The sequence below is a fragment of the Pinus tabuliformis genome, chromosome 4_2 (genome assembly GCF_031772625.1).
Source record: "Pinus tabuliformis cultivar Carrire ecotype Pingquan chromosome 4_2, CPIR1, whole genome shotgun sequence".
Lineage (NCBI taxonomy): Eukaryota > Viridiplantae > Streptophyta > Pinopsida > Pinales > Pinaceae > Pinus > Pinus tabuliformis.
The window spans coordinates 1124308073-1124452251 of record NC_142304.1 but is presented as its reverse complement, the minus strand read 5'-3'; the positions used below and the strand labels follow the sequence as shown (position 1 = coordinate 1124452251).

Genomic DNA, 144179 nt, shown 5'->3' with positions numbered 1-144179 from the left:
TTTTAGTGTTACAAATCGGCTCCCGATAGGTTCAAGGTTGTGATGCGATGAGGTAATCGCAAATCACAATCGGTGAACGGGAAAACATAACCACTTATCAGCCCTAGCCGCGGCCCCAGCAAGGTTTGGATTCATGATGTGATGCAATCGCATATAGCAATGGTAGGAAATTAACGACAATAGGAATCAGCCCCGACACGGTTGAGTTCTGAATGCAATAGACCCGGACGTGATAATTTTTATGCTACAGTTTAATATACCGGTGGTCTAGCGAAATTGTAATCGCGATGTTCTGGTGGGTAAACAAGACCTTGCGCCTGCCCAAACTCACCGATTTCGGTGAGCAGGTGGTTCTGGATGCGAGAATTTGATATGTTGCAGTTCATTATCTCCTCAGGTCCGCAATGCTGCATCGCAATGTTTGTTGTGTTAAGACCCCAGAACACTGCCAATTGTGATTGCAATAAGGCCGACAGAATATAGCCCACCAAATGAAGAATTTCATGCTTAGTAGATTTTCGAGTGGAAAAGGGGTTTTGGTCGGTTTTGGAGCATTTTTTGAAATGAATTGTGGGAGAACTGGGAGACGTCACAACTACTTCAATTCTTATCCAAATTGGATGCAAAAATAGTCAATTCTAGTAGTTCTTAGCATGATAAACTCATTGAGGTAGGTTTCAGAGGCATCTGATAATTGTAAACACAGTTTTGATGTAATTTAAGAATAATAGAGAAACCCAAGCCATTGGAAGCTGGACTAAGGAGTAGCCCAAGAGGGGTGAACTCATTTATAATGTGCTTGTTGTGTGTTATATATTGATGTTCATTGTTGTTATATTATTGTTATTTAGCATGTTTTTATGTTAAATTGTTTATGACATCTACATAAGAAACTCTCATGGGAATCTGTTAATTGCAAAAGTTTTTCAATCATTAAGCACTTGAAAAAGAAAATGATCAGCATCTTGGGTTTATTTCTGAATGGGGAATCAGCACATCATTACTAATCTACTTCAATTTAGATCAGGCTTGGCTCTGGCTGACTCACAATATTTAACATATTAGCGACCTCTTGTTATGAGTTTACAACAATTTTTGGGTCTATACAACTGTTACTACGCCAATGGATTTCTTGATTTCTTTCGAGCACATGGATGTAGAAACTATATCATTATCTTTCTCCCAATGCTACGTCTCATTGATCTCACTCAATGGCTTGGAGAATGCACTTCTCGAACTTCAATCCATGGTGATCACCACCTATAGAAACAATTGCAGTGTTGAAGTAAGCACAAGACAGATGATCTCTACACTGTATGTGGCTGCAAGAGATCATATTTTTTATTTGTAACTTGTTCTCGATCCAATCACGATGACTAATTTTCAAATGGAGTGGATCTACTACCCAGCAAATCCTCTTTCCTCCAAGATGTTATGATCTTGTGGCCTCTCTTACCCATATGCACACACTCTTGACATGATTCTCAGCACAACATATTATGGATCTAGAAATCGCCTTTCGTACCACCCCAAGATATCCAATGCCCTTAAACCCTCTATAGAGATAGATCGAGTCTTCAACCCGTGGCAGGAACACCTCAAAAATTAGAATAAGAGTCACTCTAGGATGATATCGAGTACCACCGAAGATGGAGGATGCTAGCTAGGGTCAAAAGAAATCCCATCAAAGTTATGACAAAATTTCCAATCTCACAAATTAAAACCCCTCAGCCTAGCGAGAAGCACAACTCTGATACCACTATAAGATTCCAAACGAAAATTTTTTAATAGATCTAGGACATTTTAGTGTTCTAAATAAAAATAAACTTGCAACAGGAACAAGAACACAAAGGGATATAAAAATGTAGCCTCTTATTTATATTAATAGCTGAAAACAAGATATATGCCCATACAAATAATATTGGAGCTCCTGCAAATGGCATGCATGGTTGCACATTAAAGACTAGTCTAAGGCACTGACGCTCAACCGTGGACCATGGATGGAACAACCAATCAAATTTACCATGGGGTTTTCATGTCGGGATCAAGCTAGAATTGGCCACGCCAAGTTCTCAACAAAAACATAATAAGATAGACAAACTCAAGATGCCCCAAATGCCTAGCTCCTATCCCCTTTTAAAGGCTACATGGACTCTCTAGAAGTCTTATTTTATTGGTTTCCCTAGAAAAATGAAGGTAAATACCATGGGCCGATACCATCGGAAAACACCACTGTAAATACCATGGGAAGATTCCATCCACTTTGACCATATCAAGAAAAAGAAATATTGCATACTAAATATGAATTCATGACAAAATCTAACTTAAGTTGCATTTTCTCCAACTAACTCACGCTTAGAAAAATCACACTACACGTAAACTCCACTTGAATTTCCTAACTCAACTCAACTCATGCATTGCGTGGATATGAGAGTGATTACTATTTCAAACGAATTTTCAATGTCCATCTTGCATAAAAATTATGCTCAAATAACATATTTTCGCTAATAAAATCTTTGTTCATATAATTCTGCACGATATTTGTTCATATCATCCTATATGTGGTTCACATCCCACATATCTTCCAACAAAGAAAACCACTGATAATTTTGAAATTAATCCAGGAAATCTGAATTTTCACCCTGGGTCAGATTGGGGGCCTCGAACAAACCCTCAAAGGTGAATTTTTATTTAGGAGGTTAAAAAAATTCATCCCCAGAATAGGGCTTAGCGTGCCATTTGAAGCTTCTAGGTGGTAACACGAATCAATATCTAAGTCTGAAACAAGAGCTTTCCCCTGGTGGACACTACAAATATCATATACTCACGAATTATTTGTTGGAAGTAATGCTTCCATGTTATATGTAGGTGTCATTATGAGTCTTTAAGTACCATATGTAGGTGTCATTATGAGTCTTTAAGTACCAGTTTAGAAGATGTTGATTCTTATATAATAGGTTGGAGTCATGATCTATTGATATCAAAGTCAATGTGTTAAATAATATATCTTGTAACTTTTGTGATCAATAATAAAACAATGTGGATGATTAATTTGTGTTGTGTGCAACCATTGTGGCTCTCACTGCTCTTTATTTTTTCTATCATAGTATCAGAGCTGAAGTTCGAGACTGTAATTTTTTATTTAGTTTGTATGCTCAGTGTGAGAAGGCATGAGAGACAAGATCTATGAATCTTCAACATTAGTTAGAGGAGGTCATAAGGCGTTGATGACCATATGAAAAAAAGTTGAATCCCTGCGTACGCCCAAGAAGGAGTTGGTCATGCTCTGTTTCCTTTAGTGAGTCTTTTTTCATCTTGATTTAAGTACACGTGCCTATTTGGGATTTTCTTATGTGTGATTGTGGCAAGGAGCTTCCCGTCATTAAAAAAAATAACGTTTGCGTATGAAAGATATTATCGCACCTAACCTTGCAGATCGTTGCTCCATATTTGGCCACTGGGAACATGGACCACTGCTATCGTTATTGAAAATATCATATCTATCCAGTGCTTGTATTTCCACGAAATGATGCATTTGTTGCCGCTTTGTTGAAATTCAAATGGGATTCAAGAGTCGGTGATTCCACAATCATAAAAATCATGGATGACTGTGGAGAATGGACATTATCCATCTCTGCAATTGGAAGCCGACTGTGTAAAATATACAGTGTCTACCCCTGGGATGAACCTCTCGTCATTTGCGGCTTACGCCTCTCTAGTTTGCATCTGTGGCAGTTGTAAAATGCAGGAGCTCTAGAGCAGTGGCAATGGGATTGGATCCTGAGGTTGAAAAAAAATACTTCATCTTCCACTATTGCAGAGGCAATATTTCTTATCTGTCTAGATATATAAAGTGACGGAGCATCTGTTGTCTATGAACATTTAGCGAGATTTTTTTTGGATGGGAGTCAAAGTGTGATAATCGAGTATGAGACCATTCATTTGGATTTAAGATCGGGTTGATCTTCTTAGCCGAGCAATGTTAGAAGTGTCGATATCTGTGGAGACGTCAACAACGATGATTTCACCTGAAAACGATGTGATTGGGTCAACAACGTCGGTCAACTTCTCCTAGATCCGTTTGTGAAATCTATTGACAGATAGTCTGGAATATAATTAAAATTAACAACTAAAGGAGCTCCCATCCAAGGTAATATTTAAAAAAAAATCAGATTCTTGTGAAAGATGGAATTTTTTCCATTGGAAAATTTTAATGGGCATAACTTCCATACGTGGAAGGTTAAAATTCAGTTGCAAATGATGAATAAAAAATTATGGGGGCTCGTTAATGGCACTAAAAAAGCACCCATAAATCCGGCTCAATTACTCCTTTTATTAATTCAGTTGCAAATGATGAATAAAAAATTATGGGGGCTCGTTAATGGCACTAAAAAAACACCCATAATCCGGCTCAATTACTCCTTTGGCATAAAAGGGATGAAAAAGAAAAATCTATTAGTGGTCTCTCTTTTAGATTCTCATCTTCACTTAATAGATTAAGAGAAGTCTTCTGGCGAAAAAAATAGGAAGAATTAAGTCAAATATTTGGAGAGAAAGTTGTGAATGCAAAGTTCACTTTAAAATTACAACTATTCAAACTGAAAATGCATGATGACACATCTTTGGCTACTCATATAAATGAGCTGAAATCTCTCATAAGGCAGTTGGAAGAAACAAACTCTAAAATAGACAATGAAGATGTAAGGGCTATATTGTTGAATAACTTATCTTCAAATTATGAGTATTATTTCTACTTTAAGTCAATTATCTTTTAAATTTCTGGATGAGATGATAGCAATGCTCTTAGTAATAGAAAAGAGAATGATGAGCTAAAATCTCTCATAACGCAGTTGGAAGAAACAAGCTCTAAAATAGATGATGAAGATGCAAGGGCTATATTGTTGAATAGCTTATCTTCAAAATATGAAAGTATTATCTTTACTTTGAGCCAATTAGCTTTTAAATATCTGGATGAGATGATATCAACACTCCTAGCAATAGAAAAGAGAATGAAAGCGGGAGATATTGAAGACAATTTACAAACTGGATTGCACTCTTTTCAAAATGGAAGAAGAAAAATAGGAGCTTAGTTGAATGTTTCTACTGCTAGAGACAAGGACATACAATGCTGAATTGCAGGATCCATGCCAAAGGTATTCTGAAAGGAAAAACGAAAGAGTCAGCAAATTTGGCTAACACAAAAGATATATCAAATTCTATGTCTGAAAATTCCACAGAACTTGAGAGTGAGGAAGAATACAGTCCTAAGCCTCTCAAACTCTTCTAATATTTATGCATCTATATGGAGTCTTATTATGTGATGTGCGTTGTAGTTTTATTATATTATAGTGTGTTTTTAACTTGTTATTGTTCAAGTGTAATCAAATGAAGAACCAATTATAGAACAAATTAATATATTTTCAAATTGGTCGTTCTTGATGCATACAGTGACACAAGAACATATCACTAATTTGACGATGTATAATTTGTTATAAGCTGGTGGCATTGTGTGGAGCCAGGAACATCAACTTACAGGTTAATTTGATTATATGTTTAAGAGGTCATCTTGTATAATTGACTTCTGAATACATTCAGTACTTAGACTACCTTCCTAGATAACTGGGGAATACAACAAGAGACCATGTGTTCAATATATAGAGGTTTGTCCATAGGATGGTTCAGTGTCAAGACTGACCCGTTGTGCTCTAGGAGGTCGAGAAGCATCAATTCTCCAAAGTACGTTAAATATGGTCTGAAGCGATTATGTTTTAAATGGAGGTTAAGTGACTACTCGAAGATGTGGTGTTGAAAGAGCGATGCTTATGAGATTCCAGAGTGGATGCGAGCACTGATGAAGACCAGTATGATAGAGATCATATTGTTGTTGTAATATGTTTTTCTAATTTTTTCCATGTAAGCATTAAGGGAGGGTGTTGGAAGTAATGCTTCCATGTCATGTCTAGGTGTCATTGTCAGTCCGTAGGCATCACTCTAGAAGGTGTTGATTAATGAGTTGGAGTCGTTATCTATAGTTATCGAAGTTAGGGTGTTAAGTGTTATATATTGTAACTTTTGCGATCAATAATAAAACAATGTGGGTGGTTGATTTGTGTTGTGTGCAACCATTATCGCTCTCAATGCTCTCTATTTTTTCTGTCATTATCTCCCGAGATGGGAGCATAAAAAGTGGAACACGTCGTAGTGATATCTTCCTCCATGCTTCTCATCACACCAATTACGAAATCCTCACTAGAAGCACATTCTTCATTGACTTCATCATTTCTTGCTGGGTTTTTGTTTAATACTGGCAAATGGAGAAACAAATGTGTTTCTTCACCAATGCCATTGAAGTGTCTAGAGTCTAGATCATTAGAGGAGTCTGGCAGAGCCTCCAGCTCTCCATAATTGTTTCCAAGGATGGCAGACCTAGTTGAAATATGGCTAAGGCATTTGAATACCAAACACAAAGAGGATGATATTTTCGCTACAGCGAACAGATGTTGTAACTTCCCATATGCAGAGAAGATATGATACAAATATTAGTAGGATTGGCTATATGAAATTTAGTGGAAGTTACATACTTATATAGTTGTGTGATCTGGCTTTAGTTGGCAGAATAGCGAGCAGGGCTCCTATCTGCTATTTCTCCCACTTAAATATTGAATAAATCTTTGATTCATTAGTTGATGTCAAGTTTTTAATCACTAGATGATATTGCAAAACAATTTCCACCTTCCATGGCATGGATAGGATTGTAATGTGACTTGTTAATAGAAAATAATTTTAGGTTTAGGATTCACGACATTTTTTTTAAGCAAAGAGCATTATCATGCTAAATTTTCCTCTCCATTATAATATCATTTGACTATAGTCAGTGCATAATGAGTGCTAGTGCCCACTCCTAACAAAGGCAACAAAAAACGTGAATCAAAAGGCATATACCTTTCCCATGTAAATAAAAAGTCAATCATAAACTGCAAGTGATTTTCAAGCAATAAATTGGTATTTGTTACCACAATAAATGAATATTTCATGATTTACAAGGATTTTAAATGAGTGATACATTTTTTTTACGACTTTAAATTTAAAGTAATATTAGGGTTTGATATTAGGTTTAAATTTTACGATACACTTAATAATTATTAATATATTGTATATATGTATATTATTCTATATCAATCACATTTATTAATATAATTGTGCTAGTTCATTATCAACAAAGATTTTAAACTAGTGACATATTTAATTTTGGAACTTATACAAAAAATTTAAACTAGTGATACATTTAATCTAGGAAGTTATAAAAGATATCAACATATTATGAGACATGGCTTCAGTGTTTTAATACAACCTGAGTGGGCCTAATGGTTAAGAGCATATGTTTCCTCCTATGAGGTCATAGGTTCAAAACCAGAGGGGAGTAGAGTATGTATGCATTTGTAGATTTAACAGTCAAGTCGTTGCACAGAGGTGGGTCCCTTGTCCCACAAACAAGGGGGTCCCATACACTAATTTAATGTCTCGCTTAGCCGTGACACTAAAATTGGATAATAATAATAATAATAATGTAGAAATTCTGCAAATTCTCTACAAATCTCGTTTTGAGACCTATGTAGAAAATATGACTATAGATTAACCCGATAATGAAATCTAACCAAAGAAAAATACTATAATCTACTTCTACTATCAATTTGCGGAAGCTTAAAGATTGAGAAAGATCGATTTGAACACATATAACCAGAAGAAGAAGAATCAATCATTCAATACACATGAAAATACTTTGGGGAAAGCCTCAGCTAAAAACCCCTCTATTTGTATTATCATATAAGGTGGAAATACATCAAAATTATACAAAGCCTTAGCTCTCACAGCTAGCCAGCTCTCACTACAATCCTCACAGATGCTCACAGGAAATCCTGGCTTCTCACAAGCCTTCTCCTCCACCCTCCAAGTTCCTATTTCCTTGCGTTGTTTCTCCTGGGTGATCCTCCTATTACGAAGTGGAAAACTCTCAACCAAGTGGAACACTGATCTCTCACATTGATCTCACACCCTGTATGAAGTGCACAATCCTCAAGGAACCTTTCCTTTGACTGAAAAGCCACGAGCAACAAATCTTGCCTTATGCTTCTCCACACTACCATTAGTAGCTTGCTTTACCTTGTAAAGCCAACAGGAACTCACAACTGACTTGTTCTCCGATCTCGAAACCACGTCCCAAACACTATTACGAACTATGGAGTCATACTCCTCCACCATGGCTGCTACACTACTTCCTCAAAGGAATATGGCTCGGTCTCAACACATTCCCCAGCAAGGCCCATGTAACTAGTGTACCTCTCAGGTGACCTGTTCTATCTGCATTGAGAAAATGGTGCTCTCACATTCTCTCTCTCATCCTGCAACAATCTGTTAGCTTCTCTTGTGTGCTTCCATCCATCTCTGGAAGACTCTACTTGAGTGGATGTGTCCACTCCTGGAACCTCTGCATGTGGCTGCTCCGCATCAGTCTGAGGCTCCTCCTCCTTAGGAACCAACTGTTCCTCCACAGCGTGTAGTTGGAGCTCCCTCTCAAGGGAAACTTGCATGGGCTTCTGCTCATCAAACTTGAGATCTCAGTCAACCACTGTCCTCCGACTGGTAGGCAAGTACACCCGATAGTTGTGAGGTGTATTAGTGTACCCCACAAGTATCCCCAACTCTGTTGTTAGCTCAAGCTTCTTCCATGCATCCTTTGTCACATGGCAATATACCAATGAGCCAAAGATCCTAAAGTGACCCACATCTGGTCTTTTACTGGAGAAAGCTTCCTTTGGTGTCTTCATCCAAAGTATATGATGTGGGCTTCTATTCTACAAATAGGCCGCTGTGTTGCATGCCTCAGCCCACAAGTGAAGTGGTAGGCCTTGGTCATGCAACATCGCTCGTGCTGCCCCTACAATAGTTCTATTCTTCCTCTCCGCCATCCCATCCCGTTGTGGGTTATGAGGTTTCGTCAACTCTCATTTAATTCCTTCCGCTGCACAAAAGTACTTAAACTCTTGAGAGACATATTCTCCACCGTTTTCGCTTCTCAAGGCCTTGATATTCTTCCTTGACTCTTTCTCGACCAAAGCTTTGAACTCACAAAACTTTCTGAAGGTTTGGTCCTTCTGCATGAAATAAATCCACCATTTACGAGAATAATCATCAATGAAAATCAAATAATACCTTTGCTTCACAGTGGATGCCTTCGAGAATGGTCCACACACATCAGTATGAACTCTATCTAAGATAGTCTTTGCTCGACTGTCTTGATCATGAAAGGAAGACTTTGTGTACTTTCCCAAGGTACAACTTTGCATGTGTCAACTTTCTCAAGTTTACCTTTGGGAAGTCCTGTAGATATCTGTTGCATTATCTTCAAAGCCCATCATGAAAATGGCCCAACCACCTTTGCCACAACTCGCCAATGTCTTGGCTTTGCACCAATTCTGCTTTTGTACTCAATGCTGCACAATCATCTACCTCTAGTTTATAGAGATTCTTCACCCGAATCCCTATCCTCTTGGTCTAACTTGTGTCTATGTGTCTTAGGAACACCTTTCCCTTACAAAAGACAACATTGTAGCCTTTGTCCTCCAACATTGTGACCGATACCAAGTTCTTCTTCAGTCCAGACACATACTTCACATCTGTTAGGGTGATAGCAGCTCCATGCTCCCTCTGAAAAGCAACCGTGCCCACTCCTGAAACACTATAGTTCCCGTCGTCACCCACTCTATGCACATCTTGAGGTCTTTCTCCTTGAAGGTACTGAATAAACTTTTATCACCGGTCATGTGGAATGAGGTTCCACTGTCAATATACCAGACACAACCCATCATCGATGACGCCATGCATGCGATGACGCTAAAGTCCATTTCGAATTGAGAGGCTAATGCCTCACCTTATGATCCTTCCGAGGATCCCTTCTTGGACTTCTTCGATGGGAAATTAGTCGCATAATGTCCCATCTCAATTGAAGTATGATATGCATTCGATTTGCACCTGCAACCCTGAACTTCAAACTTCAAATTCTCTTCTTCGTATACTACTCACAGCCTCGATAAACTTTACTCCGATACCATGTAGAAATTCTACAAATTCTCTACAAATCTCTCTCTGAAACCTATGTAGAAAATCTAACTGTAGATTAACCCAATAATGAAATATAACCAAAGCAAAATACTATAATCTACTTCTACTATCAATCTGCAAAAGCTTAAAGATTGAGCAAGATCGAGCTGAACACATATAACCAGAAGAAGAAGAATCAATCATTCAAGACACATGAAAAGACTTTGGGGAAAGCCTTAGCTAAAACCCCTCTATTTGTGTTATCATACAAGGTGGAAATACATCAAAATTATACAAAGCCTTAGCTCTCATAGCTAGCCAGCTCTTAGTACAATCCTCACAGATGCTCACAGGAAATATTGGCTTCTCACAAGCCTTCTCCTCTGCCCTCCAAGCTCCTATTTCCTTGCATTCTTTCTCTTGGGTGATCCTCCTATTACCAAGTGGAAAACTCTCAACCAAGTGGAACACTGATCTCTCACACTGATCTCACACCCTGTATGAATTGCACAATCCTGAAGGAACCTTTCCTTTGACTGCATGCATGAGTTTCCTTTATAGGAAAACACATGCAACTGATAGTACATTGTCCTTGACATTTAGCTCAATTGGGTCTTTCTTATAATAGACATGCATGAGTTTCTGATGAGGGAATCTTCAGTTATCTGGAGTACACTTGTTGAGTGCATGCATACATCAACTGACTGATAACTCACAATTAGTTCCTCAAACAGTTTGGAACTAATTTAACTAGACTTAATTAAGTAAACTGAGCTAACTAATTACAACGCAAATATAACTCAATCTTATATCCTTAATTAATGGATAATCTCCTTAATTTAAGGGATAACTCTTGCACGACTTCAGAAATACTTCTAACTTGAATTTATCCAACTAATTAATCCATAATAAATTAATTAATTATTTCCAAGTAGCTGGTGAGACTAAATTCGATTTTAATTCACAATTTTAATTCAAGCACAAATTAAAATTGGAATATTCTTGTTGCCACATTTCAAAAAATAATAATAATAATAATAATAATAATTTCCATGGACTCTTGACTTTTGGAGAAAGTCAAGGATGAAATATAATCTTATTATAGTTGGATTCTGACATCACCCAAATTGCAATATTATTTTCCCATTTGTCCACATGAAATTTATTTGAAAATGCCAATGTTTAGCGTGGTTTCAACTAATAAAAAAATAAATCATGATTTATTTAAAAGTGAAATTGAATTATATCTAATGCCAATGTTTAGCATGGTTTCAACTAATAGAAAAATAAATCATGATTTATTTAAAAGTTAAATTAAGTTATAGATAAGTAGATTTTTTTGGTGTGGAAACCTCATTTAAATGCTTGTTAAACATGTCATTAGTTAAATTATCATTAGTCTAAGTTGTTTTGTCAATTCCCTTTCATGTATAGAGAACATGAGGCTCACTTGATGATGTAATGATATAATGTATGAAACTACCAAAGTCATTATCCATGCGATTCTTAAGATAACTACTTCAAAAGTTATGTATCCCTAAGATAATAGAAGCAAACTTGCTTTGTTGAACTTATGAAAGTGCCACTCATCTTCTTGGTAGTTGGCTTGGAAGTGATAGAGGATGAAATAACGATTAACTTATGAATAAGATTGTGAAATAACTAGAAGATAGGTTTGGGTTGTGATTTTATTACTAGTCTCTAATCAATGATTTGTAACTGAGATTGGTAGGGCTAGTTATTCCTTTTTATCAAGTCTTGCGTCCCATGTTCAAGTCGTAATGGGAGGAGAGTGAAGACAAAAACTTCCAATCACTCTCCCTCTCAACTATACATATGGTTCTCATTTAGCGTGAAAGGGGTACCCTTTTGTAAGTAGTAAGTTCAAGCTAGCTCTAGTAGTAAGGTAAGTAAGAATTGTCTATGAAGAGTGTTTTCCTGGCCTTCACTCATTCTTTCTAGAATTCTCTTCGCTCGGTTGCATGATATTTTTTACACTTTAGTAACATGACTCAATAGGGTACAAAAATTTAAAAGTTTTAGTGTGTTGCATAAATAATGTTGAGAAAAGGGGTATGTGCATGAGAGTTTTTATTCCCAATTTAACACTTTTGCAATACTCCACACACCTTTTCTGCACACTTTTATGATTTTATTTATAACACTATAAGGAGGAAATATTTATATTGATTTCTGATTCCCCAAATATTTGGGAATCGGACGACAGACATGGGCGCGGTCAATTATTTGACTGCGCCCATGTCCATCCGATTCTTGAATATTTGGCGAATCAACAATCAGCATAAGCAAGGCTATAAGGAGGGCAATTTATATTTTCTAATTATAACCATTATTCTATCCCATAATATTCTAATACCAAATAAGCACTATGTTTTCTAGAAACCTTGCTTCCCTTCAAAAGAAAAAACATGTGCTTGTACAAACCATATTCATGTTCCAAATACCATAGGATCCTAGCTGAAGCCATTGCCAACGTAACATCCTTTACCATATTCCATTCTTCAATGGTCCAAAATTTTCAAAGATTACCTATATTTTCGAATTACAAGACTCCAAATCGTTAAAGACGAATAAAGTGTAGGGAACAGAGAAAACAAGGCACCATACTTACGCCTTTTAGAGTAGACTTAACAATCTTGAAATCTCCTAGACTTAGGGTAGCATGTTCAATATGCTTAGGGCTCCTTTTGACTTTGGGATAGCCTTTCATTGGAAAATAAAATGTTTTATATGTTAGATAGCTAATCCTCAGGATTAACCTTGGGTCATTTTGGGTAGTTATTGGAGTCCAATAACTCGTGAGAACTAATTCAATTGTTTCCTACATGTATTTATATGTACGACATGTACATAATTCTTTGAGATTGATTAATATACATTTGATTTGGTTTCCAGTCTCGTATGTTCTATAGTGGTATCAGAGCGAGTGAGATGCTTGGTTGAATGAGAGCATGGTTAATTTGTCGTATCAAATAGAATGAATCTGAGATTTCAGAGGCCAATTTGAATGTTATCAAAGCCCTGGTTGATTTTTTTCTAAACTCCATGTATTTGAAGTCTATGGTGTAAAGGAGACACGGAGCATGAAGTCTGTGAGGATAGTTGAATGCAACATAACGTTAGCGCAGTGGGACACCCAAACTATTGACTCTTTGTAAGTTTTATATCTTTCAGTCATAATGAAAGACGATTGGAGAAACTCAGTGGCATAATTTTTTTTTTAACATATCCGTGGAAGTTAGAATACATGTTGGAGTTTTGAGTGCTTGTTGTTCTCAATAAAAAATTCCAATATTGAGTCGAATACCAACAATTTTGGGATTGTTTGCAAAAAGTATAAGTTCCATGCACCCAAGGGACACTTGTTATTTTAATTTTGGGAGGCTTTATTTTCATTTACTGCGTCAAACGGGAGTTTACTTACAGTGAAATTTCTAAAAGATAGTATTTGCATTCACAGTAAAATTTCTGAAGGATAGTATTTGAACTTACTAAATTTAACAAGAGTTTAATGGCATTAAGTAAAGTTTTCAAGGATAATATTGTTTAATCAGAGTAAAATGTCTGAAGGATAGTATTTGCATTTATGACAATAAATAGGAGTTTAATCGTAGTAATTAAAGTCTTCAAGGATAATATTTACATTTACTACAAACCAGAGTTTTTACTGAAAGGTTTTTGAAGGATACAAAGTTTTTACTGAAGGATTTCTGAAGGATACTTAAAATCAAAGATATTGATAGTTCAAAGCATACATAACACACAACAAATTTATACTCAGAGACTTAGACGGAAATATCAAAGAATAATTTCAGAGACAGACAAATGGAGAAACAACAAGATTACTCAATCAGAAACAGCGGAATAGATAAAAAAATCACTAGAGAACAGGAATCACTTTGCATTATGTAATAGGCCTAGATCTTGGCTTGCTTTCCTTGGCCAGAGCAATTACAAATTTATAGAGGCTGAAGAAGGATCTAGAATCCTGCATGTGATTTAGATGGAGATCTAGAAACTAATGGCAGTGTAGAAGGATCTAGAATCCTGCATGTGATTTAGATGGAGATATAGAAACTGATGGCAGTGTAGAAGGATCTAGAATCCTGCATGAATTTGGCTTCACACTTAACATTCTCCGACTTGAAGCCAAATAAGAGTCATGAATCAAGTCACACCAAGTCCTACCATGCCTCTACATAACTCATGTTTATTTTGTGGTAGAATCTTAGTGAGCATATCAGTAGGGTTCCTATCTGTATGGATCTTTTCCAAGGATAACTTTTCTTCCTCCAACACATGCCAGATCTAATGGTACCTTAAGTCAATGTGCTTGGTTTTTGAATGAAATGTTGGGTTTTTCGCCAAGTGAATGGCACTTTGACTATCACAATAACATACTTATCCTGCTTTATTCCTATCTCTCCTAGGAATCGTTGCATCCAAAACATCTCTTTACAAGCTTATGTTATAGCTATGTACTCTGCTTTTGTTGTTGAGAGGGCTACTATTCTTTGTAGCCTTGACACCCAAGGTACTACTGCACCTGCAAATGTATACAAATAACCTATAGTGGACTTTCTGGCGTCCATATCTACAGCCATATCTGCATCTATAAATCCTTCAAGCACAGTCTCATCATGACCAAAACATAAACAATAATGACTAGTACCCTTGAGATACCTCAAAATCCATTTTACTGCTTGTCAATGTTGTTTTCCTGCATTGGCAAGGAACCTGCTCACTACTTCCATTGAATATGCAATTTCTGGTCATGTGCATACCATGGCATACATCAAGCTACCAACTATTGAAGCATAAGGAATCTTTCTCATCTCTTATTTCTCCTTGTCATCACTAGGACATAATTCAGTACTCAACTTGAAGTGGGCTGCAAGGGGTGTACCAACTGGCTTGGCCTCCTTCATATTAAACCAGTCAAGCACCTTCTTGATATATTTTTCTTGTGACAGCCACAACCTTTTGTTTTTTCAGTCACGCATAATCCACATGCCCAATATCTATTGTGTTGGTCCCAAATCATTCATTGCAAATTTGCTACCCAAATCTTTCTTCAACCTATTGATATTATTCTTATCATGCCCAACAACCAACATGTCATCCACATATAACAATAATATGATATACTTTCCTTGATCATACCTATTGATATAGACAAAATGGTCAGCATCCAACCTCTGAAAACCTTGTTCCAACATGAAAGAATCAAATTCCTTGTACATTGTCAAGGTGTTTGTTTCAACCCATAGAGACTCTTCTTCAACCTACAAACAAGGCCTTCTTTTCCTTTTTCTATGAAGCCTTCTGGATGCTCCATATAAATTTCTTCCTGCAATTCACCATGAAGGAAAGCAGTTTTTACATCTAACTATTCACATTCTAAGTCTAAAGTAGCAACTAGACCAAGAATGACTCTAATGGATGACATTTTAACAACGGGTGAGAAAATTTCAGTGAAGTCAATACCTTCTTTTTGGGGAAAACCTTTCACCACCAGCCTTGCTTTATACCTCTCTTTATTTTCGTCACCTTCATGCTTAATCCTATAAACCCATTTGTTTTGTAGAGCCTTTCTACCTTTTGGGAGGTTTACCAACTCCCAAGTTTTATTTTCCAGCGAAAATTTCATTTCTTCTTCCATTTCTTTCTTCCATTCTTCATTGTGCTCAAATTTACAAGCTTCTTGAAAACAATTAAGTTCACCTTCATCAGTAAACAAAATATAGTTTGAAGGAGGATACCTTTGTGAAGGCTTATGAGGCCTAGAATATCTGCGAACCAACTGTGGTGGTGCATTATCAAGTTGCATCTCTTGTAAAGGTTCCTGCAAGATTCCTTCTTCTTGTTGTTCATCATTTTCCACTTGTTTTTCTTCATGCTCCTGAATTTGTTGTTCATTTTCTTGTATTGGTGGTATGTTTTCCTGCTACTCTTCAAACCTGTCAATACCCTTCTTGACCTCCAACTCACCTACAATCCTCTTCAACATTTCTGACTCATTAAATATAACATCCCTGCTTCTAATAATTTTATGTTTGACTGGATCACATAGACGATAACCAAAATCTTCATCCACATATCCCAAAAAAATGCATTTCATAGATTTATCATCTAGCTTAGTTATATTTTCTTTGGGAATATGTATGAATGATTCACATCCAAATATTTTCAAGTGAGAATAATTCAAATTCTTACCAATCCAAACTTCTTCAGGGATACCGCAATCCAAGGCTATAGTTGGAGATCTATTTATGAGGTAGCAAGAAGTCCTGACTGCATCAGCCCAAAAATTCTTCTCCAAACTGGAATTGGACAACATACTTCGCACCTTTTCCATAATGGTGCAATTCATCCTTTCTGTGACACCATTCTGTTGAGGAGTACTAGGCACAATCTTCTCATGCTTTATGCCAAACCTGTTACAATATTCCTTGCATTTGAGCAATATTCTCCACTATTATTTGTTCTTAAACACTTGAGAAATTTTTTAGTCTCTCTTTCAACAACAACATGAAATTTTTGAAATATTCCAAACACTTCACTTTTACTTTTCATAGGATATGCCCAAACCTTCCTGGATGCATCATCTATAAATGTTACAAAATATGATGTTCCTCATAATGCTTTGATGTTAACAAGCCCAAACACATCTGAGTGTACCAATTCTAACATATTTTTCTTTCTGTCATGGCCACCTCTAAGGAATGAAACCCTTCTTTTTTTACCATATATACAATGCTCACAAAGATCAAGATTGTAGGATTTCAAACTTGGCAATAAATTTTTACCAACAAGGATTTTTAAGCCCTTCTCGCTCATGTGACCCAAACGCTTATGCCACAGATCTGCTAAATTTCCTTCTTTTGTGACAGCAGCCAAATCTGATTTTTCTATCAGTGTCTTCAATGTGTATAATGTTCTTGTCTTGGGTCCTTTGGCCACGACCAATGCTCCTTTGCTAATTTTCCAGCCTCCTTTTCCAAAGCTTGTGGAATAGCCTTCATCATCCAGTCATCCCATAGAGATTAAACTCACGCGCATTTCTTGTACATACCTAACCTGTTTCAAAAATATATCTTGTCCATCTTTCATCTTGATCTGGACATCTCCCACTCCAACAATACTACAAAAATGATTATTCCCCAAATGCATTCTACCATAATCACCAAGATTATATGAAACAAAACTATCTTTGCATGGGGTTACATGTTGAGATGCCCCAGAGTCAAGGATCCAATAAAAGCTACTACTAGATGTATATACACATGCATCCTCTTCTGAAATGGTAAACAACACATCACCATCTGTGGCTACAGCAGTAGTCTCACCTTCATTTGTGTCGGATGACTTGTGATTTGTATTAGATGGTCTCTGATCCTTTTGTCATTTCTTCCAAAATCAACATTCTTTCTTCATGAGCACAAGTTTTCCACAATGCAAGCAGATGATCCTTACTCTCCTTGATTTTGATCAGCCTCTCGATCTTGATTGCCCTTGCCGGCCTCGATCCATTCTCCTACCATGATCAGCTAGAGCTAGAGCTTCTCCTCCCTGGTTTTCCGCAATTGACTTGCGTCGCAGTTCCTCATTCATTAAACTGATGTTGACAACATCAAACTTTAGGGTCCCTGCAGTTGTTGAAGTGCTCATAGCTACAATTAAATTTTCCTAGTTGTCGGGCATATAACACATTAGAAAAATAACTCTAATTTCATCATCTAAAATTATTTTAACATAGGCAAGCTAATTAGTAATAGTATTAAATTCATTCAAGTGCTCAGCAACTGAAGCACCCTCCTCCATTTTGAGATTATAAAGCTTCTTCATCAAGAACACTTTGTTTGATGTCATGTTCTTCTCATATAGGTCATGGAGCTTCTTCCATAATCCTTCAGCCGTCTTTTCTCTGGACACATTGAAGTACACATTCTTTGCTAGATAGTGGCGAATTGTTGCAATCGGCTTTCTATATAGCTTATTCCATTCTTCATTTGTCATCGATGAGGGTTTCTTTGTTGTGCCCTCAATCGGCAAATACTGATCCTTCAAAATCAGTATATCCTCCATTTGTGATTTCCATAGGGAAAAATTAGCCCCACTCGACTTCTCCATATTTGTAACTGTTGTCTCCATTTTCAATATATTGATGCCCAAAAACAAAAACTCCTCTTAAAAATAAAACTTTAATTATTACTCTTTAAAATTTAGTAATAATTACCTTCCTCATTTTAAAATACCCTTTTCAAAATTGCCGCTCCTTTTTAAAATATACTTTTCAAAATTCCAACATATAATTATATAAATATAAAATATATATATAATGTTTTAACCTTTTCACATTTCACACATACATATGTTGGTTTTCATACGTGCAAGCTTGATGAAAAAGAAATTACAAACTCCATGTAAAGCACTTACGCACTCCACGTTTTAGGCTTCATGGCACATTTCACCATATGCCCACAACCTTTTTATTTCTTTCAACAACTGTCTTAACATTCCTCAGCTAGTTCCTCAGCTATCTCCTGAACAAATCCTTTTCCTGGACTCTCTTCTTTGCAGTGATTTCTGATTTCCTGGACAGATCCTTCAACAACTACAGAGGTAACAATCAACGTTTTAATAAATGCTAGCAGAGTAAGGCAATGGCACTAAGTGGCTTGCACAATGGATATTAGACCCTAGCTCTGATACCAGTGGTTAGTTCAGAGCATACATAACACACAACAAATTTATACTTAGAGACTTAGACAACAATATCAAAGAATAATTTCAGAGACAGAAAAATGGAGAAACAACAAGATTACTCAATCAAAAACAATGAAATAGATAAAACAATCACTGGAGAACAGAAATCATTTTGCATTACGTAACAAGCCTAGACCTTGGCTTGCTTTCCTTAGCGAGAGCAATTACAAATTTATAGACGCTAAAGAAGGATCTAGAATCCTGCATGTGATTTAGATGGAGATCTAGAAACTAATGGTGGTGTAGAAGGATCTAAAATCCTGCATGTGATTTAGATGGAGATATAGAAACTAATGGCAGTGTAGAAGGATCTAGAATCTTACATGAATTTGGCTTCACACTTAACAGATATATATTTTTCATGGTTTGAATTAAAATTTTAATTGAAGAGTGGTCAATTTTCTAGTTGTCCTGGATTTAAAAAAGAGATTTTGCAATTTATATATTGGGTGGACGTAGATTGTAGCCGAGTGTGAAGGCAGCTATGAGAATTTTGCAGCAAAATCTAAAACTCTTATACAAGTGAGTAACTGACTATGCGAAGCTTGCAGCAGAGAGACGTATAACGTAGAAGAAGTTGGTAAGCATGGAAGAAATGGCATTCACATTAAATTGTGGTGAAATTTGAAAATTATTTAAATAATAATTTCTAAGTTTAACTAATTTTTTAGAACGTTGTGAAAGTTTCTTTAAATTGAGAAAGGAATAAAAAATATCCAAGAGTAAAATTCACAATTAAAAAGATTAAAGTCAACCAACAAACTTTACGTAAAAAGATCCAAGATAATAAATAAATAAATAAATAAATAAATAAAATAAAATTATTTGAAAAAAAAACACTGTACGTAAAAGGAGTCAAGACAAAAGAAGTGGTAAGGTTTGCTCCTTCCTTCTCTTATTTTCATTAAATGGAGTAAAGTTGATTGGTGTCAAGTGGAGAAAAGGAGTTTGGGAATGACATCAAGTTTTCATTTTGTTTTTGTTGAAGTTTAAATAACAGAGTTCATGGATATAAAATCAAGAAGGAAAATTGATATTGTAGTTAGTGAAGATTATATAGTTATTTGGTCTATTGAAGGTCTTAAGTTCAAATCTTCATATAAACAATTTTGAAATATATTTTTTTTAAAGCTAATTTCGGGAGATATTTTTGGAGGTAGAGTTTATGGATATAAAATCAAGAAGGGAAAATTAAATTGTGGTTGGTGAAGTTTATATATATATTTGGTCTATTGAAGGTCTCAAGTTCAAATTTTTATAGAGACAATTTTGAAAGATATTTTTTTTAAAGCTAATTTTGGGAGATATTTTTGGAGGCTATGAACATGATTTTGATATTTTGGAGGTTGTGAACATGATTTCGATTTCCATTGATTGGCAACCCTAAGCATGTCACTATTTGATAAATTTGTAACTCATGCATATTGGATACAACTCACAACAAACTTGAGTTTTCATTGATTCATTGTATGGAGCAAAGATAAAAGTTGCTAATTGTGTAGTTGCAGCTATATAATCCTTTTATTCTTAAATCTTCTTTGTAAATGAATGCATTTTCGGTTGAACCCGACACCTGCTTAATTCATCATAAATTTGTTTATATTGGGTGCATTTTCGGTGGTAGCCGACACCTTTTTTTGAAAGTTGATTGTTGGAGAAAATGGCCAAAGTCAATGATTTGTTGCAATTATTACATAGTTTAATGTCATCCACAGTTCATAACAGTGTCCAAGTCAGCAAGGACACGCTTTCTCACATCCACTCTTGTTTGCAAAATGCGAAAAGCAAAATTGAATTTTTGGAGCTAGAATCCCAGTTTCAACAAGAAGAACTGCAAAAGAAGAATTTTGAACCTGTTCTTTTTTAGAATAATAGTTTGTTTGAACCTGATCATCAGTCACAAAATAATTAGAGTAATGCAGTGGCTTAAAAAGGAAATGCAACTAAAGTTCTTATGGACAGCCTAATATTCCCAAAACTTTCATAAGGTCATGGGAAGATATTAAAGACAATGAACACAAAACTAGTTTGTGTTACAAAGAGGATATTCTGGATGTATCTTTCCACATACCATATTTTGCTAAACCGATATAATTCCGAAGCGTTAGATTTTTGGATGGCATTGTTCTAGAACAAGTTGATGGACATGTGAACGATCGGTGTTTTGATCTTCACCCGTGTGAGCATTGAGGAAAGAGAAATCATCATACAAATAGATGTTCCAAAAAGAAGACAACTACAAGAGAGAAGGTAAATCTCAGATGGATTGCTTCTTGGGATTGGACGAAAACAACCAAGAAGATTTACAGGTCATACCGAATAATAGGTTCCAGAGTGATGACCAATGTTGTAGTGATGAAGAGTAATTCTCACCCTCTATCCGACAAGGGGGAAATTATTGATGGTATGTTACAGGTTCGAATTCGAGATGTCAAGCGAGCTTGAGTCAGAGTTAAGTTGATCAAGTTTATTGAGCAATTCCATGTTTCAAATTGTTCGAGGAACTGTTGTGATAGTTCCAGAGTTTGTGGTCACCTTAAAACCAAATTTTTAATTCTTCTGAGAACTACTATGAAGGTTCCTGAGTTGGTGTTGGTTGAGACTTTGAGTTCTCCCATATTGGTTTTTGGTTATCCTTAAAAACCATTTCTTTAGAGACATTCAACTCTTGGTTAAAATGGTATATCCCTTCAAATTAAGGGGAGACTGTTAGATAGCTAATCATCGGGATTAACTTTGGGTCAGTTTGGGTAGTTATTGGAGTCCAAGAACTCCCAGGAACTAATTCAAATGTTTCCTATATGTATTTATATGTACACCATGTACATAATTCTTTGAGATTGATTAATATACATTTGATTTGGTTTTCGGTCTCGTGTGTTCTACAATATCATAAAATCTTGGCTTAAATTTTATACCATGACCAAAAAGAAACTAATTTATAATGTGTGTGATTGTTTTTTCATATCAAATTGGTAACATAGAAGGGATAGAAGGGATATAATTAATACTTTATAATACAAACATTTTGATCTTGAAAGCCAAAAGATTAACCTATAATACATGTGAATTTTTTTGGTTGAAAAGCACAACATTGATTTCTAATAGTTGTGCTAAAGCTAATGTATGGGGGCACTATACTCAGGTCATGAGGAGAGATTCCAAGAGGTTAGGTTATGCTCAAGCTCAATGTGATAATGTCTAGACTTTTGTTATCTATAACTATGAACCACTTAGGAACTATATAGGGGAGAAACCATACTGAATTTTGATATCTCGACATATCATACCATATTAGTTTTAGTTAATTTCCTTCAATGCTTCAATGCAAGCGTACATTGACAATGCTTGCTCGTAAGAAATAAATGGTGTTTTTCTCATCACAATAAATGCCATTATCATCAGCGTTTCCTGATTTCAAATTATGGAAGGGCTTTTATTTTCAAACAGCATAAATCATTTTTATTTGGGTCTTAAATTTGAGTATATATTGTTTTTATGTGTTTAGTTATCGTATATATTGTTTCTGTGTTTAGTGGGTGATGTAGAACTTGCTTATAATAGTGTATAAATAAGATTAGTTTGTTAGTTATTGAGTTTTATTAAGATATTTTCTCAACAAACAATTTTTTGGATTGGAAATTGTTAGATCTCATAAGCATCATATATAGGTGATGTAATAGTGTGATTTGTAGTGTAATAGAAAAATAATTGTGTGTAATATGTGTTCCATCAATGCTCTTTCAATTTCTAAATTGGTGTCAAAGCCTGTATGGACTTGACTTCCTTAAAGGAAGGCCCAAAAAATGGAAGACATCTCGGATTTTGTTTTTGTGGATAAATACAAAAGTGTGTGAAAGTGTTTAGTTTTGGATTTTCCTAGTTTTGCATCTCCCTAAAGTTTGTTGGAAATAACTTACTCTCGCATGGAGTGCAGTGCAAATTTAGAATATGACTTGACTTGACTTGAGTCAATGTCCATTAAGTCGAGTTCATTATTAGCAGTTTGAGTTCACTTTATATTTGGAAAGGTTAAATTTAGTAAGTGTTTGCATGTCAAGTTCTTTTAGAGTAGTCACTAGTCAGAAAAGATTTAAATACCCCTCACCATGTTCATTGTAATAAAGTGAATCAAAATTTTGTGTGATCAATAGAAAAAACAATAACTCCTATAGTTTGTATGTGTTAATTTTTATGTTTCTCGTCTCTTCCTTTTCAACAAATTAATATCAGAGCTAAAGTCACAGAACTCAGGTGAGCTCAAAGATCTAAAGAGCCATAGCCTGCACGTGCAGCTTGCAGAGCCACACTCTGTAAGTGATAAGTCACGACCAAGAATCGAAAGTGTTTTGGCAATCGTCGTTTAATAAGTTAATTAAATTTTTTCATCGAACAGAGGAGAAAGGTGCGTGATCAAGGGGCATTAATGGCACGAACAGAGCCACGTCAGCTTGGTACCGCTAGTATTGAGAAAGCGTGACTGGGAGCCACCGTAGCTGTAGCCGTAGAAATGGGGGCAGGGTTAAAGGTTAAATGGTTTGAATTCATTCCAAAGGGTTTAATCAATGCCTTTAAAAATATTCGTTAGGGGTTTTTCATCAAAGGTTGAAAGGTCAATCAGGTATTTATGAATTGAGATTTTAATGTCACGGTTTTTGTGTGGAGTGCTTTATTAATACGTGACATATTTGTTATTAAAAGATCTTTTTATTATTGCATTAAAAAAATCAATAGATATTATAAGGAGGGTGTTTGAAGATTATTTTTCTCAATTTAAAAAAAAAAAAAATGAAAGTCACCAGAGTTGTATTTAAGTCAAGATTTTTTTGTGGTTTTGGGAATTTTAATGGGAAAGTGATGGTTGGAATTTGTAAAAGTTTATTCGTCTGTAAAATTATTTGGTGTTTTATCAGATATGATGGTTTTTTTGGTGAAGATTGTGTCTTACCAAGTGTGTACTAAAAATCATAATTTTTTTAGGGCAATATAGAAGACAACCTCATGCAATCAGGAAAACAAATATAAAACATAGGAAAGAGAGCAATCATGGTTCGCAAAGCACGATTGAAGAAGATCAAAAAAAAGAATAAAAAAGAAAAGGTATAAATTGTTGCCGTGTTTAGAGAGGTTCAGGCTGCAGCCGAGGAACTAAGAATTCTAGAAGAAGAAAAAGAAAAAAGAAATCGAGTTTGATTCGTGTAGCGTGAATCGACTACCACCTCCTATGTTTACTAATGCCCAAGCTTTGAGTTTCATTCAACAAGCAATGGATGAAATGGTTATGTGCAAGGTAGCAAAAACTACAACTTCCAAGGAAACATGGAAGATCTTGGAAGAAGAATTTGGTGCAAGGGGGAGTGACATGGAGTAGTAGGTTCTGTCATAAGCTGTTATACCTAGGGGGGGTAATATGGGGTACAAAGGGAAGTACCCGAGGTAATAATGTAATAATGGGATGGGCCATAGTAATAAATAAGGTGGTTAACCCATATCATGTAAGGGACCACAAGTAGTTAATAATAATGTAATGGGCTCATGGTATTAGTTGATGGTATGAGGGAACCATGGTAATGACCCATGGTATTGTATGTATGAGGCCTATATAGAGGCTATAGACTCCAAGTGAAGGAATAGAGTGAAGGATTATTGTATGAACATGCATATGGCTTGTGTAGTGTTCTCCTTCCTTAAGGAGTGAATGTATGGTGTTGCCCTACCTTAAGGGTTTGATCAATAAAGAATCATTTCATATTAATTCTGGGTTTATTTGCATTATCTTATATTTTCATATCATATCTATAATATTTTTGGATCAGAGCTATAACAAGTAGTATCAGAGCACTTTCTTGGGCACAAGGGGAGAATTTTTTTTAATTTTTTGCAGGATTTCGGGGGCGGCGAGTTTTTAGATCAGATCTATATGTTTTGGTGAAATATCTGCAAAATCTAATTGTAGATCTATATTCTTTGTGAAAAAATAGCCGATTTCAAAAAAAAAAATTGGTTGAATCGGAGTCTGGATGAAAGAGATATCTCTGATCTAAAAATCAGTGGGGTTGCAGACAATTTTTCAGGGCAGCGAGTTGGCGGCGCAGATCTGGACGTCCTGGTGCGATATCTACAAAATCTAATTGTAGATCTGAATTGTTTGAGAAAAATTACCCAATTTCAAAAAAAAAATCAGTCGAATCGGAGTCTGGATGAGGGAGATATCGTTGATTTAAAATCAGCTCTTTTATGTAGAAATTTTGATGACGGCAGGAGAGTTGCAGCGCAGATTCGAAATTTCATTGCCTGGATCAAAATTTCTATCACATGGGCACATGCAGAGTGGTTGTTCCATTTCCAAAAATAGGTCATAATAGGGATTCTGAGCAATATTGACTAAACTGTGACAATTTCAAATTTTCGCCAAGTAAGTGATTTTTTCTCAAACCCTCTTCATGGTGATTCTATATTTTATAGGAAAAGATGATGATCCTACTATTGAAGAATTCATACAAAGATACAAGTCCACACATGGGACACATTGGAAGATTCCAGTGGTGCTTAATATGAGAGATGAGGCTCAAAAATGGAATTTATCACTTGACTACAAGCAGTTGACCAAACTTCGAGATGCAGAATTTGAAAAAGTATTTTTGGACAAATGGTCTCGGCTAGAAAAAAGGAGAATGAAACACATAAGGGGTTAATTGCTACGGTGTCTCCTTACTGTAGGTTCATGGATTGATTCAGAAAGAGAAAATCATTATGACTATAAATCGGAGTTGCAAGCAAAATCTCATAAATGTCAACTTGGCAAAAAAATTGCAAGTCCCAACAAAACAAATTGAAATACACAGGTTGATGATAAGGATGTTCAAATTTATAAGGATTTGAAGCTTTCTATGGATAAGTATGTGTTTCATGGTGATTTTTATGTTTCAAATATGGATAACATGGATGTTGTTTTGGGATACCCTTGGATGGAATCAGTGGGTACTATAAATATTAATGTGCAGAAGAAATTCCTGAATATCTGGTATAAAAAGAAGAAAATTACATTACAGGATATTTCCATTAATAAACAGGTAGAGTCAAAGGAGGCTGAAGCAGAAGATGTTCCCGAGTCTGACATATTAGATGATGAGCTAGTAATGATAAATAATCAAACACAAACAGAGGCTGAAAAGGTTACAAGTGCTGATACATCAGAGGAGGGCTCAGTGGTTGAAGCCATATTGGAAAAGAAGACACGACAACAGGCACCACAGCAGGGTGAATTAAAGAAAAAGACACCGTGAGTTAAAACTTCAACATATCATCACCCACATCACCCCGCAAGAAAACAACCAACAAGATGGCAACCAACTAGCCACAAGGACAACAACCCCCGTATGATGGATAACAATGAGCCTAGATCCACTTACTGCACATCAACACAGAAGAGCTGCCACGGTCAACTTCCATCTCAAGCGAGCGAGGCACCAGCAAAATCGAGGGTTCACCTTTCTCTTGGATGGCTAAATGCACGTGCATGGTACCAGTGGACTACTCTTTTGAGTAGATCTTATTATTTGTGTTCTTCCCATGTTTCGAGGACGAAACATGCTTAGGGGGGTGGAATGTTATATAGCTAGGGGGGATAATATGGGGTGCCAAGGGAGGTACCCAAGGTAATAATGTAATAATGGGATGGACCATAGTAATAAATAAGGTGGTTAACCCATATCATTAAGGGACCACAAGTAGTTAATAATAATGTAATGGGCCCATGGTATTAGTTTGATGGTATGAGGCCTATATACAGGCTAGAGACTCCACATGGAGAATATAGTCAAGGAATATAGTGAAGGATTATTGTATGAACAAGCATATGGCTTGTGGAGTGTTCTCCTTTCTTAAGGAATGAATGTATGGTGTTGCCCTACCTTAAGGGTTTGATCAATAAAGAATCATTTCATATTATATCTGGGTTTATTTGCATTGTCTTATATTTTCATATCAGATCTATAATATTTTTAGATCAGAGCTATAACAAGTGGTATCAGAGCACTTATATTTGGATCTTATTATTCTTGGGTTATTTCTATTCTCATTTATCTTTTGGATCAGATCTATAACAAGTGGTATCGGAGCTATAACAAGTCGTATCAGAGCTATAACAAGTGGTATTAGATCTATAACATAAGCAAAGAAGTCAGTTGTATATCTTAGAGTAGATAAACAAGACTATGAGAAGACAATAGAGATTGGAGAATCCCACTCAAAAGTGGATGATGGTCGTGAAGAATATAAAATTGAAACCAATTATGTAGGCAGGAATATGGATGAAGAGGATGCAACAAAGATTGCAGAGAGAGAAGTTGAAGCCTTTGTGTGTGAAACAAAGCAAGAGCATATAAATGCTCAAAGAATCCACTGTAATGTGGATGGCACAAATAATGGTAAATCCCACTATGATAAAACTCATGTGGATGATGACTGCAAAGTGAGATGTAAATTAATGCATCCAGTGACAACTCATCAATTTGATGAATTTGAATTTTCCTATGAGCACATGCATGCTCAGATAACCCACCATAGGGTGGATGAACATTATCTTGATGTTATGTGTGTTTTCTTTTCTAAAACAAAGATGATTGTGGAAAAACGATAAGCGCCAATTTTTATGAAGAATTGAAGGTTGAAGTTGCCACTGTAGAAGCAAGTTATGAAGCAAAGGTTGGAACTAGTCATGAAGCATTATATGATCTAGGAGTAGTTGATGATCAAGAAGATGATAAAGTGATTGAAGATTTTTTTAGGAGAATATCCACACACCGCATAATAGTGGAAGATAGTCTTCATGCAATGGAAAACAAGACAGAGAAGGAAGAGGTACAAAAGGAAGCTCTCACTGAAGAGCATAATAAAGATATTTTAACATTGTTTTTTAACATGCGGGTGTTCAAAATAGCATGGGAGCCAAAGTTGAAAACAAGGTTATTAATAAGATTGATGCAAATTTGAAGCTCATTGAAGAATGGATTCATAAACCAATTGAACAAATTAATGTAAATCTTAAAGCAAGAACTGGAATAAAAGAATTGAATGAAATGGTGAATAATGATCTTGAGTGTGCAGATTACAAGAAGAAAGCAACAATCCCTGATGATGAAAGTGAATAAAATGGTATGGAGGTTTCTAAAAACAAGCATGAATGAATTAAAATAATTTTTTTCAGCAATGGATTCAAGAAGAGATAAGATTCTACTGTCAAGAAATATGGCAAAAAGAAAGACAAGAATATGAAGGACAAGTAGTAGAGGGAAGAAGACAAATTGAAGATACAATGTTGTGGCAACAGACTATCGTTGAACGCATATTTGAAGAGGAAGGTGTAGAAGACAATAATAAATTATGTTTCAGCGGAAATTCAAGAAAAGTCGAAGAAAAAATACAGCGACAATAAGTAAAGAAATATGGAGCCTACAATAAAAAAGTGCAACTAAGAATGAAGTAGTTTCGAGGATATAGAATCTGTAAGCACAAAATTCAAAATGTAAAATTGTCAAAGTTTTGAGTCATTGTAAGCCTAGCTGAGACATAGACTAACAAACTTGTTTGAGTGATAATTGAGTCAATTTCTATTGTAAGCCTAGCAGGGATAATTAAGTCATGTTGAAGTCAAGTTAAGTCATGTTTGAGTTATGTTGAGGCATACAATCATAATTAAGGGGGGGTATTGGAAATAATAATTAATCCTACATGGAGTGCAATCCAGATTTAGAGTCCGAGTTGGGTTGAGTTGAGTCAAAGTTAATTAAGTCAAGTCCAATATTAGCAGCTTGGGTTCACCCTATATTTGGAAAGGTTGAATTTAGTAAGTGTGTGCATGTCAAGTTATTTTAGGTGATTCACTAGTCGAAAAAGGTTTAAATACCCCTCATCGGGTTCATTGTAATCAAGTCGAATAAAGTTTTATGTGATTAATAGAGAAGAGCAACAACTCCTATGGTTTGTGTGTGTTAATTTTTATGTTTGTCCTCTTTGCCTTTCCAACAAAGTTGGAATGTTTGTGTGAATTTTTATTTCTCATGTGACTATTGTGAGGCTTCTGCTACCAATATGGATGTATGTGTGGTGCAGAGGAATGTCATCCAAGACAGTTTAGTTGTTTTTTGAAATTAGACTGAGAGCCTTACTTGATGAGCAACTGGGATTTCAAAGATAGATTGGTCTTAGGAGAGATTGTCACATTTGTAGTTTTAGCATGTGGAGATCATCGCCTTCGTTGGAGGGTGTCTGCTACATAAGGAACATCAAGCGACTGACCAGGATTTCCAATCTCCCCCGCAACTCGAACCCTAGGCCACATCTGATCTAGCCTCTGATATTTTTCTTTAATATAGAGGATCCTTCAAAAATCCCCACATGCTTATGATCCTTCATGCTTGCTTGCCTACGCTTCTAAATTATTTCCCCTCCATTATTCGCACATTTTTCCAGGTCATTTCATCAACACAATACCCTTTCTCTCTTTCGGGATTTCCACTTTGCAGCGTTAACTTGACGGAAAATATCTAAGAGTCGGGTTGAAATACTTAGGATCTTTCCCAAATCCTGATGGTCAGCAGTTCAAATCCTGCACAATGAACGACTAAGGAACATCGTGTAGAGCCTGCAAGTTTCTAACAGGGAAACACATGGATGCTATGGTGTGCATCTTGGTGGATAGTGATGGCATGATCCTTAGTAGCACACCAGAGGACGAGGATGCATTTCATATTGTGGAGTCCATTGCATGTCAGGTCTATGTGTAATCGAGCATGGAAATGTCACGATACACCCACTTATATACTATGGGTCCCTGAATGAATAGAACAACTTGAATCCCCATTATAGACATGGGTATCATCGTTGAGATTTTGTTCAGGATGGATTCCATGTTTTTCCGCTTCATTAACATATCTTCTTCTCTGGTTACATCGCAATACCGGAGTTTAGATTTACAGTGTGTTGCTTGGGCCATTCCAGCTCTCGACATAAACAAGAAAACCCAAATAATAGTATTGTCATAGATCTGTTAGGTTGAGACTAGCATAGACCTCTAATGCTATGAAAAATTGTTGCCTTGATTTAGGTGGGACTGTAGCAACTAAGCATACAAATAATTTCATCTAAAGGGATGCTTATTGGTTTTTTTGTTGTGGAATTTGTTAGTAATCTTTCATTTTCTTTTAACTCTATTTGTAAGAAGTGCAGAACCAATCCATGAATAGTGTTGCATAAATAAAATTATTGGTTCATGGCGCTCGAAAACTCTCGAACACATCACTTGTTTGGTTGTGTTTATATACTATTACGGTTTTTGTTCTTGCTGTTCAGGAAACCCTAAACAACGATTACATGTTATAATATGATATCCATGTTTTTGAAACATGTCAAGTTGTTTGATCAACTTTTGAACATATTCTATATCCAGGCAATCTTCCTAGCAACTAATAGTTATGATATCCATGTTTTTGAAACATGTCAAGTTGTTTGATCAACTTTTGAACATATTCTATATCCAGGCAATCTTCCTAGCAACTAATAGTTAGCCGAAAGTGAAATATCTGACAAATGGTGATTCGTCCATAGGATGGTTCATTACTTGACAACTCTTATCACGGAGGCCCTTACGAGCCGAGATGTCAATATTGATGATCTTGTAAAGTTCATCAACGATGGTTAGAGGTAGTTGCATTTTAAGTGGAGATCAAGTGACATCTCGAAGATGTGGTGGTGAAGAAACAACAATGTTTGAGAGATTCCAAAGTGAATGTGAGTGCTCATGAAGGCCATTGAGACATATGCGACTATATGTAATTTATGATTCTTGTATTAGTTTTCGTAATGATATAATGTAAGCATTAAAGGGGGGGCTGGGGGGCTTGGAATAATGCTTACAATATATATAGCTAAGATTAGTTTGTTGGTTGTTAAGTTTTGTTGAGATATTTTCTCAAGAAGCAATTTCTTGGTTTTGAAAGGGTTGGATCTCATAAGCACCATATACAGGGGATGTAATAGTGTGATTTGTGGTGTAATAGAAAAATAATTGTGTAATATGTGTTCCATGGCTACTCTTCCAATTTCTAAATGTGGATAAATATGGAATTAAGACTCACAAATATGACAAGAGGTTTTATTACTTTGAAGTTTAGGATGGGAATTAGAGTCTGAGTAATATTATTGTTTTTTATAATAATAAAAAAGATATTTAGCTTTATACAAATATTATTAATCAAAAGAATTTGCAATAGGACACCAAGACTTAGAAGCATCATAGCATTCTCATTATAACCTTGATTGGATGTCCATGAAGGACAGAGTCTCACACTAGGATGCTCAAAATCAAGCTAAATTCAACTATAAAAATTTAGTGAACCATTGTGAAGGAGGAACCAGAACTGCAGAAGCTCTCGGCTATGACAATCAGCGAGTGTCAAAGTCTCTACAAGAACTAATCACATAATTCATGTTTTATTATTTTAAAATTAAATGACTCTCCACTAAAGAAATTGCCTCTACAACAATCAATCATGTTTTTTAATGTCTACAAATATAGAATTAAATGGCTCTCCACTAGGTGAATTATGTCAATACTCAAGTAATAAAAAATTAAAAATAAAATTTTCTAAAATTAAAATATATCAATTAAATTACAAAAATATGGATACGCAATTAATAATAAAAAAATAAAAATAAAATTTTTAAAAGAATTAAAAATATATCTATTAATTTACGAGAAAATAGAAATAATTAGCATTTTACCAAAACTTTCATTAAAATTATAAAATCTTTACACACTAATGTAAAATCAAGAGACTTTTACCACTGGGCCAAAGCTATAGTCCTTAGATTAAGCAAGCTGTAGTCCCTGGTGTAAGCCGGACTAATAAATATGATTCTATTTTTCCGAACATGAATTTCTCCACTTTTAAGTTTTATTCCATGCAAAAGTAATTAAAAAAGATGGCGATTGAAAAATAATTTAATAACTTTTAAAATAAAAATATATTTGAATCAAGAAAATTTTGTAGCAAATTGCATCTTATTTTTAGTGGGAATTTTTGAATGCTTTTCCAATAAGTTAAAAAACCAATTTAATTAAATAAAAAGCCATATACTAAAAAAACAATTTAATTAAATATAAAATATACTTGAAATTTTATTAGCTTGCAGGGCCTGCCGATTTTACAAATGAAAATTCAATGACCCTTCTACAATTTTCGCTCACAATTCTCCATCAATGCTGGCCAGTGATATATTCACTATCTTAATTCACACGGGTTACTTTCACAACAATGGGACTTGCAACCGAATATCTGGCATTTTTCCATATAAGGGACCCAAATACGTACTGACCCCCAGAACTGTTCACGGCTTTCAGGGCCACCTTAAATGTTTTCTTTTGCCCGCTGGTAGAAAATTCAAGCTCTGCAGGCTCAACTGACACTGAAACTCCTACAGGAGAATGCACTTTTGCTTTATAAATCACCGGTCCCTCTGCAACATTTGTCACAGTTCGTCTCACAGTCGCTGATCCTTTCAGTGCCGAGACTGCGATGGAAGGATAATTGAGGTTATAAATCTTAGAGCGTCGTGCTGGACAAGTGAATGCCCTTCCTGTCATGGCCTTGAGCATGGTTGAATTATAATGCAACCTGCAAAAAAATGTGTCGTAGTCTCTGATTGATAGATCATAGACTAGGCCAGGATCTCCAGCCTTATTCGGATTGACCTGACCTGCACCATAGTTGAAAGGACCTGCTGTTTGCAGAAACCCATCCTTAATTGGCTCATTGGTGTTGTCCAATGTTTGAGCCGTGATTTAAAAATATTAAAATGGAAAGAACGTTAGTAAATAGTAAATTTAATTTTTTTCAATTTTTTTCCTTTTAGGGTTAAATATGGGAAAATTATATATTTAAATAGCATTTATATTTGCAGAATATATTTGATTTTTATTATGTCAATAGATATGTTTATTTAAAATAGAGTTTTTACAATCTTAATTTAATTATCCAAAAAAATAACATTGAACATCTACAAAATATACTATAATATTTTTAATAATATATACAAATTACGAGTCGAAATTTATTTTTAAAATAATTATTTAATTACCTTTTTCAATTAAATTCATATTATATATATATATATATATATATATATATATATATTCTTAAAAATGGTTGTAATGATTTTACTTGGGATACAAATAGTGAAACATACCACTATAGCGATTTAAAATTTATGATGAAATAAGTATTTTGATGCTTGTTATAAATTAATACCTATAAACATTTACCTACCATTTAATTTTTATGGGTGGATAAGTTTTTTTATTTATCTATATAAAATAAATAAGAGAAAACATCTTTTATTTAATTGGAAAATTTTCTCATGTTAAAAATAATATTTAGATTAAGTATTATTGATATTTTTGCATCCAATTTTTCATAGTTTGAAAATTATATTGCGTATAAGGTTTCTGCAACATCTAATCTTTAGAATAAACATTTCACTCATTTTAAAAACAAGTAAAACTTCAGTTTCACTTGTTTCTGATAGATGAATAAAATATCCATTTAAAATGAAAGCAATTTAAGCTATAATTTTAATTGCTTTTTTTATAGAGATCTACTTGAAATGTTAGAGGTTTCAAAAACAGAATGCTTCCAAAAAATCAGCTTAATTTTAAAAAAAAACAACAACAGCAACAACAACATTGTATTGTATATCCAATTTTTAAAGATAAAATTTTATTTTGAAGTTTAAAAACTTTTTATATTTTTACTCATCCCTAACATGCAAACTATAAAATGTTTAGCAAATTTTTTATAAAAATATTTGAATTTTTAATGACTTTATATAGTATTTGAAAATTTTGAAAATATAGTAATTTATATTATAAGATAAATTGAGCTAAACATTTTTAGAAAAAATGAAAATTGGTGATGGAAATTTAATAGTGAGCTACATGTTATCACTCAGGTTGTTCCCCAAAAGATCTGAGAAAAGGGAATACGGCCAAGGTAACCACTAACCAGTCTTTTAGTTGCAGATTCTAGCCAATCTGCAATCAGAGAGGGCTCTTTCTTTGTGATTTAGATTTGTTTTGTCATGTGTTAGGCTAGTTATGAAGCACAAGTATTTGTTTGGTGTTTGGATAGTGACATTCAGTAGAACAGGGCTGTAAGATAAGAAAAGTTCAGACCATTGGGTTAATGGAGTCAATTGAAAATGAATCTCTGTTATGGTTTCTTTGGCAAAAGTAGGACTACAGAGCAAGATAGTTAAACATAGAACAATTTTCAAGTTGGAATAATATGAAATGAAGTCAGGGAATGAAAAGAAATCAAGAATCTTTCATTATGCTAACAGAGGGAAAAATTAGTAAATATTATCAAGGAGTAGTTAAGAATTCCTTAATCATATTTAGAATGTAAAAACCAGGGAGACAAGAGCAGTAAAGAATTCTTGCCTATGCTAGTCCTGTAGAAAACATGAAAATTGACAGGAATTGAACATAGAGTACAACAGAGTAAATTCTGGGTTATTCTTTTTCCCTGCAACTAGAACATGATATATGGATGATAAACAAAACACAGATACAGTAAAACAAGAGTAAGAAGACTTATTGATCCATGAGGTAACACGAGAATTCAGTAGCATATTCTTCTGTCATTAATTCCATAACCAGCGAATTCACCAGCAAAGCATTCCAGCAATCTTTATTCAGAAAGTTTCTCAAAATTACAGCGCAAGTCCAGAATGATATTCACCAGCCAACAACAATACATCTCTTGAGGAGTTATTTATAAAAAGGAGTTACAAAATATCTCTTAGACAAAATATCAAGCATTAACTTCATCCATCTACTTCTTTAAAGGCAGTAAATGGCATTGGAAACAGAGCGCAATGAATGCAGGAGTAACTTGTGTTGTGTTGGCTGCCTTAGGTGGTCTGATATCTTTGACTTTTTGACTCAGCCAGTCGGCTGGTAGCTATCTCTTTATCCTGCATTTCTGCGTTGCTGTCCTGGCCCTTCCGTTTGTGCCCGATTTCTCTTTAATGCGTTTTGGCGTGAACGCCTTCCTTGCTGTCTTCATATTTATGATAGGTGGCATGCGCATTAAATTTGATTAAATGCAGACAAACAAAAAAGAATTAGTGCCAACACTACCTTGGTAAAATCTCCAACATGCCCTGCCACCATTGATCTGTTGGAAACTAGTTTCTTTGTAGTTTTATTAATGTTTCACCAGCTTCGGTATACCTGTAGTAATTGGGTTGGACTTCAAAAAGATGTGTCATCTCATGTTCAATGTAGAACAAAATTTCCAATTTGTCATATAAAACCTATCCAGAGGGAGGTACTGTGTCTTCTGAGCTGCTTGATGATGGTGTAATTTGATTGGTAACATAGGTATTTACCCTGTGAGCATACTGTTCATGTGTCAATAGTCTCTGATTGCTAGTCAATAAGCTGGGTAATACTTTGCTCTGCAACACTGCAAACTTTTCTCTGAAGGCATTTATTTCTGTTTGCATTTCTTGGCACTTTCTTTCTAAAGTTTGTACGAAATTCTTCATGGTCAGCACCTTTTTCACTGTCAAAATTGTACCTGTTCCGTCCTAAATATCTAGAGCTGCTAGCTGCTCTCTGGTATGAGTATTCAAAAAATGAATTAGTTTATTGGCCTGTTCGGGCTTGTTTGCCAATAATGCTCTGGCTTTTTGAGTCTCAAACTGAGCTATGTCTATCAATTCAATCTGGTCATGAATATTCTATATTGATGTCCATTGATCAGTGATGGACTGGCCAATTTTAGTCCACAAAATTGTTTTGATTTCTGCTAGAGTTTTGTGAAGAGTAAGGTCCTTCTCTAAGGATTTTACCTTATTTTCCAGGGCCTTTACATCTCTTGTTTTCTCAGCGATAGTTGTTTTTTATTTATCATAATTCACTTCTATTTTGGCCAGTTTTTCTTTGGCTTCCTTTAACTCTACCATTTGGAGTTCTAAAGCCTTTATTTCCTTCATCATATCTTCCATGCTTAGGCTGGTATCCGGTACTACTATAGTTGTTGTTGTAACTATTGCCGTAGTTGAGGTACCTGTTGTTGATGCCTGATCAGTAGGAGGGACTGCCGTGGTGACTGTAGGAGGAGCAATTGTAAGAATTAGAGCTGTTCATGGTGGCTGGGAGGCCAATTCTCCTTGTTTTTGTTGTAATGCTATCTCCAATGCCTTCTCTGTTTCTGCCAGCCTTTCATTCATCCTCATTAGCAAACTCACCATGTCCTCCTCTTCTTTCTTCTGTGCAACTTCTGTGGTCTGAGTATGCATTGTAATTCGCAGCTTAAGCTGCTTTCCAAGGGCCACAATATCTTCTTCTTTCTTTTTTATTAAGGCCTGAATACCCTTGGGATCTTTGGGATCATGTCCCAGCTCAATGATAATTTCCTCCAAGGATTTAATTCTGTTATCCTTGGCTAATGAGGAGGCCTTCTCCAATTCCAATTAGGCAGTATTGTGCAATGAATTCTGCAATCCGTGAGCCAATAAATTTTTGTCTGCCAAGGTAGAGTATACCATTTCTCCGGTTTGTTTATGTAACTCAATCTGGTCCATTGGGTGGATATCTTTCGAGAGAACTTCCAGATTGGTCGTGATATAATCAGCAGCTGACTGTGGCTGCTGCATTATAGGCCTGAAGTGACTAAGGGTCATTTTCCCTTCTTGGATATCATAGGCTGCCATTAGCCTTTGTTGATTGGTGGGAGCCATTCTCAACAATTGATTATAAAGCTAGAACCTTACTGGCTCATTTCTGGCCTTTATTTCAATGAATGATTTCTTGATATCCGAGCCTTGCTTGCTTTGTTGCTTGGTGGATGTAACCTCCACACCATACTACCTCTCTTGCTCTTGTTGAAATGAGCTAGTTGATGTTTCCAAAATTGGAGGAGCCTGTTGCTCAATTGTTTCCTCACCCCTTAGGTTGCCTGTTGTTTCTTCTGTCAATTCTTCCTCAGAGTAAGGATTCAATCTTTGCCTCTTTTCTCCTTGTTGTTATACCGATCCACCTGTAGGTGTCTCCTCCTTCCTGTCCCTTTTCTTGGATTTTTCCTCATTGAGATGAGTTTGTAACACAGAGATTTCAGGTACCTTTGCTTGTGTTGAAGGGCCTTGCCCTTGACTTTGCTCCTTTGTTGTATCTGGCCGGTCTGCCATTGTATTTTGCTGCTTTGAATGTTGTACTTCCTTGCCTTTCCCTACAGGTGGAGCACTCCCTTGGGAAGGTTCTTGTGAAGTTGTGGCAGATGATGTGCCCGCTCTAATGTGTTGAGGCAATGTGAAAGCGACCTGTCCAAAAGAGTCCACGTCAAGTTTTTTTCAAGCTCTTTCATTGCTTTTTCTAATTTCTTTTCTTCAGTAAGCTCTTCAAATAGTGTGCCTTCTAACCATTCCTGTTGATTAGCATATTGTTCAATTTCAAGGATTTTGTGGTGCACATATCCTGTAAGCTTGTTTTTGACTCTTCTAAAACTTATGAAATGTTCAGGGTCATATGGTGACCAATGAAAACTTTGTTTCAGCATAAGTTGATCTTTTAATATCTTAACTGCTTCCTCCTAGGCTTCTTCCCTCTTATTGAAGATAAAAGGGCCCAATTGATGTCTTATCTTGAGCTTTGCTTTCTTCCTAGCACCATAGAAATGAGTCAAATCTGAATTGCTAAATTGCCGGTAGTATTCTAGGGCAAAGAGTCACATAGGGACATACTTCAGCAGCTTGTAGGGAGTTAATTGACAGCCATAACTCCTGATCACTTTGTGGTTTTGGTAAAAATACCAGTCACCAATACTGTATTCCTTTGAGAGATGTAAAATTTTCTGTATTTCAGCAGAGAGCCTGGCAGGAGGAGTTGTTATCAACAAACAAGTGGCTGGATATATGAACAGGTCAATGAACTCACAATATGTATAAGGGGAATGGTGGACCTCATGGAATACTGAGGTCCAGAAAATCACAGACCTCCTTTCAGCTTTGAGGTCCAATTTTTTAAGAGGAACTTGGAAACTATCAGGTTGATAGTACCGTAGCAAATGATATATGTAGGATGTGTATTTGAACACTCTTTCTCTCTCCAAATTCATGAATTTCTCATGGATTTTATTTGCTATGAAGGTGGCATAATCATAATTGACAGCAGGAGGTTGTCCTAGAGTGAATATGGACATCAATACTAAAATAGTTTCATCAACATACTCACTGGTTTTGAATCCTAAAATGTAGAATATCATGTCTATAATCAGTCTCCCTGCCTCATTGAACCCGACTTGGAGATAAGGAGGAGGCTGATCAGGCTGGCAATTTGGTTTCATAAACAACTGAGCAATTCTGGTTATCTCTGAGCTACGCAGTTTGGCACCTTGGTCAAACAAGAATTTCATGGTGAGAGGAGCCAGAGGCTGAGTTGGCTTGACATTCAACATCTCATTTATGGATTGAGGAGTAATATAGAAGAGCACAGTCCCAGATGGAGCCATAAATGCTCTTTTTGTGGGTTCATAATTTGCACAGCCTAAATGGATGAAATCAGGGAGCACATTCACTGAAGGGAGGTAATAGATAGGCATGTTGGACTCCCAAATTCGTAAGAAACCAGTGCTGCTCCTGTGGCTATTTCTAATTTCACAAAAGGCTTGTAGGTGAGATTTGTAACCCATCATATCCTTAATTTGGAAGTCCCTGTCAACAAGGGGTATCCATTCCAATTCCTTATGTGGGGAATTCAAGGGGGAAACATTCAAGGCCACTGGAGTTTCCATTTTCAATTTGTTAAATGACCTTTCAAATTGGAGTTAGAGCTTTTGTAGCAACAGAAAAGAGAAAACTGGCTCTGGTTTGTCTCAGGATATTGTAGACTAGTTTTCTTTAGGAAATTGCCTTGCTGGGTGAATTTCATAGTAAAAAACAGAGTTTGCAGAGTTTAATCGGGAAGTTGAATAAAAACAGTGGAAATGGTGCTCTTTTACAAGTGAGTTTGACAAATTTAACTCAATATTTGGGCATTTTGGAGATTATGCTGGCAGAAATGGGCTTGAATTGCAGTTTTACTGGGCAATTTGCAGAGGAAAACAGAATTTGCAGGTTTTCTTTTAGAAAAATGGGTCAAACAGTGACCTAAAATGCAGAGATTTGTAGGCAACAACTCATTTTAACTCGAATTTTAGTTTTTTGGGTGATTTAACAGAGAAACTTCGGGAAAAACAGGGTTTACGAGCGAATATCGGGTAAATACCTACTTTACAAGCGTCTGGCATGAACTGTGGGTACAAGACTGAGCTGAGGGGACCGAGTTTGCAGAGTGAATTCCCCTCGGTGGCGGACTGGAGCTTTGGTGGCAAATTCGTCGTAATTTGCATGCACAGTCTTTGCAAACCAACGAATAGAAATAAACAAAAAAGCCATTACTTTCACGACTTTTTAATGAAATTTTGGTTTTTTTGGGCTTTTTGGCGTTTTTTGGGATGATGTCATCAAGACGTAAATTTTGTCATGTAGCGGGGTACGAAAGGTGACGTGGCGGTTGACATGGCAGATGACGTGGGCAAATGACATGGTAGACACGGTGGATGAAATAGTGATGTGGGCGCTGTCGTGGGCGGACTACATGGTCAGCGGGAGGTGGGAGCGGTTTGTGGTTTCTATCGCACCGCCCATTGTACGATGGTGGTTTCTGGCAGAACGGACGCGATGCAATAGGGTGGCGACACGCGTCTCGGGGTACGGCAGGAAAACCGCTTTTTATCAGGCGCTAATCTTCGTACATCGGAGCGGCTCCGATATGGACGAGAGCCATTGGATGGGGAGGGCTCGATTCGATGGTTGATAGAGCTCTGAGTTGGCAGTGGTTTATAATTTTAAACCCGTGCATTATTTTAGTGTTTTTAAATGTTGCGGGGTATAAAACTTGGTTAATAGGGTTTTATATGGTTTATGCACGCAGCTTTGGTTAATTGTTTAACCAAATGTTAAACAAATCCCGGTGGGGCGCGTGGAGGGTTCTTATTGGCCCTGGGTGGACCAATAATCCCGAAATAACATGGTTATGGCTATATTAAGCTGAGGGTTGGGATATTTAGTTTTTTAGGGATTTTATGTATTTTTATATTGTATGGGAGGGGAAAAGTTTAAATAGGAGCTATATAATAGAGTTAGGGTGTTAGTATGGTTTTGTAGATAAAAAAGGCTAAGTTTATAAAGTAATAACTCAGGTTTATAGAGAAATGAAAGGGAAATGGAGTGATTATTTTTACACAAGAAATGTGGCTTGTTTTGACTAAGTAAACACAAAGTTTCACTTAGTTTTTCTCATAAAAATGAAATGAGTTTGGACCACTGAGCAGATCTCAATGTCCATGTAGGGATGTTAGTAAGTGTTCTTGGGGAAATGAGAGGGGAAATCAATCATGCTCCACTGAACTGTAGCCACTTTGCCATGATATTTGGGATACCCATGAGATAGATCACATTAAACCTGATCACCAACCTACTTCTGCAACACCAGAATTACTTACCCATTCTGCTATACCTAACATTTTTTCTTCATCTTGTTTGGGTGCATTTGAACTAGCAAACCCTTTCTTTCTTTTTCTTTTAATTTCCTTCCTATCTAAGTCTTCCCTTATCTCTTCCAGGGGCTCAGATTCAACTGTTGGGCACCCTTGTTTCTCTACCTAGCTAGAGATCTGCCAAGCTTGAGCTGTTTGAGCAGATCTTATTCTCTAATGCTAAAACAAGAAATTTAAACATGGACTGGCCAAGATTGAGCTGTTGGGCCATCCATCAAGTGTGACAGAAGTCAGTGATTGCACATTCAGAACTTCTTTACAAAAATTAGTACAGTAGTGGCATTTTGACTAGCCACTTTCCTGGTCTTTCTTTAGGGTTCATTTTCTTTCTTTTTTGACCAATTCATTCCTCTTTCCCTTTGATATTTCTTTTAGGGCACACCCTCTTTACATTTTTTAAATTTTTCTGTGTTTTTGGAAATATGGAACCTTTGCAGCATGGAAAGGATAATCATATTTGGCATTTCCACAGTCAATCATGAAATATGACACCTATTGGTATAGGAACCTAATAGTGGCTCCACTTGGGGATGGCTTTTCCAGGTGAAAAGCCAAGAACAGCATGTCAGATGGCCTTATTTTCAACTCTTGTTGTAATTTGAAACTTCCTTCTGCTGTAGACAAACAAACTGAATCTTTGTGGCATGTATACACTTCTCATGAGCTTACCTGAACAAAATTACAGCTCTGTCTTCGCTGGTTTGTTTGAGTGTTTAGTCATCATCTTTATAGCTCCCAAGTTTTCTCCTTGATTTCTTTTGATAAACTCAAAACATACACAAATGGGTGGCACAATTCCTTGCTTTTCCCTCAAAATTTGTTGCATCTTATTCCTTCTTGTTGCTATAATAAACTGCTAAAATAGACACTATTTATGTACAAAGTACAGTCCTGTTATGTTAACAAAGGGGATCAAAATAATGCTTGAGCATTCGCCCATTGACTGGCCCTTCCTCAGTTTCTGTACCATTCAAACTTTTCAAAAAATAGGTGTTATTTCCTTGTACAACCTGAATGACAAAAGGGCCTTTCCATAGGAAATCAAATTTGCCATGTTTTCCTTTGTTTTTCCTCCTAGAATCCCACTTCAGCACTTTGTCTCCTATGAAGAAGTCCTCTACTTTTGTCCTTTTATCAAAAATCTTCTTGAGTCTGTCTTGCAGAACCTGAGTTCTCTGATACACTTCCTCTCTAGTCTGCTGCAAGTGAATAGTTTGATTGATTCTTCTTTGAATATCATTGGGTTCTGCTTGTATTTCTTGCAGCAATTTTATCACAGGGATTCCCAAGGATGAAGGGAACACAACCTCCATGCCATAAACCAATTCATATGGGCTTGTTCCAATAGATCTTTTTGTAGTTAACCTGTCTGCCCACAATGCATTAACAAGCTTTTTGTGCCAATTCTTCTTGTTTTCCTCCAATACTTTCTTTATGATGTTTACCAAGCTCTTATTGGATGATTCAAATAGACCATTACCTTGAGGGTAATAGGTTGTAGAGTGGCCTAAGGTAATATGGTACTTGTGGCTAAAATTTATCATTCTTTTGGATTTAAAGGCAGCAGCATTGTCTGTTATGATATTTTCCGGATAGCCAAATCTAGATAGGATATTGGTTTCTAAGAATTGCATGATAATTGAGTCATTGGCTTGCCTACAAGGGATGGCTTCTATCCACTTGGTGAAGTAGTCTGTGGCAGTTAAAATCCACTTGTGTTGGCCAGAGGAGGAAGGGTGAATTTCTCCAATGAAATATAAACCCCATTGTTGAAATGGTCTTTTGGTGGAAATGGGCTTTAGAGGTAAAGGTAACAACTTTCTCTTGCCTTCAAAGATTTGGCATTTATGGCAAGAAATTACAAATTTTTTCACATCAGCAAACAGGGAGGGCCAATAGAAACCAACTCTTAGAATTTTTCAGTTGTTGACCTCCAATACAAATGTCCACCATAGTCCCCTGTGATGAGCCCCAAAAATGGATAATTATTTGGGCTCATTCAACCTCCTAATTTGACTTAATCCACCATTCTCATTAGTTTATTGCATGTTTTTTATTATATTTATGCTAATAGAGTGAATTTGGTTAGTCATTATGCCAACAAGTCTAATGGGTGCTTTGTGTAGCCTTTTTGGTCAATTTGGAGACAAAATTGAAGGTCTTAATGAGCACTTGTCAGCCAAATTCGTGGGAAGACAAGGGAGAGGATTTGTAGGAAGGTGTCCCCTTCATTTATGGGCCCTTACCTCGAATTCTCCACCATCAGCTCGGAGTTCAAGGGCCACCGAATCAATCAACACAAGGGCAGCCAAGCAAGTCAAGTAGGACTGTTGTTAACTACAAGTCTTGGGCAGCCGAGTCCCTAAATTTTAGGAGGACTGTTGGGTCCTCAAATTGTATAAATAAGAAGGCTTAGGGCCTCATATTGGTTAGCCAATGGATGTTAGCTAGTTAGCCAGTAGATAGTAGCTAGTGGTTAGTCATTTTGTAGCCATTAGTTAGCTAGTTTGTAGTTCGATTTTTATGCAATAGATTAGCTTTGCTTTCAGCTCATGTTCAAGTTCTTCTTGTGGACAGTTTTGATGTAACTCTTCATTTCTTGATCAATAAAGATGAATCCAGATTTGCACCAGCTCTAAATCTCTCTCAGGAGGTTGTAGCTCTTGGGGTTGGGCCCATCTCAAGCACCCAATACCTCCTTCGTTTATCTTTATGTGTTTGCTGCGTTCTTAAAATAAACAGGGAAAAGCTCCAAAAAAGGGTCAGCAAACGCTTTTGGTTTCACCTCTTCCTTATTGGATCAGGGGCTGGAGTTGAAGTAACCATGCTGTCCCAGACAAAAACACTTTCTTTGCTTCACCATGCAATCATTAGTGTTTGAATCTCTTTCGTAGAACTTGATATCAGTTTGGATGCATGCTTAGGTTTATGATCACTTAGTTTCATAGTTGTTTCACATGGTTTCACTGCAAATAAACTTCTGTTCATTTCCTTTTGCTGTTAGGTCAGATTAGAGTGAAGTAACTAGGTCATAGGTTTTATAACTAGATCTTTGTTTTCTTGCATGCCTTTGTTTGTTCAGTTTGAAAAACCACTTGCAGAGTACCTATTACCCTTCCTTACCTGCACATACCCCATCCAACCTACCTATTTCATCCTTCACTCAGAACCCTTACCTTACATTTACCTCATTCGCTTATTTTGCCATGATTCTCATCTTCTTGTGCATCATCTCAGCCCTCCTTGAACAAACCTCACCATCTACACCTTCTCCTCAACTCCATTCCCCAAGCCCTGGACCTCTTCACACCCCTATTTCACCTCCATACTCATTCTTCCATCTTTATCCCTCCATCCATGCTCCAAAATCCCATTTCGAAACATCTTGTAGAAGAATTACAGAACATCCTGTAGAACCCCTGCAGACTTCCTGTAGAAGCTCATAAACACGGTTTCTTGGCAGCCAAAATTTGTGAGACTCTCTGGAAGGGTGTTAGGGACCCCTTAGACCCTCTATGAACCTTCCCAACCTTTCCCAAGAATTTCTCCTCCTTGATCCACCTCTGCACAGTCAAAACTAGTTAAAAGCACATGCATGATAATTCCAACAACTTAAACAAAAATACAAAAAGATGTTTTCTTCAGATAGAGGTAGTCTAGACACATGTATTTTACCTTCATAGAAGTAATGGCATCTCTTTCAGTAGTTTGCATGCTCTCCTTTGCGTCAGTAGGACTAGCTGGTAGAATTAGGGTTTGCTAGGGTTTGCGTTTCTATTTGGCTTTCAGTTTCTTTTTGTAATTAGATTAGCTTCCTTTGAGTTAGCTTTCATCCATCAATTAAAAATCTTCTTCTAAGAGCTCATAGAAGTTGGCTTAAGCTCCTAGTGGACTTGTGCCAGCTGACCAAGTGACAGCTGCGGCAAGAGCTAGTACTTGTGCATACAGCATCGTCGCTTCCAAGTTTGTTACGAACTACCGAGTTGATAAAATTAAAGAAGGGAGTTCCAGGAGTTGTCGCATTATTGCTACAATACTGGAGCTCACCACCCTGCATGAAATTCCTTGAGTACTTTGTTAGTTTCATCCTATATTAAGCAATTCAACAAAATACCTTCATGATTTTTCCAAAATAAAACATTGTCTATAATAAAAAACTTTGAAGCTTTCATTTTTAGGAATCTTTTTTTAGTTCTGGATAACCCTGGAGGAGCTTGCAGGTTTAACAATACATAAATTATATCAGCATACCAAGGTGATTGTAAGAAGGCTTGATTGATCTGTGGAGTCGCCATCTCCTGGTCGTTATCTAGTTCATTGATGTCAAAGGCTCGAAATTGGTTTAAGTCATCAATTTAGCTAAACCTTGTCCTTTTATCAGTTTTGTTGGTTTGATTTCAATGTCATATTCCAAAATGTTGGCTATCCATTTGCCTCTTTTTCGTTCAATTCCTTCTTGAGTCAGAATGTCTTTGACCATAGTATTTGGGACATAGTCTATCACATGAGAGTACAAAATATAAACTCTGAAATCCTTGAGGGCCTTTACAAGGGCATAGGCCTGTTTCTCCATGATTTGATACTTGAGTGGAGCATCTCTAAGTGCCTTGTTGAAAAAAGCAATGGGCTTCTCACATCCTTGGTCATCTTTTTGTAATAGAACAACAACGATAGTATGCTCTGATGCAAAGGAAAAGATTATGAAATATCTGTCAAACTTGGGGCTTGTGAGGACAGGTGTTTTAGTCAAAGCTATTTTGATTTCCTCAACAACTTGTTTAGCTTCTATTGTCCATTTGACTTTAGAATCTTTCTTTAGCATGTTATTCAACAGTCTTATTAGTTTAGCTAAGTTGGGAATGAATCTTCTTACAAAATTGATCTTCCCTAAAAAGCTTGTAGTTCCTTGATGTTTCTTAGGTGAGGCACTTGGAGGATAGCTTGAATTATGTCTGGGTCAATTCTAATGCCATCTTTTGAGATTATATGACCTAGGAGTTTGCCTTCTTCTAGGCCAAACAATGATTTCTTTGGGTTCAATGATATGCCATATTTTTTGCAAATTAGGAACACTTGTCTTAAATGTTCTAAATGTTCTTGATCGGATTTGGAAAAAGCAGTGAGATCATCAAGATATATGACTAGGAAGTCATGGATCTCTTTTGCAAAGGCTATGTCCATTGCTCGTTGAAATGTGGCCCTTGCATTTTTAAGTCCAAAAGGCATTTTGACATATTTAAAGGTTCCCCAAGGTGTTGTAAAGGTAATTTTATCTTGATCATCCGGGTGAACTAGGATCTGATTGAATCCTGAGAATCCATCTAAAAGTGAGATCCTAGAGGCCCCTACTACCCTTTGTAAAATGTGATCCATCTTGGGCAAGGGGTAATGGTCTTTGAGAGAAACTATATTCAGATTTCTTAAGTCAACACACAACCTTATTTCTCCTGTTTTCTTCCTAGTGGGAACTAGATTTGAAATCCACTCTGTAAATCTAATAGGTGTAATTATTCCAGCTTGGTACATTCTTTTGACTTCCTTTTCAATGAGAGGAAGGAGGACTGGATGAACTCTTCTCAACTTTTGTTCAAAAGGCTTTTGATTTTCTTTCAAAGGTATCGTGTGTTGGATAACCAAAGTATCATAGGACTTGAGGTCCTCATAGCTCCATCCAAAGACATCTTGAAATTCTTTAAAGAGCTCAATGTATTTCAGTTTTTGATTTGGGGGCAAGGCTTTGGACAATTTTATCATTTCAGGATTTTGTGCAGTCCCTATGTTACAGTCCTCAATTTCTGCATTTAGAGGCTGGAGTTTTGGCTTTCTTGGGATATCATTTGAATCAAATATATCCTCCAAAGGAGTCAGGACTATGGACAAAAAGTTATCTTTTAAATCAATTACTTCAGCTTCTCCTTCAGCAATTTCATCAAGGTCCATTTGCTTCAGCTCTTGTAAGTTTCTGTTGGAAAAAATTGTTGGATCCAGACTCTGATTCGCTGTTTCAGCGGATATATTTTGCTCAATTTTGTCTATTTGCTGTTGGTCATCAATGGTGCTTGTGTCTATGTTTGTACTTGAGAATTCCTCTTTCAAAGTCAAGAAATTATTGATTTGTGTATCATTTTCGAACACTTGCAATTTTTTACATTATCCAGGACAACAATTTTGTGCTTAATATCAGCAGTAAAGTGATGATTGGGCTCGAATGGCAGCTTGCAAGTGCTGGAAAAAGTTGCCAAACTATGCGCATGTAAATTATGGTTTCTTGGAATTTTGGTGAGCTGAGATTCTAAGAAGGTGTTGAGTATTTCAATGGCTGCCCCTCTATAAGCTCTTAGCCTAAGATCATTTGTAACAAAGTTTCCCTTCATCTGTTGGATAATCAAATCTGAGTCCCCTAGAATGGAAATCCTAGTTGCCCCTAGACTTCTAATCAGTTTGTGTCCCAGCAAAAGGGCCTCATATTCGGCCATATTGTTTGTACATCTAAAATTCAACCTATATGCATGTCCTTGAGCATGGTCATTTTGCATGTTGTGTATCCAAACCCCTGCCCCTGCTCCTAATTTGTTCACTGACCCATCAAACTCTAAGTACCATAAGATTTCTTGATTACCACTAGCCTTAGGAGTTTTGGAAACTTGCTCAGTGGGCAGATTTGGATTTTGTAACTCATATGGTATATCTTGTTCATTTGTTGCATCAATCACTTCAACAATTTTTTGATCTTGAGCACTAGATTGTTCATTTATGTTATTTGCTTGTGCTGATTCTAAGAGTTTGACATCAGTTTTGGGACACCTTTCAGCATTTGTATAAGATGAATGAATCCATATCTGAATGCATGGAATAAATGGGGAAGTTTTGGGATTTTTCTTGACTGCTGACCACATATTTCATCAATGTTTCTCGGTAGAATCTCTTTGGCTGGCCAAAGACTGAAATGGTGGCATAAGACATGTCTAGTTGTAAAGATCCTTGGAGTTTTGCACCCCAAGATCCGGACAAAAGAATGCCATATTTAGGTGGGATGCTAGCTACCACCACATCCATCAATATTGTCTTGGCAGGGTATTGCACTAGAGATACACACAAATCTTTGATTAGGCCTAGACACCTAACCTAGCTAGAATCAAACGAAAACAAATCTTTATATGGCCTTGTGATATCTAGGTCCAATCTTTCCATCACAGACTTAGGCATCAGGTTATGGGAAGCTCCCGAATCGAACATTGCATTATGTAGCACTTTGTCATGAATGTTTAAGCTCACATAGAATGGAGGAACTCTTCCATCTACTGTTTTACCATTTACCTCAGGACCAAAGATTAGCTCTAGTTGGTCATCTAAAACATTGACTGCATCTCTATTCTCTGATATTTGAAGTGACCTCTGATTTGTTCTCTGTAAGCCTCATGCTTAGCCAATTCAGACAGTGGAATGGCTATTTTTAATTTACCTATTTCTGTTTCTAGGTTGAAGGATTTTTCCACTTGAATTTTTGTATTTCGGGCAGCAAGGTTTTCCTTTTTTGTTGTATTTTCAGTGGTTTTTTCTTCATTATGAGTGTCGTTATGACCTAGATCTGCTTTGAAATTGGTTTTAGGAGAGTTGTATACATTTTCTTTTGGAGGAAAGGATGTGGATGGCTGGCTACCTGATGGTTGTAAGTATGATATATCCTCAACCATGGGTTCTTTTGGACTGGGGTCTGTTTTGGCAGGGAGTTCTGTCAGGACAGTTTTATCCTTTGTTTTCTTAGGCTGCTTGGTACCTTTCAGCCTGTTAGGTTCAGGCACATCTATCGTTATGCTTCTTAATTTGTATTTTTTATGAACCTCATAGACCGCTACATCATACCCTTCTCTAAAATCAAATGATTCTCCGGACTTGGTTTGAAATTGGTTGAAATTATGAGCCTCTTGGTCATCTTGTGTTAGAAAGATTTGTTGCTCACTGTTTAAACCCAGTAGGTTGATTTGGGTATCCTCTGTTGGCTCACTAGAGGTTGAGGCTTCGGCATAGTGTTAGAAATTATATATTATGGAGCAATGGAACACATAAAATATTGCAGAAATATAAACACAAAAAACGCATAAAACAAGAGAAACACAGATATACATGGTTCACCCAGTTTGGGCTACGTCCACCCCGAACAGCCAGTCCTTCCTTTCTATTATCTAGCAAAATGTAGAGATACAACCTACAGCAGATCCGATGTAATATCCTATGTCTTCTCTCACAGTCTCACCTCTCTATTTCCCGCTCACTTAATACACATCTATCACACAGCCTCAAATACAATACCCTCATACAAAGAGAGGGGTTGCCTTATAAGGAAAAAAACCCTAAAATAAACATAAGTTCTACCGTCAGATCATCCGCCTAATGAACGACCCAGATTGACTAGAAATTACTATACTTTTACAAGGCAATTTTACAGTTGTTTTTAGCTTCGGGGGCGCTGCCCCCGAAACCCCCCGCCAGGGGGGGCTCCCAAAGGTCGCAGCCGCCCCCCCTGGACCCCCCTGTAGCAAAAATTTTACGAGCGGTGTTTCCGCCCCCATTTCGAACTGGGGTCCAATGTGGCGATACCTATAAAATATAATCAGGCTCCACACCCAACACATAGTTCTCTTTAAATGGAGGTCTAATATTATGATCTGGGCCAGCCTTCCCGGTGTTAGGATTTTGGTTTTTTCTAAAGTTTGGATTCCTAGTGGTGTTACTTGGTTGACCTTCCCAGGAAGATTTTCATTCAATGGTTTCCACTCTATCACCTAGTCTATCCATGACTTTGATGATTGCATCTAGTTTTTTTTCAAATGCTGAAGGCTCTTCTTTGAAAGTAGTCCTTTTAGCTCTAGCTCAGGCTCTTTTAGAGATCAGATTTGCCTCTACACTGACAGTTATGCTCTGCATGTCTTCCAAGCTGGAAAGAGCTCTTTCCCTTAGCTGATATGCCATGTCAGAGTCTTGATTAAGGCTAAGCCAGGTGGAGGTCTAAGTTTTTTAGGGATAGCATTGTACACATTGTTGAATCTAGCACAATAGTCTTGGATGGTTTCTTGTGGGCCTCTTTTTAAACTGTCATACTCTGATAGGATATGCAATGGGTCCTTCTTCTTTTCCCGTCTGTTCAAAAAGGTTTGGTACAGGGCATCCAGATCATCAATTGTGTTTGCACCAAGTGCCCTAAACCAGGTCCCTACTTCACCAGTTAAACTTTGAACAAAAATTTTCATTCTGACATCGTTATCATCAATTTCATAGTTCTCAAAGTAGTCCATCATTTTCTTATTGTGTTGTTGGGCTGTATAGGAGCCAGTACCATCAAAATATGTAATTTTTCTTTGATAATCCTGAGGCATAGCCCTTGGATTTGCAGGTAGCTGCAAAGGAGCACATCGGTTTGCCATGTTTACAGGTATAAATGGGATAGCTGGTAGCACAGGGATAACAGGTGAGGTAAACAGAGTTGATGGAGGAGTGTAAGATGTGTTTTGAAGTGATAATGATGAACTGGAAGAAGCTGCAGCAACTGTGGAAAGGATTGCTGGTTTTCCAGGAGTAAACTCAGATTTGGTAAAGTTTTGTTGCAGTAAATCAAAATTTAAATCAGCAGTATTTTGTGTACTTTCTTGTCTTTTCAGATTTTTAAAGATCAAGTTAGGGTTTTCAAAAATAGTTGGAGGGTTAGGATCAGGATTTGACCTAGTATAACGCACTTTCTTCTTTGGAGCCAGCTTCTAGTTCTATTTTGGTATTTTCTGGAAATGTTTAAAGGACACTGTTTTTGAAAATTATTTTCTAGGAAAGTATGAATCGTAAAATTCTTGGATTTTCCTAAAGGTCTTTTGAAAATAAGAGGAAACTGATCAAATTTTATGAGACAGCTGTATAAATCCTAATGCTAGACTAGAGATTGACTGAAGCGGATTTCATTTACTCCTGTAAATGCACAGCAGAAACAGTTTCAAAGGCTACATGGCTAACTTCAGGCTCCATCTGTAGCTTTAGAAAATAGACAACAATAACAATCATAGTCATTTATGCTCCCCAGCGGAGTCGTCAATGATGTTATCACTCAGGTTGTTCCCCAAAATATCTGAGAAAAGGGAATACGGCCTAGATAACCACTAACCAGTCTTTTAGCTGCAGATTCTAGCCAATCTGCAACTAGAGAGGGCTCTCTCTTTGTGATTTAGATTTGTTTTGTCATGTGTTAGGCTAGTTATGAAGCACAAGTATTTGTTTGGTTTTTGGAAGGTGACATTCAGTAGAACAGGACTGTAACATGAGAAAAGTTCAGACCATTGGGTTAATGGAGTCAGTTGAAAATGAACCTCTGTTATGGTTTCTTTGGCAAAAGTAGGACTACAGAGCAAGATAGTTAAACGTAGAACAATTTTCAAGTTGGAATAAGATGAAATGAAGTCACGGAATGAAAGGCAATCAAGAATCTTTCATTATGCTAACAGAGGGAAAAATGAGTAAATATTATCACGGAGCAGTTAAGAATTCCTTAATCATATTTAGAGTGTAAAAACCAGGAAGACAAGAGCAGTCAAGAATTCTTGCCTATGCTAGTCCTGTAGAAAACATGAAAATTGACAGGAATTGAACACAAAGTACAACAGAGTAAATGTTGGGATATTCTTTTTTCCTGCAACTAAAACATGATATATGCATGATAAACAAAAAACAGATACAGTAAAACAAGAGTAAGAAGACTTATTGATCCATGAGGTAACACGAGAATTCTGTAGCATATTCTTCTGCCATTAATTACATAACCAACGAATTCACCACCAAAGCATTCCAGCGATATTTATTCAGAAACTTTCTCAAAATTACAACGCAGGTCTAGAATGATATTCACCAGCCAACAACAATACATCTCTTGAGGAGGTATTTATAAAAAGGAGTTACAAAATATCTCTTAGACAAAATATCAAGCATTAACTTCATCCATCTACTTCTTTAAAGGCAGTAAATGGTAATGGAAAGAGAGCGCAATGAGTGCAGGAGTAAATTGTGTTGTGTTGGCTGCCTTAGGTGGTCTAATATCTTTAACTTTTTGACTCAGCCAGTCGGCTGGTAGTTGTCTCTTTATCCCGAATTTATGTGTCGTTGTCCTGGCCCTTCAGTGTGTGCCTGATTTCTCTTTAATGCGTTTTGGCGTGAACGCCTTCCTTGCTGTCTTCATATTTATGATAGGTGGCACGCGCATTAAATTTGATTAAATGTAGACAAACAAAAAAGAATTAGTGCCAACACTACCTTGGTAAAATCTCCAACATGCCCTGCCACCATTGATATGTTGGAAACTGGTGTCTTTGTAGTTTTATTAATGTTTCATTAGCTTCAGTATACCTATAGTAATTGGACTGGACTTCAAAAAGATGTGTCATCTCATGTTCAATGTAGAACAAATTTTCCAATTTGTCATATAAACTCTGTCCAGAGGGAGGTACTGTGTCTTCTGAGCTTGATGATGGTGTAATTTGATTGGTAACATAGGTATTTACCCTGTGGGCATACTGTTCATGTGTCAATAGTCTCCGATTGCTGGAAAATAAGCTAGGTAATCCTTTGCTCTGCAACACTGCAAACTTTTCTCTGAAGGTATTTATTTCTGTCTACATTTCTTGGCACTTTTTTTCTAAAGTTTGTACGAAATTCCTCATGGTCAGCACCTTTTTCACTATCAAAATTGTACCTGTTCTGTCCTGAATATCTAGAGCTGCTAGCTGCTCTTTGGTATGAGTATTCAAAAAATGAATTAGTTTATTGCCCTGTTCGGGCTTGTTTGCCAATAATGCTCTGGCTTTTTGAGTCTCAAACTGAGCTATATCTATCAATTCAATCTGGTCATGAATAGTCTGTATTGATGTCCATTGATCAATGATGGACTGGCCAATTTTAGTCCACAAAATTATTTTGATCTCTACCAGAGTTTTGTGAAGAGTAAGGTCTTTCTCTAAGGATTTTACCTTATTTTCCAGGGCCTTTACTTCTCTTGTTTTCTTAGCCACAATTATTTTTTATTTATCATAATTCACCTCTATTTTGGCTAGTTTTTCTTTGGCTTCCTTTAACTCTGCCATTTCGAGTTCTAAAGCCTTTATTTCCTTCATCATATCTTCCATGCTCAAGCTGGTATCCGGTACTGTTGTAGTTGTTGCTGTAACTATTGTTGTAGTTGAGGTGACTGCTGTTGATGCCTAATCAGTAGGATGGACTGCTGTGGTGACTGTAGGAGGACTAGTTGTAAGAATTGGAGTTGTTTCTGGTGGCTGGGAGGCCAATTCTCCTTGTTTTCGTTGTAATGCTATCTCCAATGCCTTCTCTGTTTCTTCCAGCCTTTCATTCATCCTTACTAGCAAACTCACCACGTCCTCCTCTTCTTTCTGCTGTGAAAATTCTGTGGTTTGAGGGTGCATTGTAATTGACAGCTTGAGCTGCTTTCTGAGGGGCGCAATATCTTCTTCTTCTTCTTTTTTATTAAGGCCTAAATACCCTTGGGATCCTTGGGATCATGTCCCAGCTCAATGATAATTTCCTCCAAGGATTTAATTCTGTTATCCTTGGCTAATGAGGAGACCTTCTCCAATTCCAATTGGGCAGAAGTATTGTGCAATGAATTCTGCAGTTTGTGAGCCAATAAAGCTTTGTCTGCCAAGGTAGAGTATACAATTTCTCCGGTTTGTTTATGTAATTCAATCTGGTCCATTGGGTGCATATCTTTAGAGAGAACTTCCAGATTGGTCCTGATATAATCTGCAGCTGACTGTGGCTGCCGTATTATAGGCCTGAAGTGACTAAGGGTCATTTTCCCTTCTTGGATATCATAGCCTGCCATTAGCCTTTGTTGATTGGTGGGAGCCATTCTCAGCAATTGATTATAAAGCTGGAACCTTACTGGCTCATTTCTGGCCTTTATGTCTGTGAATGCTTTGTTGATATCCGAGCCTTGCTTGCTCTGTTGCTTGGTGGATGTAACCTCCACACCATGTTGCCTCTCTTTCTCTTGCTGAAATGAGCTAGTTGATGTTTCAAAAATTGGAGGAGCGTGTTGCTCAGTTGTTTCCTCACCCCTTAGGTTGTCCGTTGTTTCTTCTGTCAATTCCTCCTCAGAGTAAGGATTCAATCTTTGCCTCTTTTCCCCTTACTGTTCTGCCAATCCAACTATAGGTGTCTCCTCCTTCCTGTCCCTTTTCTTGGCTTTTTCCTCATTGAGAGGAGTTTGTAACACAGGGATTTTAAGTACCTTTGCTTGTGTTGAAGGGCCTTGCCCTTGACTTTGCTCCTTTGTTGTATCTGGCCAGTCTTCCATTGTATTTTGTCGCTCTAAATGTTGTACTTCCTTGCCTTTCCCTGCAGGTGGAGCACTCTCTTGGGCAGGTTGTTGTGAAGTTGTGGCAGATGATGTTCCCGCTCCAATGTGTTGAGGCAATGTGAAAGGGACCTGTCCAAAAGAGTCCAGGTCAAGTGTTTTTTCAAGCTCTTTCATTGCTTTTTCTAATTTCTCTTCTTCAATAAGCTCTTCAACTAGTGTGCCTTCTACCCATTCCTGTTGATTAGCATATTGTTCAATTTCAGGGATTTTGTGGTGCACATATCCTATAAGCTTGTTTTTTACTCTTCTAAAACTTATGAAATGTTCAGGGTCATATGGTGACCAATGAAAACTTTGTTTCAGTATAAGTTGATCTTTTAATATCTTATCTTCTTCCTCCCAGGATTCTTCCCTCTTATTGAAGATAAAGGGCCCAATTGATGTCTTATCTTGAGCTGTGCTTTTTCCTAGCACCATAGAAATGAGTAAAATCTGAACTGCTAAATTTCCGATAGTATTCTAGGGCAAAGAGTCTCATAGGGACATACTTCGGCAGCTTGTAGGGAGTTAATTGAAAGCCATAACTCCTGGTCACTGTGTGGTTTTGGTAAAAATACGAGTCACCAATACTATATTCCTTTGAGAGATGTAAAATTTTCTGCATTTCAGCAGAGAGCCTGGCAGGAGGTTTTTTTATCAACAAAGAAGTGGCCGGATATATGAACAGGTCAATAAACTCACAATATGTATAAAGGGAATAGTGGACCTCATGATATACTGAGGTCCAGAAAATCACAGACCTCCTTTTACCTTTGAGGTCCAATTTTTTAAGAGGAACTTGGAAACTATCAAGTTGATAGTACAACAGCAAATGATATATGTAGGATGTGTATTTAAACACTCTTTCTCTCTCTAAATTCATGAATTGATCATGGATTTTATTTGATATGAAGGTGGCATAATCATACTTGACAGTAGGAGGTTGTCCTGGAGTGAATATGGACATCAATACTAAAACAGTTTCATCAACATACTCACTGGTTTTGAATCCTAAAATGTAGGATATCATGTCTATAATGATTCTCCCTGCCTCATTGAACCAGACTTGGAGATAAGGAGGAGGCTGATCAGGCTAGAAATTTGGTTTCATAAACAACTGAGCAATTCTGGTTATCTCTGAGCTACGCAGTTTGGCACCTTGGTCAAGCAAGAATTTCATGGTGAGAGGAGCCAAAGGCTGAGTTGGCTTGAAGTTCAACATCTCATTTATGGATTGAGGAGTAATATAGAAGAGCACAGTCCCAGATGGACCCATAACTACTCTTTGTGTGGGTTCATAATTTGCACAGCATAAATGGATGAAATCAGGGAGCACATTCACTGAAGGGAGGTAATAGATAGGCATGTTGGACTCCCAAATTCCCAAGAAATCAGTGCTGCTTCTGTGGCTATTTCTAATTTCACAAAAGGCTTGCAAGTGAGATTTGTAACCCATCATATCCTTAATTTGGAAGTCCCTGTCAGCAAGGGGTATCCATTCCAATTCCTTATGTGGGGCATTCAAGGGGGCAACATTCAAGGCCACTGAAGCTTCCATTTTCAATTTGTTAAATGACATTTTAAATTGCAGTTAGAGCTTTTGCAACAACAGAAAAGAGAAAATTGGCTCTGGTTTGTCTCAGGAAATTGTAGACTAGTTTTTTCAAGAAATTGCCTTGCTGGGTGAATTTCACAGTAAAAAACAGAGTTTGCAGAGTTTAATCAGGAAGCTGAATAAAAACAGTGGAAATGGTGCTCTTTTACAAGTGAGTTTGACAAATTTAACTCAATATTTGGGCATTTTGGAGATTTTTCTGGCAGAAATGGGCTTGAATTGCAGTTTTACTGGGCAATTTGCAAAGGAAAATAGAATTTGCAGGTTTTCTTTTGGAAAAATGGGTCAAACAGTGACTTACAATGCAGAGGTTTGTAGGCAACAACGCATTTTAACTCAAATTTTAGTTGTTCGGGTGATTTAACAGAGAAACTTCGGAAAAGCAGGGTTTACGAGCGAATATTGGGTAAATACCTATTTTACAGGCGTCTGGCACGAACTGTGGGTACAAGACTGAGCTGAGGGGACCGAGTTTGCAGAGTGAATTCCCCTGGGTGGCGGCCTGGAGCTTTGGTGGCAAATTCGTCGTAATTTGCATGCATAGTCTTTGCAAACCAACGAATAGAAATAAACAAAAAAACCATCACTTTCATGACTTTTTAACGAAATTTGGGCTTTTTCGAGCTTTGTGGCGCTTTTTGGGATGATGTCATCATGACGTAAATTTTTTCATGTAGAAAGGTACGGAAGATGACATGGCAGATGACATGGCGAATGACGTGGGCAGATGACATGGCAGACACGACGGACGAAATAGTGACGTGGGTAGATGACATGGTAGACACGACGGACGAAATAGTGACGTGGGCACTGACACGGGCGGATGACATGGTCAGCGGGAGGTGGGAGCGGTTTGTGGTTTCTATCGCACCACCCATTGTACAATGGTGGTTTTTGACAGAACGGACGCGATGCAATAGGGTGGCGACACGCGTCCTAGGGTGCGGCAGGAAAACCACTTTTTATCGGGCACTAATCTTCGTACATCGGAGCGGCTCCGATATGGACGAGAGTCATTGGATGGGGAGGGCCCGATCCGATGGTTGGCGGAGCTCTGAGTTGGCGGTGGTTTATAATTTTAAACCCGCGCATTATTTTAATGTTTTTAAATGTTGCGGGGTATAAACCTTGGTTAACAAGGTTTTATATGGTTTATGCAGGCGGCTTTGGTTATTTGTTTAACCAAATGTTAAACAAATCCCGGTGGGGCGCGTGGAGGGTCTTATTGGCCCTGGGTGGACCAATAATCCCGAAATAACATGGTTATGGCTATATTAAGCCGGGGGTTGGAATATTTAGTTTTTTAGGGATTTATGTATTTTTATATAGTATGGGAGGGGAAAAGTTTAAATAGGATCTATGTAATAGAGTTAGGGTGCTAGTATGGTTTTGTAAATAAAAAACGCTAAGTTTATAAAGTAATAACTCAAGTTTATAGAGAAATGAAAGGGAAATGGAGTGATTATTTTTACACAAGAAATGTGGCTTGTTTTGACTAAGTAAACACAAAGTTTCACTTAGTATTTCTCATAAAAATGAAATGAGTTTGGACCACTGAGCAGATCTCAATGTCCATGCATAGATGTTAGTAAGTGTTCTTGGGGAAATGAGAGGGGAAATCAGTCATGCTCCACTGAACTGTAGCCACTTTGCCATGATGTTTGTGATACCCATGAGATAGATCACATTAAAGCTGATCACCAACCTGCTTCTGCAACACCAGAATTACTTACCCATTTTGCTATACCTAACATTTTTTCTTCATCTTGTTTGGATGGATTTGAACTAGCAAACCCTTTCTTTCTTTATTTTCTTTTAACTTCCCTCCTATCTAAGTCTTCCCTTATCTCTTCCAGGGGCTGAGATTCAACTGTTGAGCACCCTTGTTTCTCTACCTAGCTAGTGATCTGCCAAGCTTGAGCTGTTTGAACAGACCTCATTCTCTAATGTTAAAACAAGAAATTTAAACATGGGCTGGCCAAGATTGAGCTATTGGGCCATCCATCAAGTGTGACAGAAGTCAGTGATTGCACATTCAGAACTTCTTTACAAAACGTAGTACAGTAGTGGCATTTTGACTAGCCACTTTCCTGGTCTTTCTTTGGGGTTCATTTTCTTTCTTTTTTGACCAATTCATCCCTCTTACCCTTCGATTTTTCTTTTAGGGCACACCCTCTTTACATTTTTTAAATTTTTCTATTTTTTTGGAAATATGGAACCTTTGCAGCATGGAAAGGATGATCATATTTGGCATTTCCACAATCAATCATGAAATATGACACCTATTGGTATTGGAATCTAACACTACACAACAAAAATCACACATTGTATTACTATTAAGCACAAAATAAATTACATATAGCTATAGATCACCAACTTTTAGATGATAAGATCTAAAGAAGGTGGATCTATGACTGGGACATGACACAATTACAACTCATACACAACATAGGAAACAAAAACTTCTCAAATAATGCTTTGAAACTGTCAATAACAACCTATAAACCACATGACACACAAGGAAGCATTACTTCCAATACCCTCCCTTAATGCTTACATGTAACAAATATTGAAAACATATATTATGACAACAAGAATGATCTTTGTCTCATTGTGCTTCATTAGCATTTATATCCACTCTAAAATCTCATGGTTTTCACTCTTTTCCTCCCCAAACTTTGGAGCTTCTCATTTGATCCATTAAGACATAACCGCTTCTGACAATCATTGATGTAATTTGAAAAATTGACACTTCTTGACCTCCCGAAGGACAATATCAATACTGAACCATGCTTTGGAACTACCAACATTTTTTGAATCCACATCCTTCCACAATATTCATCAGTTATTTAGGATATCATTTTGGGTACAAAACGTTTTCAACAAACAATTCTACAACTTGACCTCATATAAAATAACCTATACTGATGCGCTCGAAGCATGACGGGTTACACGAGTTTGACCTTATTAATAATTACATGTACAACTAATGCTCTCAAAGCATGACTATATCATAAATATGAAGACTAGTCACATGAGCTTATTTATTTCATTACCAAACACCATTATTTATACATTCATGAGCTGGAGAATCAATAGTGATCTCCACATACTAAAATTTATATCTTACCAACTCTTGTCGATTATCATCTCCCTGCCGACGAGGGAACAGTGATCAGCACCATCATGATTAATATTCTAACACCTCCCCTTAATCACATCCTATAGTTTAACTTTCTTGCTGGTCTTAGTCCTACCTAGGCTTACAAGAGTACATAAATAAATTGATAACAGAGATTTCATTTTTTCCTTCTTGATAAAAGGTCCATGCTTGTTCATTTTCTCATGCAATTTCATCTTCACCTTTCTTTATTTCCTTATGAGCTCCTTCAACTTCTCTTTGCTTACGTACTTAACATCAACAACCTCTTCTAGATTGGGATGCAAGGCAACATCCCGAACAATGAAAACAAGGTAATCCAATTCATGCTCTCCCCACTTTCCATCAGAAGGAGCCTTATAAAGTATGCGACCAAGTGGCACAAACTGACCGATTGGAACATCTTCTGCAGCAATGCCTAGTTCATCATACAACTTCCTTTGGGCTGCATTTCTGACCCCTAAATTGTTCTCCTCAATGAGCTCAGACTCCCTGTAGAGAGGATGGCTGCAGCAGGTATTTGTCCATACCAAAGGGAATGTCACCTTTGTTGCAGAACATTGCTGAAGAAGAAATTTATATTATGTATTGAATAGAAACACACTGAAAGCTCTATGCAATAGATTCTTTGACTCTATTTTCTCCATCAACTGACAATTGTATTTTGAGTCATGGCTAATGACATGATCCTCTTCATCCACCAAAATGCACTCATCTTCGAACATGAGCTTCTTCTGAACAACATCCATGGTCGTATCCTCCACTGTCACAGCCATCTTAGAAGTAGATCCAATCAAATTTCTAACAATTGGGTTCTGGGAGAAGCAAGTTCTGATCTCAGTGATTGTAAGATCATGTGGAATAGACTAGAAATCTTGATATTCATGGTCATCAAACAAATCTTTTTGTTTATCCAATAATTCTTCTGACTCAAAAATACAACCAGGATAAAAGATATTACTCGGCCCAAAAATACTTCCGAATGGACTCTTTGAAAAAAGATCATAAAAAATATCACTGTCAAAATTGCTCAAGAAAATATTTATCCCACTCATTAAACTTGTTGGCCGAGGTTTCTTTCCAACGTGGCCACTTACACCACAACCAACATCTCAACAATGCAAAGGATGTGTTCCAATGTGGTGACTTACACCACAACAACATCTCAACAATGCAAAGGATGTGTTCTAATGTGTCCACTTACACCACAACAAAAATTCAACAACATAAAGATGACATAGAACACCTCACACCTTCCACTATAACTACTCCTTTACACTCCACAGGGGATTCAACATATTGGTGCCTTCATCCACGCACTTCAACTCATCTGACACTGTAGTGAAAAGTGACCCAACACAAGGCTCACTATGCCTCTTATAAACCATAAACCAAACCTCAGTCAACTGTAGAATGCACCCACAGCTTCGCGTTCCAACACCACTGTGCTAGTGCATTTCCCACAACTCAACCAAAGGATTTGAATGCTCCTCAAGAATGTTACACATATGCACATACACTCAATTCATCCGTGTTTCCCATAGATCTATTCCACGCAAGTAGTGGTAGAGTAGAATCGAAGTTGCCACCATCTTAGGCTAATTGGAACATACCTCTCTACAACCTCAACAAAACGAACACAAATAGATCCAGAGGAATTTTCAGTCCTTCGCAAGAGCACACAACTCTTGTCCAGGTGCGCAAGTTACTGAGCAAGGACCGTCACACACATCTCCAGTCAACTTCGTTAACAAGTGGGCCATGACTCTTCCAAAGTCCCAATAGAATACATAGGCCAAAAAACATTTCAAAAACCTCAACACAAACCCAAAAATAGGTTTGCAGGCTTAATTCTCAACACAAGTCATGACTTAATACTTTCTTCCAATACTTCGGATTAGCGCAGACTCTCTTCACACAATGATCAATAAAGGATTTCCCCACCGAAAGCTAGATACACATTAGTGGATACAACGATGGTTTTTCTCAGTGACAAACTCAAGTCTAGCATGTACCCAAAGTTCATGGTTTTTAGGCCAGACTCGTGCACGTTTCAGTGCTTACACAACTTTCTAAGATCTGCACTCGCACAACACCTCTTAACTCCACAACAATGCCAACAAACACAACACTTTGCTTGACTCCACAACAATGCCTCCACGCTTGTTTGACCCTCTACATGTCACGCAGTTGCACCAAAACTCAATAATTGGCTCTAAGTCATGCAGACACTCAATATGGCTTGCTCCAATAGTGCTTACAAAATACTCATTCTATCTCATGCTCCTCCACTATGTTGAAGAATCTAGGACAATTGTATATAGTAGGATTCTTCTAAAATTGATAGAAATTTGTGAAGCACTTTTACAATTTATCTTTTTAGCTTAATCTTCTTCTCTTCTTATTAATGTATGCATGTTTACTTCATCAAACTACTACCAAAATATAAAAAACAAGAACACAAGACGTTTCCTCTCTCTCTTAGAGAGGAAAACCCTTTCGTAAATTTATCTTATTGAAGCTTCTATTGGTCGATGCCAACCCTTAGACCCTTGACAAGAATATCCTCCAAGCACAAGTCAAGTCTGTCCTTCTTCCGAAATTTTGTTTCCTGACACTTCATCCTCCTTTTGACACTTCATTCCCGACACTTCGTCCTCCTTCTTCCGACACTTCATTCCCCGACACTTTGTCCTCCTTCTTCTTCTAACAACTGGTGATAGACCTTGTTATATGAGCTCTAGAAGAGATACTTATATTTGACACTTAGTGAGGTCCTTCACTAATGAGGATACCTTCCTTCTCTTGACCAACCGTGATCCTTTTTGATGTGAGGTTGCAGACTTGATGTGACAGTATTGTAACCCTAGTTTCTCACGCATGTGAGAGGTTTCCTTGAGTATTTGACTCTTTTCTCCTTCTCTTGAGAGAGCCTCCTCTTCACTTGAGTAGGAGGCCTTATAGGCCTAAGGTTCTAGCCCAAACAATGAGAGATGATGATCTGAACTTAAACAAGAATGCAACAACTTATAGATATAATCATAAATATAGAGATTCAACAGAAAAACACTTCATTTCATTAATAGAAAAATATTGAACTATGCTTAGAAACATAATGGAAATAAGATAGCTCGAGCGATGGTAGCTTATCTCTAAGAAGAGATGTGGCCGCTACATGATTATGAATTCTTTTACAATGAGGATCAAAGACCTATTGATTATTGAGAAATAATGGAAAACCCTAAACATCCAGAAACCTAACCCTAGGAGATGAAGCGCCAAAATTGTGGGCCCCGTTTGGGTAAATTGGTACATCAAATTCTAGGGGTCGTATCTTAGGCATACGATCTCTGTTTGGCTATAATAATACCTCGTTTCGAAATTTCGAAGAGAAGGCTGAAAACAAATAGGCATGATGGTTTGGGACCTTTTAGTCTCTCTGTTTTCCCTTAAAACGTCGATTAGTGCCTCAAAACGACTCTGGAAGTTCAGGACCCAAAACAATGCCAAAAATAGTAAATTGTGCTACAATTAAGGAAATCAAAAAACTGAATGAGACAGTGTTTGGGGTCCAAGTGGAATAGGCGGGTGGCCACCAATATCCACCTGGATCATTCCTCCCCCCTTAGGTAGCAATGGTCCCCATTGAGTTGAATGCCTCCATGAGATGGGGAAACTTCTGTTGAACTTGGTCCCTGATGAGCTACTTTCCTTGGTGAAGGAGTTGGCCAGCTTTGACAACCCGATATAGTGGGGTATTCTAATGGCAAGTGTTCTTAATCTATGTGTCCATGATCCGATGGTGGCCTGTTCCATGGAGTCTGGGTTTAGCTATGTTGGTGTGAGCTGTTCTGCAACATCGGGTGTGTACAGCAATAGTGGAAAGTATGGCCAAAAGCAGACTACATTGAACACTAAGTGTAGACCAAGGAACGGTGGAATGCTAAGCTTGAAGGAATTGTCCCCTACAGCCTTGGTGAAGGTGTATGGCCCATATCAGAGCGGTCGAAGCTTGTGGTGGGGTCAAGCGAGGCGCTCCTTCTACAAATGTAGCCAAACTTTGTTGCCCACCGAAAACTTGTGCAATACCCGATGCTAATCATGGCACTACTTGTACTTAGCATTGGCTTTGTCCAATATATCATGGACCTGCTGGCAGATGTACTGAATGCACTCAATGAAGTTGTTATTCCTATCGGCTTCGGCTTGGACATGAGCTGAATCTACGAGGAGCTACAAATGTTATGACCACATGAATGGGGCATAATCGCTGAAATCCCAACCCTACCTGAAAGGGGCTGTGGCTCATTGAGATGTGGAGAGCTCTGTTGTAGCTGTGCTTGACATAATGGGGCTTTCATACCATGTGTGTGGATGCTTCGAGTTGTACATGCGTAGAATGTGTATGATCATCCTATTGACAACCTCTGTTTGGCCATCAGTTTGGGGATGGAAAGCTGTGGACTTAGCAAGTTTTGTATCTAGCATCGACCAGAGACTTGACCAAAATGCACCCAGGAATCTATTGTCCCGATCTAAGACAATCGACTTTTGGATCCCAAAGTGTACCCACACTCGCTCAAAGAAGAGCTTAGCAGTGGCCTCTTTTTTTATACTCTTCTTGCAGGCCACCATGATGACCATCTTAGAGAATTTGTCAACAACGACGAAAATGAAATAGTTGTCGTGCTTAGTAGAAGGAAATCCTGACATGTAATCCATGGAGGCAGATTCCCAAGGGCAACTAGGAGTAGGCAGAGGAGTATAGATGCCTTTCTTCTTAATGGTTGGTTTGGCAATGGCACAGGCAGTGTAGGATTTAATGTACTTCCTAACATCCTAACGAAGTTTCGGCAAATAAAAATACTTTTGCAATACCGCCACAGTTTTTTCTACTCTGAAAATGTATAGTGACCTGACTATAGTGCACCTCCAAAATCATCTTGGCACACTCTCTTGAAGGAGGAGATACATGTCCCAAGTGGCATAATAGTGCATCCTGAAGGTGAAAAATTGGAACTTGCTTCCCTTCTAGCAGTGTATGGTATGTATTGCTGAATTCTGGATCGATCTTGTAAAGATGCGACCACCTTGATGTCTTGTGCCCACAAGAGTTGAGCACAGTGATCAACACCATGACTGATGGTCAGTTGAGGCAATCAATGACATTATTGGTGTTTCCCTTCTTATACTTAACATTCAAATGGAATTGTTGCAGGTAGGTGGACCATTTCTGATGGCGATCATTCTGCAACTTCCCTTGTGTCTGTATAAACTGTAGAGGAGGTTGGTCTATGTGGATGAAAATTTTCTTCCCTAGATTGTAATGTTTCCATTGACGACGGGCCTACAAAATGGAATACATTTCCTTGTAGCAAGTGGGGTACTTTCAGACTATGTCTGAAAGTGTCTCGGTGTGGTAAGCCACTAGATGCCCATGCTGAGTAAGAACCGCACCAATAGCATAGTCAAAGGCATCTGTCTCAATCTCAATGGTTGTTATAGGTTTGGTAATGTGAGCATTGGTGCAGAACATAGGTGATTCTTCAACTCGGAGAATGCTTGTTGTTGGGTTTCCTACCAAAAAAAAAATTCTTTTTCTCCACCCTGGCTGACTTGACTTAAAGGCCAAGTGATTTGAGAGAACCCAAATATGAACCTACGGTAGAAGTTGGAAAGACCCAAAATGCTACAGAGCTCTGTTAGAGTGGTTGGGGTTGGCCAATACCAAATGACCTGTATCTTGGATGGGTCCACATGTACACCTTGCCCATCAATTACTCCAGATACTGAACATGGGTTAGGCCAAACATGCATTTTTCCAAATTAGCACACAAATTGTGTCATCGCAGGATTTGAAGGACCTATTGAATATGGTGGAGGCACTCGTCCCAACTTTGGTTGAATATCAATATTTCATCTAAATACCCCACCACGAATGCATTGTTGAAGGGTCGCAAGATTTCGTCCATCAGTCTCATGAAGGTTGCAGGGGTGTTCGTCAATCCGAACGACATCCCAACCATTCGAAAAGGCCCTCCTTGGATTAGAAGGAAGTCTTCCAAACATGAGAAGGTTCGATAAGCACCTGGTGATAACCTGACTTCAAGTCAATCTTGTTGAAATATTTGGTCCCCTTGAGCTTGTCAAGAAGGTCATCAATCCGTGGTATTGGGTACCCATTCCAAACTGTGATCTCGTTCAAGACCCAGTGTTCAATAAAGAGCCTCCAGGTCTCATCCTTCTTTTGTACCAATATAATCGAGCTCCCACATGGTGATGAGCTTGGCCTAATGTTCCCTTTTTTTAATAGTTCTCGAATCTTCCTCATAATCTCATCATTCTCTAGAACAGAGAACTAATAGATTGGCCCATTAGGCAACGGCGTGCCCGGGGTCAGATCGATGGAGTGGTTGACCTGATAGTGTAGAGGTACCCCTGTAGGTGAGGTGAAAATATCCTTGTACTCCTGCACAACCTTGTCCATATGCTGCTGTTGTGCAAAGGAGCTCTGCCTGGAATCCGTGGCAACAACCTTCTTCTTTCCCTCAAGGAGAATCATAAGGAAAAAAAATTCCTGGTCCGGGAAATGATCTTAATGCATTGCTTTGTAGTGATCAAAGAGATGGCAGTAGGTAGGCATACCTCCGATATCCTGTAATACTTGTTGGCCAAGTTAATAATCACAGAGTGAGGTCTAGACTCATGTACATCATGTCACTTTCACAAGTATGGTTGTCCTAAAAATACATCAAAAACTTCAGGAGGAGAAACATCACATAGTACCTCATCTGTGAAGGGCTTGATGTCGTAGGGAAGGCGAAACTGCTAGCTAACGCGAAGATCTCATCCTTGGTGAAGCCACCCAATGGTGTATGACTGTGGATGTGATGTAGTCCTTAGGCCCAGCCGCTTCATGACCTCTACTGAAATGAGTCTCTTTTGGATCCCAATGTCAACAATGAACTACATCGGAGAACCCTTCACCCACATCTATGAGTGGAAGAGGAATTCCCCCTCCTCTCGATCTTCAGTCTCAATCTTCTGGATATTAGTGGTGGCCACGATGGCACTAGGCTCCACATCAATGATCTACTTCCCTTTGTCAGTTCCCTTATCGGGTTCTGAAGTTCTGATTCAGAGTTAGAACATGCATCTTATTCATAAGCCTTCAGCTCGGCCACCAGTGACTGCCTGGCCCGACACTCACTTTTATTGTGAGTGGGTCTCTTATGGAACTCACACCATTTTACCGTGTCCTTCTTTGTCTTCATGGTGTTGTTATTTGCTTGCACCTTCGTCAGGCTATCCTAGGTAGCCCCACCTTGGCTTGGTCCTTTGTTTTGTGGTTTATGGGCGCCTTTTCCTTGCTTTGGATTCGCAGAGCCAAAGTTTGGCTTCTTTTGTTTAAACTTCTGCTCAAGCTTGATAGCATACCTGTACGTCGTGCCGAGCGAGGAAATGTCCAAGAACTCCATCTCATCCCAGATGTTCTTGTGTAGAAAACCACAGTACTTGAGCACCATATGCCGGTCAGTATCGTTGATATGCAGGTTCGTGCAAAGGGTATGGAAAATATTTGTGAACTCTAACACATCTTGGTCCCTTCCCTGTCGTATCATGGTGCACTTTATGTATTTTTATTCATAGCTCCCAAAAGAGTAATATTGTTCCTTGATGGCGTCTCGGAAAGAATCCCAAGTGGGTGTAGCTGAAAACAATGAGGGTTCACTCTTGTCCTTTTGTTCACAGTAGGTTTACCACTAGTCCTTGACGTGCAGGGCAGCTTTGAGAAGTGCAAAAGTAATATTTTCCTGATTGGAAAAGTCATGAATTGAAAAATATCCTTCCAACAGATTTAATCATTTATCTATGGCATTTGCATCTATCAACCTTTCAAACATGGGAATATCGAAGTTAACTTGTACCTTAAAAGGATTAGCGTGTCTAGAGTGCCTGTTGGATGAAGATTCATAGCCTATGGGTAGTTGTCGAAGGATCTGGGCAAACTTATACATCATTGCATCCCTTTGTCACTCGAGGACTTCCTCAAGCAACATTTTGAAAGGATATCCTTCCCCCTCATCTTTATTTTCTTCTATCATGGGAGGTCATCAAGTTTTGCAAAGAAAAGCAAAGAAAGAGTAGACCACTATGATACCACTGATCCAAACTTAAACATGAAAGCAACAACTTATAGATACAATCATAAATATAGATATACATCAGGAAAACACTTCATTTCATTAATAGTGAAATACTAAATTATGCTTGCAAACAGAATGGAAATAAGATAGCTTGGGTGATGGTAACTTATTTATGAGAAGAGATGTGGTGGCTACATGCCTATGAATTGTGTTACAATGAGGCTTTATTATTGAGAAGAATGGAAAACCCTAAACATCCAAAAACCTAACCATAGGAGATGAAGCATCAAACATGCGGGCCCTGTTTGGGTAAATTGGTACATCAACTTCCTGGGTCGTAACTTTGGCATACAATCTCCATTTGGTTATCATAATACTGTGTTTCGAAAACCATGCTACAATTAAGGAAACTGAAGAGCTGAACGAGACAGGGTTGGGGGTCCAAGTGGAATAGGCGGGTGGCCACCAATATCCACCTGGATCAGATGAGAAATTGTGATTTTTCTACTGTAGTGACCACAGACAACCCTCCTTTCCTCACACCTGTGACTGAAATTCACCCTAAAAATAATCCTTTAAACTTCGGTTATGTATCCTCCTCGTTCGTTGCACTAGAGGCTCCTTATACTTGTCTTTCTTTCACCCTTTACTCGGCTTCTCTTGTTTTCTAGTTTCAGACATATGATTGCTTGTTGATGGAGGAGTGGACAACCTCTATATATAGATGTATGTCCCTCCTTTAGGCCAACTTGAGGCTGAATAGGAGACTATAGGCCAACTTGACTTTTCTTCTTCGGAATTTCTTCTTTTGATGATGTCATTGCATGGAATACTTGTGACTTTTCTTGTAGGTATTATTTTGACTCTTATACAAATATATACATGGTGTAACATGCCCTTAAAAGTCTTCAACATTTTCTTTTGACTCTTTGACTCACCTATAGTACTTTGACATGTGCTAGACCTATTTCAATGAGTAAGAAACTCATTGATAAATATATCAAAAATAATATTTCTTTTCTTGTATAAATACAAATATCAAAATTACATTTATGGAGACAAAACCTAATTAGACTTTCTTCAACACTCCCTCTTAACTAGGGAGGTATTAATAGATCATTACAAGGTGTTTGGATATTTTTCAATCTTGAAAGATTCACATAAGAGAAACCGGATTGACAATCCATCTGTTATAGCATCATAGTAACCAACATTGTTCATAGCAAGGCCTTGACTAACAACTCTATCTCTTATAAGATCAGAGCATAATGTTGGCGAAACCAATGACTTATAAACACCTTAGTCATTGTTTCTCAAGCTACATACCCACCCGGGTGTTCACTGAGAATGACCTTCTAGGACTATTCTTGTCTTGGGTTCCCAGCCCTCAAAGAATATTGATCATCTTGCCTACTCTTATCTTGGATTCCCTACACATCCTCAAAGAGTATCAGATGCCAGATGATTACCCAATTCTTCCATTATTTCTTCCTAAGTGAAGACAAGAATGTTGTGTCTATATCTTCCTCTTAATTGAGGAAGACATGCCCAAGTTTCCTTCGACAAGAAACTTGATGAAGCTCCTTAGTAATTGGGAACTTGTTAGAACTTGCTCTTAGTTAGGGACTTGTCCATTCATCAACAAATTCTTCTTCATGGGTCGTTTAGCTGCTTGATCTCCTTCTTTCTTTTGATGTCATGAAGTCTTTGTTTGAACTCCTTCTTGGTAGGACACCGACCATTGATCACTTTCCTTCCTAGCTTGTCATGACATTGCTTCCTTCATGGAAAGTGGCCTTCTTGATATATGTCAAGTTCTTTCGTCATCTAGATACTCCTTTGTCATCTGACTATGCTTCATAATATTTATCACATAGATGCTTAGTTGTACTTGTTTGTTACCATACTTCTATTTAGTAGACCTTCATGACTTGATCCTGATATTGCTTCAACATCAAATAGTGATTTTGTTGGATGGACCTTCATCATGACATATTTGTAGAGCTGAACCAGTTATCTACATCATGATTTATCTAAGGCCTTCATGGGTGTCAAGGGTCCTTTGATCTTTTTCTTCCTTTGCCAGAGTTGTCATGCCTTCTTTTTGGGAGATATCTTTAATGAATCTTGTTAGATAATGATTCTTTGTGACCATGGTGTTCTTCACACGTTTGATCTCTTTGTTCATTTGTTTCTTCTTGGATTGATTAGTCAACCATCTTATACTCCTTATGGGAGCACTTCTTCATGTTGACCTTTATTGCATTGTAGTACATGCCCTTGAGTGTGTCATTGGTGAAAGAGATCCATTTATACTTGATCATGCTTTAGAACTATTCCCATGACCCAATAATATATATGATGACATGACTTTATAATTTGATGCATACATACCTCACCTTGATTTTGATTTGATCATCATGGCTTCATTCGATGGTTCTTCTTGATTGGTGTAGCCTTTCTTGCTTCATCTTTTCTTGCCTACATATCATTCTTTCTTGAATCCCATGAATGGGATTCCCAATCAGACATCTACCCTTATTTATGAACCTTGTTTTGAAGATTCCATCAGAGGATATTGAAGACCCTTATCCTGCAAATGTTTCTTCCTTCTGCTGATAGAGGCCTTCTAAGATTTTAAATTTTAATCATGATCAATCATTCTTTCATTGTGTATGAGTTCCTATAATAGGTATGCTTGTTCTACATGAATATCTTGAGCTATATCTACACCATGCTCCTATATTCTAGAATATGCTACTTAACCATGTATTTTATCCTATATGCTCCTACGCTACTCAAAAATTTGAAAGAAGACTTAAGTAAAGAGGTTGACTTAGTCATAGTAGAGATCTGAATGATCTTCCTTATTCTTCTTCTTGTCTTCTTATTTCACTTCTTGAGTTATGTGAGCTTCTTCCCTTTTTCTCTTATTTTTGTTTGTTAAAATTGGCAACTAGGGCCAAACTTCATGTGGGTCATCTTATTCATGACTGATAATATGTTCATTAAATTCGTCTCGTCGAGAGGTGTAGGATTGATCTAAAGATCATCCGATTCCGATAAGTATTCATGGAGATATGAATTTACTTTGATTATGGAATTATTATCAAGCCGACCTACAACTCATGTAGGCTCAAAAGCCCAATATTTGCATCTATTCAAACATCAATAGTTGTGTATAAATACAAGACGACCTTTCCTCATTTACACTCACTCATCTCATCACATCTCTCTCTCTCTCTACTGTGTAGAAAAGAGTCTCTTCTCTACTGCGCGGAAAAGGGTCTCTCTCTCACACATGTGAAGACGAAAGTTGCTGAAACTGAAGCTACAACTGCAGATCCAAACTTTGACCAGCGTGGACCATCAAACCTCCTCTTCTGATCTGCATTGTAGGTTCATTTGAACCTCCTCTAAAGGCTGCAACTTTTGATGGTGGAATCAAGTCGATCCAACGGACAGTTTGCGAGATATCGACTGCCTTAGTTTGAAGGAAGCTGCTAAAACTGAAGCTGCAACTACAGAAGTGAAGTTTGACCTGCATGGACCAGAATATCTCCTCATCTGAACTGCGTTGTAGGTTCATCTGAACCTCCTCTGGAGGCTACAACTTTTGGTGGTGGAATCAAACCGATCCGACGGTCGGTTTGTGAGATATCGACTGCCCTAGTTTTGATGATGAAGCCACTAATGTCGATGCTGCTGATCTAGGGTTTTCTACTGCTGATGTAAATCAGATTTATTGTACTATTTCTCTCTACTGAATTATTGAAGATAAAAGAATATTTGATCAAAGGGTTTCCTCACACATTGTGGGGTTTTTCCCTGGCTAGCCACCACATCTTGTGTCTCTTGTCTTGGCTTGTTTTCTGTCGATCGTTTAATGTTCTATCTGCACTTTACTTTATGTACATGTGATTCTAATCTGTGGAATATAATAAGAAAAAGAAGTAAACTATTATAAGCATAGAACATATCATAACTTAACATGGAATCAGAGTTGAGGTGAAGAAAAAGCTCGAGCAAGAGCAAGAGCAATCACCGAAGAGAAGATTGGCAAGGCTATCCTGAAAGAACTATGGGGTCCTCAACACTCTTTCCTGCTGAAGACAAGCTCTGTGAGAAAGCTAACTATCATGAATGGAAGATGTCTATCAATTTAACCCTAGAAGATCAAGGAGTGCTGGACCATGTAAGAGGAAATATTTTTGAACCTCCATCCAATGCATTCGTTGTTGCCTGGAACAAATGGAAAAATGGAGAAGTCAAAACAAAGAAGATCATCCAAGACTCTATCGACAAGCACTTGGTGGCCTACATCTCTGAACTAGACACCTCCAAGGAAATCTACGATAGACTGGTGAGTTTATTTAAAGTCAATGACGCAAATCAAGTTTTGTTTCTTAGAAATAAGCTTAGGGGAATAAAAAAGGGTAAAGATGAGAGTATGCAAGCATACTTCTTAAGAATTGCTGAGATCAAGAACAATCTCCTATCTATTGGGGAAACTATTACTAACAGGGAAATGGCACTCACAACTCTTGGAGGATTACCATCCGAATGGTACGTGTTCAGGACTACTCTTCTAAACAATAATGTAATTCTTGGTTTCGAGGAATTAATGGCTAGATGCATTTAAGAAGAAACAAGGGTAGAAGAGAAAGAAATGCCCTTGCCTAAAGGTCCTCCTGCTGCTTTTCCTTCTCATGCTAAGAAAAGAAATAATTTTGGGTCTAAATCAAAAATAAAGGCTGGACCTAAGGGTAGAAGAAAAGGACGATGTTACATTTGCAATAAAGCAGGACACTATGCAAGGGAATGCCCTGATAGAAAGGACTCTCACTGAGATGATGATCAAAATCCCTCCCATGGCAATCAAAGGAATGGAAAATCTAATAACAGAGGTAAAATGAGTGATGGAAATCAAGGAAGAGGACAACCATTCAAGAAGGCTAGAAATTCCAAGTATGAACCTAACACTGTTGACAATAAGCATGCTGAATATTATCTACCAGCTGCCCTATCTACCTCTGCTCCTTCGGACTCAATGGGAATTTGGATCATTGATAGTGGTGCCTCAAGACACTTCACTAGTTACAAAGAAGTACTCCATAATCTGGTAAAGAAAGAAACTAACATGGAAATTGTCCTTGGAGATGACATGAAATACCCCGTGAAAGGTGTAGGCAATGTTTCTCTCAAATTGAATCAAGGTAATACAATCCACTTACAAGATGTATTATATGTACCTGATCTCAAAAAGAACCTGGTATCCATCTCGGCAATGGAAGACAAAGGCTACAAGGTAACCTTCAGCAATGGCAAGGTATGTATATGGAAAAATAATGTTAAAGATGCTTTCACTCTTGGGTTTCGAGTTGATTCTTTATATTAGGTCGGTGGAAGTCCACTAGGTGTCATGTCTTGTGACACAACTCTTCAGTCTAAACTTTGGCATCGAAGGTTTTCCCACCTTCATTACAAAGCTCTACCTGATGTAAGACAAATGCTGATAGGGATGCCCGAATACCAAGTAGTGAAAGAAGGTGTATGTTCGGGATGTGCCGAAGGAAATCTCAAAAGGCAACCATTCCCCTCAAGTTAAAGCAAGACCTCCAATATATTACAACTAGTTCACTCAGACATATCGGGTATGATGCCTGTGAAATCCTTGGGAGGATATTCATATTATCTTACTTTTCTAGATGACTATTCTCGAAAGACCTGGATATACTTCTTGAAAAAGAAGGATGAAGTGTTCTCTTGGTTTCCACACTTCAAAGCCCTGATCAAGAATCAAACCGAAAAGAAGATCAAGATCTTAAGAAATGATAATGGGACTCAATATGAATTTAATGAGTTCCATGATTTTTGTAAAGAGGCTAGCATCAAGAGGGAGACTACTACACCATATACTCCTGAACAGAATGGTGTGGCGGAAAGTAAGAACTGCACGATTATGGAAGTTTTCCGGGCCATGCTACATGATTAAATACTTCTGAAGTTTCTATGGGCTGAAGCTACAAACATTGTCGTATATGTACAAAATCGGTGCCCTCATCAAGCATTAGGTTCCAAGACTCCCGCAGAAATGTTCACCAGTAAAAAACCTGATGTTTCTCATTTTAGAATTTTTGGAGGCCTGTATATTTTTATGTGCTAAAAGAGAAAAGAAATAAATTGGGTGCATCTGGAAAGAAAGGAATTTTCGTGGGCTATGGTGAAAATACTAAAGGCTATAGAATCTATGTAGCCGGTCAAAGGGAAGTCATGATTAGTCATGATGTCACCTTTGACGAAGATATGGCTCTTAGCAAGGTGGACAATCTTCCGACTTTGAGGAGCTCTCAAGAAGCCGACACCAAGGAACCGAAAGAAAAGGATAATGAATCAATGCCTGATGTAGAAGAACCCATGGATCTGATTGATCCCCCTCCACATGAGCCTTCCTCTTCTAGGAAGAGGCCCTCATGTCTTAGGGGGCTACTTGATAATGTTGAAGGACATGTTGCACCCCAAGGAACCTTTCGTGAAAGTAAGAAACCTAACAGGTATCAGGGATACCTGACCATCATGAGCATGATCATACAAAATGAGCCTTCATCATTCTCAGATGTCGTCAAGCATCAAGTATGTAAGGATGCTATGACCGAAGAATATGAGTCTATTATGAAGAATGATTTCTGGGTAGTTCCCAGACCCTAGGACAAGAGAGTTGTTACTTCCAAATGGCTTTACAAGATAAAGCATGCAATAGATGGAAGTACGAAAAAGTATAAGGCTAGTTTTGTTGCTCGTGGTTTCTCCCAAAAGGAAGGTATAGACTGTGATGAGATATTTGCACCTGTTTCCAGATATACGACCATCTGCTTGATCATATCCCTTGCCAATTCACAAGGATGGAACCTACATCACATGGATGTCGAGACCGTGTTCTTGCATGGTTCAATCAAAGAAGAGGTCTACGTGGAGCAACCCGAAGGATTTGAGATTTACGATCGAAAATCTCATGTATGCAGGTTGAAAAAGACTCTCTATGGGATAAAGCAAGCACCCCGAGCATGATATGAGAGGATCAATAGATACTTGATGAAGCTGGATTCACTAGGAGTGAAGCTGATCCTAACCTTTACTTTAAGGTTGAAGATGACAAACCTCTCATACTGGTGTTGTATGTGGATGACCTCTTTCTAATAGGTGCAGACCCTCTCATTCTCAAATGTAAGAGGGAGTTGGCTAATGAATTTGAAATGAAGGACCTAGGACTGATGCACTATTTCATAGGATTTGAAGTGTGGTAGAAGCCAGGGGAAACATTCCTATCTTAAGGAAAATATGTGGGGAAGATATTGGAAAGATTCAGTATGGTGGACTGCAAGCTTGTAACTACCCCAATGGAGTTTGACTTCAAGATGTTAAGCAGTAGTCCTTTTGGACCTATTTTACGAAATTCTACCTAGTATCGGCAACTCGTTGGAGCATTAATGTTCTTAGTGAACTCCCGTCCAGATATATGCTTCGCAGTCAACACGTTGAGTAAACATATGTTTGAACCCCACCACATACATTGGATTGGTGCCAAGAATCTATTGAGATATCTTCGTGGCACAATCACTTATGGGTTAAGATACGCTGTCAGAGATGTGAGACTATTTGGATACATAGACGTTGATTGGGTAGACAATGTGGAGGACCGTAAGAGCACTTCCGGGTGTTGGTTTTCCTTGGGATCTACTTTGATATCCTAGATAAGCAAGAAGAAAATCTCAGTGGCCTTGAGCACCGCTGAAGTAGAGTATATTGCTGCTAGCATGGCCTCCTGTGAGGCAGTCTAGTTGCGAAAGCTCTTTAGTGAGCTGTTTTGATTTACATTGGATACCACCGTGATCCTTTTTGACAACTAGAGTGGGATTCATTTGTCATAGAATCTCGTATTTCGTGATCACTCCAAACATATCGATATCAGGTACCAATATATTTGAGATATGGTACAGTAGGGAGCTATAAGGCTCCTACATATCGGTACAAATGAACAGGTCACCGACATTCTAACAAAGCCCCTTGGGAAAGTAAAATTACTGACTTTCCAAGAACAACTTGGAGTTGTTCAAAGACCCTCTAATGAGGGTCCTGTATGATGCATTGAGCTCTGGGAGCTCCAGGGGGGTGCGGGGTACTTCCTGGAGCAAAATATGACCACAGGATGATTCACTATCCCCTGGTGGTATACATGTACACCCAGTGGCGACATTGTAGCAGGATTAATGTGTTCTCCTATGAGGCCTCAATTGATGTGTTCTCCATGGCGATTGTAGCAGGATTGATGTGTTCTCATGTGAGGTTTGGATTGATGTGTTCTCCATGGCAGACTAGATTTATGTGTTCTCCATGGCGATTGCAGCAGGATTGATGTGTTCTCCTATGAGGACGAGATTAATTAAATTCTCTTGTCAAGACATCCTACCCATGCAGTCTGGGACTCATGGGAAGTACCTCTCCTCTGATCAATGAGCAGGGAAATGGAGTTAGGCACCATAGTAGTACCGATGGACGCATCGTTGTATCTACCGTACTCCCTACGCTAAGATGACCTCCATTGATCTAGGATCAATGATACGGGTCTAGGACCAATGGTAGGAGTGGTACATTCTATGACACTAAATTTGGGTTGGTTGTTACTGGCCTGGGACCAATGGTACTCACTCTGAGACTGAATTTGAGTTAGTGGAGGATGTTACTGGTCTGCGACCGGTGGTAGGAGTTGTACTCACTATGACGCTAACTTCGGGATGGTTGAGACTAGTCTGGGACCAATGATACATACTCTGAGACTGACTTTGAGTCAGTATGATACACCCTCGATCATTTCTTCTTCTTCATAATTCGGACAAAAGTATAGTAGAGCATAACAGAGCAGATCCGTACAGATCAGTACAGGGAAGATCAAGACAAAGAAAAACAGGTAGAATAGAGTAGAGTAGGGCAAGGGTCAGGTTGCACAGGGTAGTGGATTTGATGGATGAATAGTAGCAACTGACAGACAGATTGCAGATGAAGTTCTCCCTAGTTGAGAGGGAGTGTTAAAATTGGAAACTAGGGCCAAACTTCATGTGGGTCATCTTATTCATGGTTGATAATATGTTCATTAGATTCCTCTCGTCAATAGGTGTAGGATTGATCTAAAGATCATCCGATTCCGATAAGTATTCATGGAGATATGAATTTATTTTTATTATGGAATTATTACGAAGCCGACCTACAACTCATGTAGGCTCAGAAGCCCAACAGTCGCATCTATTCAAACATCAACAGTTGTGTATAAATACAGGAGGATTTTTCCTCATTTGCACTCACTCATCTCATCACATCTCTCTCTCTCTCTACCGTTCAGAAAAGAGTCTCTTCTCTACTGCACAGAAAAGGGTCTCTCTCTCACACATGTGAAGCCAGAAGCTACTGAAACTGAGGCTGCAACTACAGATCCAAACTTTGACCAGTGTGGACCATCAAACCTCCTCTTCTGATCTATGTTGTAGGTTCATCTAAACTCCTCTAAAAGCTGCAGCTTTTGGTGGTGGAATCAAGTCGATTCGACGGGCGGTTTGCGAGATATCGACTACCTTAGTTTGAAGGAAGCTACTGAAACTTAAGCCGCAACTGCAGAATTGAAGTTTGACTTGCATGGACCAGAATATCTCCTCATCTGAACCATGTTGTAGGTTCATCTGAACCTCCTCTGAACGCTGCAACTTTTGGTGGTGGAATCAAGCTGATTCGACAGTCGGTTTGTGAGATATCGACTGCCCTAGTTTTGATGATGAAGTTGCTAATGTTGATGTTGCTAATCTAGGGTTTGCTACTGCTGATATAAATCAGATTTATTGTACTATTTATCTCTACTGAATTATTGAAGATAAAAGAATATTTGATCAAAGGATTTCCCCACACATTGTGGGGTTTGTCCCTCGCTAGCTACTACATCTTGTGTCTCTTGTCTTGGATTGTTTTCTATCGATGGTTTAATGTTCTATCTGCACTTTACCTTATGTACATGCGATTGCTAATCTGTGGAATATAATAAGAAAAAGAAGTAAACTGTTATAAGCATAGGACATACCATAACTTAACATTGTTGTCCTTTTTATCTTTGGGACAATCCCATTTGTAGTGTCCATATTCTTGGCATCCAAAGCAATAGACTTTGGACATATCTCTATTTCTTGTTATTCATGTACCAAATTTGCCAAATTTTCCCTTTCTCTTGACCAGGATAGAAAATTTTTTCTCCTTTGATCCCACACCATCCTTTTCTTTGAGTCTAGTTTCTTCTATCTCGCATAGAGACCATAGTTCACTTAGTGGGGTAGCTTCTTTCTTGGCATATATGCTTGATGTGAAGTTGCCCCAATCCTTAGGTAGAGCATTGAGTATTACAGTTGTCATTTCTCTATCAGATATGACTTCTCCTAGTTCTTGAATTCAATCTCTGATCTCAAAGATCTTTATGAAGTAGGGAGTTATTCCTTCCTTTGATATCTTCATTTTGTACAAATCATTTCGTAAAGATATAAATTGTCTAGCTATGCTTACCAAAAATATATCAATTAGTTTATCATAGATTTATTTTGATGTTTCAAATTTTGAGACATAAGGAATGAGAGAGTCCTTGATGGATTATATTATAATCCGTTCATCTCTTGTCTCCTCCTTATTGTACTTAGCTAAGGCTTAAGCTTGTTCCTTAGCAGGGATAGCGATATTCCCTTTGATGAGGTCTAGAAGTTAATTCTCCTTAAGAAGTAAATCAATCATCTTCTTCCATGTAAGGAAGTTAGTGGTCCAAACCAATTTCTTGCTTTCCTTGTAAAAAGACATTGAGCTATATTCAAAAGGGGGCATAGACTTACTTAATAGAGTTTTCTGATGTAGTAGTCTTACTTTCTTCTTGAAGACCTGATGGATTGCCTTCCTGGATCTTCAAATTTCTTCCTTCAAATAAACTTTCTTGATCATGATATTTTCTTGGAGAGTAAGACTTGACTTGTAGTCCGTCTTCCCTTGAAGATGGTGTAGCTTGATGTAGGTCCTTCTTTGACTTGATCTTCTTGTAGGTGTCTTTGCATGAAAGGCTTCTTGTTATCGGGTTGTGTTATATTATTTCCACGACTAGCCCACGTAATTAACTGAGGGTTAGAGGAGGGGTCACATGGGGTTTGAGGTGTACCTGTAACCCCACTTTATGGGGTCTGAAAATTTTGGTTTTGGACCCTATGTTAGGTTGGGCGGACCCACCTATGGTTTTGTACATGATTTTCGCACATGTTTTTTGGATGCGATGGTTTTCGGTCCATGGTTTTGGACGTGATGGTTTTCAGTCCATGGTATTGGATGCTTCGCATGTATAAATATGTATTGTAACATTGAAAGGAACATAACGAAAAATCAAGTTGGTAGTCCCGGTTTTGGAATCCAGGGGAAAATATCTGTGTATATGTGTTTTATGTGTTATGCTCTTGCATTGTTTATTTTCTATGTTTTATAATTTGTATGCAGGTAATTTATGTACAGGGTTAAAACCTACATTTGGTATCAGAGCTATTTTGGCTTCAAGGGGACGCCTTTGTTGCTGAGGGTTTTCACTCAGGCCTGTGGAAGACCCTGTTCAGTGGGAGATCTGTGAGATTGATTCTGTTGGTGGAAAAAGATGACGAGCAGTCGAAAGATAGAGATTGAGAAATTTAATGGTCAATGTTTTGAGTTGTGGAAACTCAAGATGGAGGATCTGTTGGTGAATAAAGATCAGTGGATCATGGTAGATCTGGGTACTAAACCAACGAGAGTGTCTGATGAAGAATGGAAGAAGTTGGATCAGAAGGCGAAGATCACAATACGATTGTGTGTCTTAGATTTAGTATTGTTGAATGTATCAGGGGAAGCTACGACGAAGGCTTTGTGGGACAAGTTAGGGAATTTGTACCAATCTAAGTTTCTGGTGAATAAACTGTTCCTGCGGAAAAAGTTGTATAACCTGAGGATAAAAGATCGAGACTCAGTGACAGAGAATTTGAATGCATTTAATACTATGGTAAGTCAGTTAGCATCTGTTGATATTAAAATTTCAGATGAAGATAAGTGCATCAGTTTGTTGTGTTCTCTACCAGATTCGTGGAATAGTCTGGTTATTACAATAGATAGCAATGCAACTTCCTTGTTGTTTGATGAAATAGTCTCAGCCTTGCTGACGGAGGAGATGAGATCGAAAAATATGGAGAGCCAAAATGGTGATTCCTTGTCTGTACGAGGACGGTCCCAGAACAGAAACAAAAATAAGACATCGAGTAGGAGATCTAAATCTCCAGGAAAACCTGTAAAGGTGGTGTGCTGGAAATGTAGAAAGGAAGACCACTTTAAAAGGGATTGTAAATCTAAAGCTCTTGACAAAGGAAAGGGATCTGATGAGGCTCCTTCTGCATAGGCGAAAACCACCTCACATGAAGGTGGGGATGTGTACTTGGCTTCTTCAAGTACACATGTAGATCATGAGGCAGGGTTGATTTACTCAGGTGCATCCTTTCACTTCACTCCCCATAGAGAGTGGTTCTGCAACTATGAGAAATATGATGGTGGTGATGTCTTCTTGGGGGATGATAGGAAGGCTAGAATCATTGGTCACGGAAAAGTAAAGTTGACGCTGCAAGGTGGAAGGGTTAGAACATTTTCGGGTGTTCTACATATTCCTGCATCAGCGAGAAATCTGATTTCTGTAAGCAAGTTGGATGATGCAGGTGAAAAACAGTGTTCGAGAAGGATACCTACAAGATGGTTTGGGGAGCACTAGTATTGATGCGGGGAGTTTGGATTGGAACTCTGTACAAGCTGAAAGGTAGCACTGTTGTTGATGGTGCAACAGCTCCGTGATTCTTGAAAGTGGAGCTGAAAATCTAGTGGTCTCTGGAAAGAAGACCATGTTGTGGCATCAAAGGCTTGGACATATTGGAGAGAAGGGCCTTTGAATACTTCGTCATAAAGGTATGGTAGAAGGTATGAGTAATAGCTCTCTCGATTTTGATTTCTGCGAAAATTGTGTATGTGGGAGGCAGAATCGGGTGAGTTTCCCCTCTAGTAGTAAGAGAGTGAAACAGATATTAGAGCTTGTGAACAGTGATGTGTTTGGACTTGTGAAGGTTGCATCACTGAGTAAGTCTATGTACTATGTATCATTTATAGATGACTTCTCAAGGAATACATGGATATATTGCCTTAAGAAGAAATCTGAAGTCTTTGACAAGTTTAAAGAATTTAAGGCTCTCATGGAAAATCAGACAGCGAAAAAGATAAAGGTGTTGAGGACAGATAATGGTGGAGATTTTTGCAGTAATGGATTTGAAGAATCTGTAAGAAGTGTGGTATAGCATGGAAGAAGACTACTCCATATACAACTCAGCAAAATGGAGTTGTAGAAAGAATGAACAAGACGTTGATGGAAAGGGAAAGTAGCATGCTCAGTGGTGTTGGGTTAGGACAAGAATTCTGGGTTGAGGTGGTGGATACTGCATGTTACTTGGTCAACAGGTCACCTTCATCAACATTGGAGGATAAGACTCCACAAGAGGTATGGACTGGTAAGAAACCCTCTCTTTCACATCTGAGCATATTTGGATGTGATGCATACGTACATGTTCCAAAGGAGAAACGACCCAAGTTGGATAATAAATCTAAAAAGTGCATCTTTATTGGGTATAAGGATGGTTTAAAGGGTTACAAGCTTTGGAACCCAGTAACAAGGAAGGTTGTGTACAGCCTAGATGTGGTGTTCAGAGAGGTGAAAGATGTTATTAAACATGAAGTTCAATGTTATGAAACCAGCTCAAGAAAAGATAGATCAACGCCTTAGAATTCAGCCTCTTCGAGGGGCCAACCTCCTTTACATTACATAAATGAACAATTCTTGGATGATACAAATGACAAAACATCCTTTCTATATATAGGACTCTAAGGAGTCACAATATAATCCAGCCGACCTAACAATAATAATATAAAGCCACAAAAATAACAATAGAGGGATTCTATGGGGCACAAAAATAACGACAAGGGGGTAATATGGGCACAACAATCTAAATAAGGGGTGTAACTACAATAGAAATGTGGTAATCACTAGTATTATAGGGACCCAACATGCCCCTCTCCTTCAAAAAAGTGTTGTCCTCAATGCTTGAGTAGTTATGGATACTTCTGCATAAAATTCTCATCCTCTCATGTGGAATCTTCAGCGGATAAGTTCTTCCACTTGATAAGATACTCTGAAATTGATCGATTTCGTAGCTGTCGAGTTCTTGTTTCTGTGACTGATTCCGGTTCCAATATAATTTTTCCTTCCTCGTCAAGTTCTAGAAATATTGTTTGAACTGGGAACTTGTCGCCTATAACCTTCTTTAAACATGAAACATGGAAAACGGGGTGCAATCGAGAAGCTGCAAGAAGCTCCAATTTGTATGCAATAGTACCAATCTTTTGCAACACCTTGTACGAACCATAATACTTTGGTGATAATTTATTATCCTTCTTAGCTTGCTTTAGGAACATTTGCTTATATGGTTGTAGCCGTAGGAATACCCAAACACCTACATCAAAACTTCTTTCACTGCGATGTTGATCTGTCTGTTGCTTCATTCTATTTTGTGCCAACACGAGGTTATCCTTTAAGAGTTGGAGGACTTGTTGTTGATGTTCGATGTGATGTTCCACTGCCTGAACCTTAGAATTTTCTCTTAAATATGATGTGATGGATGGTGGTTGATACCCATAAAGTGCCATAAATGGGGTCATTTTTGTTGTTGTATGGAAGGAAGTGGTATACCACCATTGAGCCAGAGGCAACCATTTGACCCATTGTGTATGTTTATCAGATACAAAGCAACGAAGATATCCTTCCAAACATCTGTTTACTATCTCAGTTTGCCCTTCAGATTGAGGATGATAAGATGAGCTATGAGCTAACTAAGTACCAAGACAAGAAAATAATTCTGTCCAAAAATTTCCAGTGAAAATGGGATCTCTGTCACTTACAATAATCTTTGGGTTTCCATGTAGCTTTTGAATTGTTTCCATAAATGCAGTAGAAACTGTACTGGCTTTAAATGGCTGTGATAATGCACAAAAGTGTGCATACTTGGTAAGTCTGTCAACTACCACCATGATGACACTCTTTCCCTCAGACTTGGGTAAACCTGTGATAAAATCCATTGAAACCTCCTCCCAACGTTGGCTTGGAATGGATAAAGGTTGTAATAGACCCGGTGTCTTAATTGTTTCAACTTTATTTTGTTGGCAAACCAAACATTCCGCCACAAATTTTTGAATATGTGATTTAAGGCCATCCCAAAAAAATTCCTTCTTAACCCTGTGGTAAGTTTTTAAAAATCCTGAGTGCCCTCCTAAGGGAGAAGTGTGAAATTCCATAAGAATCTTTTGTTTTAGCTAAGAATTCTTACAGAGGTATAAGCGATCTTTGTACCATAATGAATCATTTTGCCAGCTAAATGTATCAGATGTACTGGAATATTGTTGTAGCTTTCGAATAAGTGCCCATACTTCTTCATCACTCTTCCATTCCTCCCTTGCTTTGTTTATTCAATCTGGTTGGATAATAGAAATGGCGCACAACAATGCTTCCACATCCTCATCCTTTCTTGAGAGTGCATCTGCCACCACATTTTGCTTCCCTTTCTTGTAGATGATTTCAAAGTCATAACCCAACATCTTTGTGACCCACTTTTGTTGCTCTTCAGAGGATAATCTTTGTTCTAAAAAGTATTTAAGACTATCATGATCCGTTTTTACCTTGAAGTGTCTTCCCATTAGGTAGGGTCGCCATTTCTTAAGTGCATGGAGTATTGCCAACATTTCCTTCTCATAAATAGCTTTGCTTAAAAACTTTCCCTTGATTGGACGACTTTCAAAAGCAATGGGTCTTTCATCTTGCATTAGAACAACACCAATTCCATTTCCTGAAGCATCACATTCCACAATAAAGGTTTTTGTGAAGTTCGGTGTAGCTAAGACCGGTGCTTGGCACATTGCCTCTTTAAGATGTTCAAAGGCCTTTGTTGCTTACGGAGTCCATGAAAATGCATCTTTCTTCAATAATGTTGTTATAGGTGTTGCTATTCTCCCATAATCCTTAACAAACTTGCGATAATACCCTGTCAACCCAAGAAATCCCCGTAGATGCTTTATGCATGTGGGGATTTTCCATTCCTTAATGGCTTTAATTTTGCTAGGGTCTACCTTAACACCTTCATGAGATACAATATGTTGGGTCCCTATAATACTAGTGATTACCCCATTAATATTGTAGTTATACCCCTTATTTATATTGTTGTGCCCCTATTACCCCCCATATTGTTATTTCTGTGCCCCATAGAAGCCCCCTATTGTTATTTTTGTGGCTTTATATTATTATTGTTAGGTCGGCTGGATTATATTGTGACTCCTTAGACTCCTATATATAGAAAGGAGGTTTTGTCATTTGTATCATCCAAGAATTGTTCATTTATGTAATGTAAAGGAGGTTGCCCCTCGAAGAGGCTGAATTCTAAGGCGTGGATCTCTCTTTTCTATCTTTTTGTGAGCTGGTTTCATAACATTTGGTATGAGAGCTTTGGATTCTAGGGTTTCGCTGCTCCAAACAGGTCATCGTGGCATTTTCGCTATAACGTTTTTGTTGTGACGTTTCCGAAGTTGAAAAAGAAACCCATTTGAGAAGAATTGGCGCTAAACCGTGGGTCCGAATTTCAGAGATTTTAGCGCGATATTTTCGGAGATATGATCTGAGGAAGTTGGCCTTTCTGCAGACTCCTGAATTACATTCAAAACAGGTGACCTGGGGAAAATCGTCATAACTCTCTCTCTGAGGATCGGATTGAAATTTCGTAAAAAGGTACAGAAAGAGGACGGACTGTAGTTTCTTGTATGTGTGTTTCAGATTCAAAGGTTGAAACAGTGACTCGTGGCACGTCGTACAAGTTCGCTCTACTGAACCAGTCTAAAAGCAAGTCACTGTGGGAGATGTCACATAAATCTTACTTAGAGAATCCAATTTGGCTCATACTTGTGGCATTGGAAAGAGGACGTAGAAGGCTACTAGAGGTAGCAATTTCAGAACTAGATGATCTGAAATTACAGAGATACATCAGATTCAATATCAGGCTTCTATAAAGTGAAAAAAGGTGTGTAGTTTTTTGTTTTTTAATTTTTATGTAAGCTTGGTTTAACGGAATTCAAAGGGCATAGTAAAGAATTATTATCAGTAAATAATGCCCCGAGGAAAGAAAATTCAAACACCTAGTAAGGAACCTGAAAGCTCTAGCATGACTCATGAAGAAGAGGAAGAAATGCTACATGATATATCAAAATTACAAGAACAAGTGCAACAAATGTCACGCTCACAAAAGCTAACAGAAGCTAAGATAAGTGGCATGGAATCTAAGATAAATGGCTTGGAATCTAAGATAAATGGTGTGGAATCTAAGATAAATGGCATGGAAACTAAGGTGGAGGATTCGATGGTAAATTTGAAGATAGATTTGAAGACAGACATAAATCTGTACCCAAGGATTGTAGCCATTGGACTCCTAGTACAATGTCAGCACCTCCCATTGGATAGATTGATATTATGGCACCTTCCAGAGCAATTTATTGTTCCTCCATTTGCAATCATCACTTGACACTCTGGTGCTAGATATAGGAAGCAATTCAATTCTTTTGCTACCCTACAATGAATAAAATTGTGGGTGCTTCCTGAATCAATCAACACTATTACCTTTTTCTTCTTGATTTGTCCTTCTATCTTGATGGCTTGAGGAGTGGTAATTCCCACCAATGCATTACAAGATATGGTCGGATTTATTTGTTCTTCATCTAGGCTTTGTTCCTGGAGTATATCTTCTTCTTTTGACCTTTCTTGCTCCCTTTCTTCTTCCTCTTCACAATCTATGTAGAATAATTTCTTCTCAACACACTTATGACCTTTAGTGTATTTGCTATCACAACTGTAACAAAGCCCTTTTTCTCTTTTTTCTTCCAATTGTTGTGGTGTCAACCTTATAGGTTGTCGAAGACTAGGGGCAACAACACTTCCGTCTTTATAGTTGTGAGTGGTATGCTTCCTAGTTGCCATAATTTTGCTTTCCATTTTTCTTGCTAACCTGAATGCCTTCTCTAATGAATCAGGTTCCCAAAGGCGAACATCATGTTGGATATTGTCCTTTAAAGACCCTATGAACACATCAATCCTATGCTCCTCCGGAATATCTTTTACCCTTATGTTCAATTTTTGGAACTCCTCAATGTGCTCCATTACTGAACCCTTTTGTTTGAGACTTATCAATTGGCTAAAAAAAGTGTTGCTTTTTGTATCGTCATAATGTGCTATCAATTCTTCCGTAAAACTTGCCCAAGTGATAAATTTTTTACGAGAGCAAAGCCATTGATACCATACAAATTGATTTGGTTCCAAATATACAGTTGTCATACGTACCTTTTGTGTGTTTTTCACATTATTGAGATCGAAGAATTGCTCCATCTGTAATATCCATGTGGTGGGATCCTTGCCATCAAACTTCCTCATATCGATTTTTGGAATATGGTGGGTCTTCGATCCAACATTAGAGTCTATGGAATCATGATTAACATTACTTTTGTTCACATAATGAGTTTCCTTTACACCATTTTCACCATTAGTAAGTATTTCTTGTAGAAAATGTGTCAAATCTGTCTTCAAATATGCCATGTCTGTCTTTAAATCTGTCTTCAAATCCGCCATGTTTGTCTTCAAATCATCCATCTTAGCTTCCATGCCCTTTATCTTAGATTCCACGCCATTTATCTTAGCTTCTGTTAGCTTTTGTGAGCTTGACATTAGTTGCACTTGTTCTTGTAATTTTGATATATCATGTAGCATTTCTTCCTCTTCTTCATGAGTCATGCTAGAGCTTTCAGGTTCCTTACTAGGTGTTTGTATTTTCTTTCCTCGGAGCATCAGTTACCGATAATAATGTTTTACTATGCCCTTTGAATTCCGTTAAACCAAGCTTACACAAAAATTTAAAAAAAACTACACACCTTTTTTCACTTTATAGAAGCCTGATATTGAATCTGATGTATCTCTCTAATTTTAGATCATCCAATTCTAAAGTTGAAACCTGTAGTAGCCTTCTGCGTTCTCTTTCCAATACCACAAGTCTGACCCAAATTGGATTCTCCAAGGAAGAGTTATGTGAAATCTCCCACAGTGACTTGCTTTTAAACTATTCCAGTAGAGCGAACTTGTGCGACGTGCCACGAGTCACTGTTTCAACCTTTGGATCTGAAACTCGAATACAAGAAACTACAGTCCATCCTCTTTCTGTACCTTCTTATGAAATTTCAATCCGATCCCCAGAGAGAGTTATGACGATTTTCCCCAGGTCACCTGTTTTGAACGTAATTCAGGAGTCTGCAAAAAGACCAACTTCCTCAGATCATATCTCCGCAAATATCGCGCAAAAAGCTCTGAAATTCGGACCCAAGGTTCAGCGTGATTTTTATCAAATGGGTTTTTCTTGCGACTTCTGAAACGTTACAGAAAAAAAGTTATAGCAAAAATGCCACAATGACATGTTTGGAGCAGCGAAACCCTAGAATCCAAAGCTGTGATACCAAATGTTATGAAACCAGCTCAAGAAAAGATAGAAAAGATAGATCAACGCCTTAGAATTCAGCCTCTTTGAGGGGGCAACCTCCTTTAAATTACATAAATGAACAATTCTTGGATGATACAAATGACAAAACCTCTTTTCTATATATAGGAGTCTAAGGAGTCACAATATAATCCAGCCGACCTAACAATAATAATATAAAGCCACAAAAATAACAATAGAGGGATTCTATGGGGCACAAAAATAACAACATGGGGGTAATATGGGCACAACAATCTAAATAAGGGGTGTAACTACAATAGTAATGTGGTAATCGCTAGTATTATAGGGACCCAACATTCAACCAAAGGAACCTGAGAAGATAGAGTTTGAGCTAAAGGAGGAAGAATCAGACTCGACAGTGGAGGAGGAATCAGAAGATGAAGAGCCACAAACTCCGGGTGTGAGAAGATCAGTTCAAGAAAGAAGGCAGCCAGAAAGGTATAGTCCATCTGTTTTCTATTCAAATTTTGCTTTTTCTATTATTGATGATGATTACAGAACTGTGAAGGAAGCAATAGACTCAGAGGATGGAAAACTCTGGAAAGAGGCCATGGTTGATGAAATGGCATCTTTGCACAAAAATGAGGCTTGGGATCTGGTGGAGTTGCTAGCTAGAAGGAAACCCATTGGTAGCAAATGGGTGTTCAAGAAGAAAACAAATGCAGAAGGAAAAGTGGAGAAATACAAAGCTCGGTTGGTAGAAAAAGATTATTCCCAAGTGCCGGGAATTGATTTTGGTGATATTTTTTCTCCGGTTGCCAAAGTAACTTCTATTAGATGACTTTTATCTATTACTGCTACTTTTGATTATGAGGTAGAACAGATGGATGTGAAGACAACATTTCTTCATAGGGATCTAGAAGAGGAGATCTACACGAAGCAACCTGAAGGTTTTGCAGTGAAGGTTAAGAAAAAACTGGTATGCAAGTTAAAGAAGTCTCTGTATGGGTTAAAACAGTCACCAAGGATGTGATATCAGAAATTTGATACATTTATACGGGGACTTGGCTTCACCAGAAGCAAAGCAGATCACAGTGTGTATTTTAAATTAATTGGTGACCGTGTTATTTATCTGGTCTTGTATGTGAATGATATGTTGCTGGTTGGAAATGACAAAGAAATTATCCAGGATTTGAAGACCCAATTGTCCTCCAAATTTGACATGAAAGATCTTGGTGCTGCAAACTATATTTTGGGCATGGAAATTAAAAGAGATCGGGCAAAGAGGAAACTCTAGTTAAACTAGAGGAAGTATGTCGAGACAATACTGCAGAGGTTTAATATGCAGGATAGTAAAATGGTGAAGGTTCCTATTCCTGTAGGTGTGAGGTTATCTGCTAAACAGTGTCCTGTTGTGGCCAGCAACAACCCCCCCTTTTTATTTAGTATTAGTAATAAAACAAAATAAATGGGGACCCTTTTCTAAAAATAAAAAATAGCACTTATATTTCCCTTTGAATAAAACATACTATCATAAGCTTAGGAAAACAACCACAAAACCCAAAAAAAACTAAGTTTTATGATAAGTTTCGAATAAAAATCGTTCTCTTAACAATAAAACATCACATTGCAAAGGTTAATAGAGGACATCATATAGGCAAGCTTTCAAAATTGCGAAAATGCAATGCGAGACCGCACCTTAAAAGACTCATCGCACATCGCAGATTTTCTATGCCACATGTATAACCTGAGATGAAATTTCCCGATCCAGCGATATGCGATAAGGCATCTCACAAATCGCATCTTGCAGACACATAAGGTGATATAAGATTGTTAACAAAAAGGATCAGCGATATTGCGATCTGCAATATCGCAAAGCAAATCGCAAAATCGCTTTATGCAGATCTACAGGGCTCATGGTTCAATAAAGTATTTCTCGTAATCCGATACCGAGTTATGGGCATTAAGGTCAACTTAGTGGTTAGTTGATGGTCATTTATGAGATAAGATTTAGATTTGATCGAAAGGTTGTTTCGCATAGGATGATATATTTGATATGATTTCAGAATTAAGAGCTTTCCCGTCACCTTATCTCTTACCATTATTCTTTCCTTACTTGTAAACTTGCAAGAGCGGAAAGTAGAATAATATATGCAGTAGTGTGTAGAATGTAATGGGAAAGAAAGGAAAAGCGCTAATTGCTGAGAACAAAGAGATGACGCCCTTATTCACAGACACCACCTGTACTAGAGATGCTGGCATAACCACTTGAGAAGGCATGTATAGTCTACTCGAAGAAGAAAACCCTAGAGTTATGGAAGTTAAAGCAACAACAGACTCATGTGTTGGCATTATGGCTAAAAGTGTTGTCCTTGATGGCAACCCATTCAGGTGATAGATCACAGTACTTCAAGTCAGCAACAGAGATTGATGTTCAGCTATCAAATATTGAAGAAAATAAGGGGTACGCAGGTACACCTTACATAAGGTGCGTACACGCAGGTCAGTGTTACATAAAGTGCGTACATACCCGCAGTCATCCCGTTCAGGAGGTGCGTACCCCCAGTGCACACATTTCAAGGCAAAGAAATTCACATGTGGGGTTTTCTTATGTTTTACTCTTGGTATTTAGCCGACGGTATTGGGTTATTATGGTGTCGGCTCGTGGTATTGATCCATGTTTTAAGGAAGAGATTTCTTATATAAAGCAAAGGAGATCATTTGGCTTGAGCATGTTTTGGGTTGAATATCTTATGAGGGCTAGATCCGGTCTAGATCTAAATAAAGCGAATCTATTGATGGACTGAGATCTCTTTGGCGCATGTTCAGATCTGTAGATCTGACTGTCTGGGTTATTTCTGAAGTCTTGAAATCATCTATGCCCGAAGGTACGCAGGTACAGTGAAAGAAAAGTGCGTGCATACGCAGGAATGAAGCGTTTCAGGTGCGCCGGTACGCAGGCACAGAAGGGTTTCAGGTGCGCCGGTACGCAGGCACAGAAGGGTTTCAGGTGCGCCGGTACGCAGGCATAGAAGGGTTTCAGGTGCGCCGGTACGCAGGCACAGAAGGGTTGCAGGTGCGCCGGTACGCAGGCACAGAAGGGTTGCAGGTGCGGAGGTCCGCAGGCAGTTCAATGAACTCAGAGCGAGGTATGCAGGCGAACAGTTGAGCAGGGTGCGTACTGTAAGCAGGCAAGCAGTTGAGCAGGGTGCGTACTGTAAGCAGGCAAGCAGTTGAGCAGGGTGCTTACTGTAAGCAAGCAAGCAGTTGAGCAGGATGCTTACGTAAGTAGGCGAGCAGTTGAACAGTGTGCTTACTTCTCTTAAGATCTTTGTTTATCATTGTTGTGTTCTGGGTTTGGTTCTATTATTTTTGATCTGGTTACTACAGTTGACTGGGTGATTTTCTTATACCTTATGATCATTTGATGCTTATGGATCCAGTTTGAAAATTTATGAAAAGTGGTCCTTGTAAGAAAAGTAGGGGGTTGTAGCTCCCTTCCAGGAAAGACTGGAAAACGAGAGAGAGTTGTAGCTCTCTGCAGGTTGCAGCCTGTGTACTGGTAAAGGACTACACCAGTACAAAACCATTGTAAAAGGAGTTTCTAATTTGAAAGAAGATAAAGACATATTGCAGCAAGTGGTTTTCACCCACATTGGGTTTCCACCTTACATCTTGTGTTCTTTGGTGTGACTATCTGTTTTCTTTGTTCATGCTCATTATTTTATGGTACTGACATGCAAAAATAATTCAAAGAACAAATAAAGAAGATTTATTAAAAGAATTAGATAATACTGATTCACCCCCCCTCTCAGTATTATTTCCAACATCATGCGGGTCATCAGAGGCATCGATTACTGAACTTGCATGTTCATTCTTACACCGAATAGCAACAAGACCTAAGATACTTCCATACACAGACATGGTCAAGTGGGTACTAGACAGTGCTAATATAACAGATAGGCAATTCAAGTCTCGGAGCCAAGACCTCATTGGGTCATTCACTCCACAAGATTTAAGGGTTATGTATCATCTACCAGAGCCGCAGGCAAGCTACAACAAGCCGTTCATGGAGAAGTTCGCCAAAGAAAATGAAGATTTGGCAGAGTGCACCAAGAACTGGTCGGCAAGGGAAGAACCATTGAAAAAGGACAAACACAGTATGTACAGTACTGGTTCCCTCTCTTCCCCATATTGCTTTACTGTTGCTATGCTATGTAGGCTATTTGCAAAGCCCGACATCAACAAATTTTCATTTGAGTGGCTACCCCTATTAGATGCAGCCACTAATTCCACTATTATGGATTGGGCTCAGATATTGTCTGATAATTTAGCCTCAGCTATTTGGAACTACCGGTCTAAAAGAACTCGCTCTCAGAGGACTTATCCTCCTTTCTTTTTAGCTGCTTATGTTATGGATGCCATCTATTAAGTTTCCAGATTTCCTTTAATGGGTTGGAAGTGGACTATACAGAATCTCTTGCCCATTCACATTTATCATACAGAATTTTGGGATTCTAAGTTTATCTGGTATTTTTACAGAATTTGTCATGGAATTATCTTACCTCTTCACAAAATGTTGTATGATAGGGACGCCCCAAGATTTTCCCCCGAAGCAGAAGTTGACATTCTCCCTGTCGCAAGATGGTTTGGGGAAGAATTTTTCACCTATGTCAGAGTATTTGGAAGCATTTCTTCTCCTCATGTGCTACCCTTATATGTTCATGATAAGTTAGTGGCTTGAGGAATTTCCTATCAGACCTACGGGGTGGGAGGAATGAGCAAAGAGTTGAAAGAAAAGAAGAAAGTCATATGGCCGCAATTTCTTGTGACCTGTGGGGCATTTTCACTATTTGATTTAGGTCATGCATTCAAAGAACTAGACAATATGCTAAGTCTACAACTGTTCAAGTTTCTAGGGAGACAATTCGACCCCTTTGATGTCATTAAGAATTTTACTACTGTTGTCAAGATAAAAGTATTTTCTAAAGAAGATGATCTCTTTGATGACGTCTTCCAACAGAAAAGCATACTGAAAGAAGTTTTGCATACGGCTCAAATCAATTTCCCCCAGTAGAACTATTAGAATTCAAACTGTACAGAGAAAGGAGACTAACAAACATACCATTGGATAAGTTGCGCTTAGAACCAATAAGTGGGCCAAATCCCAGTATCAGTTTAAGTGGAAGATCGGGTACATATAAGTCCAAGTCTAAGTCTAGGAAAGAATCACTAGAACACTCTAAACGGTCCGAGAGCGACCATAATAAGAGCGCCTAGAGCAATAGGTCTTGATGACACCACAGATAAAGGTTCCCCCTCCCCTCATCCAGCCACCAAAGCCAATGAGAACTGAGCTAGATAAAGAGTGGGAAACATTCAATGAATTGATTAATACTGAAGAGCAGAACACGAAGACACCTGAAAGTATAGTGCAAAGAATGACAAATATGGTCATTGGAACAGTCAGCAACACTCCAAAAATGGAGCATATTCTCATTACCCCATCATCTGAAATCATGCTCAAGATAGAGGAGATTCCTCCTCTAGATGTATTTTATAGTCCGCAGCATAAGGCAGTGGTAAGAAGACAAATAAAGAAAACGAAATTGGACAGCGTGCTCTCACTTAAGACAGAGAAGCTAGATGTCCTTTTGCGAGACCCTATCACTGACCCTGCTGAAAATCTGACTAAGTTCTCCCAGATCGCAGGAGCCTATGCTTTTTCTACCATTGATAAAGCATCTGAGGTACATCAATGACTTAAGGATAGAGAGGAACAAATCCAAGTTTTGTAGGAAAAGCTACAGTAGGCCAGTGCCAACCGAGAAGCAGAAGAGAAGTTAAAAAAATTACAACAAGATTTTCAACAGATGCAGCTGGGATATCAGAAAAATTTGGCCGAAAAGGAAAATGAGTTACAGGCTATGCTAGAAATGCATAGAGATGATCCCAAGCTCACAGAGTTTGTCTCAGAAGCCCTTGCCTTGAACGACCAACTCTTGCAACAGCAAGAGGCATTATGCCAGAGAATATCGCAATGGAGTTCCCATTGTGAGATGAGCAATAAAATTACAAATCAAGTCGTGGACTTGTGACTCAACTGTGATTTAATTGATAAAAGAATTTCTCATTATTTGAAATGACAGGAATCGAAGGAAGGAAAGAAAGCAGGCGCGCTCAGAATCAATGAAGCCCACAAAGAAATGTTGTTTCATAAGTGGGACACACAAATTAAAAAATCAAAACAGGTAGCAGAAGAAGTAGTGACAGCGGCAAAAAATGCCATTGATTGTGCCAATGAAAACTTGCACAGAGCAAACCTCATATCGGAAACCACTCCGTGATTTCTCCTAAAGACACAACAACTGTAGAAAAGCTAGAGACAGAAAGCTGAGGAAAGGGCAGAGTCCATCAAGAAGTTAACCAAGTTGAATTGGTACACTTACTGGCAGTACTTGGTTAAACCACACAGTCAATGCATGACTCTCAAGTGCCTTACAAACTCTGCCAAGAAGATAACGCCAACACTTGCCGATTCTGTTTTCTCAGGGAAACTAAAATCGGAATTCGGCCAACCGACGCTCCTCAAGCTGATGCTGAATGCTTGTGATCTCAGAGAACAGATACATAGATAGTTAATTTCCATATATAGTTTTAGTTTTATTTTTGATTTATTTTTTCCTTAGATCAGGACAGTCATTTAAACCTCCTCCTATATTTTTGTAATAAACTATTTTTAGTATTTAGGTAGTAGTATTTTAGACCCTTTCATGCATTTAGAGAGGGGTCCTGAAATTTGTCAAAAACGTTTCCTCAGAACATGCACTTCTGCACCCTTGGAGGAGGTTTTGATGAATGAATGGAACGAGATTTATTGATATCTATGTTTAATGTCTGCTACTGAAATGCATTTCTATACTCTTAGTAGATATTGAATTATGAAGAGATAAATGTATATTGCTAAAGCTCATGATTAGAACTTGTTATTAATGGTACTTTTATCTCTTAATAATTTCTGCTTATGTGTCAAAGTAATATTTTATGTTCAGTTCTTTATATATGAAGGCTTGAATGTTTGAGTCATTATTTGGCACTTTTGTATAGTGGTGACTATTCTATTTATGTTTTAATATATGAATGACTTATTATGTGATATGTTTGTCACAATTGTTTTGACTAATTTCTTATACGAAACAATTCATTTTTAACGAATTCTTTTCTTGTAGCAATTGAATGATCTTTATTACCAATTGCTGTTAGAAACTATTTTAGATCGCATATGTAAAACGTTAAATCCTGGGTTAGTTTTAGAATTAGTTATTTCTGCTCATTAGGATATAATTGCATGTTTTAAATTAGACTTAGATTAAAAGCATTTTATTTAGAAATCTTTAGAAAGAGAAATATCAATTCTTATCATCACAAACAAATTGGAAAACTGGTCCCATTATCGCTTGTCGAACCCACCATCCCAAACGGAAAAGGAGTTGCTTTCAAGGTCCGGAGCGGGTGGGTATCCCCCTTGTTGTAGACCCGATTTTCAAGGCTTCAACATATTTGGCACTGGAAGGAGGGCCCCGAACTGTGAATGGCTAGTAAATCTAAATCTAAATACCATTCTGAGAGTAAATCGCCCTCAACATCTCCCCCGACTTCTCCGTCACAACCTAAATCTTTAAATCCTAAGCGAGAAGTTGAGAAAACAACAACCACTACCACAAACCCAAACATTTTAGAGAAATCTACTATCGAACCTCCTGAAGTTGACTCTTTGATTCATAAACTTCAAGGATTTTCCATATCACTGCAAATGTATGAAATATCTCAAGGCAGTGTGACTTCACAATACAATCCTTCTCATCCTCTTATTAGATTACAAAGTGAAAAGTTTGGTATCAAACCAACTGAATTACATCTACCTAAAAGGAAAAGAGCAAAGAAGTCACCTCAAGGGTCTTATAGTGAGACTTTTTCATCATCAACATCCATTCCAACTTCTCCATTGCAAAGTCAACCATCCACCCCTCCACTTCAAATTGTTGTCCATCAGAGTATTGGAACTCTAACATCCTCATCCACACCACAAAGAACTTTGTCTACGCTTTCCTCTGTTAGTAGTTCAATGATGGCCCAAAACCCATGGAATAATCTAGGGGCAATCTCAATGTCTGCGCCCTTGAGTCAATTACCGACCCATCCTGAAAAATGGTTTCCCAAGTTTAATCCTGAAGCAGGCATGCTAGCAGAAGAACACATAAATAATTTTATGTTATCGATAAATTTAAATGGAGTTACTAATGAAGATGCTGCTGTTAGACTTTTTCCTTATACTTTACAAACAACAGTTGGATCCTGGTATTTTTAATTACCATCAGGATCCATTACTAGTTGGGACATTTTCCAAGAGCAAGTCTTGACTAAGTTCGGCGATGATAGATCTACGGAAATGCTGATCAATGATCTATCAAATATTAAGACTGAATCAAGAAATCCTATCAAAGATTTTAACTCGCGATTCAACAAGCTTTTGAATAAAATTCCAACCGCTTCCAAGCCTAGCGAAGAAGTTCGAAGTGAATGGTACATATCCGCTTTACCATCAAACATAGCAATCTTTGTTGATAGGGCTGCCAAGACAACATTGGCTGAAAACATGAAGGAAGCAATAGCGGTAGAAAAATGTATCTTAGCTTTAGAAAAGAAAAATGCTATCGATGAAAGAAAATCTAAGAAGGTTACTTTTAGAGATAATCCTAAGAAAAAACAATCAAAAGACCCATTTGATTTAGAAGGATTGCAGAAAGTCCTAAAAACCATGTCTAACGAAATGGTTGACGTTAAGAGACGAGTAGCAAAGACTTCTTCTAAGAAACCCTACAAGCCTTATAGAAAAAATCCTTCGGCTGATTCAAAGCCTCCTAATGCTATAACAAATGCAGAATCTGAAGGAGAAGAAGAGGAAGTTTCTAACGAAGAACATACTGATGAAGATGAAGTTGTTGAGTTACAGGGAATGTGGGACTTCATTCTTCCCGATGAAGAGGATCAACAAGGATCATCAGTCAGTACCAAAAGTAGAAATCAACTCGATCCTCCACAAACTAGTTCTAAACAGAAGAGCGCAAACTCGACATCTAAAGATAAAGTCACATGTAAAAAATCAGCACCAAAAGCGACTCAAACAAGCCCAGTCCAATCCGATTCACCAACCTCCTCTAAAACACTGATTGTTTCTTATGAGATGGAGTATAATATCGTTGAAGATATGAAAAATACTAGGGCTAACATTACTTTTCATGAATTGAGCAAATTGAAACATCAACAGAAACTACTTTTGAAAAAGTTACATGCAATAGCCGTTGCACCTCTTCCTGCCACCATAATCTCGCAAGATTCTCATGAGATGGGAAGACCTCCAACTAATATGGAAAAATAAAGTTGATCCGAATGATATTGCTTTAATTGGAGGTAGGTCAAAATCCCATACTCCTCCATTCCTTCTTACTTACGAAATTTTCAATAAAAACTTGCATAATTGTTTGGTAGTTTCAAGAGCTTCATCTAATATCTTACCTAAAACAATATGTGTGAAGTTAAACGTCCAACCTCAAAAACCTGCAGTACGCATAGTTTAGTTGGACCGATCATAGGTTGAAGTAATTGGCGAACTAAATCAAGTTACCATAAGGCTGTCATCTAATCCAAAGGTATGTCAAGTTATTGATATTCTAGTTGCATACATTCCCGAATTTTATGGCTTAATTCTTAGTAGAGATTGGTCTGAAAATCTTCATGGATATGTTCCGACCGACTGGTCACATATGTGGCTTCCTTACAATTGTAAACTGAATCAAATAAAGGTTGAGCGAGAAAGACACAAAAAATACATAGTGACGAAATTGGAAGGAGAAAATGAACCTGTAGCATACAACAACAATATAATTGGAAACTATTCTATTTACTCTTTCTTAGGAAATTTTAATTCTCATACTTCGCCTTACTTAGAACATTCTGTTTTGTCTCACGTAGAAAACTTTTCTCAAACAGATAGTTCTAAATGCATTAATTTAGTAGATAATCCTGTAAATACTTCTTTATTTTGGAAATTATTTTTTGATGGTTCTAAGTCTAATGATGAAGCAGGAGCAGGATGTGTATTAGTTAGTCCAGAGGGGAATAAAACTATGCTAACATGTAGACTCGAGTTCGATTGCACAAACATCACTGCAGAATATGAAGCTCTAGTCCAAGGTTTGTACAAGGCAATCAAATTAGATATCAAGTATTTACAAGTCTTCGGAGACTCTGAGATTGTTATTAAACATGTACGAAATACTATACATTGTATATCAGGTGATTTAAAGCATTATCAATCTTTAGTGCAAGATATGACTGAACATTTTATAGCATTCAATATTTCATCTATTCCCAGACTCCAAAATTCTAGTGCTGACCTCCTGGCTAATGTAGCTTCCAAGCTCATTCCCCCAGAAGTCTATAGCCCAGACAGATTCTCAATCAAATTGATCTTTAGGCCCTCCATCCTTGATAATGTTACAAACTGGAGAATTTTTAACGATGATCATGATATTGTAAGTTTCCTGACATCAAAAGGATCTTACACTAATTAGATAATTGATGAGGACCAACATGACAAACAGTTACAACAAGAAAGCACTAATAATGCTATACCAAAGTCTGTAGTCAAGTTGGAAGACCTATATGATTTGAAAGACCAATTTAAAAGGTCTACCAATTCAAAACTCCAGAGTTCAACTCTGAACTGTGAATTAGTAAATCTAGGAACGGATTCCAAGCCACAGAATATGAACCTAGGTCTTGGTCTAGCCCCAAAAGAAAAATTAGCCTTTGTTCAGCTCTTGAAATAGTATAAAAGTGTCTTTGTTTGTAATTACGATAACCTTAAGACTTATGACACTTCAATCATTCAGCATACTCTCCCAATGATAGCTGACGAAAAACCTGTCCAGCAAAAGCTGAGAAAGATCCATCCTAATTTGGAAAGTCAGATTAAATCTGAGCTCAATAAATTATTGAAAGTCAAAATTATTTTTCCTGTTATACATTCTAGATGGGTTTCCAACTTGGTTCCAGTGAGAGAAAAACGAAGATATTAGAATTTGTATTGACTTTCGAAATCTTAACAAAACCTGCCAAAAGCATAATTTTCACCTGCCTCCTATGGAACAAATATTACAAGCAGTTGCAGGATCAAAATTAATGTCTTTTTTAGACGGTTTCTCCAGCTACAACCAGGTTTTGGTCCATCCTGACGATCAGCTAAAAACCATGTTCAAAACCAAATGGGGTACTAATGCATATCAAAAGATGCCTTTTGGTCTGATTAACATAGGCGCCACATTTCAAAGGGCCATGGATATCACATTTAAGGGATTAGTAAATAAATCAGTGGTGGTTTACTTGGATGACATAACAGTATATTCTAAAAAACGTGGTAATCACCTCAAAGACTTAAAGCAGATCTTCCAACGTTGTCAAAGGTATGGGATTTCACTTATTCCCAAAAAGTCCTTTTTTGCATTAAGTGAAGGAAAATTCCTTGGATTTATAGTGTCAAAATCTGGAATCCATATTGATCCCGGTAGAATTAAGGAGATTTCCGAAATATCCTTACCACATAATAAGCAAGCCATGCAATCCTTCCTTGGCCAGATTAATTTTGTTAAAAGATTTGTTCCAAACTTCTCAAGGATTGTGTCACCATTACAAACAATGATCAAGAAGAATTCACTCTTCATACGGGGCCAAGACGAATATGAAGCATTTAATCTGATTAAGCAAGTGATTGTTAATGCCCCATCCCTAGCGACTCCAAATTTTTCCGATCCTTTTATTTTGTATACATTTGCCTCTGATAAATCATATGTTGCAATACTCACTCAAGCCAATCAAGACAAGGCGGAAGCCCCAATTGCCTTCTTTAGTTCAAATTTGCAAAGGACTGAATTAAATTATTCTGACGTTGAGAAACAAGCTTATTCTGTTTTCAAAGCGATCAAATAATTTAGACCCTTTCTTCTTAAAACCCATACAAATATCATAGTGTCATTTTCAGCGGTAATAAATCTCTTAGTACAGAAAGACGTAGGTGAAAAGTGAGAAAATTGGGTCATTGCCTTACAAGAATATGACGTTAATATCAAGCTAGAAAATATTGTAAAAGGTCAAGGCTTTTACAAAATGTTGACTGGAGCATCGCTTATTTCTGAAATACCATCTCCAAATCAAGAGGTACAAATGTATGAGGTATGCCTAAACGACATTGAATTGAGATATGTTGATATCATATTTTATCTAAAGAACGAATATGCTTCTTCAAATCTGAATTATACAAAGAAAAGAACCCTAAGATTGAAGGCTAAGGAGTATCAACTTGTAAAAGATATACCTTTTAGGATGAATTATGATTTTGTTCTCCTTCGATGTCTTGAGAAATCTGAAACTGAAAAGGTGTTGCAGGAACTCCATGATGGACCAGCAGGTGGACATTATGCGAGAGATGCTACAACACATAAAATTTTGCGAGGATACTATTGGCCTACACTATTTAAAGATGTGCATAGCTATGTAAGAAAATGTCAACTTTGTCAAACTGTTTTTGGAAGACAGAAGAAACCATCGTTGCCTTTGCAACCAGTCAATAATGATCAACCCTTTGATGAATGGGGATTGAATATAATAAGTGAGATCGTTCCTCTCTCTTCTAAATAGCATCAATATATCCTTACAGCTACAGATTATTTTACTAAATGGGTAGAAGCATTTCCTCTCAAGACAGCTAATGCTGAACACATCATTGATTTCATGGATCAGTTCATAATTACCAGATTTGGTTTACCCTCTGCTTTAATGTTTGACAATGCATCATATTTTTCTGGCAATGCTATGATTGAATTCGCACTTAAAAGAGGTTTTAATCTTAAATATTCTGCCAATTATTACCCACAAGGGAACAACTTGGCTGAATCAACGAATAAAAACTTAATCAAAATCATTAAGCGAACAATTGATCATAATCATAAAAATTGGCACGAATCTTTGATGTATGCACTGTGGGCAGACCGAATAACTCAAAAGGCTTCCATTGGCACTTCTCCCTTTAATTTATTTTATGGGAAAGAATTAGTTCTCCCAACTCATCTGGCAATACCCTTTTTGGCCTTAGTTCAATTTATTGACAAAACACCAACTTCATCTTTACAACTAAGACAATTGTAAATCCTTAAGCTATAAGAGCAATGAGAAAGGGCTAAAATCACACACACTCATCATCATTAGTAAAAGCTTCCTTCGATTCAAACATGGTATCTAGGAAGGATTTTCAAATTGGAGATTTAGTATTGAAATGGGATAAGGCTCACGAAGAAAAATGAAAACATTCTAAATTCCAACGAATGTGGCTTCGCCCATTCCAAATTGTTGAAATTATAGGTCCATCCACTTTCATGTTGAAATATTTAACAAGAAAAAATAGAATCTTTACCTGTTAATGGGCAGATCCTTAAAAATACTTTCCATAGAAGATGACCTCTTCTATTTTTGTAAATTATTGTTTATAGTTTTATTTTGATAATAAAACAGGTTGTAAATGGTTACTTTTGGAATTCACAAAAAATATTAGTGTTTCTTTTAGATTTTGTTTTTTCACTTGTATAAATAGAACTGATTTGGAAAATCGATCATTATTATTGAAAGATACAATCAAATTCTATAAGCCTGGAAATGTTACTAGTTTCAGCCTTACAAATTTTTATAAAAAGCAAACTTAGTGGGAATTTGTTTTATATCAGTCAATGAAAAACATCAATAACAAAACAAAGGTTCTCTGTGGAAAATCTATTTCCAAAAACTATAATTGTCATCCAGATCTATTCTTAAGGAACCAATGACTTCCTCTCCACCTAGGGAATTACGAGTTTCAAGGAGGAATCCAATTATACACTATAGACTTAAAGAATAAGAGGTCTCATCACGAGCCGACTTATCATGATCATAGATATTATAACTTGCTGACATTGCCAAAACTGCATACCAAAATAGGGCAATGACTCAAGATTGTTGCAATCAAAAGACAAGGGGTCTCATCACGAGCCAGCTTGTTTAGCAAAGTTATAAATCAAGTGAATGGAACTGTCATAATTTGGCTACCAAACCAAGACATTGTTCTTTAAGAATTAAAAGAAAAATTAAAGCAATAAGTGTGGATATAGATTTATCTTTAAAATTTGTATTTTTCTCCAAGTAGGATATAGGATCATTGCTGGGTAACAAGTAACCCTGTCGAAGCTATGAATGCTTGCTGGCAGCAGAGGCTCTACCTATGACAAATGAGCATACTTAAAACTGATCTACATAGAAGTCTTTGTTTTTATCTTTATAAACCAAGTATTGGCTGATGTAAATACAATGACTAGCTTTGGGAAGTAAATAATCAGAGTTAGAAAAGAAGAAGCAAACTACCATTAATGGCTAAAAGCATGATCCACTTTATATTTCTATAATAAAGTTTGATTTTCTAGAAATCTTTTCTGTTTTGGAAGTTTAGAAAATTCAAAAGATAATCAGAGATAACTGAGTCTTCCTAGTGAATCGCCAATTGTTGTGGCCAGCAACAACCCCCCTTTTTATTTAACATTAGTAATAAAACTAAATAAATGGGGACCCTTTTCTAAAAATAAAAAATAGCACTTATATTTCCCTTTGAATAAAACATACTATCATAAGCTTAGGAAAACAACTACAAAACCCAAAAAAACTATGTTTTATGATAAGTTTCGAATAAAAATCGTTCTCTTAATAATAAAACATCGCATCGCAAAGGGTAATAGAGGACATCATAAGAAAGCTATTGAAATTCCGAAAATGCGATGCGAGACCATGCCTTAAAAGACTCATCGCACATCGCAGATTTCATATGCCGCAAGTATCACCTGAGATGAAATATCTCGATCTGGCGATATGCAATAAGACATCTCCAAATCGCATCTTGTAGACACATAAGGTGATAAATGATGGTTAACAAAAAGGATTAGTGATATTGCGATCTGCGATATTGTGAAGCAAATTGCAAAATCGCTTTATCGCAGATTTGCAAGGCTCATGGTTCAATAAAGTATTTCTCGTAATCCGATACCGAGTTATGGGCATTAATGTCAATTCAGTGGTTAGTTGATGGTCATTTATGAAATAAGAGTTAGATCTAATTGAAAGGTTGTTTCGCATAGGGTGATATATTTGATATGATTTCAGAATTAAGAGCTTTCCCGTCACCTTATCTCTTACCATTATTCTTTCCTTACTTGTAAACTTGCAGGAGCGGCAAGCAGAATAATATACGCAACAGTGTGTAGAACATAATGGGAAAGAAGGGAAAAGCTCTGGTTGTTGAGGACAAAGAGATGACGCCCTTATTCACAAACACCACTTGTACCAGAGATGCTAGCATAACCACTTGGGAAGGCATGTACAGTCTGCTCGAAGAAGAAAACCCCAGAGTTATGGAAGTTAAAGCAATAGCAAACTCACGTAGGTCATCGGAGGCATCGATTACTGAACTTGCATGTTCATTCTTGCATCGAATAGTGGAAAGACCTAAGATACTTCCATACACAGACATGGTCAATAGGGTACTGGACAGTGCTGATATAACAGACAGACAATTCAAGTCTCAGAGCCAATACCTCATTGGGTCATTCACTCCACAAGATTTAAGGCTTATGTATCATCTACCAGAGCTACAACAAGCAGTTCGTCGAGAAGTTCACCAAAGAAAATGAAGATTTGGCGGAGAGCACCAAGAACTGGTCGGCAAGGGAAGAACCAATGAAAAAAGACAAACACAGTATGTACAGTACTGATTCCCTCTCCTCCCCATATTGCTTTGCTACTATTATGCTATGTAGGCTATTTGGAGGGCCCGACATCAACAAATTTTCATTTGAGTGGCTACCCCTATTAGATGCAGCCACTAACGCCACTATTATGGATTGGGCTCAGACATTGTCTGATAATTTAGCCTCAGCTATTTGGAACTACCGATCTAAAAGAACTCTCTCTCAAAGGATTTATCCTCCTTTCCTTTTAGTTGCTTATGTTATGGATGCCATCTGTTATGTTTCCAGATTTCCTTTAATGGGTTGGAAGTGGACTATACAGAATCCCTTGCCCATTCACATTTATCATAAGGAATTGTCAGATTCTAAGTTTATCTCGTATTTTTACAGAATTTGTCATGGAATTATGTTACCTCTTCACAGAATGTTGTATAATAGGGACGCCCCAAGATTTTCCCCCGAAGTGAAAGTTGACATTCTCCCTGTTGCAAGATGGTTTGGGGAAGAATTTTTCATCTATGTCAGAGTATTTGGAAGCATTGCTTCTCCTCATGTGCTACCCTTATATGTTCCTGATAAGTTATTAGCTCAAGAAATTTCCTATCAGACCTGCGGGGTGGGAGGAATGAGCAAAGAGTTGAAAGACAAGAAGAAAGCCATCTGGCCGCAATTTCCTGTGACCTGTGGGGCTTTTTCATTGTTTGATTTAGGTCATACATTCAAAGAAGTAGACAATATGCTAAGTCTACGACTGTTCAAGTTTCTAAGGAGACAATTCAACCCCTTTAATTTCATTAAGAATTTTACTACCGCTGTCGAGATAAAAGTATTTTCTAAAGATGACGATCTCTTTGATGACGTCTTCCAATAGAAAAGCACATTGAAAGAAGTTTTGCATATGGCTCAAATTCAATCTCCCTAGCAGAATTCCTAGAATTCAAACTATACAGAGAAAGGAGACTAGCAAACATACCCTTGGATAAGTTGCGCTTAGAACCAATAAGGGAGCCAACTCCCAGTATCAGTTTAAGTGGAATCTCGGGTACATATAAGTCCATGTCTAATTCTGGGAAAGAATCACCAGAACGCTCTAAACGGTCTGAGAGCGACCGTAATAAAAGTGAAGGGTCGGTTAGAGATACTACCCAATCTAAAGAGCGCCCAGAGCAACAGGTCTTGACGACACCACAGGTAAAGGTTCCCCCTCCCCTCATCCAGCCACCAACGCCAGTGAGAATTGAGCTAGATAAAGAATGAGAAACATTCAATGAATTGATTAATATTGAAGAGCAGAACACGAAGAAACCTGAAAGTACACTGCAGACAATGACAGATATGGTCATTGGAACAGTCAGCAATGCTCCATATATGGAGCATATTCCCATTACCCCATCATCTAAAATCATGCTCAGGATAGAGGAGATTCCGTCTCTAGATGTATTTTATAGTCTGCAGCACAAGGCAGTGGTAAGAAGACAAATAAAGAAAACGAAATTGTACAGCGTGCCCTCACCTGGGGCAGAGCAGCTAGATGTCCTTTGGCGAGACCCTACCACAGACCCTACTGAATATCTGACTAAGTTATCCCAGATCGCAGGAGCCTATGCTTCTGCTACCATTGATAAAGCGTCGAAGGTACATCAATTACTTAAGGATAGAGAGGAACAAATCCAAGTTTTGTAGCAACAGCTACAACAGGCTAGTGCCAATGAGGAAGCAGAAGAGAAGTTAGAAAAATTACAACCAGATTTTCAACAGATGCAGCTGGGATATCAGAACAATTTGGCTGAAAAGGTAAATCAGTTACAGGCTATGCTAGGAATGTATAGAGATGATCCCAAGCTCACAGAGTTTGTATCAGAAGTCCTTGCCTTGAACGACCAACTCTTGCAACAGCAAGAGGCATTATGCCAGAGAATATCGCAATGGAGTTCCCATTGCGAGATGAGCGATAAAATTACAAATCAAGTCTTGGACTTGCAACTCGACTATGATTTAATTGATAAAAGAATTTTTCATTATTTGAAATGGCAGGAATCGGAGGAAGGAAAGAAAACGGGCGCGCTCAGAATCAATGAAGCCCATAAAGAAATGATGTTTCATAAGTGGGATGCACAGATTAAAAAGGCAGAACAGGTAGCAGAAGAAGAAGCAATAGTGACAAACAACGTCATTGACTGTGTCAATGAAAACCTGCACAGAGCAAACCTCATATTGGAAACCGCTCCGGGATTTCTCCCAAAGGCACAGCAACTACAGACAAGCTAGAGACAGAAAGATGAGGAAAGGGCAGAGTCCATCAAGAAGTTAACCAAGTTGAATTGGTACACTTACAAGCAATACTTGGTTAAACCACACAATCAATGCATGACTCTCAAGTGTGTTACAAACTCCGCCAAGAAGATAGCGCCAGCACTTGCTGATTCTATTTTTGCAGGGCAACTAAAATCAGAGGTCGGCCAACTCACACTCCTCAAGTTAATGCTAAATGCTTGCGATCTCAGAGAACAGATACATAGATAGTTAATTTCTAGATACAGTTTTAGTTTTATTTTTGATTTATTTTTTCCTTAGATGATGACAATCATTTAAACCTCCTCCTATATTTTTTGTAATAAACTATTTTTAATATTTAGGTAGTAGTATTTAAACCCCACTCATGCATTTAGAGAGGGGTCCTGAAATTTGTCAAAAACGTTTCCTCAGAACATGCACTTCTGCACCCTTGGAGGAGGTTTTGATGAATGAATGGAATGAAATTTATTGATATCCGTGTTTAATGTCTGCTAATGAAATGAATTTCTGTACTCTTAGTAGATATTGAATTAGGAATAGATAAATCTATATTGTTGAAGCTCATGAGTAGAATTTGTTATCAATGGTACATTTATCTCTTAATAATTTTTGCTTATGTGTCAAAGTAATATTTTATGTTCAGTTATTTATATATGAAGGCTTGAATGTTTGAGTTATCATTTGGCACTTTTTTATGGTGGTGACTATTCTACTTATGCTTTAATGTATGAATGAGTTGTTATTACCAATTGCTGTTAGAAACTATTTTAGATCACATAAGTAAAAATTTAAATCCCAGGTTAGTTTTAGAATTAGATATTTCTGTTCATTAGGATACAATTGCATGTTTTAAATTAGACTTAGATTAAAAGCATTTTATTTAGAAATCTTTATAAAGGGAAATATCAATTCTTGTCATCACAAACAAATTGGGCAACTGGTCCCATTATCCCCAGTCAAACCCCCCATCCCAAACGGAAAAGGAGCTGCTTTGAAGGTCTGGATCGGGTGGGTATCCCCCTTGTTATAGACCCGATTTTCGGGGCTTCAACATGTCCCAAGACACAAGAAGAGGAAGAGGACATGTCCCATGTTCCATATGCAAGTGCAGTCGGTCGCTTGATGTATGAAATGTTCTGTACTATACCAGACATTGCACATGTAATGGGAGTATTGAGAAGGTTTATATCAAAACTAGGGAAGGAGCACTAGGTAGCAGTAAAGCGGGTTCTCATGTATTTGCATGGAAATAGTGATTATGGTTTGTGTTACCAAGGAAGACCAGGATTGGACAGAATCTGGATCTGGAGATCTGGATCAGAGAATATCTACAAGTGGGTATGTGTTTAACCTATTTGGAGGTGCAGTCAGTTGGATGAGTAAGAAACAATCTGTAGTGGCACTATCAACTACAGAGGCAGAATACATGGTAGCCACTCATGCAAGCAAGGAAGTAGTTTCGTTGCAAAGATTATGTTCAAGTATGGGGTTAGTATAGGGAGCTATAAGGATAGACTATGACAACCAAAGTGCAATTTTCTTGGCAAAGAACCCCGCACATCATTCAAAGACAAAGCACATTGATGTTCAATATCACTTTGTGAGGGATATGATAGAAGACAAAAAGGTGTTGCTGGTAAAGGTGGACACTCTGAAGAATACTGCAAATGCATTGACAAAATCCGTGAGCTCTGAGAAGTTCTTTTGGTGTAGAGATACAATGAGCGTTTCAGGGCTGAAAAAAGGACTAAGCTCTATTGTGGCCCCTTGTGGAAAGAAAACAACAAGTGGGAGAATGTTGGGTTCTATTATATTATTTCCACGACTAGCCCACATAGTTAACTGAGGGTTAGAGGGGGGGATCACATGGAGTTTAAGGTGTACCCATAACCCCACTTTATGGAGTTCAGGGCAGCGCCCCAAAAAATTTTGGTTTTGGACCCTATGTTAGGTTGGGTGGACCCACCTATGGTTTTGTGCATGACTTTCGCACATGTTTTTTGGACGCGATGATTTATGGTCCATGGTTTTGGACACGATGGTTTTCGGTCCATGGTTTTGGATGCGATGGTTTTCAGTCCATGGTATTGGACGCTTCGGCATGTATAAATATGTATTGTAACATTGAAAGGAACATAATGAAAAATCAAGCTAGTAGTCCCGGTTTTGGGATCCACGGGAAAATCTCTATGTATATGTGTTTTACGTGCTATGCTCTCGCATTGTTTATTTTCTGTGTTTTAGAATTCGTATGCAGGTAATTTCTGTACAGGGTTAAAACCTACACTTGCTTTGTAGTCCTTGATGAATAGTAGATGGTAGACCTTCTTGACCTTGATATCTTTGAAACTTATTGGCTTGATTCTTCAACCTTGTAGTTGTTCTTGAGATGTCCTTCCTTGATGAGTCACCTTATGAGTGTTCTTGAGATGCCCTTTCCTTGACGTGTCACCTTAGCTCTGATACCATGTTGAAGAATCTAGGGAAATTGGATATAGTAGGATTCCTCTAGAACTGATAACAATTTGTGAAGAACTTCTACACTTCTACAATTTATCTTGTTAGCTTCATCTTATTCATAGTGTATGTGTGTTTACTTCATCAAACTGCTACCAAAACATAAAAAAACAAGAATAGAAGATGTTGCCTCTTTGCCAGGGAAAAACCTCTCTCTCTTAGAGAGGAAAATCCTTTCATAAATTTCTCTTATTGAAGCTTCTATAGATCAATGCCAAACCTTATACCCTTAACAAGAATATCCTCCAAGCACAAGCCAATTCCTTCCTTCTTCCGACACTTTCTTTCCCGGAACTTCATCTTCCTTCTTTCGACACTTCGTTCCCCGACACTTCGTCCTCCTTCTTCTTCCAACAACTGGTGATAGATCTTTTTACGTAAGCTCTAGAAGAGATACTTATCTTTGATCCTTAGTAAGGTCCTTCACTAATGAGGATACCTTCCTTCCGTCGACCAACAAAGCTCCTTCTTGATGTGAGGCTGTAGACTTTCCTTGTGTATTTGACTCTTTTCTCCTTCACTTGAGAGAGCCTCTTCTTCGCTTGAGTAGGAGGCCTTATAGGCCTAATTTTCTAGCCCAAAAAATGAGAGATGAGCAACTGTGATGTTGCTACTGTAGTGATCAAAGAAAAACTCCTTTTCTCGCACATGTCACTGCAATTCACCCTAAAAACAATCCTTTACACTTTATTTATGTCTCCTCCTTCTTTGTTGCACTAGAGCCTCTTTATACTTGTCTTTCTTTTACCCTTTACTCAGCTTCTCTTGCTCGCTAATTTCAGAGATATGGTAGCTTGTCATTGGAGGAGTGGACAACCTCTATATATAAAGGTTTGTCCCTCCTTTAGGCTGACTTGAGGCCAACTAGGTGATTGTAGGCTGACTTGACTTTTCTTAATGGTTTGTAGATTTCTGTGGTGTGGTTTTTGAGAGACTTAATTCGGATATTCCACGGTGTTCATCGTTTATTTGTCGACTTTTCGAGTCTAGACCACGACTCATCATCATGACTGATTTACAGAAAAGTGAAAATTGTCTGATAAATATGGTGATGTCGTTGCATGGAGGACTTGTGACTTTGCTTGGATGTATTCTTGTGAATCTTATACAAATATATACAAGGTGTAACATGCCCTTAAAGGTCTTCAACATTTTCTTTGGACTCTTTCACTTACCTATAACACTTTGACATGTGCTAGACCAATTTCAATGAGCAAAAAACTCATTGATAAATATAACAAAAATGATATTTCTTTTCTTGTATAAACACAAATATCAAAATTACATTTATGAAGACCGAACCTAGTTACACTTTCTTCAACACATTATGGCACATCTGCAAGTCACCTTTGCATACCTTCAAATACACGAGGCAGCTTCTCCCAACAGCTCACCTGAGCTTTCATACCATATCAGAAATATGAAGACTCATCACATGAGCTTATTTATTTCATTACCAAATACCATTATTTATACATGCATGAGCAGGAGAATCAATAGTGATCTTCGTCTACTAAAATTTATATCTTACCAACTGTGCCCGACTATCATATACCACCAACTAGGGAATAGTGATCAGCACGTCATCATTAATATTCAAAAAGATTCGTTTGTTCAATAGTTAACCTATTCTTTTTGGTTCTGCATCATTTCTTTTACACCCCGAAATAATTTTGTAAATAAAATAACAACCAAACACCAAAACGTATTGAGACAAAACCAATGCCTTATTCGTTCTATGTAGATTTGGATGAAAGAAACGTTGGTTGTGAAATTTCCATGTCTGGAACCTCGAAGAAACCTGATGCTTCTGCTTTTGTTTCTGTATAATATATTAATCAGTCTACAAGAAGCTCACGATGCCAATAATTTTTTACTTATGACTCATAATTCATAATTGCGCTATAATCATCATCCTCTTCATTACACACTTTAAAGGCCGATTCAAAATTAAACCTAATTGTGCGTATTCCAACGATCTAATCCTCCAGTCACACGATTCACTTTCCTTTCAATTTAGCTTCAAATTTTATCGCTCCAACTTCTAATCCAAATAATCCCGGTGAACAAGTTGTACGTAGACTTCTTGTTTGGATATCAAATACAAACAATACCTGCGGCAGTTTTGAGAGTGCAAGATGCTCTTTGTCAAAGGTAGCAGAAAAACCGTTCATGCTTTTATTGTACGAGTACAACACGTTGTCTTTGGCGGCCTCGTTGCTTCCTAGCACTGATCCCAGTAGCAGTTTATGACTTTTCATCCCTTCCTTTCGTTTCTCCTCCGCGGAATCATTGCTAATAAACACCATATTGTGATCTTTTTCTCCATTGCGTGCTAGATGTTCTCAATATGTAGCCCTTCAAACAAAAAGAACTAACATACCTGCAAATCCAAAAAACACACAGGCACATGCCTACACCTTGCTTAACAAATGATAGAAGATATGCAGACTCTTGGAGATTCTACTTCGAAATCACTTGGGGTCTCCACACAGATCAACGATCCACACAAAACACACCAGCATACAGAACACTGAAATGTCACAGTAAACTAATCCGATCTCACACACTATTATAATCTATTTATAAAGCAATAAAATTGAAGGCCCTCTCACATCTTCTCGTCCCTCTCTTAAAAGCAGTGAAGACAGTACGTGTTTTGATATCATGATAGAAATTTGATAGTTAGCAGAGATTCATTACATACAACACAAATCACATATTATATTATTATTGTTGAGTACATAACAAATTACATGTATAATGGTAGGTCATTAATTTCTAGATGATAAGATCTAAAGAAGGTGAATGGGTGACTCAGATATGACACAATTACAACTCATACATATAGAAAACAACAACTTCTAAAATAGTACCTTGAAACCCTTAATGACAGATTGTAAAATACATAACACAAATGAAAGTATTTCTTCCCATCATTGGAAAAATTTTGGAAAAAAACGTGTAAAATTAGACCACTTGGAAATATTAACCCAATATTTTTTTTTTTGCAAATTCAAACATTCACCCTTTCAAACATAAAAAAATCCATTAAAACCTTGTATGTATAGGAGAAAATAGATACACATACCTGTAGTCATAATGGCAGACCGGATGGCTGCTGAGCTCCAATCAGGATGTGCACTCTTCAATAAAGCTGCAACACCAACAATATGGGGGCATGCCATAGACGTGCCAGAAATTATATTGAAAGGTGCATGTCTATTCTCAGAGATAAGATCAGTTATCGGTGCTGCTTCTGAAAATGCTGCAATGATGTTCACCCCTGGAGCTGTAATATCCGGCTGCATTGGAAAAACAATCAACAATGCTTTCCAAAATATTACGATTCCTCACAGTAGACATATCATAACATTTGAGTTGTGGACATATCATAACAATTGAGTTGTGGGGATTGAATTATAACCTTGAGTATATCTGGAGTAAGAGAATTTGGACCCTGAGAGGAAAATACTGCCATAATCGGAGATGGCTTTATATCTAATTGAGTTCTTGAATAAATGGAAGCGACAGGGGACCTGAATGAACATAATGTAATCGGGCATTAGGGTTTTTCATGCAATAAACAGCTTTTAATACAAGTGAAAATGTTGCATTGAAATCCTACTCTGTTGATTTGATGTAATGAAAAACTGCCCCTCCATCGGTTGCATTCAAATGTGCAGCAGGAAGAAAATGAATGTCTGCATCAACAGCTGTGTCGCCTTTGGGTGCATTGGCCAGAATCATGCCTACTCCTCCTGCTAATCGAACAGTTTTACCTTTCTCAAGTCTTTCAGCGAGAGCATTGATACCACCGAGACCATCGATACTACCAAGGCAGGCAACAATTTTTCCTTTAACTTTTTTGGGATCCAACGATCCCGGGGAACAGAGTTGTCTGAAAATATTAGCACAGAGTTGTCTGAAAATATTAGCGATTGAAACTGTTTAACCACAATATCAGAAAGAAGTGTGACTTTGATGGATTGAAATACTATTCCTGTCCAAGTTTTTTGTTCGGTAACTGGGTAGTAGTATGGAGCATACCCAGCAGTTGTATATACATGTGGGGCTTTCACGCTCGCTGATGATACTAGTGGATACAGTTTTCCCTTTGGTAATTGGAACTGGGCTAGGCTTCGTCCCTGGCTTCAAACAAAAACACAGAGAGTAACAGAATGATTTTTCTAGCAAACTGCCAGGGATCTAATTTATTGATTTCAATGCCCTTTCATTTGGAAAACAATTAGATATTAAATTTTCAATTTTATGGACTGAAACAAAGGCAAAATTTCAATATGATTTATTACCCTCTCGAAATTTTTTATGAAAGGAGACCTCTACAGCACTAACACTTACCCTGATAATCAATAAACCATTAAATGTGTCAATGCTTTCCAAAAAAACATACAACATAATCATAATGTAATATGTATAAGCATCTCGGCCTATTAGCGGTTCCATGTTGCAGGGATAAATTTCCGCCCTCGGGCCTTAAGGGAATACTGGTAAATCGAATTTCATAAGATGAATTAACCGCGCTTCAATACTTAACTAGAGAGATGTTAGACAGCGCCAATAAGCCGGGCGTAATATAACTGTTCTACGTATTGAAGCATTTTTGGCATATTTTTTTACCGTAACTGTATTACGTTTTGAAACATTTTTGGCCTATTTGTGGGGTCAAATTTTCATGACAGAGATTTGTTGGAGTTACGTGATTAAGTTGCGGATGTTTTGTGAAATATGATGTTATGGTTTCTTCAGAGCCCTGAATGTTAGGGTTCATTAGCTAGCTTTAGTAAATTTCTAAACCTTCAGCATTATCTTGAATGGGGTTAGTACCATATTCCAGAGGTGCGGTTAGGGATATTTGCAAACCCTTATCATTATTTTGAATGAGTGGTTAGTCTCATGTTCCAGAGTGGCTGTAAGAGATATGTCGTCATCATAGGTTTATGCTTTGAACTTTACAAAATATGAGTGTTATGCTTTGAACTTTACAAAATATGAGTGTTATGGGGTTTCTCAGGGTGGACCCTGATTGTTTTCAAGGTAGTTAGTCTCATGTTCACCCAACACTCTCACTCTAACATGACTCTAAAATATTATCTAGCCCAAGACTCTGATATCATGTTGGAGTTTGCCATGACACCAAAAATTACAGACCATAATAAATTTCCAAACCCTATTATTTTGAGTGAGTAATTAGTCTCATGCTTCTAAAATAAAAAATAGTCCAACACTAAATCCATTTACATATTTAAATACATTTTAAAACAAAACGATAAAATGATTAGAAGATGTGAACCAGCCGTACTTACTACATATGTTCTGTTGTTTCCAATATAAACACTCGAAAGGTATTCTCTGTCGATGCTGCTTGCTCCCACAGTTATAAAAAAGGATAAAATGATTAGAAGATGTGAATAAGCCGTACTTACTACATATGTTCTGTTGTTTCCAATATAAACACTCGAAAGGTATTCTCTGTCGATGCTGCTTGCTCCCACAGTTATGATCCAAGGTGCCACATTTACAACCGTCGCTGGTAATGGACCAGAATTTGCGGCAGAACAGACGACAACCCTCCCTTTTTGAACTGCATGGAACGATCCAATTGAAATTGCATCTTCAAAATAATCGGGAAGAGGAAGCTCACCTCCCAGAGAAACTAAGAACACATCAACTCCGTCGTGTATCCCTGCATCCCATGCTGCAAGAATATCTGCATCATAGCAATTGTAGACCAGTGAATCTGTAGGCCAACAAACTTTATAACTTGCAACTCTAGCATGAGGGGCTCCTCCTTTTGCAACCCCTTTTGCATGTCCAAACATATTAGCTTTTTTCACGAAATTTCCCCCTGCTGTAGACAGAGTATGAGTTCCATGTCCATATTTGTCTCGCGCAGAGAGAAAATCCCCTGTTGCAGAGAGATTCAAAGGCTTATTTTCAGCATCACGCCCCTTGATGAAATATCTTCCTCCAATCAATTTCCTGTTGCAAACAGCAATTTGGCGAGTGAGGCTTTGATTGCATTGTAAAGTGTTTGCTCTCCAATGAACTTGTTATTGCAAAGCAATCAAGAGAGAACCATGATTCCAGAAATTGAATCCTAATTCTTCCAATTTTTCCGGCGGGGTTATCTTATAATGGAGTTGACTTCTACTATAAATCGACAAACAAAGAAACAAATACAAAGATTGAGCATTCTCCAACAAGCAAGTTCAAAGTGTTTTTCTTCTGAGCAATGTAATGCAAGCAATAATCACTGCAATAAACTGCCAACAGTACAACAAAATCAAATAAGAATGCAAGGGACTTTGTACAAGCTACAACATGTATCATTCAGTAGCCATCCATGAAGGTAAAGATTAAGTATCTTTGTCAATCTTCTCTCAAAATCGTGTTTGTAGTAGTAAACTTTTAAACCATTGCTATCATCTTAAGTGGGAAATTAATATCATTTTCTCTAATATTTTCTTTTTTGGATATGGTTAAAGTATTTGTACATTCCCTTTTTTGGATATGGTCAAAGTAGACGGAATTTTCCCATGGTACTTACGGTGGTATATGCTCGTGGTATTTGCTAAAATAAAGTCTTTAGGGATTCCATCAAGCCTATAAAAGGGGATAGGAGTCTAAAAGTGTAATCATCCTGAGTTATCCAATTATTTCGTCTTTGTTGAGAACTTGACAAGGTCAGTTCCCGTTTGATCTCAGGGACGAAAACCTCGTGGGAATAACTTGTCTAGTAGACCCATCCACCGTCTATGATTGTGCTTCACTGTTGTGATTTCTCATTTGATGAGCATCCTTGCATGCCATTGGCGAGGGTTTCTTGTGTTAATTATTCTAGCATGTGTTATTTGTAGTAATTAATTAAAAAGCGGTTGGAGTCCTAAACCCCTTATGTGTTCTCGTTTTTGTTGAAAGCCTATGTTAATTAGAACACTATAGTGTGCTAAATCTGTTCAAAATTTTAAGGTTTAGGATGTTACAGTGGTATCACGGAAGCATGAGTTGAGCATGACACAACATCAACATGGTAGACTTATTCCATGGGCAGGCATTCATGCATTATATACTTCTCACGAGATGGATTGGTGAGGAATTATGAATTGGAACTCTATTGATGGGATACTTTTAGCTAAGAACATATTGCAATGCGGGTCCTTAAGCACGAGCATTGATGGAGGTTTGAGATGTTGTCATAACCCAGAGGTCCTAAGACTTAGGTGGCATTGGGATCAAGGAGAATCTATTGGGGGCATGATTGACGGGAGGACTGTTTGGGATCCATGTATGAAGGGTCCATTCAGGATCATTTAGCATGGAAGCATGGAATAACAAACTGGGTTGTATGGGATCCTAGTATCAATATACAAATGTTTTTGTTGTGGATAGAAGTGGATTATTTCAATGTAATAATTATTTGCAGTAATTAATTAAATAAAGTGGTTGCGGTTCTAAATCCCTTATGTGTTCTTGTTTTTGTTGAAAACTTACGTTAATTAGAACACTATATTGTGCTAGATTTGTTAAAAAAATCTAAGGTTCGAGATCTTACATTTTCCCAAGATGGATACCAGGGTGGAGTTCCATAATCTTAAGTGGGAAATTAATCTCATTTTTCTAAGGTGGATACTAGGGTGGTTGTTAGTCCATGTGATCAATTTCCAAAGAAGTGATTGTGATAATTTGTCCAACACCTTGCCAAGGCTCTTACTTTGTGTTGAGGTTTTCGGTTACACCAAAATCCACAGACATTGTTAAACTTCCAAACCCTTACCATTATCTTAAGCAAGCAATTAATCCCATGTTCCCAAGATAGATCTCACGATCATGTGATTGATTCACATTTCCCAATGAAATAAGTGTGACAATTACTCCAACATGACTTACCTCAAAAACATGTTAAAAACATGTTTAAACATTTGATGTGATATGTTACTTCAAATATAGCATATTTACAAAGATCTATCACTTAATGTTTGAGGATTTCTAGCAAAGTGCTTAAAACTCATAAGCATAATTTTGGGAAACAAAAATCCTTCATAAAGAATTTTAAATTCTTCATCTTCTCTGGCTGTGTTTAACTTAGGAAGGCCATATTCTTGAAATTTGATATGTATGAAGAAAGTCTAATTATTTGATTTCATTAACTTCCATCTTATTTCCAAAATATTTCAAAATCTACCATTCAATTAACAAAATGAAACTTGATATCTCGATCTCTACATAGATATAGACATAATCCTTTATCCCAGCCAGAAAAAATTCTGGGTAAAAAACTTAATTGAATGTTATCCGATATGCAAATATCGTTTAACAAACTGAAGGCTACTCTGACCCCTCATTAACGCACCTGTTACAGTGTTCTGGGCCGAATTTTGTTCCCTTTTGACAGAACCCCTTCCATCGAGAAGGAATAGGCCCTATATCCGTGTCATCAAAACTTGCAGATTCCGGCCATACCCCTAAATGCAGAAGACAGAGAATCAAATAAGAAATAAAAAGAAGTCAGCTATTTCCAAGGCTACTGAGGTGGGTCGCTACCTGTATCCAGGTTAGCAATAATAACATCCTTCCCGAATTGCCCATTTCTCCATAGCGATTGCGGAGAAACTTGTACATCATTTTCAGATTCTCCAGCGCCTTCTTCTAAGCCAAGGAATCCCCATGAACGAGTTGTGTGTAGACTTCTTGCTCTGTTAGGAAATACGGATAGTACCTGAGGGAGTTCTGAATAACAGCACCCAACAGTAGCGACACAAAATTCAGTAAAAAGCCTATAAAATTCTTCGCATTCATTCAATATGAAAGAGTGAAAATAAGCATTAATGGTAAGTAATTCACTTAAGAGGGAAAGGGCATGTTCTTCTTCAAGAATAGCAGCAAAACCATTCACGCTTCTGGTGTATGAGTAGAAGATGGCCTCCTTTGCTGCTTCCTTGCTGCAAAATTTCGGTGAACAAATATACGAAAACCTAATCAGTATGCCTAATATGATAATAATAATCATGTAATTTAAGGTTTTAGGCGGCCTAGTCGCTACAATAAAATTCATAGCCAAAACAAAGAATTCCATGGACTTATGAAAAAATATATAATGTATTTACATGGATTGCAATTGCGTACATCTCATAAAGTGGAGAGTACTTGAAAAATGTTATAATTCAAAAAGTGAATATCAAACAACAAAATAGAGATACTAAGAAAGCCATGTAGAAGTAGTTCTTTTTATACATTCTCAAAGGTGCTCTTAAATTTAACTATGAGTAAGATAACACACATTTCCCAAATGAACAAAAAATAATGGCTGGTCTTTTATATTTGAAATTGTTAAATTACGAGGAGGTTTGCATTTGCATACATTTTTGATAATTAGATAATAAAAAAAATAATATTTTAAACTATATTATAAGTATTTATAAAAATATTGATTTAAATAATTTATCAAAAATTATAAAATATTATGATAAACAACTTTTTTACTAAATCAATTGCAAAAATTTCAGTAAAAAAAAATAATTAAATGGATTGAAGAAAACAATCTTATAAATCCTCATCCACTTGTTTCTAGCATAAACATTCAACTTTTATAACCATTGATCACTCATAACACTTACAAGGTAACAATATTTATCTTGACATTGAGTTTTTGCTAAATCCTTTGATATAATCTTTAGAATTAACTTATGAAAAATAATAAAGAAAGAAATATTTTCCCTCGAATGGAGAGATATTACTTTTTACTTATAATACAAGTTTTGGAGGAAAGAAACTCGAAACCAGTAAAAATACCATGGTAAAATGGAGATCTCCTCTATATCCATAGTTGTTAAATTAAAATCTATAATGCTATCGTGGTGAAACGAGGATGTTCCCTCTCTCTAACATTCTAGGATTTAAATATAGATGATTTAGAAGATTGGATCACCAAAGACATGAGAAGCGGGACACTTCGTGTTATTTGTGAAGCACAAAAACACTTTTCAAAGTTTACAATTAAACAAAATAAGGTTAATGTAAATAAACAAACCTAATATTATAAATAGGTTCTTTTTAATGGGATATAATTATTAAATTTAATAATGACAAATTGGATCACTAGTGTGGATAATTGTGTAATAGGGGCATGACTGCTTTTTATTTGATGATTTTAACTATATACAAGAATATAGTAATGGTAATGGTTTAAATAGGCCTTTTCTAATAAGATATAATTATTAAATTCAATAATGACAAATTGGATCATTTGTGTGGATAAATGTGTTATAGGGGTATGAATGCTTTCTATGTGAAGATTTTAATCCTGTATAAAAATAATTACAAATAAATTTTTAAGAAACAAAAAAATTGAATAGAAAATATACACAGAGAATTTTCTCCTAGAACCTAAAATAAAGAAAATTAGATTGATTATTCATTATATTCATTTCAATGTTACAATATATTTATACATATTGAAGAAGTCATAAACCCCCAATCCATTAACTCTAGATTAGAACACATCCTTAGTTCCCTTGACCAAATCTACAAAATATCATGAGAAAAATCATCATGCCCAAATCCATGTGCAAAGAACATGCACAAACGATGGATGAGTTTGCCCACCATCGTTGGATCTGCCCAACCATCATAGGGTTTTCTTAACAAAAAAAAATTGGGGCACTTCGTCGAACCCTCTCCAAGAAGGCTTTCACCCCGTTGCACTTGACACAAAGTAACAACATCTAGCCCTAGATGTGCAAAGAATATAGCACATGCCCAACACTGTTTTTGAAGAATAAATCTAAAAGAATATAACCATCGAATTCAAAATTAAGAAATTAGTTCTTTAAAATATTGGCACAAACAATAATTTGTATGGTTGTTCTAGCCAATGGTGATTTTAAGTAGTTTTCATGTTTAGGAGTCACATATCTCTAAAGAAACTTTGAAGGAAATTGAAAGATAAATACAAACCCTTTAGACTATGATATAACTATAAAATATGTTTACAAACATATGAGCAATGCAAGCAAATAGTGTATGACAAGGTTTACTACCTTGACAAAAAGATATAAATTGAAAAAGAGAGAATTGAAGAAGAATACTTACTAGATGAAGCATGAGAGAATGGAGATATATTACAAAAAATTGATAATATAGAAGCTATGGTAATGGTTGAGAAAATGATATTTCATCAACATGACATCAGCCTAATAATTAACATATCTTTTTAAATCACAATTGTTGGCATTGACTAGTGATACTAATGGATTGCCAATTTGAAGTCACTATTAAAAAATTGGTGGAAGGTGATGGAGTGGTGGTATTTGGTAGGATACTATAGAGCTAGTGGTAGGAGGTGATGAAGAGGTAGTACGAGAAGAGGCAATGTTAGTGGAGTAAGAGAATAAAGCTTAATCTTGCATGGAATGGAGTAGGAAAATAAAACTTAATCTTGCATGAAATTAGAAAAACTAGATTAAAATAAAAAATTGTTACTATATCTAACTTGATCTTTCATTCCTTCATATATTTAAATATTTCCTAAATAACATAATTACTTTTATATATATATATATATATATATATAACAACCAACGATAACAATAGTATTTTCATTATAAGTGGAAACTAAATCCTAATTATTTATTTGAAAAAATAAAATAAAATAATATATCAGTTTTGTTATGATAAAAAATAAAATCATTTATAAAAAAAATTAACAAAAAGATTATAAAAAATTTATGGAAACAATTACCTACCTCTATTCAATATAAACTTTACCTACCTCTAAACTATTCAAAAATTAAATTCAATATAAACTTTAAATAATTTAATTAACTCAGTGAATAAAAAAAAAAACTCACATTACAATCATAAAACACACTCTTTTAACACACTCTTTTACCGGTACATTTTTCCAAAAAATAGATGTGTACTAAATTTTATAATGGTAAAAAAAAATTATGAAAATGGAAAAAAATTCAATAAAATCGTAAATCTCAATGAGAGAGACTAGCTAAAGTGAATAAGACCAGACACATAAGATCTATATTATTATTATTGAATAGTGAAAATTATATAATTTATTATTATTATACTTGTTGTAGATTTGGTATTATGCATTTAGTTTCGTCTTTATTGTGTATTAGTTTATTTTTAATCAAAAAAAATTTCTGCTTATCTATAGTTTAATATTGTGAATTCATTTTTGTTATTTTTATTATTAACTAAATTTATTTATGTGTAAGGTGATTGGTTGAGGTATTATTATTGGTTGTTTAGTAACTTCCATTTCTATTGGTTACTATTTTTTTGTTTTAGGGTTATTTCTTTTTTATTTTCTTTCCCTTTTTCTATTATTTCCATTTTCATAAATTGTAGTATTTTCTACACATTTTCAATTTAAGATCACTTATTATATTAAAAATATATTTTAATAAATTATATACATATATATATATATATATATATATATATACACACACAAAATAAACATATTGATTAAAATGTATATATGTTAATAAACTTGGATGTAGGAAATTCTCCAAAATGATGAGGGATTCTTGGAGCTCTGCAACCCTAATGACGTTGCGGCCATGAGGTAGGAGGCGCGCAACACGTCGAAAACAAGCGGACAGACACAGAAAGAAGTGAACAAGTGGCTCAGAAATGACAAAGGAGACTAGGAGGGGAGAGATCCCCTCCTACAGGGATGCAACAATGGGAGAAGGAACAAGCAACAGCAAAGTAGAGGCTGCACAAAGGACACTGGGACCAGTCTTGGGAGCACGCTGCCAAGCAGGAAGCAAAGGAAGATGTCTGCCCTGTGCAGTGGAGAAACCAAGGTTTGTCATTCCGATGAACAAACTGGAAAGGTACATAAGCTATATGAAAGACCATGCATTGATTTGCAAGATCATAAGAGTCCGGCCCTCATAAAAAGAACTGAAAAGATGGATCCAGTAGAAATGGCAGCCACACGGCCACATTGAACTAAAGTTGGGCACACACGAGTTCTTTATGGTAATCTTCTCTAACCTGCAAGACAAAGAGAAAGTTTTTGAAAATGGACCATATTTCCATAATAATGCAGGTTTATTTATGAGGTATTGGGAGGAATGCTATAACCCTGAAAAAGAGAAATTCCTAGCAACACCTATATGGGTTAGACTGTTTGGATTACCTATGGATTTCTGGGACCCAAAGATTCTTGAAGGAATAGGGAACACCATAGGCAGTTTTGTAAAGATAGCATAATCAACTAAAAGAGGGAGATATACTTCGTATAAAAGAATATGTGTGTACATAAACATTGCAAACCCTATACCAGGTGCAGTCGAACTAGAATACCATGAGGAGGTTTGGCGGCGGGCGTTGGACTACGAACATATACCATTTAGATGTTAGAAAATGTCATGAATATGGACAACTTTTCAGGGAATGCCCCTTAAACGCAGAGGAAGAGGAGAGAAAGACCAAGCAACAGAGGAAAACCACTGAAGATGATGAGGGGTTTGAAGAAGTAAATCTCAAGAAACGACCCACCAAAGAATTCCAGAAGGAAGGCAGGAAAGAACAGCAAACCAAAAGTCAAGAGAAAAATAGGTACGAAATACTGCAAACAGAAGAAGGGGAGGGAAAAAGAAAGACTCCAACAACAATAAGCAGAAAGCTCAAGACGAACCAGAAGTAAAGAGGAATCCAGAAAAGGAAGTAAACCAGGAGTATGAAGTAATGGAAGTAGATATAAATAAAGGGGATGACCAACCACAAAAGAGGAAATTTTAAAAAATTTACTGGATAAGTGGAAAAACCTGGATGAGAGGTTTATCCCAGAAGAAGACAAAAAATTCTACAAATACATCTTCCAAAAATACAAATAAAAGTAGGGGAGTGAGAAAACAGGGATGAATGAACAACTTGGAACACAATAGGATAATAGCCAGGAATCAAAACAAAAGGAAAGGGGGAAATGAGGACGGAAGAACCTACAAGAATCCATTCAAATAATGGGAGAAATGTTAGTCAATACAGGAAGAGTAGTGCTGCTTTCAGCGGTCTACCACCAAACAACCCAATTGTCTCAATTATTATTACATCCTGGAATATAAGAGGGCTTAACAGCAAGGGTAAGCAAAGGTATTTGGCTGAGAGGATCAAAAAAGAAAAACCTCAGATCATGCTGCTTCAATAAACAAAAATAACAGGAGCAAAAATGGAGGAAATTCTAAAAAAATCAAGCCTTACTATGAAATCATGATAGTAGATGCAAAAGGGAGTGCAGGGGGTATAGCAATACTATGGAATCTAGCAGAAGTAATTGCTGACCTATGGATAGGAATGTGAAGGATTCTATCAGGGATATTTAGAATGGTAGGACATAAAGATTAGTTCCTTGTATCAACGGTGTATGGGCCTCACATAACATTTGAGAGAGAGGCCTTTCTAAAACAGCTGCGCCGGATGGGAAACCTGCACACAGAAAAACTATGGGTGATAGCAGGAGATTTTAATATGATAACAACGAAAAAGAAAGGAGGACTACAATGGGAGGATGCAGATATGGAGAGATTCAGGGAAACCCAGACAGCCCTCCAATTGATTGATATAAATACTATCAATGGAAAATACACATGGAATAATAGAAGAGGAGGCAGCAGGTAGATAGCCTCGAGATTGGACAGGTTCTTAGCCACCGAACACTTCCTTGGGCAAGATATATTTTACGAAGCAACGATCTTACTATGCCAAGGATTAGATCACTGACCAATAAAACTTGAAATTGCCATGAATAATGAAAACCAGCACAAACCTTTCAAGTTTGAAGCCTTCTGGCTAAGAGATCCAACACTCATAGAAAAGCTAGAAACCTGGTGGCAGAAAAGTGAAGGAGAAATACAAGGTAAGAATAAGATGCACACACTCCAATTAAGACTCAAGGAGCTGAAAATCAAAATTAAGACTTGGAACAAAGAATAATTCAACAACATCCATACAGACAAGGAACAACTCCAAATAGCCATGAAAAGGATACAACAAAAAATAATAGAAGAAGAAAGAACAGAGGAGAGTGCGCAGGAGGAAGGAGAGGTGCTAATCAGACTGGAGGAAAGAAGAAAGTAGGAGGAAATCCTTTGGAGACAAAATTCAAGAGTTCAATGGTTAAAAGAGGGAGAACGGAATACAAAATTCTTCCATCGAGTAATGCAGCAACACAGGCAGCAGAACCGAATTTTCTCCCTCAAAAATAAACAAGGTAACAGGGTAATCCAGAAAGAGGAAATGGAAAATCTCCTAATCCAACATTTCAAGGGCATACTGACAGAGCCGCAAAGCAATAAAGAAGAGGAGATAGCAAAGATAAAACAATATATCCCAAAAAAGGTAAACAGGGATCAAAACCTAGCTCTTCTACGGGTAATTACTGAGAAGGAGGTTGAGGAAGTAGTCAAGTCAATGGCTAAAAATAAAGCCCCTGGCCCAGATGGCTTTACAACAGAATTCTTTCAAGCAACTTGGAGGTTCATGAAAAAAGATATTGTTAATGCAGTAGAAGAATCAAGAAGCCATAAAAGAATGCACCCTGCATGGAATGCTACCTTTCTGGCATTAATACCAAAAGTAGATCAGGCTGAAGAACCCCATAGCTTTAGACCAATAGCTCTTTGCAATGTAATCTATAAAATTCTGGCCACTATAATGGTAAAAAGATTATAACCTCTACTCCCAGAATTGCTAGCAAAAGAACAAATAGGGGTTGTGAAAGGCAGATAGATTGTGGATGGGATTGCAATTGCGCAAGAGGTGATCCACTCCCTAAAGAAGACGGGAAGTAAAGGAATGATGGTTAAACTTGAGTTAGCAAAGGCCTATGATAAACTCTACTAGAAATATCTACAAGAAATCCTACATGCCTACGAATTTGATGATATATGGATAGGATGGATAATGTCCATGATATCCATACCAAGTATGTCAATCCTGCTTAACGGGACCCCTACTGACACCTTTAAGCCTTCCTGTGGCCTAAGACAGGGAGACCCTCTCTCACCGTTCCTATTCATTTTAGCAGCGAACGGATTAGGTCACTTAATCAACGCCAAAGTAAGCAGATGAGAATTCAAAGGGATAAGATTATGGGGGGAGGACTTAACTATTACACATCAGGAATTTGTGGATGATGTAATGATGTATAGCCAAGCAAACCACAAGGAAGCTAAAAAACTAGGGGAGATCCTATCAGAATTTACAAAAGCTTCAGGAATAGAGGTGAATAAAGAGAAAACAGAAATCTTCTTCTTCAACACGCCAAGAGCGAGCCAATCCTTCCTGGCAAGAACATTGGGTTTCAAAATTGGGCAGTTCCCAACAAAATAGTTAGGCGTACAACTGAGTGATCAAAAATAAAGAGTAGCGAACTGGCATGGTTTGATAAGGAAAATTCAGAAAAGAATGGACAATTGGATGTTCAGAACACTCAATACACCAAGCCACCTCATACTCCCGAAATCAGTCCTTCGAGCTATGCTAGTCTATCAGATGGCCAGTCAAGCAATCCCTAAGACCATATGCCAGAAAATGGTGCAAATCTTCAAAAATTTTCTGTGGCAAGGGGCAAATAAATAGAAAAAATGGGCTTTACTTTCATGGACATGGTTAAGCAGGTCGGTACCAAAGGGAGGCCTAGGACACAGAGACCCTTATATTTTAGACCAAGTCATGGGGGAAAAATTATGGTGGAGATGGATTCAAGGAGGGAATGACCTATGGAAAACGCTGTGGGAACAAAAATATGAGATAGCAAGGACACCGGAAGGTAAACTCTGAACCTTGTCAGAAAAGAAAGGCTTAGTGATTTGGAACCTAGCTAGTACGAATAGAGCTCTGATAAGAGACAACAACTTCTGGGAAATTCGTGGGGGATACAAAGCAAAATTTTTGACATGAAGCGTGGCAACAAAGAGGAACCCTGATTCAAGAACCCCAACTACATGAAATCCAACAGTACACAACCCAATTAGTGGAAGACGCAGTAAGAAACTATTGGGTAGGTGACCAAAATAGTTATTGGAGAAAATGGAAGATGAAGATTGACTGGCTCGAAGCCCCAGAAACTGATTAATGGACTACCTATCAGAAAGAATTGGCAACTAGGAAAATAGTTATTAAAGAAGGACCATATATAATAAGATGGGGCAAACACATAAAAGGCACATTCACAATATCAGAAGGCTACCATATGAAAACAGGAGGAGCTGGAAATGGAAACACAAAAAAAATGGAAAATAATTTGGCAGTTAAGCTGGCCAAAAGTGGCATTTTTTACCTGGACAGTGCTACATGGGCAAGCCTTGACTTGAAAATAAATTAAGACGGAAAGCGACGCATGGGCCCTTGCGCTGTGCGCTATGCCAAAATCAAGAAGAAACCATGGAGCACGTCGCAAATTCCTGCAGTGTAAGTAACAACCTGTGGAAAAATCACCAACAACTTTTTGAGACTACAGGAAGAAATTTAGAGAGCATTAAAATAACAATAGAGCTATGGAGCAGCAAGCCATACCGCAACATAATCCTAAACCATGCTTGGAACCTGTCAATCAGGTTTCTCCTGTGGAACCTTTGGAAAGCCCAAAACAGGGTAATATTTAGAGAAGGAAAAAACGACGCAAGGGAAATCTAGAACCAAATTATGAAAAACATAAGGGAAACAATCATCCTGGGAAACTGGCAAGAGGAAGACTGGAAGATGGAAGGAACGGAAACCATCATCATGAACTGACTGGAAATCAAAGAAAAAAAATCAAGAAGCATAAGCAAGGCACATGATGCAGAAAAGGTAAGAGCCGAATAAAGCTACAGATATCCCTCCCAAGGATTCATAAAACTAAACTTCGATGGGGCAACTAAAGGCAACCCAGGGAGGCGGGTATTGGAGGGATATTCAGAGACGAGGAAGGAAAGATCAAAAGGGAATATGCAATGGATTTCGGCATTGCCACAAAAAATGAAGCAGAATATCATGCACTAAACAGGGGACTGGAGATAGTGGTACGAGAAGGGTACCAAAGATTGCAGATAGAAGGTGACTCCATGCTGGTCATAGAAACCATAAAAAAACTATAACAAGGAATACTTGTAGAAAAACTAAGCAAAAGCTAGAGGATGGCATGGCTAATAACAGACGTTGAAAAGCAACTTTAGCGACTGGCATACACCATCTCGTCCCATGTGAAAAGGAAAGGAAATGCCCCGGTGGACCTCCTCACGAACTGGGGATGCCGAAATATAGAGCAACAGTTAGATGAGGGAGAAGCAGAGCTTAGCCAGAATGAGGAAATGAACCAAATGATACAAGCAGTCGAAGCAGATAGGTGACAGCTAGAGAATTCGGGTGACGCTGATGGGAGGGTAGAAGGACGAAGGCAGGTGCAAGCAGATCAGTACAGATCACCCACGGAACAACAACGGATGAAAGAAAGGATAGAGAGGACATGGATGATGGAAGAGGAAAGAGAAAGGACTGACCCGAGAAGCGTGGGGCAGAAATGGAAAGAGGTGGGAGAAGGGAGAACAAGACAGCAAGACCGAGAAGGGACAACAAAGGAAAGCTAGATGGCAACGCGGAGTCAACAAATGGATAGCAAGAGTAGTTGGGAGAAGATAAATGTTAATGAAGCACGGAGGACAAGAAATTTGGACAGCATCCCAAGGAAAGTGGGCCGAAAAGCGAGCTAACGACGAATGGAAATAGAGACAGCTGGAGGTAATGTTAAGACAAGGGAATATTAAAAGAGTAGAGTATGAGGGAAACCATGCATTTTGCATGTGGACGCGGAAGAAGGAAGGTGGCGAGCGGGAACGCATCAACTACCAACGACAGCTACAGAAGATAGTGTTGACACCTAATCATCAGGATTGGGTGAATATAATGTAAATAAATAAATAAGTAATATGAACAGTCATCGGGAGATGAAGTGAACAGTCTCTTCCTCATGTATATAATGAAGACCAACCTGAAGGAATAAAACATACGAATCAATTTTTCTTTGAGGAGTTACTGCCTGGTCTGACATGGTACCAAAGCCAACTCCCAAATTAGTTGTAACTCCCTTTTGCCTACTAAGCTCTCTATCCTCTGCCCCTGTGGAGTCTGCCTACTGCGCTCTCTGTCCATTGTCTACTGCACTCTTTATCCCCTCCACAGTCACTGCCACTGTCTAATACATAACCATTTTTCCATTTCACTTCATAGTTGCTCCATTGAAGAACCATCTGTTGAACAAAACCAGAACCATTGCCTGGATCTGCGTGCGTGAATTAGTTTCCATTGCTGGGATCTGCATGCACGAATCAGCTGTGTATTTTCACCCTGGTCTCATATTAATGTTGTGTATTTTCACGCCGGTATCAACGCTGCTGTGTGTCAAAATTTTTGAAGCACTGCATTGGTGCATCCACACAGGAGCAAACTACTTTGATCTTGCATCTTGAACATTGCTCTGGTTATTAAGTTGGCATATCCGTTGAAGAAAATTGGTGCTGCAGATTGGTGTTGGCATATGTGTTGATGCCTGACTGTGAGGGTGAGAATCTGAATGCAGCAAAGATGAATGCACCTATGGAGCTATTTTCTGCAGCAAATGCACATGCAAAATACTTTACTCCTTACTAATCGAGGTAGCTCAGGATTGAATCAAGCATATTGAAGGCAGTGCTTATTTAGTATCAGATCATTCTGTCTACTATGATCGATGGATGAGCTGTAACTCTCTGTCTTTTCATGGTGGGTTGAAGTTTTTTTGGCATATAAAAATCATTGAATGCCATTAAGTTTTTAAAAACGCTCGGTATTACAACAATGTTGGAACGCTGTATGGTTGGAACGTTGATATATACCTCTGTTGTATGCATAGTAAAGTTTGTATCTAGCACTATATAGTTTTTTTTGTATATATTTAGGTTGCCATATATATACACAATCATTCACCATATATTTAGGCTGCCTCACCGATATATATTCTATACTTTAACATTGTCCAGATGAATGCCAATTGACATTTGAATTTGCTGCCCCATCATATCAGAATTATTTTTTTCCCCTTAAAAGTAAAAATTTTGCAGCAGAAGTTTTTTTTGTTACAATATGCATTCAATCATATCCATCATGGGAATAGTTCTCACTGGCAAAGAGAACTATCCTGAGTGGTCTCGGATGATAAAACACACACTCATTTTCAATGAGTTGTGGAAAGGAGTGTGTGTTGGAGATGGAGACAAAGAACCAAAACAGCCTACCTCAGACAAAGAGTTCGTCATTTGGGAAACAAGAACAACAAATCTTATGCATTAATCGCAACATCTGTAAATGAAGAGGTGAGTCGCCATATTTCGCCATTTTCAACTGCTTTTGAAGCCCTACAAAAGCTGAAAGAACTCTATGACTCACATTCTGCACTTGAAGTTGTTCAACTCATGATTAAACTCTTCACTCTTGAACTACAAAATAATGATCCTCTTACTCTTGCATCTGAAGTAAAGTCTATAATGCATGATGTCAAATCCACCAAGGTTGAATTGGATATTCCTTTTATCGCTTTTCTCAAGGCACTTTATCCTACTTACTCCAATTATCTTGAGTCATTGCAAGCAAATGGAAATCTCAAAGATATCACCTTTGACTCTCTTGTGAAAAAGTTTGCTGAAAGAGAGAAAGCTTTTGGAAAGAAGACAACCCATGAATCTTCTAAAGAGGCTGTGTGCCTTTCTCATAAAGAAAAACATCCTACTCAAGATCCTTCAAGAGGAAGGTGGTCGAAGAGGAAGAGGAAGATATTTCAGAGGCAGGGGGGCAGACACTCTCAAGGAGAAAAGGCAGATTTGCACTGCATACACTACAAAAGAAATGGATCACATGATGCCTCTACATGCAAGTTACCATGGGACAAAATTGAGCAGCAAAGAAATCAGAAAAAAGGTAAAATTGATGATACAGACAAAGGTAAAGCACCTGAATCCGCTCACTATGTTGTGGCACAATGTAATATTGGAGTAAATGAATATTTATTTAATGCTTCACTTGCTTCTTGGAAAAATGATTGGTTGCTTGATTCAGGAGCAACCTACCACATGACTCATAGAAAAGATTTTTTTTGAAGAATTTACTGACAATGTTGATGGAGTAGTATACTTTGCAGACCAATCAAAAATCAAGCCATCAAGGCTTAGCACAATCAAGCTTAAACTACCTAGTCTTCCATACTTTCTTCTGCATCATACTCTATATCTCCCACAGCTCAAGAGAAACTTGTTGTCCCTGGTTCACATCCACCAGCAAGGTCACTCCATTCATATGTTTGATGGCAAGCTTGAGGTAAGAAAAGCATCTAACCACTCACTTGTCATGAAGGGAATAGAAGAAGAAAGGCTTCTCAAACTGCAAGGTACCTCTGCTCGTGCACAACATTTCTCATACAATTCTCATCATGAAGAAGGTACTCTTCCATCAAGTTTATTATGGCATGCTAGACTTGGAAATTTGAAATATGACAGCCTCCGCTTGTTGAAGAAAAATGGTGTTGCTGGTTTGCCTACAATTCCTAAGAAATTTAAGAAATGTGATGTTTGCATTCTAGGAAAGCATAGCAAATAGCCTTTTCATGATTCACAGTCAAGAACACATAGAAAACTTGAACTCATTCATTCAGATTTATGTGGTCTTATTCCTGTTACTTCTACAAATGGAAACAAATATATGATGACATTTATTGATGAATACACCAGAATGTGTTGGGTTTATTTATTGAAGAACAAATCTGATGTTTTTCAAACATTCAAGAACTTTCATAAATGGATTGAAAATTATGCACAATCTCATATTGGGTCTATTCGCACTGATAATGGAAAAGAATACACATCAAATGAATTTGAAATCTATCTTATCCAACATGGGATCAAACATCAAACAACTGTGCCTTATAATCCCCAACAGAATGGTGTAGCTGAAAGAATGAATAGGACAATCTTAAATATGGTACGATCCATGCTCTTCTTCAAAAATGTAAAGATAATGTTTTGGGCTGATGTTGTTCTATGTGCTGCATATATAAAGAATAGATGTCCATCTAATGCTATTAGAAACAAGACTCCATATGAAATTCCTTCGGTAAATCATCTCAGGGTCTTTGGTTCCACCTGTTATGCCTTGATACCAAAGGTACATAGAAACAAACTTGGTGCTAGAAGTCGTAAATATATCTTTCTGGGGTATTCAAAAACCTCCAAAGCATATCGTCTCTATGATGAAGTAAATAAAAAAAAAATTGTATCTAGAGATGTAATTTTTCTTGAATCATCCAAAACTGACAATGTTGTTGAGCGGCAACTTGATCGCTTGGATAGATTCGCAAAAGAAAAATCATTTCAAGAATTTGATAATCAGATTCCACATCTTGAAGGGGGTGTTAGTTCTGCTATACAACGAGGATTTCCTATGGTTAGAGACAGGCTTGATCCGCTTGGTGGTGCTTAAAAAGGGTTCAAAGAATACATGGAAGTGTTCAAAATCCTCTTAACGCTTCTACCGATCAGAACTATCGCAAGAGGAAAGCCCTTGGGAGGGCGGAAATACACTATCGGGAGGCAAAAACACTCCAAAACCATGCAAAAATCCAAATAGCAGGCTTAAAGGACCAAATGCGTGACATCCATTCGATCTGGCCGATCATCGGATCGGCGGGTCGCAGAGGAGGACTTACAGATAGTGGGACACTGCCGATCAGCGATCACCGATGGTCGCATCGGCGTATCGCAATCGGCGCTTTCAAAAGGGCAGTGGCAATGGAGATCAGCGCTTAAGCGAGGACCGTTGATCGCGTGCACAGATCAATGGCTCACGCTGCATCAGCTTTTCGCTATCGGCAAAACCAAAGGGGCGGGGCTTTTATATAAGGCATGCGTGCGACCCGACGGGTCGGACCCGATGGCATTTAAAATGATTTTTATAAAATTTCAAGTCCGCGTGCAAACCTTTTTCAATGTATTTGGTGCATTTTCGTTACATAATGAAATACAAAGGAGGCCTTCAGCGAGCGCCGATAGCGATGAAGCCCGGACCCGAAAGGGTCCGGGAAGTGAAATATACATATTTTCAATTCCGCCAACAGCCATTTTCTCATGTTTTCAATGTTTTTTAAGCATAAGTCAAAATATAAAAAAGGCAAGGATCGGCCGGCTATTATATGCGATTGCGACCCGAAAGGCGACCCGATAGAGGAGTTATGCATGCATTGACTGTTGAAGTTTAAAATGTGGCAAAGTGGGCAAGATCTCTCAGTGGTACGGAATGTGCTAAAGTAGTCATGGAGCAGTACAGCGCAACAGGCGACCACAATTAACCAACAGCTTGGCCGAGAAGGAAATAAGACAGCCTCAAGCAATTAAATACATTTATCAGTGATGGGTTCCTTCCAGTCAACATTCCACATGTTCATGAAGGACAACAGAATATCAAAGAAGATCAATTTTGTTTACTGACACAGTCACGCTATAGGAGAGACCCATACCAAGCAATTAGAGCAGGTGGTGATCCATTATGATCCCTCCACGCGTAGGTTAGCAGAGATATTTTGTAATGAAGCACCATATATACCCAGAAGAGAGATGTAATCAAGGGGGATGAGTGTTTGATGAATGAAAGCTTTGTTGTTGCCTTTAAATTCTGGAGACTGTAAATACTATGAGACCTGCAACTTCTGGTCTTGATTTCCAACTAATACAAGCTTCTTTTGTTGTCACTTGCTCACTTTCCACTTCTCTTTCTTGTTCCAGGCCGTGTATGCTTGCATTTATTTGATGTGCTGTAAATGTTTAACATCAGAGGGGTTGTCATCCCACCTCTGTGTTATAATTTAGTGGTTCATTGAAATTGCTTGCAGATTGCTATTGTTTTAATATCAGGGAGCTGTCATCCTGTTTGTGTATTAAACAATAGTTTTACAGATCTTCTAACTGGTTCCAGCTGGCCATCACAGGGTCCTGTGCATCTGCTGGTGTAATTAGTCTTCTCCATCATCACCTTTACCTTAAACTATGAGTAGTTGGTAGTTGAAAGCCTTGTAGTTTGGGGGTCTTCACCCATGTCTGGGGATATTCATATTAGGAGTGGTTATCTGGCTTAAATGTACAACATATCTTCATTTATATATCATCTTATCCAACCATAATTGTTGAATTTTTAATGTTCCTCAGCATCACTGATTTACAACCTAGGTGAGTTTCTTGGGGTGATAACAGGGGGGATTCCTATACTAGATCAACATGTGGAATCTCCTTCTGAAGAACACTCTCCCCTGCATGAAACTCCAACAACAGATAATGCTTTAAGTGACGTGATTGACAGAATTGGGAGACTCAACCTTGATTCAGTCCCAACTCAATTAGTGGAGTAGCCTAGACCATCTGTGAAAGGTCCCCCAAAGTGGCTGACAAAGACACTTGAAAATGTTCATCCTGATGAGGTTGGAAAGACGGGAACTAGAAATTCAAACTGGCAAAATGGAGGTGATGTAGATGACTCTAATTCACCTATTGATATAGATGTTTCTTATGATTTTGAATTGAACTTGTCTACAAATTTTGAACCAACTTCCTTCAAAGAAGTTGCTTCTCATGATGAATGCAAAGAAGTAATGCAAAAGGAGTATGATGCCCTCATAAAGAATGGAACTTGGAAACTAGTTGATCCTCCATTAGGAACCAAACCGATTGGCTGCAAGTGGGTCTACAAGAACAAGTATAAATTTGATGGCTCACTTGACAAGCACAAAGCGAGGCTTGTGGCAAAAGGTTTTACATAGAAGGAAGGGGTCGATTATGAGGAGACTTTTGCCCCCATCCAGAACGGTTGGAAAGTCCATCAAATGGATGTAAAAACTGATTTCTTGAATGGAGATCTAAAAGAGAATGTTTTTATGTCCCATCTTGAAGGATTTTCAATGAAAGGACATGAACATAAAGTATGCAAACTTGTGAAGTCCTTGTATGGCCTCAAACAAGCACCGTGAGCCTGGTATGAAAAACTAATTGAGCATCTTCTAAAACTCAATTTCAAACATTATGATCTTGATGATGCAACTTTATTTGTCAAGAAAGTTGGCAAAACAGTTGTATATCTTGTGGTATATGTAAATGATCTTTTGATGACAGGGAACAATGAAATCTACATTGCATCCATAAAGAAGGAATTGGGGAAAAGTTTTGAAATGAATGATTTGGGCTATGTTCATTACTATCTTGGTATTGAAGTAACCCAACATCCGAAGTCCATATTTCTTTCTCAAAAGAAATACATTGGAGATATGTTGAATAGGTTTGGCATGACAGAATGCAATCCTCTTACTACTCCAATGGAAAAAAACTTAAAGCTCACATCTATTGAAGGAAAAGAATTTGAGGATGCAACAAAGTATAGATAGCTTATAGCAAGTCTCAACTACCTAACTACTACCATACCAGACATTTCATTTGCTGTTGAAATCCTCTCCAGGTTTATGCAAAAGCCTTGTGAGGGACATTGGTCTGCTGCAAAAAGAGTTCTAAGGTACTTGAAGGGAACTCAAGACTTTGGAATCAAGTATACATAGGTGGACGACTTCAGCTTGATTGGATACTCTGATTCAGACTTCGATGGAGACAAAGAAACTGGGGTATCTACTTCAGGATATGCTATGAGTCTTGGATCAGGAGCTGTCTCCTGGAGATCACACAAACAATCAATTCCATCAGATTCCACAACAGAAGTAGAATACGTGGCAGCAGCTGAAGCAACAAAATAAATTGTGTGGCTCAGGAAAATTCTTGAAGATTTGCGGGTAAAACAAGTGCAATCAACTCCACTCATGATTGACGATACCTTTGCAATAAAGTTGGCCAAGAACCCAAAGTTCCATGATCGAATGAAGCACATCAATACTAAATATCATCTGATTCGACATCATGTTGAGGCCAAAACAATCCATCTCCGTCATTGTTCCACTAATGAGCAAGTTGTAGACATCTTCACCAAAGCACTTGGAAGAGAAAAGCTTGAATGATTCAGAATTATGCTTGGACTCACCAACATCCCTTCAGATTAATGAGGGGAATGGTGACACCTAATCATCAAGATTGGGTGAATATAATGAAAATAAATAAATAAGCAATATGAACAGTCATCGGGAGATGAAGTGAACAGTCTCTCCTTCATGTATATAATGAAAACCAACCTGAAGGAATAAATCATATGAATCAATTTGCTTTGAGGAGTTATTTCCTGGTCTGACAGATATAACAGCGCAACCAGGCTGACGAGTATGTTAAATTTCCTTCCCCACCCTTGGAAAAAATATTTTTCATGAAGCATAGCGTAGGCATGAAGGTAGAAAGAGATAATCTACTTCACGTTAGAATCCGTTACAGAGTTAAGGTAGTTTAGGACAGGGAAGAACCCCGAGAATCCATGGCTGGGAAGGGCGGGTATAACAGTAAGGAGAAGCGCAGAAAGGAAATGAAGGACCCATCCACCCATGTCCCCTGCAACAGATTTGGAGACCCAGGCATTTCAAACCCTGAGACTCTGCCTATTGAAAGGAAAACCCAGAAAATTCGAGAGTGGAACCAGGAGCATCCCATAGGGGTCAGAGAAATTGAAGAAAATCGGGAGGGGGACTCTGGACTAGAGGAACCCAAACCGGGGATAGGGATAGGCAAGCCTAGGGGAGCTAGGAGGGGCCTTGAAAGCAAGGCGAACCACTCGTCCCATAAACAGTATGCTAACTATCATAGCACAACCCTCAGTGGTGGAAGCTCAGAAACTGAAAGTTATACAGAGGCCTTAGCTCTGCATAAATGAGACAACCATAACATGAGAGGACCTATGACGAGGGGTGGTAGCATTTCCCTATTCAATCATGCCACCCCAAAGACTAAAACTGACAACTGTGTTTATAATGTGATAGGTCTAACAAACGGTAAGGAGGCAACTACAACCTAGCCAGAACATTTCAAGGATAAGAACACTAGAACGCAGACAATCAAACACATGGCACCTAGGCACAGCAAGAAAAATGTTAAGCAAGAAGAAGGAACAAGAAGTATAGGACAGAAAAAAGGAAGAAAACCGATCGACGAACAAATTAAGAAACTAGTTGATGCCTACATGAAGGCAAATCCGTAGGAAGTCCAGGACCAGATTTGGAGTTGAGAATGAGACCTGAGACAAAATATAAGAGGTAGAGACCTCCCTCTGCATGAGTGGGAAGAAATGGTACGGGACCTAGGCACAACAAATGGTCGGCAATCTCTCTACAACAGGACGTTGCAACAGTACTGGATAATGAAACATATTGTTGTTCGAGCCATGACCTTGCATTAGGAACATATGGAAGGGGAAGTGCTGAATAGGCCGAAGAGAAACAAGTAACCAGAACTTGGCCAAGGGAAAATGATGAAAGAACTGGTGACCATTCAGATACAAAACTACATGAACAATCTTGCCTTGGGCCGAATTGAGCAGACTCTGTCGGAGATAAAGTGGAAATTATTCCAGCAGGGACAAGAGCTTCTAGGCCTAGGGGTGAAATTGCAGAATTCTGGCAAGAAGATGCTAAGCCCGGAAGAGAAGGAAACATTCTAGATAACCTCCTCAGATGAGGAGTAGTTTATTTATCTTTACTTTTTTGAATGTTTTTGTTTAAAAGGCCAAAGATAGGAACTTGGGAAATGGATAGTAAAGATAAGATGATAGTGATGAAATTATTTAAATTTTGGAGTGGATACAATGCTGATCGATGGTCACTTGGTTTCCCTCGAGCAGGTGACTGATCGAAGTTTTTGAATGTAAATTTTGAAAAAAGTAAATATAGAAAGTACTACATTGTTTACAAAAAAAATGTATATATGTTAATATAAATAATATTAATTAACCATATTTATTAATTTATGATGATGGCATTTAACAATACAATATTTTATTAGTTGTTTTCTTTTTGTGAAGAATTTTTTGTCTTTATTATTTTTTGTTTAATTAAATTATATTTAAGCACTAGCTACTATATAGTCCTTGTTATTATTATGAAATGAAATTTATTTGATAATAATAAGTGTTATATAGTAGTTAGTGCTCGCTATTTACTTTAAATATAAATAAATTGAAGTTAAAATAAGGAATTCAAGTTAGTGTTAAGGTTTAGAATTTGGTTAATTTTGGTTTTACTTAATCGTAATTCTGTACTGTGATGTTGGAGAATCTAATCCTACCCAACGGCAATAATAATATCTTATTATAATAATAATGTTTTTGTTCAAAAGGTTTCCTAGAAAGTTTTACATTTTCCGTGTGAATATAGATAGGTATATTTTAAAGGGGAGTTGTTCTTCCGAGATATATCTCTAAAAGATAAGACTAATATGTTACTTAAAAATATATAAATATTAAAATGGAATTGCTTTATTTACTTATTTGTTTATGTTTAGAATTGATAACCATTTTAATTTATTATTAATAAATTTTGTGTTGAATTCTTATTGATATTAAGTAAAATTATATATCATCTTTTTACTATAATTTTAATTTATTTGTTAAAATCTATTTCATTTAATAACTACTATTTTCATTTTCATGTGCTTAAACCAAATTTTGTAATAAACAATAAAATAAATAACTAGATAATATAAATAAATGCTTTTTTTGAACTAAGACTTATGTGATCCATAATAATTGTACCATCATCTTTCGGCAAAAATCACATAAGAAAAATTCTGGTTGACACACTTCAAACCAAACAGTGTGGTTCATCTTCAGGACAAGATGAGGAACCAGATCCAAGCAATGCAATAAATAGATGTAGAGGACTCTCAAATAGGCATTAGGGTTAATAGTTAGTTTGACTAAGGGAAGAAATTAGAAAAGGTTTTGACCTAATTCTGTATTGTGATGTTGGAGAATCTAATCCTACCCAACGACAATAATAATATCTTATTATAATAATAATGTTTTTGTTAAGAAGGTTTCCTAGAAAGTTTTACATTTACCGTGTAAATATAGATAGGTATATTTTAAAGGAGAGTTGTTCTTGCCAGATATATCTCTAAAAGATAAGACTAATATATTACTTAAAAATATATAAATATTAAAAATGGAATTGCTTTATTTACTTATTTGTTTACGTTTAGAATTGATAACCATTTTAATTGATTATTAATAAATTTTGTGTTGAATTCTTATTGATATTAAGTAAAATTATATATCATTTTTTTACTATAATTTTAATTTATTTGTTAAAATCTATTTCATTTAATAACTACTATTTTCATTTTCATGTGCTTAAACCAAATTTTGTAATAAACCATAAAATAAATAACTAGATAATATAAATAAATGTTTTTTTTTTTAATTAAGACTTATGTGATCCATAATAATTGTACCATCATCTTTCGGCAAAAATCACATAAGAAAAATTCTGGTTGACACGCTTCAAACCAGCGAGTGTGGTTCATCTTAAGGACACGATGAGGAACCAGATCCAAGCAATGCAATAAATAGATGTAGAGGACTCCCAAATAGCCATTAGGGTTAACAGTTAGTTTGACTAAGGGAAGAAATTAGAAAAGGTTTTGACCAAAAAATTAAGAGAATCTAACTTAAGAAATGATTTTTTTTTTGATATTATAAACTAATAAGTTAACAATAAGTTGATTAATAAAAGCTCTTTATAATACCATTAATGAATTATATAAAATATCAATATTAATGGTTTGGTCCCATTCAAATCCCCAAAGATTAACTAATTTACATTAACTAATTAAAAATGATTAAAAACTAAAAAGTTGTAACTATATAATGATTAAATGAACATATATTAATTTTTTAAGTGTTTGACTATTTTTAATATATATTAAACAAAAAATTATAGTTAAAATCAAATTTCTCTTAGTTATTAATAAGTTTATCCCATTATATTTGTTTATGAAAAAATTTATTTAATTCCGTTATTAAAATTTTAAACTAGTTAACTAAAAATACTTTTTAATTTTAAACTCGTTAATTTATAATATTTATTATAATAATAATTTAAATATTAAAAAATAATTAAGCTCAATTCTAATTGATTAAAGGTGAATGAGATTCTATTTTGTTATTATTACTTTTTGGAAAATAAGTAATCAATTTAGCATTGACCAATATAAGTAATATATATTTTGATACTTGTAAATCAATGTGGAACAGGTGACAAAGATTTTGACCTCAAAACTAAATTTATTTAACGAAATCATGTGATCTTGGAATCCGTAAACTAAATTTGACATAATAATCACATGTCTAAATTAATCTTCTCATTTCATCATACATATCAAATAACAATTTCTTTTATTCCACATATTTATAATTATGTTATTTTTTTAGTAAGGTTATAATGTATATATTACTATACATTTAAAACGATAAAAAAGAAGAACAAAGATTCAATCACTGAAATTTTTAAGGGATTAAACATAAAAGTGAAAATAATGTACAATATTCCATAATTTCAAGCATGTTGATATATAACCTCAATACAAAACCATTCTTTTAACCATTTTTTTAAGTGATATATCCTAAAGCATTTGAATTAATTGTAGCATTGTACAATATTCTATCTTTTTATTTTTAGTTAAAAATAATGGTTAGGTTTAAAGTATGAAAAGTAACATTTAGTTTTGCAGTGTGAGATTTTGTTTAGTGTATGAAACTAAAGACCGGTAGGTATAAGGTTAGATTTAGGTTATAATATTTAGTAACTTAAAAATAGAATAAATAGAATCTAAATCGCCATGAATATCAAGGAAACTGAACTCCATTAACTACAAGTTTATAAAATTTAGGTGTTTTAATAATTATTAAATGCATTAATGTTTTTATTACTTTATTTCATCGACCAACCTACAAAATTAGACTCCTGTAATGAGGATTTCAAATTTGAACACCAGTGATACATTTTCCGTCTAATGTTTAGAGATGAACGATAACAATAGGGCAATGATGGCCCTCGCCTTGCATAAATTAATCTAATATGGCAGTTGCGACAATGGCGACACGACCAACAGAAATACTAAGTAATCACATCATTCATAAAACCACCACTCTGGAGAACTCAGTATATGTGTTAGATTTTTGCACAAAACTTGGTACACTTATTAGACGGTTATTATCCATGTACAAATGTAATAATTAAGGAATAAGACTTTACTCACAAGTTAAGAAGCATGGAGCAATAAGATGTTCAAAATTTTAACAAATACCATTACACATAACCGGTGATAAAAAAAAAATTGTAATAATCCTTTTTCGTAAAATATTACTTTGGGAAATTGAAAATCATTTAACATCTTTGACCAAAGTAATAGATTTTCAGGTAAACAGGGAGTGGACGGACCTGGCAGCTATAATCAATGCAGACCATGACCAAGCCACAAGCGGAGATACGAGGATTGATGAGCTGGAACAATAAGAGGACGTGGAGTCTCCGAACAATGAACCTTGTTCATTCAAGGCAGAGATGGGATATGTTCACAGGTAGAAGAGCAGTATAGGGGCGACGCGCGTGGGGGACGACCCCTGATCAAAACCAAGGTGAAGATATAAATGATCGCAATCCTAGAGGAGGTGGGAACGGTCTGTCAAACCTCTTAAGGACGGGCATTAATCACGAAATGGTGGTCGAATGCAACGTCACCCTGGCAAGTAACCGACGGCAAATGAATTCCGACCCGAAGGTGAACGCGGAGGATAAAAATCTAATATATACCCAAATGGGGGAGGAGAAACAGTCATTAAGCTGTTTCCAAATTGGGAGAGTTGCGGATAGTTCTGCTGAGAGACATCAACCCAAGAGAAAGGCTTTCGAGTATCAAAGATTTCCCTGCAGCGGAACAGTGGGCAATATGGAAACAAGGCAGAAATCCAGAGAGGCAGAGGAGAAGCATAATTCATCTGTGGAGGATAAGAGCTGGAAAGGGAAAGGAATTATGGAGGAAGACCAACAGACTGAGATCTGGGAAATTGAAGATGAATCCGAGGAGGAGTTGCCCCGAGGGGAAGGGAAGGTGAGGTCCCTCTATCAGGACAGGTCTGCAAGCGAAGAATGTCAGCATATGGGAAACGACAACCCTGCTCCGAAGGAGACAACAGTTCGTCGTTACGGCATGAGAAAACGAGCGATGAACCCTCACAAAGGTGTGGACCAGAGCAGGAAGAGGGGTCGTGGACAGGGAAGGAGGATGCAGGAGAAAGGGGAGAATTCTGGGCAAGATCCGAAACCCGTTAGACAGCCAAGGAGAATGGTGAATCATAGAGTCAGGCGAGCTGAAAGGGCCTACCAGCAAAACACAAACCCGACAGTCAGAAGAGTCATGCAGTTCCTGGAGGAAGAGTCCCTCCAAGATCAGTCTGAGGATGAAATGGAGGATTGGGAGTTTCTGCTTCACGATCCAGGCCATACCAGGGGACGAATGTCCTTATTCAAGCAATCCTTGCACATATACTGGGTTATGAAGAGTCTGATGGCAAAAGCTCTTCAACAAGTAGCCAAGGAGATGGTCGCTTTAGCTAAGGGAGATCCGGATCTACGCAGAGAATTGAGCTACATTCGCATTAGGATGGCGAATCAAGAGGAAAAGATGAACACTATTCTTCAGCTGCTGAAGGGGAATCAACAGGATGCAGGGCGAGAAGCAAGTCCGCCTCCAGCTATGGATAATGCTTGACACGAGATATGTTTAGGAAATCCCATAATCTTTATAGTATCAGTTTTTTGTCTGATTTAGATAGAGACATATACTTCTTGCAGAATAGTAGTATGAGAAAATCTCAGGATTGTCTTGTTTATTTAGCTAAGATTATCAGATTATGGGCCTATTTCTTTTGGGCAGCTATCAAAAACTATAGATGGTTTAAGTACCCGGTTTCCCCATGTGGGCGGGTCTACAATATTTTTGATACTATGTAATGGTTTAATTTCTATCCAGTAATAGAAAAGGTTCCACCTCAGCTTACAAAAAAAAAAATAGATTGTCAGGCAAAAATCTAATGTTTAATACTTGCTAGGAACAGGAATAATAAGGAGATACTATAATTTTAAATCAAATATCACTAATATTATGAAATATAAATATTTTTTTGTAAAAAACAAATTAATTTTAATTATTTTTATCAATATCATTTTATTTTATTTTCTAAGTAAGAGTAATCTATTAAAAGAAAATAAAAAGGTATTTACAAAGGTGATCTGGCCATGAAGGAAACCAGTCTAACTCAGCTTGCAACCTTTTAACTAGATCTGAGACTGCCCCAAAAGAGGGGAACTAGTCTGATAGAGAGAGATACAAAAAAGAAGATAATACGGAAAATTATCCACGCTTTTCTGAAGCAAACCAAAAATCCAGCCTTGTGAGCCTTTCTATTCCACCTAAGAACAGCTAACCCCCCAGAAAACCAGTAGCACATTCTCATTGAATCGCCACCGTGGCCAAAAAGAGGAAGAAGAAACCAAGAGTTAAGTGGAGTGCCACCTGGCATTCGTGACGCGAGTGATGAAATCCTCCATGGCAGGTTCCTCCACTATCGGGCAAGCCCAGTCATCTGGGTTGTCTGATTCAGTTTGGCCCACGGCCTATTGCCCGCCTTCTCCGCTACCAGCATCCAGCTGCGGGTCCTGCACGTCCATCATGCAACTTTCCACAGCTTGCATGTCCTCTTGCGGTTCCAAATCCTCATGCAGGCTGCCAACGACGTCTTCCCTGTTCCGTTTGTTCTTGCCACTATGACAATCCTGCGTTTCTTTCTTGTCTCTGTTTCGAATCGGTCCAGATTTGGTCATCTCGTCCATGGAGAAAGTCATCGGGATACTGTGCTCTGCTTCCTCAGAAAAGGAGATGGAAATAGAGGTGATGCTGATTGGTCTATTGAGAGAGCTTCTGAAGTGGAAATGCGTGGTATGGGGGATATGATGCAGGGGCAAAAGGGCAGGAATTGAGCGCACAGCCTCCGCACCGTAACCTGAGCAGTGAAGGCCTGCTCTGCCACGACCACTTCTTGTGTTAGGGTAGTGGGGATTTTCCGCCGAGGAAGACAGAGAATCTGAGATACTTCGCTGCCTGGCATGAGGCCGAGAGCTACCACCCCACGAGCCTCCCCGTCTGCTGAGCAAATGTTGGCGAACCATGGTGGAATGAAGAGCAGAAAGAGCGCCAGGAAAATCGGAGGGGGGATTGATAAGGGAATTGGGAGAAGATGGATGTAGCGTGGCAGTACTGGCCCAGTAGAACAGGGCGTCGGAGCATAACCAGACGGCATGCCAGGACACACCCTTGCCCGAACAGCATAGCACCAGAGACTTCTGATTGATACCAGAGCTAAGCCTGAATTTAACACCATCTTCCCTTCCTCGAATTACACCCATCATAACTCTAGCATTAAAGAGAGTCAAAGCCCAGTTCAGTTCATAGCATGCGGAAACGTTGGAGAACTCAGAGGACATGCTGGTCATAACTAAGCCACATGACATGAAATCAAATGAACCCATATGCCTCTGTTTGAGCAGCATAAGGCAATAAACCAGATGGTACAGGGTAGGCACGTGTCGTTCTGCCTCGCCGCACCCTTGTCCCATCACATTAACCGAGAGTTGAAGCACCCGCATCCAGGGTATCAATATCATTAATAATAACGATGATGTTTAATATTTATTAAGAAGATATTTAATTTATCAAATTTTAATACTTATAATTTTTTTGATTAATTTAGCTTTTTATATTAATATATTTTAGATGAGTCAAAATGTTAGGTTAGTAACAAATATTTTAATATTATTATTTATTGTGGGTGTATACATGACATTTTAAGAGAAAGTGTTTTCAACTTCAACCCTCTTAGTCTTATAAAGATGACAAATTCTTTAGACCATGTTGTGTTAAGAATTATCCAATATGTACTTCCCCATGGAGTTAGTGAAAATTTGTTCTTATGTTACCCACCTTGATTTTCGATTTTAGGGTAAGAAAACATATAGATATTTTTGATCTTCTAGATTAGGATTAATCACATCTTATTAGTAAATTATTTTTTTGATATCCTCTAATTCCTTATGATACCACAATCTCTTCTTAATTTTCTATGTAATTAAATATTTTGATATTATTATTATTATTTGACAATGTCACCTCTTCCTTGATTACTCAATGATTTAACAAAGACATAACATCATCATGCCAACCCTTGAGCCTTATATGAATGGATTGAGAAGGACTTTTATTATCCATATTATTGTACATTAAGTGTCTAGCATTTTCATGCCAATCCTTCAGCCATATGAATGGACTAAGAAAGCCTTTTATCATCCATGTTATTGTACATTCATAGCTACGTTTTCAATAGGGATATAGCTCAATTTTATAAGAAATATAAGATATGATATTTTTTTTTAGTTTTGAGATTATATATTGTATAACACAATTTTTGTTTTGTTTTTATCTTATTTCATGATTCTCTAGAGATGATATAGCTTAAAATTCATAACCATATAAAATAAGAATGGGGACAAAAGTCTCAAAAAGGATTTTAGTGTTTATCTCATAGCTAAAGCTCCACTCATTTACAATTGTTTTCAAGTCCATAAAATGTGTTCGTGTTTTTATTTATCTTTTTCTCAATGCTATAGTTATAGTTAATTTTCAGAGGAAGATTGATTCCTCCATATTGTTGTTCTTGTAGGAAAATTAGTGTAAGTGGTATTTTGGGTTTAATTATCATAGCCTATTAGTGTTAACACTTATATTGTACTATATACTAAATCTTTGGGAAGTTTTAGTTGTTCTATTGAGATCATATGGAATCTAGTCATTAGAACAATATAATTAGCTTTAAAAATGAAGAATAATGGCTATACCAACTAAAGTTAGACAGATGTAATCTTGATTTCAAACAATTATCTATCTTATCAATATGTATGTAAAACAAGATGGAAAATTATTAACAACCTTATTTAACTCTTATATTACCATTAATTTTTTCAATATTATTAAACTAACAACAACAACAAAAAAATACCATTAAAAAAATAATTTCATTACTACAACACTCCAATAAAATAATAACTCTTACATCACTACTATTATTTATTTATTTTTTTAACTTAGTTCACTTTCCAATCAACTCCAACTTTCTTTTCTAAAACAGTTTTATATACCTTAAATTGTAATCAAAATCACACTTATAATTATAAGAATGATTCTTTCCACTTTCAACCTTAACTCGGCCTAGCCTAACATAGATAGAAGTCAAAATTATCCTTATAATTATAAGAATTATCCTTTCCACTTTCAACCTTACTTCCTCCTCCTAAGTATAGGCGGGTTTTTATTGCCAACAAACAAAATCGTTCATCGAAAGGTGGATTTGAACTTTACGAAGAAAAGTATCACAGCGCTGCGATATTGAACAACAAGATTAAAAGTACAGCTGTGGTAGAACATTTCTATTTTCTGAAGTATTAACGATAATTCAATTTTAACATAAGTTATTTAAATATTAAAATTTATGGAGGTACATATGCTTTAGTTGAACTATTGATTTTTAAAAAGAAATAAATACACTCTCTTTTAAAACTGTACCATTAATAAACAGAAGGTTGATAACAGCATTATGATTGTGCATCTGAGGTATTTCATATACAAGCAGCAATGTCAGCTCTTCATTTAGAAATAGCTCAGAATTAAAATAAAGCTAAGAATAAGCCACAGAATATTCTGTGTACTATTATTAACACATTGATGGAAATGTATGAAAAGGCCATGTGAGTAATATATTCCAAAAACTGATTCATTCATCCATTAATTGGTTCAGTGAATTACCTTCCCAATACTGATCCTAGAA

At 37.4% G+C, this 144179-nt stretch overlaps 1 protein-coding gene and 1 pseudogene across 1 annotated transcript; both read right to left on the bottom strand.

Moving 5' to 3' along the window:
- Positions 1 to 32138: 32138 nt before the first annotated feature.
- Positions 32139 to 116270, bottom strand: LOC149173619 (subtilisin-like protease SBT5.3). The gene is made up of 10 exons (XM_089424673.1): positions 116094 to 116270; positions 115794 to 115979; positions 115603 to 115714; positions 112676 to 113231; positions 111279 to 111376; positions 110857 to 111129; positions 110656 to 110767; positions 110320 to 110533; positions 81324 to 81330; positions 32139 to 32717 (listed from the first exon to the last, which is right to left on the bottom strand). The coding sequence occupies exons 1-10, from the start codon at positions 116257 to 116259 to the stop codon at positions 32177 to 32179; spliced, it is 2265 nt and encodes a 754-aa protein (XP_089280799.1). The 5' UTR covers positions 116260 to 116270; the 3' UTR covers positions 32139 to 32176.
- LOC149173620 (isopentenyl-diphosphate Delta-isomerase I pseudogene) lies at positions 58919 to 59500 on the bottom strand (annotated as a pseudogene).
- Positions 116271 to 144179: the final 27909 nt, after the last annotated feature.

Bases quoted from the DNA above. Each gene is read 5' to 3' on its own strand.
- LOC149173619 (XM_089424673.1), bottom strand. From the start codon at position 116,259: ATGATTATTATTATCATATTAGGCATACTGATTAGGTTTTCGTATATT. The intron at 115,980-116,093 runs GTGAATTACTTA...GCTGTTATTCAG, and splicing joins ACATGCCCTTTCCCTCTTAA to AACTCCCTCAGGTACTATCC. The intron at 110,768-110,856 runs GTAGGATTTCAA...ATGTTCATTCAG, and splicing joins CATTACATCAAATCAACAGA to GTCCCCTGTCGCTTCCATTT.